At 43.3% G+C, this 144,179-nt stretch overlaps 2 protein-coding genes, 1 long non-coding RNA gene and 1 other non-coding gene across 5 annotated transcripts in view; 2 read left to right on the top strand and 2 right to left on the bottom strand.

Annotated features, from left to right (window-relative positions):
• The first annotated feature begins 270 nt into the window (after positions 1-270).
• GNS (glucosamine (N-acetyl)-6-sulfatase) lies at positions 271-52,850 on the top strand. The gene is made up of 14 exons (XM_004314556.4): positions 271-602; positions 10,930-10,989; positions 13,637-13,843; positions 15,956-16,021; positions 16,459-16,557; positions 18,068-18,235; positions 19,880-19,962; positions 21,771-21,889; positions 23,605-23,708; positions 31,640-31,741; positions 37,778-37,885; positions 39,098-39,208; positions 40,621-40,781; positions 50,099-52,850. The coding sequence occupies exons 1-14, from the start codon at positions 408-410 to the stop codon at positions 50,172-50,174; spliced, it is 1,659 nt and encodes a 552-aa protein (XP_004314604.3). The 5' UTR covers positions 271-407; the 3' UTR covers positions 50,175-52,850.
• On the top strand, positions 27,176-27,248 carry TRNAE-CUC (transfer RNA glutamic acid (anticodon CUC)). The gene has a single exon. It is a non-coding gene; the product is annotated as a tRNA-Glu (tRNA).
• LOC109547131 (uncharacterized) lies at positions 33,277-50,981 on the bottom strand. Its single transcript, XR_002172847.3, has 3 exons — positions 50,845-50,981; positions 49,618-49,697; positions 33,277-38,617 (listed from the first exon to the last, which is right to left on the bottom strand). It is a non-coding gene; the product is annotated as an uncharacterized lncRNA (long non-coding RNA).
• A 15,385-nt stretch (positions 52,851-68,235) lies between the features above and the next one.
• The window catches only part of RASSF3 (Ras association domain family member 3), a 117,748-nt gene continuing 41,804 nt past the window's right edge, over positions 68,236-144,179 (bottom strand). Inside the window, exons 1-5 of one of the 2 annotated variants that reach the window (XM_019918506.3) lie at positions 141,158-141,401; positions 78,815-78,922; positions 76,331-76,559; positions 73,949-74,058; positions 68,236-70,910 (exon numbers count right to left, since the gene is read on the bottom strand). In XM_019918506.3, the coding sequence (XP_019774065.1) occupies positions 70,761-70,910; positions 73,949-74,058; positions 76,331-76,559; positions 78,815-78,922; positions 141,158-141,268 (708 nt within the window). In that variant the 5' untranslated portion in view covers positions 141,269-141,401 and the 3' untranslated portion in view covers positions 68,236-70,760. Of the gene's footprint in view, positions 70,911-73,948; positions 74,059-76,330; positions 76,560-78,814; positions 78,923-141,157; positions 141,402-144,179 lie in introns of those variants that run through there. The other variant, XM_073788422.1, reaches the window with a different exon arrangement.

The raw sequence follows: 144,179 nt of genomic DNA on the forward strand, positions 1-144,179 counted from the left end.
GCTGATTCCCTTCCCCTCTTATCTGATCGTCCCCCCTCCCATTTTAATCCCTGAACAAAGGGGTCCTACCAAAACCCAACCCCTGCCTGAGTCGGGAGCAAGCTCGGGTGCTGCTCCCCCATGGCTTTTTCCCCCTTTCCGCCCACTTCCGGGTTTCCCTCCCTGCTGCTGTCTCCCCTCTTCCTTTCGGTCCGGAGCCCGCCCCTCCGCCCGTCACGTGACCGCACGGCGTGCTCCGCCTCCTGCCCCCGGTTCACGTGATCGCGCCCGGTAGAAAACGCCCGACCACAGACGCCGGCCTTCACAGTGCAGTCTTTTTTTTCCAGCTGCTCGTGGCTTTCTCGCTCTCTAGCCTTCTGCACGTCTTTCCCGTCCGCCCGGGGTCCCCCCCCGGAGCCCTGTCCGCCATGCAGCTCCTGCCTCTAGCCCTGGGTGTGCCCCAGCGGGGCAGCCCTCGCCACCTGCCCTACTGCAGCTCAGCGCCGCTGCTGCTGCTGCTGCTGGGAGGCTGCCTGGGGGTCTCCGGGGCGGCGGCGGGCTCTCGGAGGCCCAATGTGGTGCTGCTTCTCGCCGACGACCAGGACGAAGTGCTCGGCGGCATGGTAACTCTTCTTTCTGTTTCTGCCCCGCCCCTCCATCTCCCGGGCTGACTCCCTGGTTTCTGGCCCTCGTTCCCCATTTCTAACTAGCTGCCTCGACCCTGGGTAGGTTTGCTTTTGCCGCGCCAGGCCCTTTGCGCAGGCTTATGGAGCTGCGGGACTCTATTTCCTCTTTCCTCCGAGTCTCACCTGGGTCCACACAGAGCTTCTAGTCTGGACCTTACTGCTGAGGAGTTTGCTTCATGTCTCAAGACAAACATGTGGACGCCTGTTAGGGATGGGATGAACCAATGAGGAGCAGGTGCTGGCTAAGAGCACGCCAGCCTTGATTGTTTGTCTTTCAGGTTAGAGGACAAATCCAGCCCCTCTTTGAGGAGCCTAGGCCACTTCTGCCTTTGACCCTGTGTGCAGTGTCTGTGCCTGATATTTATAAAATAAGTGCTGATACGAACTATTCTGGTAGGTAGGTTGTAGAACTCTTCAGGGTGTGCTTTGCCTCACAAGAATCAAGAAAATTCAATTAGCCTAATTGGACACCTGGCTGATGCATTTACTGTCAGCGTTGCGTTTTATATCAGGTGGGTGGTGGGTGGTGTTCTGAGACTTAATTCTTTCCCAGAGTGAATTTTGCTTTTGGATCTTAGAATTCTCGAATTTGTGACCTTCAAGAACGTCTACCCAACCCCCTACTCACGGAGGCCTAGAAAGTGGCTTGCCCCAGGCTCATGAGTAGTTGTGGCAGTCCAGACAAAATCCTGACTAGGGCTCTCATCCTGGGTATGGCATTACTCCTACCTTTTTAAAAACAAGTACTTTATTGCTTTCTTCCTTTCAGTTCCCTTTTTGCTTTCAGCTAAATGCTATGAAAGCACTTTTGGCACGAGGTTCCTAACTTTTACTGTGTGGGAACAGTGTCTTTCAAACTGCTGATTTCAACCCATAAGTGAGTTGTGAAATCAGTTTAGTGAGTAGCTACCAGCATTTTGACTTCCCTGTGGAATAGAGTAGAATAGAAAATGTCTGTGTGATACATGAGGTCAAGGTAAGCGTATCCATATATAGATGTGTCTTAGTTGTGCATTAAAATGTATTTCTTCCTCAGGGCTGTGTTCAGTGGTATGAGAGTCTTTTCTAAATGATATTTAAGATGCTTGCGTTTTGACTCCCTGCTGGTTCCTGCCACGTGTGCCTCACTGCCTTTTAGTTTCTACCCAGCCCCACTGACAATGAAGAGTGTTGACTTAATGGGCCTCCTGGATTTTACTTTGTTTTTTCCACCATTCCAACTGCTACACTTATCCTCCACACAAAACTCCTTTTTAAAACAGATTTTTGTGTGTGCTTTTGAAGTGTTTTGTCCAGAAAAAGCAAGCCATCTCTATCAAAACTTAATAATGATTTAGTGATTTAATTAAAAGACCCAGGGCTTCTCTGGTGGCGCAGTGGTTGGGAGTCCGCCTGCCGATGCAGGGGACTCGGGTTCGTGCCCTGGTCCGGGAAGATCCCATATGCCGCGGAGTGGCTGGGCCCGTGAGCCATGGCCACTGAGCCTGCGCGTCCGGAGCCTGTGTTCCGCAACGGGAGAGGCCACAACAGTGAGAGGCCCGCGTACCGCAAAAAGAAAAAAAAAAAAAAAAAAAAGACACCCAGCTTTCACGGCTCTGTTGAAAACAAAATCCATCACTTAAATATAAGGTATTCAGAATTCAGTTTCTTCAGTTCTCGTAGACCACCAGTGTGGTCTGTGTATATTTGAGGATTCTTCCCTTTAGCCTGTTAATCCTATGTGCTCCTTTAAACCAGTAGCAGATTCTTTTATACGGATGTTTGTGCTGGAGAGAAGAGCCAAAATTAAGTGGAGGGTAAAAGTCAAATTTAATACTCCCAGTTCTCTGGAGAATTCTGTCATCTCCTGTAACCTTTTACAGACTACTCTAAACACCATTAATTGTCAAACAGGACTTGAAGGGGAAGAACTAAGAAATAACAGCATTTGAGAACCTACTTGGAGCTAGTTAGAGTGTGAAGTGTTTTATACAGTGCTTCAGTTATCACAGGAATCCTCTGCTGTAGGTATTGTCCTTATCTTAAAAAATGAGAAACTAAAACTTAGAAGGGGTTAAGTAACTTGGCCAAGGTTCATATAGCTATAATAAGGGGCAAAGCCCAGTGTCTTATAGTGTAAGAGCCCTGAGATGATATGCTTTTTCTCCTATTCTAGAATACTATGGTAATACTGATTTACCAGATGTCATTCCACATACCCACATCAGCATAGTCACACCATAGATCAGAGATTTCTTCAGGTGACATGGAACTTCTTAATTTTTTTTTTTTTACATCTTTATTGGAGTATAATTGCTTTACAATGGTGTGTTAGTTTCTGCTTTATAACAAAGTGAATCAGTTATACATATACATATGTTCCCATATCTCTTCCCTATTGTGTCTCCCTCCCACCCACCCTCCCTATCCCACCCCTCCAGGCTGTCACAAAGCACCGAGCTGATCTCCCTGTGCTATGTGGCTGCTTCCCACTAGCTATCTACCTTACGTTTGGTAGTGTATATATGTCCATGCCTCTCTCTCGCTTTGTCACAGCTTACCCTTCCCCCTCCCCATATCCTCAAGTCCATTCTCTAGTAGGTCTGTGTCTTTATTCCTGTCTTACCTCTAGGTTCTTCATGACATTTTTTTTCTTAAATTCCATATATATGTGTTAGCATACGGTATTTGTCTTTCTCTTTCTGACGTACTTCACTCTGTATGACAGACTTTAGGTCCATGCACCTCATTACAAATAGCTCAGTTTCGTTTCTTTTTATGGCTGAGTAATATTCCATTGTATATATGCACCACATCTTCTTTATCCATTCATCCGATGATGGACACTTAGGTTGTTTCCATCTCTGGGCTATTGTAAATAGAGCTTCAGTGAACATTTTGGTACATGACTCTTTTTGAATTATGGTTTTCTCAGGGTATATGCCCAGTAGTGGGATTGCTGGGTCATGTGGTAGTTCTATTTGTAGTTTTCTAAGGAACCTCCATACTGTTCTCCACAGTGGCGGAACTCCTTAATTTACACATAATACTTCGTGTGTATTATTTTCATTTTTATGGAGAGAGGGAGGTCTCTGACCCAAAAAAAGATCATGAATTGCTGCCATAGTTGGCAAATAAGTATCAGTCCCCCAGACTAACTCAGGTCAAAGGATTATAGCACTTGTATGATTGTGGTTTGATGTGGAATCTTGCGATCATCTTTAAGTAGTCTTTTATGTGGTAGCATCATCTTTAACAGTTCATTGTATTTGTTGTAGCTTTCATCTGTGGGACTCCATTTTTAGGTTTTTTTTTTTTTTTTTTTTTTTTTGCGGTACGCGGGCCTCTCACTGCTGTGGCCTCTCCCGTTGCGGAGCACAGGCTCTGGATGCGCAGGCTCAGCAGCCACGGCTCACGGGCCCAGCCGCTCCACGGCATGCGGGATCTTCCCGGACCGGGGCATGAACCCGTATTCCCTGCATCAGCAGGCGGACTCTCAACCACTGCGGCACCAGGGAAGCCCCCATTTTTAGTTTTTGCCCAGGGAACCGTTCATCCATTTCTTGATTTTACTTGAATGTTGTTATGGGGTGATGGACACACTATTCTTCGCTGAAGCACAGGTTAGTATTTTTAAAATCATTCTCTAGAAAAACTGACACTTGGTCAAAACCTCAAGGAAGTGAGGGAAGGAGATGTAGGGGAAGAATGAATACATCATGTCTTTGCTTAAGGCAAAGTGATCTTTCATTGTTAAAAGTTAGCCATAGAATTATCCGAATTGTCAAAACTTTATTTCAGAGCAGCTGTATGTGGGGCCCAGGAAAGCAGATGACTCCTTAGGGGGTTTTTTTGCTTCAGATGAGTAAAGTAGCACATTAGTCATATGCAAGTGTAAGATTGTCTGTTTCTTAAAGAATGTAGTTTGGCCTTAACGTGACCAGCCACTATCTTTGCTTAGATCTTAAGGATCCACTTTATCATTCAGGTTAGCATGGACGCACACACACGTTTTTTGGTACAGTGCGGTTTCCTGTTTGGGACTTGTTTGATTAAGCACAGAGTATGGTTATCACTTGTACTACCATTAGCGTTTTAAAGGTTATGGTTATTAATATACATTTCTTACTTAAACTAAAATCTGAATTCCTGTGCAGCCCTGCATCATCGTCTGACTCCTGCCTACCTCTGTGACCTTGTCTTATTACCCCATTCTTCCCTTTACTTACTGTGCTGCTTCTAGCTCGCTGGCCTTTGTTCTGCCCTCACATGTGTTGCTTTCCTTTTCTGGCAGCATATTACTTGTTCACTCAACCTGAAAGCATCTTCTTCTGGGGCTTTGCCTGGCTGACTCATCATGTGACTCAGTCCTGAAGTTACATCCTGAAGGAGGCCTTTCCTGACCACCTCTTGAAAGTAGTTTTCCCCTTTGCTCTCATCACCTGCAAGCACATGGTCCTGGTTTATATTACTCTTCACTGCCTGAAATAATTGTTTGTTTACCTGTTGTTTGAGTACAAGGATCATGAGGGCAGGGACCTTCTATCTTTTGTCCACCATTGCCTAGATCAATGGCCTGGCACACATTAAGTGTTTAGTAAACGTGTTATAATCACAAAATTTAGTCTTACTATAAATCAGATATTCTTCGGTAGCTTTGCATAAATACCAGACAATTTGACCATCATTCCCTGTAATCAGCTCACATAGTCCTTTTACTATTTATACTTTGCATTCCTGTTTCCCCTGCCTGTGTACTCACTGTAACTCAGATTCTTCATCAAACCGATGTTTCATTCAGCCCAGTGTTTTTTACTTGAGGATAGCACCCAGTGATGTTTTGTGGGAAATCATGGCTGGTGACATTCCTTCTGAAGGTTAGCAAAGACCTTATGTATCTCTAGCATCCCCTGGCAACCTATTGTGGATCTACTGAAAATCATCAAAGACCTTTTTTTTTCTTTAAATTTATTTCTTTTATTGAGGTGTAATTGACATAAAACATTATGTTAGTTTCAGGTGTACAACATGGTGATATTTGTATATATTGCAAAATGATCACAGCAATAAATATAGTGAACATTCATCATAATGTATAGTTACAGAATTTTTTTTCTTGCGATGAGAACTTTTAAGATCTACTCTCTTAGCCACTCTCAAACGTGCAATACAGTATTATTAGCTGTAGTTGCCATGCTGTGCATGACATCCCCATGACTTCTTTATTTTATAACTATAAGTTTTTACCTTTGGACACCCTTCACCCATTTCACTGCACCCACCCTCACCCCTCACTTCCTGTCTCTGGAAACCACTAGTCCGATCTCTGTATCTGAACTTGGGTTTTCTTGTTTTTTTAGATTCCACATACAAGTGAGGTTATACAGTATTTGTCTTTCTCTGACTTAATTCACTTAGCATAATGCCCTCAGAGTCTACCCATGTTATCAAAATGGCAATATTTCATTCTTTTTTATGACTGAGTAATATTCCATTGTATATATATACCACATCTTCCTTTCCATTCATCCATTGATGGACATTTAGGTTGTTTCCATTGTCTTGGCTATTGTAAATAATGCTACAGTGAACATGGGGGTATATATATCTTCAAGTTACTATTTTCATTTTCTTCAGATAAATACTCAGAAGTGGATTTGCTGGACCACATGGTAGTTCTATTGTTAAATTTTTGAGTAACCTCCACATGATTTTTCATACTGGCTGAACCAGTTTACATTCCCACCAACAATTGCACGAGAGTTCCCTATTGTCTACATCCTTACCAACACTTTTTATCTCTTTGATGATAGCCTTTCTAACAGGTGTGAGGTGCTATCTCATTGTGGTTTTGATTTGCATTTCCCTAACAATTAGTGATGTTAAACATTTTTTCATTTACCTGTTGGCCATTTGTATGTCTTTTTTGGAAAAAGGTCTTTTCAGATCCTCTGTCCATTTTTGTTTTGTTTTGTTTTAAGACTTACTTACTTATTTACTTATGGCTGCGTCCAGTCTTAGTTGCAGCACACGGGACCTTCATTGAGGCATGAGGGATCTTTCGTTGCAGTGCACGGGCTTCTCTAGTTGTAGCGTTTGGGTTTTCTCTTCTCTATTTGTGGTCCACAGGCTCCAGGGCACATGGGCTTTGTAGTTGTGGTGTGCGTGCTCTAGAGTGCATGGGCTCTGTAGTTTGTGGCACACAGGCTCTCTAGTTGAGGCGCATGAGCTCAGTAGTTGTGGTACTCAGGCTTAGTTGCCCCATGGCATGTGGGATCTTAGCTCCCTGACCAGGGATCAAACCTGCATCCCCTGCATTATAAGGCAGATTCTTTACCACTGGACCACCAGGGACGTCCCCTCTCCCCATTTTTTAATTGGCTGTTTTTTTGCTATTGTATGAGTTTTTTATATATTTTGCATATTAACCCTTTATCAAATATATGACTTGCAAATATTTTCTCCCATTCAGTATAAGTTGCCTTTTCATTTTGTTAATGGTTTTCTTGGCTCTGCAGAAGCTTTTTATTTATTCTTTAACTGAGCTAGAGTTGATTTACAATGTTGTGTTTCAGGTGTACAGCAAAGTGATTTAGTCATAAATACATATATATTCTTTTTCAGATTCTTTTCCATTATAGGTTATTACAAGATAATTGAGTATAGTTCCTTGTGCTATACAGTAAATCCTTGTTTTTTAATCTGTCTTTATATATATTCCCATACTCCTAATTTATCTCTTCACACACCCCCACTTTGCTAACCATAAGTTTGTTTTCTGTGTCTGAATCGGTTTCTGTTTTGTAAATGAGTTCATTTGTATTATTTTTTTAGATTCCACATAAAAGTGATACCATATAATATTATATGTCTTTCTCTGTCTGACTTACTTAACTTAGTATGATAATCTTTAGGTCCATCCATGTTGCTGCAAATGGCAAAATTCCATTCTTTTTTATAGCTGAGTAATATTCCACTGTATATATATGTATACCACATCTTCTTTATCTGTTCATCTGTTGATGGACATTTAGGTTGCTTCCATGTCTTGGCTGTTGTAAATAGTGCCGCTGTGTACATTGGGGTGCATGTATCTTTCCAAATTAGAGTTTTTGTCTTTTCCAGATACAGGCTGAGGAGTGAGATTGCTGGATCATATCATAACTATACTTACAGTTTTTTAAGGAACCTCCGTACTGTTTTCTGTAGTGGCTGCACCAATTTACATTCTCACCAACAGTGTAGGAAGGTTCCCTTTTCTCCGCACCCTTTCCAGCATTTATTATTTGTAGGCTTTTTGACGATGGCCATTCTGACTGGTGTGAGGTAATGCAGTAATACCACATTGTAGTTTTGATTTATATTTCTCTAATCATTAATGATGTTGAGCATGTTTTCATGTGCCTGCTGGCCATCTGTATGTCTTCTTTGGAAAAATGTCTATTTAGGTCTTCTGCCCATTTTTTGATTGGGTTCTTTGGGTTTTGTTTTGTGTTTTTGTTTTTTTTTTGATATTGACTTACATAAGCTGTTTGTATATTTTGGAAATTAACCCCTTGTTGGGTTGCAGCGTTTGCAAATATTTTCTCCCGGCCTGTTGTCTTTTTGTTTTGTTTATGGTTTCCTTTGCTGTACAAAGCTTATAAGTTTGATTAGGTCCCATTTGTTTATTTTTGCTTTTATTTCTTTTGCCTTGGGAGACTGATCTAAGCAAATATTGCTACAATTTATGTCAGAGAATGTTTTGCCTGTGTTTTCTTCTAGGAGTTTTATGTTGTCATGTTTTATATTTAAGTCTTTAAGCCATTTTGAGTTTATTTTTGTATATGATGTGAGAAAATTTTCTAATTTCATTCTTTTACACGAAGCTGTCCAGTTTTGGCAGCACCACTTAGTGAAGAGACTGTCTTTTTTCCATTGTATATTCTTGCCTCCTTTGTTGTAAATTAATTGACCATAAGTGTGTGGGTTTATTTCTGGGCTCTCTATTCTGTTCCATTGATCTACGTGTTTGTTTTTGTGCCAGTACCATACTGCCTTTTTTTTTTTTTTTTTTTTTTTTTTTGGCTGCATTGGGTCTTTGTTGCTGTGCACTGGCTTTCTCTAGTTGCATCTTGCAGTGGCTTCTCTTGTTGTGGAGCACAGGCTTGAGACACACAGGCTCAGTAGTTGTGGCTCTCAGGCTCTAGAGTAAAGGCTCCGTAGTTGTGGCACATGGGCTTAGTTGCTCCACAGCATGTGGGATCTTCCCGGACCAGGGATCGAACCTGTGTCCCATGCATTGGCAGGCAGATTCTTAACCACTGCACCACCAGGGAAGTCCCACCATACTGCTTTGATTACTGTAGCTTTTAGTATAGTCTGGAGTCAGGGAGCATGATACATGCAAGCATGTTCTTCTTTCTCAAGGTTATTCTAGCTATTCAGGGTGCTTTGTGTTTCCATACAAATTTTAAAATTATTTGTTCTAGTACTGTGAAAAATGCCATTGATATTTTGATAGGGATTGCATTGAATGTGCAGATTGCCTTCGGTAGTATGGTCAGTTTAACAATATTAATTCTTCCAATCCATGAACATGGTATATCTTGCCATCTATTTGTGTAATCTCCAATTTCTTTCATCAGTCCCTTATAGTTTTCTGAGTACAGGTCTTTTACTTCGTTAGGTAGGTTTATTTCTAGGTATTTTATTCTTTTTGATGTGATTGTAAATGGGATGTTTCCTTAATTTCTCTTTCTGATAGTTCACGGTTACTGTATAGAAGTGCAACACTATATTAATTTTATTAACATTAACTGTATATCAACTTTGTATCGAGCAACCCTACCAGATTCATTGATGAGCTCTAGTTTTTTGGTGGTGTCTTTAGGATTTTCTATGTATAGTATTACATCATCTGCAGACAGTGATAGTTTTACTTCTTCCTTTGCAATTTGGATTCCTTTTCTTTTTCTTGTCTAATTGCTGTGGCTAGGACTTCCAATGCTACGTTGAATAAAAATAGCAAGGGTGGGCATCCTTGTCTTATTCCTGATTCTAGAGGAAAAACTTTCATTTTTTCACTGTTGAGTAGGATATTAGCTGTGGACTTGTTATATGTGGCCTTTATTATGTTGAGGCACATTCCCTCTATATCCACTTTGAGAGTTTTTATCATAAATGGATGTTGAATTTTGTCACATGAGTTTTCAAAATTCCTGAATAAGTTAGAATTCTCTAGCTAATGGATTACTTAGGTTTTCTATCATCTGTATAAAACAATGGGGATAACTTTTTTACAGTATTGAAAATGACCCTCTTATTAACATGGTTATGTATTTGGGTTATTAGTCTTTAAGAAGTTATTACACAACAAAATACACTTAAAACTGTGTTCAGTATGGTCTCAGCTTTCACAGGAACTTCAGAATCGTTATGAACTGACTCATAATACAACTGAAATAAGTTTCTTCACATCATCCTTTCTTGCTGTCTGGAATCTCGATAAAGATCGTTAGTATTTTTTATTGTTATTATTTATATCTAAGTGACCATCTTCATACTTTTTATCCTTGCTGTAGGATTTGAAACTAGTTGTTCTCTCTACTTGTCAGGATGTTAAGTTTTGAGCAAAAGATGAAAAGCAAGGATATAAACGAAATAATTTTCTGACTAGTCTTTTGCTTGACAAGGTTTTCTGTATATGTGTTTGCCACTTAGTTCAAGTCTTTGCCTGAGGTGGTGGTTGGTCTAGTGCAGAGGGCCATGAGCTTATAGTCAAAAAGCGTGCGTCTGGGCTTCACCACTGAGCGAGCGCCTGATATTTGAGTTAGTGTCGGGGCCTTGTCTGGCTTTCAGAACCTAAGTGTTGTTTTATTTCTGTTTTAAAGGATGGAAGACTCCTTTCATATCATTTTTCATATCCTGCTTCTAAAGATGAATTAATAGAGGTAGATCTGCCCCACCTGTTTGTAAGGCAGCTGGTGACAAATAAGAGAAGGGCACCAAAATTTCATTACATTGAAATCAACATTGCTAGAATAATGCCATCAGCTGTGAACTTTCCCTTCCTGCAAGCATTACGACTCCCTGAACTTTTGCACAGGACATAACTGACTGTAACCAAACTTGTTTGGTTCATCTCCAGAAACACATGGGACACTTGGCTGTTCCTTAGTGTCAGATAGAGCTGATCATTTGGGAATAAAAGGTTGAGAGTAAGATACAAAAAAACATGAATTTTGTTCTGTGTGTTTTAGTTTATTGGAAGAAATTGTTCAACAGATAACTGTTTACTTTACAGACACCACTAAAGAAAACCAAGGCTCTCATTGGAGGGATGGGGATGACTTTCTCCAGTGCTGTAAGTTTTGAAGCTGATTTAATTTTGTTACACTTTGTGTTTATGTTCTAAGAAGAAACACTTTCTTTTGGGTCGTCTACTGTAATTTCTGTGGTTTTTTTCTAATTAAATGCCTGATCTGAGGGAAGGAGTCTATTTAATGTAATATAGATTTGTTTAGTTGAAATATCACTTCTTAACAATTGAAGATTAATTACAGGTATTTTGTAAGCCATTCTCATCTACAACTCAGAACTAGAGAAGTTTATTTAAAACTTCACTGTTTGAGGTTTGAAAATGGATTGTAAGAAACGGTTAACATTTGTACTGTGTAAATTTAGTTCCATGGTAAAAGCTTGCAGGCTACTCTGCAAAACCCAATTAACCCTGATAGCCAAACCTAACGAAGATAATAGCAGCAAAATGAAAGAAACCCAACAACAACTGTGTGTACATGTGTGTGTACATATATGTAAATACAAATATATGTGTGTATGTACACGTGTAAACATAAATACAAAGATCCAAAGTAAACTACTGACAAATCAAATTCAGGAACCATGCTCATAACCGAGTCAGTGGTAGCCCAGCTTAATATCAGGAAATCCACTGAACAGCAGCTAGTGTTGGTTAAGAGCAGACTCTGGAACCAGATCACCCTGTTTTGAATGTTGTCTCTGCCTCTCTCCTAGCTGTGCGACCTTGGGCAGCTTATTAACCTTTTTGGCCTTTGGTTTCCCCATTTGTAAATAGGGATACTAAAACCTGTCTCGGAGGTTAAATGGATTGTTACATGTAAAGCAAGCATTTATATCAGTGCCTAACGTAGAGTAAGTACCACTACATAATGGTGGTTATTATGTTGTTTACCAGCATATCAGTGGTTAAAAGGAGGAAAATTAGATACTCATCTCAATGGATGCTTGAAAGTCCTCTGAAATGTTGGCATCCTTTCCTTGTAACTTATTAAACTGTTACATCCGTACTGTGACGAATATTTCAAACAAATAGCACAACTTACGGTTAAGGTTAAAGTCTCAGAGCACTGCTGTTAGGGAAGAGACAGGGCCCAATATCTCTCACTTAATGTTCTTCTGAACTGTCTAGTCATTGGCATAAGTCTTGTGGAATTCAGAGTACTTGTGGAATTCAGTACTTGTGGAATAAGAGTACTGGAAAAAGACAAAAATTGTTATTTCCACTTGTCTGGATTTTCTGCCTAGAAAACATAGAGTTGTTGGAAAACTTTTTAAATTAATAGAATTTAGTAAGGTAGAAATGAAAAAATAGAAGTAACTTTCTTCCATGTAACTAGTTAGAAAAACATGGGGAAGAGAAGATCCCACTTATACAGCAGGAAAATATAGACTCTAGGAATAGCTGGTGGTGGCCAGTAATGGTTAAGACCTATACATGTAGTTACAAAATTTTGTGAGTGATAAAATATTGGGTTGGCCAAAAAGTTCATTACAGATGATGTTATGGAAAAACCTGAACCAACTTTTTGGCCAACCCAATACTTCATACATAGATATGCACATCATTTTGTGTGGAAAGACGCAAGATTATAAAATGCTTATTCTAATCAGAATCCCAGCAAGATTTTATTTAGGCTGAATTAAGTGATTCAAAAGTTATCTGGAATAATAAATAGGTTAGAATAATCAAGGTAAGATGTTTAAAGGAAGCGATTTCCCTACTGGACACTAAATGTAAGATCCAGTGAGCAGTGTGGCATTGGCCAAAAAATAGGTCAGGAAATATAAAAGGGAGAGAATTAAAAGAGTTGAAAATTATAAAAGTCAAACATGTAACAAACTCAAAAAGCAAAAGTAAAAAATGGGAAGTATTTGTAACATGATTGAATCCTTCCTTAACTCAAATTTTATGTCACAAGAGGGGAAAATGTGCAAAGCACATGAACAAACCATTCACATGAACACAGTTGGTCAGTATGCATGAGGAGAATGTTCATCCTCACCGGTATTTAAAAATGCCAAATCCAGTTTGAAAGGCCGAAGAAATGCTAAGTATTTCAAAGGGATAGTATGTAATTCCGGCAAGGGCGTGCTCAAATGAGCATTCCCTCCCTGCTGGTGCGAGTAGAAGTTACTATTACCCTTCTGTAAAGTAGATCCGTGATGAGTATTAAGACCTAGACAAACATTGGGTTGAATAGGATAATTCCGTTGATCACAGGAGCTAATAGAAGCATAATTAGAGTAGGAAAAAAATTTGTGTCCAGTGTATAAAGTGATGCAAGCAATGTATAAAGCCACAGGTCAGCCTGAAAATGAACCTCTGCTTCTCTGCCACATTAGATTCAAGTAGTATTCTTTATCTTTGTTCAAGACCTAGCTCCCACCATGCTGTATTCCTTGCATGTAAATATTTCTTTGGCAGATGAAATTAGAACAACTTTAGGTTATTCTGTAGAAAGAAACCAGCTGAAAAAGAAATCTGTTTTCTGGGTTCTATCTGCTTTACTGTCTCCACTAGGGGACTGAAAGCAGCTCTGAAATGTGTCATGTATAAAGAAAACCTCTATTCCATGGGAAACTAGAAATTTGACTTCGGGGCATTGAGCAGCTTGCTTTCTGTTTAGAAATGATGAGAAATCCGTTTGCCTTGTGTAACTTTGCTTTTTTTGCTTCTCTTCTGTTTGTAGTATGTGCCAAGTGCTCTTTGCTGTCCGAGCCGAGCCAGTATCCTGACAGGGAAGTACCCACATAACCATCACGTCGTTAACAACACTTTGGAGGGAAACTGCAGTAGTAAGTCTTGGCAGAAGATCCAAGAACCAGATACTTTCCCAGCAATTCTCAGATCAATGTGTGGTTATCAAACGTTTTTTGCAGGGAAATACTTAAATGAGGTATGTTGAATGATCTAATTATTCCCGTTCTTTCTTTTTAAAAAACAGCTTCTTGAATGTGAATTAGTATGATTCATGTTAATTGTTTTTTAATTAGCATCCGTTCAAGTCATGTTAAACGGTCTTTGGTATATGTTGTTTTCTCTTAATCTGCCTGTTAAACCAGAACTTACATGAACGTATTTACATGATTTGGGCACTGTGGTTATTCTTTCTTTAAATAGTCTCTGGAGCATTTGTTTAAAAATTGCCTTAGGACTGCTGTGGTCTGATGCATATTCCCCCTTTTCCTCAAGAATTCTGCTTGTCCTTTGGCTGTCATGGCATCTTCGTTTCCATTTCCCCCTTTATCAGGAGTGGAGTGAAGAATTTTTTCCTCTGGGCATCTTTTCCTGAATTATAGCAGCTTAATGGTTAACCCACTTTCTGAAAACTGGGAGCAGATTGTGGAGAGATCAGTGATGAAGGAAAAGCACGCAGAGCCTGAGACATTCAGACCATTGAAGCATGTGGCTGAGTGGTTAGTGTGCTGGCCTTGAGGGCCTGGATGGAGGGAGGCCTCACTGTGACCTGCCAAGGCCAGATTTCAGGGCCTCGAGTCCACCACATTGGCCTTAGCATTTAGTCGAAGTTCAGGCTTAAAAGAAATAATGTGTTTGAGAGTGTTTGGGGTTATCTCTTAAAATAAAACTGGGGATTCAGGACAAAGAGAAGATGCACGTTTTCTTATGCGCTTCATCTGTGGTTGCTAGAGATCTTAATACCTGATCTGAATTGTGTTAATTCTCCCCCTCCCCGCAACAGTTGGGGGATTTGCAGCCTTGTGGATTTGATGAAAAATGAGTCAGTTTGAAAAGAATCATGAGCACTGTGATGGGTTAAAGCTATAGGTCATAAAGAGACCTTACACTGCTTTGCATGTTGAAGATCATCTAACGTATACAAAATTAGAAATTCTTCAAAATACAAAGACTTAGGGGACTTCCCTGGTGGTCCAGTGGTTAAAATTCTGTGCTTCCAATGCAGGGGGCACGGGTTCGATCCCTGGTTGGGGAACTAAGATCCCACGTGTCGTAGACACAGCCAAAAAAAATAATAATAATAATAAAGATTTAGTTCTTAGAGGCACTGCCTTAAATGGGCAGTATTAAGCCTTGTCGAGATAAAATGGGATGATTCTGTGGTCTCTTCACTTAATTCATCTCATCAGATAAATTGAGTCCAAAAGTAGACTTCACCAGCAGGACAGCTGAAGTGATGGGCTGGTGGCTTGTGGTCTGATGATTTGGGCTGTTAGCCACAAGGTTGGCTGGACCATTCAGTCTAGGCCATCAGTAGCTCAGCAAATGAGCCATGTGGCCTAAGCTATGTGGCCTTTCCCTGTAAAGGGCCAGAAGTAAATATTTCAGGCTTTGCAGGCCATATGTCTCTATAGTGACTCTACAGTTCTGCTGTTGTAGCAGGAAAGCAGCCACAGACTTACATAAACCAATGAGTGTGCCTGTGTTCCAGTAAAACTTCACTGTGACTGAAATTTCAATCTTATGCAACTTGTCACAAAAATATTCCTCTTTTGATTTTTTTTTTTTTTTTTTTGCGGTACGCGGGCCTCTCACTGTTGTGGCCTCTCCCGTTGCGGAGCACAGGCTCCGGACGCACAGGCTCAGCGGCCATGGCTCACGGGCCCAGCTGCTCCGCGGCATGTGGGATCTTCCTGGACCAGGGCACGAACCCGTGTCCCCTGCATCGGCAGGCGGACTCTCAACCACTGTGCCACCAGGGAAGCCCTGATTGTTTTTTTTTTTATTCAAGTATAGTTGATTTTGATTGGTGTTTATATTTTTTAATGTTTGGAAGAAAATTCTTAGCTTGCTGGCCCCACAGAACAGTAGGCAGGCTAGATTTGGCCCGCCAGCCATAGTTTGCCAACTCCTGCTTCAGAAGTTCCTAGGACGATAGAGTTCTTTACTTTTTGACTGTTATGTGTTTGAGGAAATTGAGCACCTACCATGTTTCAGGCACTGATCTAAAAAGATTCTGAAAGTTTCCTGTTTCCTTCTGGTCTGGTCACGTCCTAAGGACTTCTAATGCGCTGCTTGTTTTGCTTTGCAGTATGGAGCCCCAGATGCAGGTGGACTGGCACACGTTCCTCTGGGCTGGAGTTACTGGTATGCCTTGGTGAGTGATTAATGAAGTCAGTGGCAATTCCGCACAACCCTGCAGATGCTGTTTACTTTCTGCTGTAGCTCTGATGTTGACATTATTTGGTTTGCTTTTATGATTGACCATTTTGTCTCCTTAAAAGAAAGTCTGTTGAGTTGTGAGTCACTCTGTTTGTGGGATACTTTTCTTGCATTCCACAAGGTTTAGCAACATGTTTTGCTGTTCTACCGGATCCATTTCTGGCTTTTTAAACTAAGACATATTATTGAAACTGTGCTAGCAGTTAATAAAACCCTAGTCATAAAGTCCAATTCAGTATTGACTTGAGCAATTACCTTTTTTTTTTTTGTCTTATCACTATTTAAACAGAGTATAGTTTAGCCCAGCATGGTTTCCAACTTTCATTTTGTGTGCTGACCTCATAAAAAATCTTACTTTCCTCTCTTTAATAGGAAAAGAATTCTAAGTACTATAATTATACCCTCTCTATCAATGGGAAGGCATGGAAGCATGGTGAAAACTACAGTGTGGACTACCTGACAGATGTTTTGGTGAGTTACTGAAGCTCTGTCCTTGCACTTTAGCTCATGTTTAATTAAACTCTCTGCCTAGAAAATCTTTACTTGTATTTGTCAATGTTGGGTAACGTGAATAATAACTTGGTCTAAACGCCAAATAATATTTCCAACTGATTAAAAACTCCTGAGGGTGTTTTTCTTTGTAATTAAGCCAGGCTCAGATCTAATGTTCTTGAAATTCCAGCAGAAAATCCCTTTTCCAAAGGCTAATCTCTAAGACTATAGAGATTAGTTCGAAGAGGTTTTACTTTTTAGGGGTTCCTACTCTTGATCCCAGTTTTACTCACAAGCTACAAGATGGCATCTTCATCATGAGGGTGGCGGGATAGGGATAGGGAAGTTCTTCAGGCATTGTATATTATATATAAAAAGTACTGAAATTGGGACGGGAATTTGGGACTGTCCTTTCCTGTCTAAGATGTATCTAATGACAGCCCCCCCATAGGGCATTCATTCACCAAGTACTTCAGCACCCATTATAGCAGGTGTTCAGCAGTAAATGAAACAGAGTCTTTGATCCTGTGGACGGTAACCTTTTAGTGGAGGATTTTATTTACCCATATGTGTGTTGTCTTGTTAGATGGCGATTAGTTAGAGAAATAAGGCAGGGGATGGGAGTTACATAGATAACATTTAGGCAAAATCCTAAAGGAGATGAGAGTGAGCTATACGGGTCAGGGGAAAGAGTGCCACAGGCAAAGGGAACAGAAAGGGAGTGTGCGTGGCAGGTTGGAGAAACCACAGGGTTTCTTGACAGGGCTGGAGTAAAGCAGGGGGATGGGATGGTGATAAGAAATTGATAGTATCTTTTGAGTTTAGTGTTGGGAATAAATGAAGATGTAAATCAACTAGGAAATTAAAAACACAGCATGTGTGTGGGAAGCTTTCATTTTCATAAAGTATCTCCAGAGAAGCAAATGAAAAATTTAAGTCCATATAAATTAAAACCCTGGTGTGGTGTATTTAGACTTAATATTGTTCACTTAGTTTAGCTACTTCAGCTGGCACAACTTAGGATATCTACTCTCTACATATTTTTGTAAAATTACAGTAACTTAATTCACTTTTCCCACTGTTGTGAATTAGGTTGGCTCTCTTTTTATGTTCTTTAAAGCATCAAATGTGTATACTCTAAGCTGCATAAATGTATATACTCTAAGCTACATTAATATGTTAATACTAAAATGGCCAAATTACTATTTTTTTCCCTTATGGGAGGCATAACAATTTTAAGGTCATGTAAAATCATCAGAACCCTAATTGCTTTCTTCGATGGTGTGCTTTTCAATTTTTTATTGTGTTTGCCTGAAAGCCAAACGATCTGTTCCAGCAACACGCTTGCAAGTGACTGTGACATAGATCGTATGCTAAGATTGGTGGAAAGCTAATAGGGCCCTGTACCCCTGTTCACCAGAGAACAGGTATCTATCAGGTCCTCAACTGTGAAGTAGGGTAAGCAATGACAAATCTTTGTATATGTCAGGCCAATGTCTCCTTGGACTTCCTGGACTACAAGTCCAACTCTGAGCCATTCTTCATGATGATCTCCACTCCGGCACCTCATTCGCCTTGGACAGCTGCACCTCAGTACCAGAACACCTTCCAGAACGTCTTTGCACCAAGAAACAAGAACTTCAACATCCATGGAACGGTAGCTTCCCTTAACCCTTGCATTAAGCCATGCTCGATGTGATTAGTTGTGTAATATACTTGTCAGGGAGCCTTTGAATCATATAGTTGGTCTTCCTTCTAAATCTTTTAAAGGTAGTTGCACCTGTCGCTAACATACTAGGTAGTATACACTTGCTTCAGAAGTCAGATAAGGTTCGTGCCACACACCCAGCGGGCAGCTGGAGAGTCGGCGGACAATGGTAAACAAACGCCATCTTTCCTGACTACAGGCTCTTTTGATAACCTCTGTGCTGGCACTCCTGCTGCCCGGCAGTGGCTGAGACATGTCCCTTGGGGCCGAGCTGGGCCTGCAGCAGTCTCCTTTGGGTGGCCCTCACCAGGCCCGAGGCGTAGGAAGAAGAGGGATGACACAGTGCAACGTGATTGGGAAGGGAAATTGAATGGAGAAATGAGCCAGAGCAGGCCATGGCCTAAATACTGTTCACTTCATATACCACTTACCCTTCCTATGGCACAGGAGATGGGCAGTTTGCTAGTTCAAAGGCAGAAAGCTTCTACTGCCTCATGCCTGTTACCCAGAAATCTTAGTTGCTTGCGAGGTGGTAGAAAGAATGAGTCTTGGAGTTAGAGTCCGTATTACCGCTTTCTAGCTCAGTGACCTGACCGTGAGCAAGATGCTTAACTTGCATTTTTCTCTCTAAAGTCGGGGATCCTGACCTCTCCTGCAACTCTTGTATGGATTAAAATACACAGAAGCGTCTAGCATGTTGCCTGGCACATTGTAGGCATGTGCTTGCCATGGATGACATTAAAGATGAGTGAACCGAGTTTGAAACCTGGGTGCCATTCTCTCTGTGTTCCAAAGGAAGTTCATAGAAGTTCCCATGACTAAGTAAGGTTAGAAACTTCAGGTTAAATAAGTCACTCTGCTACAGGATTTCTCAGAGTTATCCGTGTTCTGACATGAATTTGCAGCAGGAAGAGATGCTCTGTAGCATTTGTCAAGCATGCTAACTAAAGGCGGCTTTGAGGATCACAGTTTGCGAGATGGCAGCTTAGGGTTTTATGAATGGGGAGGAGAGAATAAATGGTATTTGGCAATGTTTTTTGTGTTTTTTTTTTTTAACTGTGACTCTTTTATTTATATGAGAAGAATCCTCTAGATTTGGACTTGAAGTTTTAGGAAATTGCTATGATGAAATTTTTCCCAAGGTCCAAGGAATGATCGCTATCTTAGGTAGGAAAGATAGAGGGCCATGGAATGAGGACTTATTAGGCAAAACTTAGAGGAAGGTAAAGTGGATCTTTATCCTTTTATAGTTTGGGTGGTAGACCCAAGTTATAAATTTAATCTTCTGGTTAGTAGTTTCCAGTATCTTTCACGAAATCTCTTATTAAAGCTGCTAACAAAGGAGCCCAGGCCTTCTGCCATTAAGGAGGTGATGAGAAGAAGCTAAAGAATGAGTGATAATTTGCAGAAAGTTTTTTTTACCAACACAGGGGAGGGGAGTAGGGGTGGGTGGTGGAGGGAAAATCTGAAGTTGCTTAAACAGGCTCCACTTAGTTCCTTTTTTGCTCAAGTAAATGATCTTTTTCATTATCTATTCTACTAGTTTGACTGTGGTGACTTGGTGTTAACTTCTGTTTTTCTTTTAAATTTTAGAACAAGCACTGGTTAATTAGGCAAGCCAAGACCCCAATGACTAATTCTTCAATACAGTTTTTAGATAATGCATTTAGGAAAAGGTAAGAGCTGCTCCTTTCCAGTCTAGGTGGTCTTTGAGGACCCTCAGAAGCAGCCCATGAACAGGGAACTGCACCACATGGTTATTTCTGAGAAAAAATCAGAGGGTAGCAAGATGTTGGGAGAGACTCTGATGGGAGGTCTTTACATTTAGCTACAAGGTGGTCTTTGGACCTCAGGTCTAATTAAACAGTCCGTTTTTATGACTTGCTAAAACATTGCAAATTGGAGCCATTTGGTTTTTTTAACAATTTTCTATATCTAAAGAAAAGGTTGGGAACAACCTAAGTGTCCACCATCGGATGAATGGATAAAGAAGATGTGGCACATATATACAATGGAATATTACTCTGCCATAAAAAGAAACGAAATTGAGCTATTTGTAGTGAGGTGGATGGACCTAGAGTCTGTCATACAGAGTGAAGTAAGTCAGAAAGAGAAAGACAAATACCGTATGCTAACACATATATATGGAATTTAAGAGAAAAAAAAAATGTCATGAAGAACCTAGGGGTAAGACAGGAATAAAGACACAGACCTTCTAGAGAATGGACTTGAGGATATGGGGAGGGGGAAGGGTAAGCTGTGACAAAGCGAGAGAGTGGCATGGACATATATACACTACCAAACGTAAAATAGATAGCTGGGGGAAGCAGCCGCATAGCACAGGGAGATCAGCTCGGTGCTTTGTGACCACCTAGAGGGGTGGGATAGGGAGGGTGGGAGGGAGGGAGACGCAAGAGGGAGGAGATATGGAGACATATGTATATAACAGTGATTCACTGTTATAAAGCAGAAACTAACACACCACTGTAAAGCAATTATACTCCAATAAAGATGTAAAAAATAATAATAATAAAAGGTCACTTTGTGAGAGATTAGCCCCAATATTTGCCTGAGACCCAAAGGCTTAGGCTAGAGCAGAATATTTGCCTTTGCAATTTTTAGTTTCCAGGAAATTCTTACTTTCTCTTAAGGTGCATTTAGTTTTAGACCAGGGGTTGGCAAACTTTCTGTGAAGGGCCAGATAGTAAATATTACAGGCTTGTCGGCCGTATAGTCTGTGTCACTGTTGCTCAGCTCTGCTGTTGGAGCGCAAAGCAGTCCTGGACAAGACAAGAATGAATGAGCATTGGCTGTGCTACAGTAAAACTTTATACATAAAGCAAACAGCGAGTTGTTGTTTCATGGGCGTAGAGTTTCAGATTTGCAAGGTGAAAAGGTTCTGGAGATCTGTTCCACTATGTGAATATACTTAACGCTACTGACCTGTACCCTTAAAAATTGTTAAAACAGTAAATTTTATGTTATGTGTTTTGTACCGCAGTTAAAAACAAAAACACAGACAGTGGTCAAGCTTTGGCCCATGGCTATCGTTTGCTGACCCCTAGTTTGACCATTAAACATTGTTGTAGCCAGGTCTATCTGAATTCATCTCTATCAGTCAGTGCTGAGTTGACAGCTTTCCCTTCCAGTAGTCTTTTATTCTCATCACCAGCCACGATAAATAATAAAGCTAGATGGTTATAAAAAGCCTCATTTATTTCTGTAGAATCGGTTAAATTTGGAATCAACTAATTGTGTTCTGGAGTTTTCTAATCTGTGCTTTGCAATGAATGGAAGGAAAGGAAATAGGGGATTTGAGCTTTTGGGGAGAGGGGCTCTGAGGGGTTTTTTTTGGGAAGGAGGTTGGGAGTTCTTTTGTTTCGATTTGGTTTTGGGGTGCTTTTTGGACTTCGCTTTTTTGGCAAGATGGCAGTACCTCAGCATTGTCTCTGAAGTCCCATTGCTGCCCTCCGTTCACATCCAGGTGGCAGACTCTGCTGTCAGTCGATGACCTGGTGGAGAAGCTGGTCAAGCGATTGGAGTTCAGCAGGGAGCTCAATGACACCTACATCTTTTACACCTCAGACAATGGCTATCACACAGGTAAGGGGCACCATGACCTTGGCGAGGTGCCTTTCCTTTCTCGCTCAATCCGTAGCACTGGCAGGGAGCTCCTGTCCTTTTGCGGCAGTGGACAGGCCAGAGGGAGGGTCTTGCCCTCAGGGCCCCTCTGGTTAGAGGGCCAACTCATCTCCCCTGGTGAGAGACCAGGTTCCATTATTTGCTGTTTCACAGGCTGAATTACATGGGCTTCTAGGAGTCTGAGCAGAGAGTGAGCTTGATGGGGTAGAGGCAGGCTTTATGAAGTAGGTGAGAAATTGAGCTAGATTTTAAGGACAGTGGATCTCAGGGAATAGGGGTATGACATTTGACACAGGAAGACCACGAGAGGGTTGTCCTGGGGAAAAACTTTCCTGTGAAATGAGGTGTTTTGGTGTGTGTGAGTTTTGCTTTGTGTTTCTTTTCACAACTGCAGTATGAGTCACCCCTGTGTCCTTGACTTCCATCCTTTCCTCTTGGACCTTCTCTAGTTAAAAATCAGTATTTTTTTCTCTCTCCACTCTTTTAAATTTCCTGAACTGGAAGGGCATTAACCTGAGGTTCGTTTGCACAGGAGCAGATAGATGAGGCGTTTCCTGCGGTGTTATGAATATTTCTAAGCACGCACGGTAGAGACTAGTAAAATAACTCCCATTGCCCAGCTTTGGTTTCCAGCGGCACGAGACCAGACTTTTGAATTCCTCATACCTTCTTCATGTCTCTGTTTTAGCTAGAAGTTTTTGAAGAAACTCCAGATGTTGTGATTCCATACATCAACACTTGATTGTGCACCTGACTAGTTGATTAGCTATCAGAACCTACACGAAGTCCACACGCTCCCTTTAGTTTTTGTGTGTCTTAAGGCTGTCCTTTGCCACCGATTTATTGGGAAAACTCGTCTTTTGTCCTTTAGAATATCTCACATTCCAGATGTAGCTAATTGCTCATATAATGCCTTAACTCATTTATCTATACTCAGCATTTTCTATAGGTTGGTAGTTAGATCTAGAGTCTTAATAGAAGTTCATGTTTTCGACAAGAATGCTTTCTAGTTGATGCTGTCATGTACTTCTTATTGCTTCATTCACATCATGCCGCTGGGGTGTCTGGTTGCGTCACTTTAGGGATGCTGTTACTGTTTGATGGCTCATGTGGTATCAACCTGAGCCCATCCTATGAACCTTTTGTGGCTAAAACGTCCATTGATGATTGTTGCTTAAATCTGTTCCCTCAGAAATTGCGAAGTTTGGCTTCATAACTCTGTCCTTCCTTCTGAATTTACTGGCTGGAATTCCTCAGGAAATTCCCCTCACCAGCTGTTTGGTTATCTTGAAATAGAGTTTATTCAGGAAAGGCTGGATAAATGGTTTTCTCCCTTTATTTAGCAGCTTTTAGAGTAACTTCATTCCATTGTGATCAGGTCGAGTATCATACATAAATAGCGTATCTTTGCTTCAATACTTTCTAGTCATTCTTTTTGCTGAATTTGCCTGTTTGAGACCAGGGTGTCCCTCTAGGCATTTTTTTTTTTTAAAGATGAGCTCATTGTTTCCTGCCTTGTAGTAATAAGAGACCCAGGCAAACTTAAGCTTTCCATTAAAACCCCATAATTAGTAGAACAAGGCTGTTTTTGATTTTTACTGTTTATTGAATGAATGCATGCATGAGTGACATTTCTATCTTGGCTCCATCTTTACCCTATGCATTTTTTTTTTCAGGACAGTTTTCTTTGCCAATAGACAAAAGACAGCTGTATGAGTTTGATATCAAAGTTCCATTGTTGGTTCGAGGGCCTGGGATCAAACCAAATCAGACAAGCAAGGTAGGTTGCTGACAAGGTGATGTAGCATTTGCCTGAGGAAAGAAAGCTTTTCCTCCTAAGAGGAGGCTGATTCAGTTTCTCCTCCTTTGAGGATGAAGGCTGATTGGCTTAAGATTTTTTGCAAGTGTATTTGTAAGCCTTGCGAACAGTGATTCTTTTTTCTTTCTTTTTTTTTAATTGAAGTATAGTTGATGTACAATATTCTATAAGCTACAGGGGTACAATATAGTGATTCACAGTTTTTAAAGGTCATACTCCATTTAGTTATGTTAAAATATTGGCTGTATTCCCGGTGTTGTACAACATAACCTTGTAGCTTATTTTATACCTAATGCTCTTCATCCCCTACTCCTGTATTGTTCCTCTCCCATCCCATCTCCCCACTGGTAACCACTAGTTCTCTGTATCTGTTCTCTATATTTTGTTATATTCAGTAGTTTGTTGTGTTTGTTAGATTCCACATATAAGTGATATCATACAGTATTTGTCTTTCTCTGACTGACATGTCTCACTTAGCATAATACCAGTAAACTGCTGGCCACCCACTGCTAGATGTATATGTATCGTATTAGCATGAAGAGCTTTTGCTTGTGTTTTGAGACTAGATTTTTACTTGGTCCTCGAGCCGTGACTCTCCACCAGGGTGCTCATCAAAACTACCTTCTGAAACTGAAAGGCTCAACATCTAGAAAGGTTGAGATTGACTCACTTGAACTGGACTAGAATCCCTGCCTCTGCTTTTTTCTTAAGTTCACAATGATTCTGAGAGGCAGCCCAGTTTGGGGCCCATAGCCCGGGAGAGCAAAGCTCTTCAGGCTTTGTTGTGTGTGCACATCCCCTGGGGGCCTTGTTGAAATGCAGATTCTGATTCTGCATTCCAGCCTGCTCGCAGGTGTTCCCAGGTGATGTCTGCTGCCGGTCTGACCTCCCTCTGAGTATAAGGCTACAGAAAGGGTGTTGTCTGAGAATTTAGTCCCCCTCCCTGTGGGACTCTTCCTCACTAATGCCTTTCTACTTTACTGATTCTGTCTCCTAGTACTGTCATAAAGTACCACGTTCTTTTGTTACCATTTCCATTTGGTTTCAAACTGAGTTCCTAATACTGAGGTACTTCGTTCCTAGAGTTCATGGGCACCTTGATCCAAAACACTGGTCCAATGTTGGGAGATAAGAATTGATAGGCTCTACCAGTTGTTTTCTCTTCCCTAATACCACAGTCTCAGTCCCAGCTCTGTGAGACAAAAGAAAATGAGCAAATGGATTCTTTTTTTTTTTTTTTTTGTGGTATGCGGGCCTCTCACTGTTGTGGCCTCTCCCATTGCGGAGCACAGGCTCCAGACGCGCAGGCTCAACGGCCATGGCTCACGGGCCTAGCCGCTCCGCCGCATGTGGGATCTTCCCGGACCGGAGCACGAACCCATGTCCCCTGCATCGGCAAGCGGACTCTCAACCACTGTGCCACCTGGGAAGCCCAGCAAATGGATTCTTTAAGCTAAAATTGGAAAAATAGGTCAGAATTTCTGGGTATACTGGTGCTTGAGTTTAACTTGGGGGTGTAATGTTTACTCTGTTTAAACGTCTGTCATTCACTTATTTCCTTTCACAATGCTCTTCATGGAATTCTGTTAAAATTCTCTCGGAAACTTAAAAGGGCCTTCATAAGTGCCTTTTGAATTTTCTTTTTCTTTTAAGACCCACATTCCTAAAGGCAGTCACCTTCCACTACAAATTCATTACCCTCTAAACAGGCCTCTTCTGTCAACGGAGGTAGGCAAGTTTGGAAGACCATTCAGTCTTAAAAGTGTTTTCTTGATCTTGGTGTTGGGAGCTGGTTGAGGAGAGCACGTCTGCACCTGTGTGCATTTCTGAGGAGCAGGGCCACGTCTAACCGGTGTGGGGAAGGCGGCTGATGAGAACAGAACGACGTGTCAGCCAGCTGCCCATGGAACAGACTGTTCCTTTTTCCTTCAAGTTAACAGTGGCACTAAATGTTACAATCAGAAACTTCACTTTCTCTAAGCCATCTAAGTGAAACCAGGTCCTAGGAAGCCATTTCAACAATGATAACCGTTACTGAATGCTTAGGATGTGACAGGTGCTGTTCCAAGTGTATTACCTGTATCAACTCAGTTAACCTTCACAGCCTTATGAGATATGAATACTGTTATCCCCATTTTACAGATGAGGAAACTGAGGTATACAAGTTCAGCGATTTACCCAAGATGATGTAGCCAAAGAATATCAGAGCCCTGCACTTGAACTTGGGCAGTCTGGCTGCTATACACTTAACCAAAGTCCGTACACTCAACCATCACACTACAGCTCAGACAACAGTATTTCTTAAGTATCGTCCTATGCCAGCGCAGTATACCAGGAGCCTTGGGGCCACAGCAAGAGCAGTTAGAGAAGATCAGTTCTTAACTCCCTGAGTCAGGGGGAGCCAGATACCTGAGCTTCCGTTGTCAGTGAAAGTCTCTGAGGCATTTGGGCAGAGATCCGGGTGTCAAGAGGATTGAGTCGTGCAAAGATCTGTGGGAGGGTATCCTGAGCAGCAGAACAGTGCATGTGAAGGGCACAGATAGGAGAATGAGCTTGGCCTGTTCAAGGGACAGAAGGTGGCAGTTGTCCCGAACTACTTTTACTTCCTACTTGGATCATCTCTCTCACCTCCTTGCCTTTGTACAGCTGGCTGCGCCTTCTGTGTGAATGCCCACCTCATGCCCCTTTCCCCTGGCTAAGTTCATTGTCCTTCGGGGCTTCGGGTTAGGGCTCCCCTAAATGAACGTCACTGTAGACCCCCGCCCCACATGGAGTGGGTGCCTTTCCCAGCTGGCCTCACACTTACCACACCCGACTGAGTTTGTCTTTTTAACTCTAGGAGTCCTTAGTTGAGAGGTATTACCTGAACTTAGAATACCCAGCTTTTAGTGGGAGTTTGGAGTTAGCACATGTAAAGCTATTATATATACAATGGATAAACAACAAGTTCCTTTTACTGTATAGCACAGGGAACTCTGCTCAGTATTCTGTAATAACCTAAATGGGAAAAGAATTTGAAAAAGAATAGATACACATATAACTGAATCACTTTGCTGTACACCTGAAACTAACACAACATTGTTAATCAACTATGCTCCAATATAAAAGAAAAAATTTTTTTAAAGGTCCTATTATATAGCCTAGGGAACTATATTCAATATCCTATGATAAACCATAATGGAAAAGCATATTTAAAAAAAAGAATGTATCTCTATATGTGTATAACTGAATCACTTTGCTCTACAGCAGAAATTAACACATTGTAAATCAACTGTAATTTAAAAAAAAAAAGAATACCCAGCCCTTAACATACAATGGGTGACATCCAAGTTGTGTGAATGGATATATTACCAAGGTCACACAGTAAGTGGCAAAACCAGGTCTGAAAATTAACCGTCTATTCTCAAAATCCATGTTTTTTTGGGAATTCCCTGGTGGTCCAGTGGTTAGGACTCTGCACTCTCACTGCTGAGGGCCTGGGTTCAATCCCTAGTTGGGGAACTAAGATCCCACAGCGGCGTGGCCAAAAAAAAAAAAACAACAAACAACCATGGTGTTTGACACTCTGTGCTGACATACGTGGTTTGAGAAGTATGAAGTGCCCTGCTTCCATCTAACACAGTGTGTTAGAGCTGGTGGGTGATTCATCGTGTGCTGGCAGCAGACTTTTCTTGGTGCAGGTTCTGTGTGAGGGCCACAGGGTGGTGAGTTGAGCATAATGAGCTGTGCTGGCAACAGCCTAGTAGCCAAAATAGGACATGTTTGACCAGTGGATCTGGCTTTGTGTTGGCTATTGGGGTGAGCCAGGGGCAGGTGGTATGGGTGGATGCCAAACATTGGCTGCTGAGGTCTTCTCCTCTGGCTATAAATTAATCTAGCTTTAGATTTGGTGGTAGAATTTCTTCAAACGGGCTTTAAGGAAGGAAAAGGTTAGTACGAAAATGGAAATGACATAGCATGATCCAGGGGAAATAAAACCGAACTGGGAGTCAGGAAGACCACCTACTGGCTTTTAAGACTTTGGACAGACTAAGCCTTGGTTTCCCCATGTGAAACTGGGAGGATGCTAAGGGCAAATTCTCAAGTGTAACTAGGTGATGCCCTGGCTTACTCCTTGTTAGGGAAGTGGGGCATGAGGGGCAAATCCAGATGAAGCAGCCCAAGATGTGTAGAGTTCTCTGCTTTCAGTGCTTTTCTTTTTTTTTAAACATCTTTATTGGAGTATAATTGCTTTACAGTGGTGTGTTAGTTTCTGCTTTATAACAAAGTGAATCAGTTATACATATACACTTATCTCCATATCTCTTCAATAGATGGATTTGGGGTGCTCTCTGGTGTGCTTTGAGTCTTTTTTTTGAAAGCCTTATGTGAATTCTTTTAACATCAGGGCTTAAAAGTCTGTTTGAAAACCTGATATACCCTCCTGGGAGCCCTTATTCTTTTGGGTAATTCTGCAGTACTGTCCTTCTTCCAGAGCTAAAAAAATAAGCAGGTTCAAGGCATGATATCCCTCGATCTCATGCCCCACAGAGTTTTTTAGGGCCTTATATTTGATCAAAATGTATATATACTTTAATCCTAAGAATATTCCCAAACAAACTGTGAGGCTGTGATTCATGAAATAATTTACTTGGTCTTGTCAGAGCGTTTTCTGTTCCAGTCCTTAAATGCATCTTTATAGTCAGTGATAAAAGCAATAATACCATTTTAGGAACTCGAAATGCTAATGTTTCTAGATGTCATTAGGGCGATGGGCTCATAGTATCCATTCTAATCCTTGGCTGTATAAAAACCAGAGAGAGGTATAATTCTGTCTTGAATTCTTCACTCATACTTGGTATCTACTAGAAGTCTCCCATCTCCTGACATTGTATGCTAATTTTGAGACTCTATGTCTTAGTCAAACAAAACCCAGTAGGGAGAGAATTTGTCCATCATTTTTAGGGAGGATGTGATCATTGTAGATACCTGGGAAGAAAGAGTCCTGGTGGTGGCGTTTATGGTACTTGTGCCGAACTAGCGACTTGACTTGTCCTGAATCTTGCAGACCTTTCTCCTCCCCTCCCCCCACAGAGCAAACTGCCACTAGAGGGCGCTCCCACCCATTGCTGATGGCTCGAGGCAATTCCTGCTGAGACTGGCAGTCACTGTTTTATCTCTGTGGGTTTTATTATTTTGGTGCCTTGGACATGTTAATAATACCTGTGGGACTGACTTGACTTCATTCATGTTCTGGACATCACTGGAGATCTGTCAGTCACATTTTGGAGTCTTGTTGCCTTTATCTGATTCTGGAGGTGGTGTCTCTGCTTGTCTCTCCTTTCCTGCTATGGTCTCTTCCGTATTCATACTCACTCTTGTTTGCTGTATTCTAAGCCGCTCGAGAGTCTGCCTGGGGTACTTGGAACCGGGAAAGGTATCTCTAACACCGGGTCTTGTGTAATCCCTAGAGACATAGTTTTTGTGTTTTTTATCCTCAGCAACATATGGATTGCTTTTCCCGTGAGTTGCCTGCCACTGAAGGGTAATTTCCAACAGCTGCAGAGTTACACTGATTGGTTCAGAGCCAGGATATATGTATCACTCTGCCCTCCAGGAGCCGTCCAGGAAACCTGGCTGCTACTGAACAGTGCTCTGAACAGTGCTTCTTGCCTTTCATGTCTGTACTTTGGTTTTGTTTTTAAATTAAAAGTAATAGGATTAGATTTTTTTTTCTAATCCCCATTTGGCTTCTCCTGAGATGATCTGAGTTTTCTCAACAGTTTTTGTTTTTTTTTTTTTTTGGCTGCATTGGGTCTTCGTTGTGGTGTGCATGCTTCGCATTGTGGTGGCTTCTCTTTGTTGCGGAGCATGGGTTCTAGGCAAGCAGGCTTCAGTAGTTGTGGCCCACGGGCTTAGTTGCTCCATCGCATGTGGGATCTTCCCGGACTGGGGCTTGAACCCGTGTCCTCTACATTGGCAGGTGGATTCTTAACCGCTGCACCACCAGCGGAGTCCCTCTCAACAGTTTTGAAGACTGTTATTTATTTCCAGTAAACAACAGCTTTTCCAGTTACAGCCTGCTGACTTTGTGTCAGTTACTTCTCTTTCATTTCCTCATCTGTAAAATGGGGAAAATACTGCTTTCTAGGACTGTGGGGAGGATTAAATGAGGATAAGCATTAAGCACTGGCCCAGAATAGGTGCTCAGTGAACACTAGTTCCCTTCGTTTCCCTGGTGGATTGTCTCCATCACTCCAAGGCTTTTTCTAGCCTGTGACCACGTGACTTCTAGACTGTGCTACAAAAGTTCATGTGGTTCTTGAGCCAGAACATATATGGGATAGTCCAGATTGAGATGTTATAATTGTAAAATACCAGATTTCAAACACTTGGTTCAAAAATTTTTTTAAAGTAAAATCTCATCACTTTTTTGTATTGCTTACATGTTGAAATAGTAATATTTAAATATTTACAGTGAATTTCACCTCTTTTTTTTTTTTTTTTACTTTAATGTGGTCACTAGACAATTTTAAATTACACGTATGACTCCTATTCTATCCCTATCGGACTTTGGACTATGCTGGTTTAGGCCTGGTAGCGGTATTGTATACAGAAGAAAAATAGTCCAATAAATCAAGGAGATATGGCAAGGTATAAATGCTGGACAGTGTCTTTAATTTCTAGAACCTTTGTTTAAAAACATCCAAGTTTTGGGACTTCCCTGGTGGTGCAGTAGTTAAGAATCCGCCTGCCAATGCAGGGGACACAGGTTCAAGCCCTGGTCCAGGAAGATCCCACATGCCGCGGAGCAACTAAGCCCATGTGCAACAACTACTGAGCCTGTGCTCTAGAGCCCGTGAGCCACAACTACTGAAGCCCGTGTGCCACAGTTACTGAAGCCCGTGCACCTAGAGCCCATGCTCTGCAACAAGAGAAGCCACCACAATGAGAAGCCTGTGCATTGCAACAAAGAGTAGCCCCCTCCGCAACTAGAGAAAAGCCCATGTGTAGCAACGAAGATCCAACGCAGCCAAAAATAAATAAATAAAATAAATTTATTTTAAAAAAAGGAAAATAATGGCTTCCCTGGTGGCGCAGTGGTTGAGAGTCCGCCTGCTGATGCAGGGAACACGGGTTTGTGCCCCGGTCCGGGAAGATCCCACATGCTGCGGAGAGGCTGGGACCGTGAGCCATGGCCGCTGAGCCTGCGCGTCCGGAGCCTGTGCTCCGCAACGGGAGAAGCCACAACAGTGAGAGGCCTGTGTACCGCAAAAAAGAAAGAAAGAAAAAGAAAGAAAGAAAAAAGGAAAATAAATTAAAAAAATAAAAACATCCAAGTTTTGTGCTCTTTAAGGAAACTTACTGATGCATTGTTGGGATGAGTTTCCTGCAGTCTTCAAAAACTACTGCAAACATTCCTTACCAGTGTTGTCACTTCAAAAAAAAGGCTAACATCCTCATTGGTGACAAGCATTCAACCTTTGAGCCTTTAAAAAACGTCAGGAGTCAATTTGAAGTCAAGTTTAGTGAACTAATAAGAATAATCAAGTTGGAAAACACTTTGTATAAAATAGCCCGACATTTTTCTCAGCGTTCATAACAGACTCAAGGCAATCCTAAAGGAATCTTGAAAAATGTTTTTATCGATGGTAACAGTATGGGTAGAATAAACATTAACTTCCCAGGAGCATGTATTATAAACTTTATAAGGCTTTATGTTTTGTATTTTAAATTATTACAGTTATATTTGAATATATGCAATAGGAAGTATGGGTTGTACAAAAGATAATAGTAAGTGCTGTTTGTCTCACAGGTGGGTTGCGGGGAAGAGAACTCTATTATAGATAGAAAAGGAAAATGGGACAAACTGTGTTCTAGATCAACTGACTGTTTCTTCCTTTTTCTCATAGCTGCTCGTTGCCAACATTGACTTGGGTCCTACTATTTTGGACATCGCTGGCTACAATCTGAATAAGACACAGATGGATGGGATGTCTTTCTTGCCCATTTTGGTGAGTATAAAGCCCTAAATCAGGCCTGAGCCAAGATTCTGAAATAAATTCCAGGTTATATAAGTAGACTTAAAATTTACATCTTAAAGCTGTTAAATTAGGGGAGCAGAGGATAGACTTTTTCTCTTATCTGTAGTGGGAAGGAGTTTTCTTTAAAAAAGACGGGACACACATGAACAGAGTTCTATATCCTCCCTTTTTCCCTTCTCCCCCAAAAGCCCCATCATAAAATTAAAACAGGTGACAAATTGGGAAAATATTTGCAACATATGTGAAAAAGGGTAATTAGTTTTAATAGATGAGTTCTTAAAAGCAAAGATTAATACCCCAGTATAAAAATGGGCAAAAGAAGTGAATAGTCAACTCCCAGAGGAATTAAAAATGGCCAAAGTCAGTGACAAAAAATTGCTTCAGTGCTGATCAAAGAAATGCTTAACTAAAGGAGGCCTCTATCTCCTGTAGAACTGGCAAAGATTAAAAAGATTAATACCCTGTATTTACAGAAGTTTGAGAAAATGAAAGCTACTCAGATTCTGTTCATTGAAGTGTAATCAGTATAAGCTATCAGTAGGCTAATTTAACAAGACCCATCACTGCAAAATACACGTCAAGCAGTCCCATCTGAGAATTTATTTTAAGAAAACAAAATTCATTCAAGAAATATTTGAGGGGGCTTCCCTGGTGGCTTAGTGGTTAAGAATCCGCCTGCCAGTGCAGGGGACACGGGTTCAAGCCCTAGTCCAGGAAGATCCCACATGCCACGGAGCAACTAAGCCCATGCGCCACAGCTACTGAGCCTGCACTCTAGAGCCCATGAGCCACAACTACTGAGCCCATGTGCCTAGAGCCCATGCTCTGCAGCAAGAGAAGCCAATGCAATGAGAAACCCGTGCACCACAACGAAGAGTAGCCCTTGCTTGCTGCAACTAGAGAAAGCCTGTGTGCAGCAACGAAGACCCAATGCAGCCAAAAATAAATAAATAAAAAGAAATTTTAAAAAAGGAAATATTTGAGTACGTAGTGCCTAGCACTGCCCAGAGCTAAGTATAAAAATTAACATGTATTGGGGCTTCCCTGGTGGCGCAGTGGTTGAGAGTCTGCCTGCCGATGCAGGGGACACGGGTTTGTGCCCCGGTCTGGGAAGATCCCACATGCCGCGGAGCGGCTGGGCCCGTGAGCCATAGCCGCTGAGCCTGTGCGTCCGGAGCCTGTGCTCCGCAATGGGAGAGGCCACAACAGTGACAGGCCCGTGTACCGCAAAAAAAAAAAATTACATGTATTAATAGAAGAATATTGAAAACCTAAATATACAGTAGGGAATTGATCAAATTGTGGCACAATTAAACAATAGACTATTAAACCAACACTAAATGATGTAGGTATGTATACATTGACTTGGAAAGATGCCCACCACATTCTATAGGGAGAAAAAGTTTCAAAACAGCATCTTTCTCATTAAATATGTAGGTAAATATGTTTAAGCATAGAGAAGTTTGAAGGATCAATACTCATTATAGATGACTCTTCCTCATTGATTTGTCTGAGTCTATCACAATTTATTATTAGGTAATATATGATTCATACAAGAGAATACCCATAACTCACATAAGTTATGAAACACAAGAAATACCCATGAACCCATCACCCCATTTAAGAACTGAAATATTCCCCATACTGATGCATCTTCCTATGGGCTCCTCCCCATTCCACCCCTTACCTGCCCATACAAATGAGCGCTTTTCTGAATTTTATGGTTGTTAATCTCTGGCTTTTATTTTTTAGTAATTATCGTGGATGTGTCCCTAAACAACATACCTGTCTTGGGGGGAAAAATACCTGTCTTGTTTTGCACTGTAAAAGTGATACTCTACCAGTTGTAATCAGGACTTTTTTCAATTCATCATTGTTTGCAAATTGATCATATTATTCACAGATGCCTAATATTCCATTGTGAGAAGGAATGCATCACTACTTAATCATGTTTTTTTGTCAGTGTACATTTGTGATGTTCCCAGTTTTGTTCTAGGAACATTGCTTCTATAGCATTCTCATACATGTTTCCCAGTGAGCATGTGTATATGCACCAAGGTTACAGGAACCTCACACGTTCATTCCTACAAATATTACCGAGTTATTGTACAAAATCGTCATCAGTTTACATTCCCACCAGTAACTTAGGAGAATTCCCTTTGCTCTATATGAAACTGTCCAACTACTTAATTTTTGCCAATCTAGGGGGTGAGAAAGATCAAAATTATATTTGGTTCTACTGTGCATTTCTTTATTAATGAGGTGAATCATTTTTTTAACAGCTTAATTCACTTACTATACAATTCAGAAGTTTAAAATTTACAGTTATTCAGAGTTGTACAGCCACACCATAATCTTAATTTTAGAACATTTTCATCACCCCAAAAAGAAACCCCCAAATACATTAGCAGTCACTCCCCCATTGCTCCCTCCCCCAGCACCGGGCAGGCACTAATCTACTTTCTGTCTCTATAGATTTGTCTACTGTGGACATTTTCTAGAAATAGAATCACACAGTATGTGGTCTCTTGTGATTGGCTGAAAAGGGTCATCCCCATTGTAACATGTATCAGTACTTTTCTTTTTATTACTGAATAATATTCCATTGTGTGGATGTGTCACATTTATCCACCCATCAGTTGACAGACATTTGGGTTGTTTCCCGTTTTTGACTATAATGAATAATACTGCTGTGAACATTTGTGTATAAATTTGGGGGCAAACGAATGTTTTCCATTCTCCTGCGTGTATCCCTAAGAGTAGGATTGCTAGGTCACGTGGTGATTTTATGTTTAACCTTTGGAGGAACTGCCAGGCTTGTTTCTGAAGTGATTGCACCGTTTTATATATTCCCACCAGCAGTGTAAAAGGGTTCCAGTTTCTCCACGTCCTTGCCAGCACTTGCTGTTCCAGTCTTTCTATTATGTCTTAGTGGGTGTGAGTGGTACTCACTGTGGTTCTGATTTACATTTCCCTAATGACTAATCATGTGGAATATCTTGTCATATGTTTATTGGACATTTGTATGTCTTCTTTGGAGACAGGTCTATTCACATCCTTTACCCATTTTTTGAAATTGGGTTTTTGATCAGTGAATCATCTTTCATTATGCCTTTTGTGTTTCTTCCCTTGTGAAATGCCTCTTTTTGCCCATTATATTCTTGCTGTTTGTTGTCTTTTCCCTACATTAAGGTATGAGAACACAGGAGTTGAATGTGTAAATCATCTCAGTTTATGGTTAGTGTTCTTTGTGTCTTGTTTATAAAAATGCTTCTGAACCTTGAGGTCAGAAAACAATGCTCCCAAATTCTCTTCTGAAAGGTTTGTAGTTCTGCCTCTACATTCAAGTCCTTGATGTATCTAGAATTGGTTTTCTTGCGTGGTAGGAGTCAGGGATCCAGTTTCATTTTTTTCTCTGTAAATACTCAGCTGTCTTTTCTATTCTACAGATCTGTCTCTCCCTGAACCAGTATCTTTTTATCTTGTTATAAAGCTGTATAATTAAATCTTTGCGTGGGCACACCTGTCTCATTGTTCTCAGGGGTATCCTAAGAGGCGGTTCCCTCTCTTCCCTATAAACTTTAAAAACAGCTTTTCAGATGGCCTAGAAAATCATTTTGGGCTTCGGCTGGAATTACAAGGAATCTATGGATCAGATAGAGGGAAATTTACATTTCTTAACTCTTCCCATACAAATCTTAACCTGTATACCTTATTTATTTCTAATTAGGAAAAAAAAGCCTTCACTACAGGGCTGAAATCATTATGTTATTTCATAGTTAATTTCTCTGCAAAGTTTTGGAAATGGCTCTTTGCCTTGTTTTGTTTTGGACGTTGGTCCAGTGAAACCTCTGATGTATTAGGGCTGCAGAGCAGTTTGTGGCTGTTATACCTCTAGCTCTGCCCTAATACGGCAGCTACTAGCCACGTGAGACTATTTAAATTAACTAGAATAAAATGAAAACTTCAGGTGCTCAGTGGCACTAGCCACGCATCAGTTGCTCAGAAGCCATCGTATTGGGCGACAGTTATAGAACATTTCAGTCAGCAAGTTCTGCTGGATAGGGCTGCTGTAGACCAGGGGATTGGCAAAGCCCTGTGGGCCAAGTCGAGCCCACCCCCAGTTGTTGTAGATGAAGGTGTATCAGAACACAGCCATGCTCCTCCAGGTATGTATTGATTAGCCTACTTTCCTGCTACAACAGCGGAATTGAATAGTTGCAACAGAGACTATAAAGCCGCAGACCTGACCCCTCCTGACCATCAGTCTTAAACTTGGTGGCACGTTAGTGTCACCTGGGAAACTAAAATACTAACACCTGGGTCCCAGCCCCGGTGAGCTTGATTAACTGGCCCAAGATGTGACCTGGCCCTTGGGATTTTCACGTCTCCCCCAGTGGTTTTAATTTGCAGCCCAGTTAGAGGCCTCTGCTCTAGATCTCCCAGGCACTCTTTTTACCCCTACATACTTTGACATTTAAGTGTGGGGTTTTGAGGTCCACTCAGATCTGACAGATAAGCTTTTCCCTCGACTCCCAGCTTCTGTGGCTCGGGGTTGGCAGAATGGTTCCTTACAGGGGAGTGGCAGCCTCTGAAGTCTCCTGTGACTTACGGTTTCTGAGACCTTCATCGGCACAGGATTATCCGGTTTCATCGTAGAATAGTGATTAGGAAATACGTTCTTCTGCGGCCTTGTGCAGGCCATCACCCATTCCCCACTGTGCTCACCAGGCTAAATAGGTCCACTCCGGTCCTTAGAAGAGTGGTGCTCAAACTAGCATTCATCAGCAGTGCCTGTGGGGCTGGTTCAAACGCAGATTACTCCCCACCCCCAGGGGCAATTAAGAATTTGTGTTTGTAACACATTCCCAGCAGACGCTGATCCTGCTGGGGGCACATTTTGAGCACCGTTGTTTTGGAGCAGTGCTTCTCGAACTTCACAGTGCATGTGAGTCACCAGAGGATTTTATTAAAATGCAGACTGGCTCCTTAAGGCTACAGTAGGGCCTAAGATGGTGCATTTCTAACAAGCCCCCAGGTGTTGCTGATAGACCACAAACCAGACTTTGACTACTAAGGCTGTAGACCATTTTAAGAGCCCCTTCTAACCTGGCCTCCCCATGCCTGTCTTCCCTCCATCTCCAGATTCTGCGGCTGCTGGGCTGACTTTCTAAAGCACAGCCTTAACTGTGTTACTTCCCTGCTCAAACCCCCTTCCCCACCCCTCCTTCCCGTAGCTTCCCGTCACCTGCTGTTCTTTGTAGAACAAGTGGGCAGCCTGCTATCAGGACCTTTTTCTGTTTGGTACCAGCCTGCCTCTCCACCTGCTTCCTTGTCTGAAAGCTGGATATCAGGAACCCGTACCACCAGGTGTTCTGCTTCCATCCTGTGCTCACGTTGTTCTTTTGATCCCAAACTCCCTCTTACTCCTAGATCCTTCCTCCTTTCACCATCTGTGTACCTGTCTTAAACCTTCCCATTGCAAATGCTGCTGCTTCTTTCCTTCTGCTCCACTGATGTGCAGCAAAAAGTAAATGAGTTTATACATGTATGGTATCTTCATTCTGACCATCAAGAAGTACTTCAACCCTAATGCAGTCCTTAGCACACCATCCCTGTTGAATTTCTCAGTATGAGCTTAGAAGAGCTCTTACAGGGTTTGCAGACAGTATTGTTTATTCTGATCTGAACCTTCAGCACCTTGCCCTGTGACTTTGATTCTTGTTTAGCTCCTGACCTGCTTCACAGAAGTAGTCTTGGGAGATAACTATTAAATGCTCAAAGCAATTTACATCACTTGTGAGGACTCTATAAATACCAAACATGATATTTGGTAGCCTTCAAATGTCTCTGTTTTAGTCATTCCCTTCAGTTACTGAACGAACAGTCCAATCTGTTTTGACTCCCAAGTCCCCTGTAGCAGTAGAATGAATAACACTATTAATGAATGACATCTTTATCACAGTCTACATGCCTCACAGAAACCACTTTTGCTCTTCCTTCTAGAAAGGAGCTAGTAATCTGACTTGGCGATCGGATGTCCTGGTGGAATATCAAGGAGAAGGCCGTAACGTCACTGACCCAACGTGTCCTTCCCTGAGTCCTGGAGTGTCCGTGAGTGTAGCCCGGGTTGGCTTAGAAGCTTTCTCACTGACAGCACAGTATGGCATTGGTTTAGATGTGCCAAGTGCTGAAACTCTTCATCTGAGTCCTCCTCCTGTCACTTTGTTACTTGACTCTGGGAGATCAGAGATAGAGGTAAAAATAATCCTGAAAAATGATGCTTCCCGCCTGTTGTCAGAAGGTGCACTTCGAATTCTTCCAGTTTTCGGAACAAGTTCACATATCTGCTTATCTTCTTACCTTATCAGTACCCCCTCCTCTTTTTCCTCCCTTCCCAGTCACGGTACCATGTTTCCTTAGGGATGTTATCAGTGGCATCCAACAGAGAGACGGGGTTTCCACCTGTAAACCATGCCACGGCAAGCGTCTTGATTTGGTGGCAGCCAGGCTGGTCGCTCAGGTGGTAACAGTGACATTAGCCCCTCTTTAGAGAATGGGAAATAGGAGAGTCAACTCCAAATGGAAGCCGAACACCAGAGTGTTACAATATAGTGAAGAACCAACCAAAAGATAGTGTGGAAGATAGGATGGAATAAGAGCTAAGTCCTAGGGCTTCCCTGGTGGCGCAGTGGTTGAGAGTCCGCCTGCCGATGCAGGGGGCACGGGTTCGTGCCCCGGTCTGGGAAGATCCCACATGCCGTGGAGCGGCTGGGCCCGTGAGCCATGGCCGCTGAGCCTGCGCATCCGCAACGGGAGAGGCCACAACAGTGAGAGGCCCGAGTACTGCAAAAAAAAAAAAAAAAAAAAAAAAAAAGCTAAGTCCTATTTGGTGATAAGAGCACTCATAAACAACTTACTTACAGATCTTTCCACAAAGCTCATTTTAGCCTTTTTCTCCAACCCTTTAGGATGAAAGATCCTAATGTACCTTCGTACTGACTCATCCGTGTATTGATTTCTTCTCCTTACGAACCCATACGTTTTACAGGTGTTCATTACAGCTAATTCTTGTCAGGAGAATAGCAGGCAGGGATGGCAACAGTCTACAAACGAAACAGCCACACCCCATGTTCCTTAATCCAGTCAGCCCTCAGTAAGGAACAAAGCCTCATATCTACTTTTGATTTACTTCTCTGTGAAAGGTTTCCTCATTTCTGTCCAGTTGTATGTCTGGCTTGAGCCATCCGGGCCCCGTGGTAAAGCAAGTCGCATTCATTACTATAGGAGAATGCTCTTCAGTTAACTTTTTAAATGTCCCTACAGCAATGTTTCCCAGACTGTGTGTGTGAAGATGCATATAACAACACGTATGCCTGTGTGAGGACCATGTCAGAAATGTGGAATTTACAGTATTGCGAGTTCGATGACCAGGAGGTAAGAGGGCCTGCTGCCTCCCCGACCCCTTGTGTCTACTGCCAGGGCTCTGTTGGCTGAACTTCGTGGCAGAAGAACAATTCCAAGGATGCTTCCTGGGGAGGATGGGTTTCTTATCTGTACTTGACCTTGGGTTCCCATCAGTTAAGGAAATAGGATTGCACAAGGCCATACTTGACTTCTCTAACTCACCTTGCTGGGTGGGGTTTTCTCCACTCCCACCGTCACCCACACGTACACTTTAAATGCACGCAGTTCACTTTTTTAGGATGCCACATGCCTGGTCTGTTTGCTTCCCTGATAGTTTGGGGTGAAGGTAAGATGCCTCAACTTCTATGGAGATGAAAGGAGTTGGGGCCTCTCTTAGAAAGTTTCTTGGCAGCCAGCTTGGTTCAGACCCTTCTGTCACCACCACAGTGTAGTCCAGTGCTGATCAAATAGATTAGCAGGTTAAAGGCAGCATCCTTGGAGGAAGGTGGCTTTTAGCCAGCCGGGATCAGCCTGGATTATCTGAAGGATCACACTGGCTGCCGTCCCGTGTGGTTTCTCACTGTTTATCAGCGAGTGCGCACCTACCCCATCTGGCAGCCCGCATCTTGCCATATGGAGCCGGTGCTCATCGTGTTTCTCAGAAATTGACTCGCTCACTATTTATTTGTAGCTTCTGAGCACTTCGGACAACAAGCAAGAGAGCTTCCCTCAAACTCGGTTCCTTCTGCTTTAAAAGTGATAGTCCGAGGGCAGCTACTTGAAGCCTTTATAGGCAAAATTTATCTACAGTATACATCTTCTTAGCCTATCACTAACTCCAGTTTGGAGAACAAAGTACAGATTAGGGGGAAATAGTGATATTAGACGTGTCTAATTTTAGAAATAATATTGTATCTTTCCTCAATTGGTGTTATTTATCCAAAACTGCTTTTTAAAATAGGAAAACTTAACATTTTTATAACACAGGTTAGAGGACTTTAGTATCTGTTCTCATTTGAATCTTCACAATTCTAAGGCAAAGATAAACTTCAAATGTCAGCTCTCACTCAGTAACCTCATTACTAAGTATAGTTTCTGAGCCCTTGCCATTTGAGGGTCCTGCCTTCCGTTCTCTCCTTTAATTACAGAAGGTAATAAGCTTCTTCCTCTCTCCCCTCCTGACTGCCTGAAGGCACAGGGATCCTGGAGGCCCCTTTCCAGCATGTGGGCCACAGACCCAAAGCAGTTCAACCCCCAGAACAGATGCTCCATTGTCTCCTCTATACCCTTGGGCTTTTTGAGAACCTTGAGACAGATGATATTCTCCTGGGCCTTGGTCTTTAATCTGCCTCCTTCATTCCCATTTAGAAGTAACTCACATGAGTATTTCTTCAAATGTAACCCTTGCTTTTTTCTTGCCTCCATCTTTTCATTTCCTGTAGGTGTTTGTAGAAGTCTATAACCTGACTGCAGACCCACACCAAATCAATAACATTGCTAAAAGTATAGACCCAGAGCTTTTAGGAAAGATGAACTATCGGCTAATGATGTTACAGTCCTGTTCTGGACCAACCTGCCGCACTCCAGGGATCTTTGACCCCGGGTAAGTTTGCATCGCCTTTGTTCCGTGGTCTCGAGCAGTCCTGCCATTCTTAAAGGCACAGGGAGCCTGATGGGTCCTCCTTGCTCTGAGCTGAGCTGTTTCTCTCTGTTCTGCATTACAAGGGGAATACTGCGTCCCAGCGCAGCAGCCAGTTGTGCTGGGAAAACGAGCTGCTCTCCACAGCCAGTTGGTGCTATAGCTGGAGGCGCAGCCCTGCCCATACCACGCGGGGCTCTTCTTCCTCCCTGCGATTCTTGTCATGGTACCACTTGATTGCACTGGTGACATGTGGGGTTGCTTTAGTGTAAGCTGACCCAGGGCTACCCTGTTCCCTAGTGCTTCTGAGAGCATATGCTTTCATTTCCTTTCTCAGAAGCCCCAATTACAGAAACTTGAGTACTTGCCAGTAAATTTAATATATTAAATACACACAATGAAACAGAAAGTATGAACTCTCAAGTGTCGAAATAAATAAGCCCGCTGTAACATGAGGGTTGGAAAGATATTTAACGCTCACCTACTAAGTCAGCTCTGTTCCTCCTACTCTCATTCCTCTTAAACAGTAACTTTTCATCAGTAACGTGGCTGTCAGCACACCATGCATTTGAGCTGTGTGTGGCAAGAAGCCTGTCATTTTTTGCTTGAAGATTATAAAATTCAAAATCAGACTTTCATTGGGAAAGGATTATTTCAGTTCTTATACTCTGATTGTAGGAGAGAGGGAAGAAGGATGTCCTAAGCTGATGGAAACTAGTAAATTATTAGCTACCTTCACGTGAAGTGGTATCTTCAGTCCCAATCAGTGAGGAATGTATGTGAATGAGGAGAGAAAGGGGATTGCAGACTATTTACTAAAGAAATGTAGTACTTATCATAATTTTATATCATTTAAGCTAATTAACTTTTACATGGATACTCTTGTTAATGTGTAATTAGTAACTGATCAAGCATTCTGACCACCCAGCTTTAATCTTTCCTCCAAGTTAGTGAAATGGATCCTCATTTGGTGACAGTTCCTTGAAACAGGAAGTTCATTCTCTAAGATAGAAGCACTAGACTTCTAACTGACACATGCTGATTTTGCAGTTTCTAATAGCTACTTTGCTCAGAATGTTTTACCAAACTAAATAAAGTTAGATGTCTATAGCAGTCGCTGACTGACTCTAGGAATTTAAAGCCAGCGTCTAACTAAATCTTGCATAGAGGGTCATGAGACTTGGACATCTTGGACTGTAATGTTGGGCCACAGAAGGTCAGATGCAGCAGCCCCGTTGAGTGTTAGAAGGACTCAACCATAGAATTCCCCTGTAGCCCTTAGAGCCCAAACAGGTAAATTTCACATGAGGAAATAGTGCTTGGACTTGTGATTTGCCCAAAGGTCAACCGTTTGGAACTGATTTAGCAAGATCTCTTGACTTCCAGGCAAGGTTTGGTTTTTTTGTTTTTTGTTTTTAATTTTTATTTTATATTGGAGTATAGTTGACTTACAGTGATTTGTTAGTTTCAGGTGTACAGCAAAGTGACTCAGCTATATATACATATCTGTCTTTTTCGAATTCTTTTCCCATTTAGGTTAGTACAGAATATTTAGTAGAGTTCCCTGTGTAAGTAGGTCCTTGTTAGTTATGTATTTTAAATATAGTAGTGTGTATATGTCAATCCCAAACTCCCAATTTATCCCTCACCCCACCCCACCCCTTTCCCTTTGATAACCATAAGTTTGTTTTCTAAGTCTGTGAGTCTATTTCTGTTTTGTAAATAAGTTCATTTGTACTTTTTTTTTTTAGATTCCACATATAAGCGATATCATATGATATTTGTCTTTCTCTGTCTGACTTACTTCGCTTAGTATGATAATCTCCAGGTCCATCCATGTTGCTACAGATGGTATTATTTCATTCTTTTTCATGGTTGAGTAATATTCCATTGTGTGTGCGCGCGCGCGCGCGCGCACACACACACACACACATATACATCTTTATCCATTCATCTGTTGATGCACACTTAGGTTGCTTCCACGTTTTGGCTATTGTAAGTAGTGCTGCAGTGAACATTGGGGTGCATGTATCTTTTCAAATTATGGTTTTCTCAGATATATGCCCAGAAGTGGGATTGCAGGAGCATATGGTACCTCTATTTTTAGTTTTTTAAGGAACTTCCATACTGTTCCCCATAGTGGTTGTACCAATTTACATTCTCACCAACAGTTTAGGAGGGTTCCCTTTTCTCCACAGGCTCTCCAAGCATTTATTGTTTGTAGACTTTTTGATAACAGCCATTCTGACTGGTGTGAGGTTGATACCTCATTGTAGTTTTGATTTGCATTTCTCTGATAATTAGTGATGTTGAGCATGTTTTTATGTGCTTTTGGGCCATCTTTATGTCTTCTTTGGAGAAATGTCTATTTAGATTTGCCCATTTTGGAGGGCTTCCCTGGTGGCGCAGTGGTTGAGAGTCCACCTGCCGATGCAGGGGACACAGGTTCGTGCCCCAGTCCGGGAAGATCCCACATGCTGCGGAGCAGCTAGGCCCGTGAGCCATGGCCGCTGAGCCTGCACGTCCGGAGCCTGTGCTCCACAATGGGAGAGACCACAATGAGAGGCCCGCATACTGCAAAAAAAAAAAAAAAAAAAAAAAAAAAAAAAAGGCTGTGTATATAGATTTGCCCATTTTGGGATTGGGTTGTTTTTTTAATATTGAGCCGCTTGAGCTGTTTGTAAATTTTGGAGATTAATCCCTTGTCAGTCACATTGTTTTTCAAATATTTTCTCTCATTCGGTGAGTTATCTTTTCGTTTTGTTTATGGTTTCCTTGGTTCACATTTGTTTTTATTTCCATGACTCTAGGAGATGGATCAAAAAAGATGTTGCTGTGATTTATGTCATAGAGTGTTCTGCCTATGTTTTCCTCTAAGAGTTTGATAGTGTCTGGCCTTACATTTAGGTCTTTAATCCATTTTGAGTTTATTTTTGTGTATGGTGTTAGGGAGTGTTCTAATTTCATTCTTTTATATGTAGCTGTCCAGTTTTCCCAGCACCACTTATTGAAGAGACTGTCTTTTCTCCATTGTATATTTTTGCCTCCTTTATCAAAGATAAGGTGACCATATGTACGTGGGTTTATCTCTGGGTTTTCTATCCTGTTCCATTGGTCTATATTTCTGTTTTTGTGCCAGTACCATATTGTTTTGATGACAGCTTTGTAGTATAGTCTGAAGTCAGGGAGCCTGATTCCTCCAGCTCTGTTTTTCTTTCTCAGGATGGCTTTGGCCATTCAGGGTCTTTTGTGTCTCCATACAAATTTAAATTTTTTTTGTTCTGGTTCTGTGAAAAATGCCATTGGTAATTTGATAGGGATTGCATTGAATCTGTACATCGCTTTGGGTAGTATAGTCATTTGACAGTATGGATTCTTCCAATCCAAGAACATGGTATATCTTTCTATCTGTTTATGTCATCTTTGATTTCTTTCATCAGCATCTTATAGTTTTTAGAGTACAGGTCTTTTGACTCCTTAGGTAGGTTTATTCCTTTTGATGTGATGGTAAATGGGATTGTTTCTTTAATTTCTCTTTGTGATCTTTCATTGTTAGTGTATAGAAATGCAACAGATTTCTGCGTGTTAATTTTGTATCTTGCACCTTTACCAAATTCATTGATGAGCTCTAGTCATTTACTGGTAGCATCTCTAGGATTTTCTATGTATAGTGTCATGTCATCTGCAAACAGTGACATATTTCTTCTTTTCCCATTTGGATTCCTTTTGTTTTTCTTCTCTGATTGCTGTGGCTAGGACTTCCAAAACTATGTTGAATAAAAATTGAGAAAGTGGACATCCTTGTCTTGTTCCTGATCTTAGAGGAAATGCTTTCAGCTTTTCACCATTGAGTATGATGTTAGGTGTAGGCCTAACAATGTAGGCATTGGCCTTTATTATGTTGAGGTAGGTTCCCTCTAGGCCCACTTTCTGGAGAGTTTTTATTATAAATGGGTATTGAATTTTGTCAAAAGCTTTTCTGTATCGAGATGAAAATATGATTTTTATTCTTCAATTTGTTAATGTGGTGTATCATCACAGATTGATTTGCAGATATTGAAAAATCCTTGCATCCCTGAGATAAATCCTACTTGATCACGGTGTATGATCCTTTTAATGTATTTTTGGGTTCGGTTTGCTAGTATTTTGTTGAGGATTTTGCATCTATGTTCATCAGTGACATTGGCCTGTAATTTTCGTTTTTTGTGGTATCTTTGTCTGATTTTTGTATGAAGGTAATGGTGGCCTCATAGATTAAATTTGGGAGTGTTCCTTCCTCTGCAGTTTTGGAGAATAGTTTCAATGGAATAGTTTCAGAAGGATAGCTGTTAACTCTTCTCTAAATATTTGATAGAATTTGCCTGTGAAGTCATCTAGTCCTGGACTTTTTTGTTCATTGGGAATTTTTTAATCACAGTTTCAATTTCAGTACTTGTGATTGGTCTGTTCATATTTTCTGTTTCTTCCTGGTTCAGTCTTGGGAGATTGTACCTTTCTAAGAATTTGTCCATTTCTTGCAGGTTGTTCATTTTATTGGCATATAGTTGCTTGTAGTAGTCTCCTATCATCCTTTGTATTTCTGTGGTGTCAGTTGCAACTTCTCCTTTTTCATTTCTAATTTTATTGATTGGAGCCCTCTCCCTTTTTTTCTTGATGAGTCTGGCTATAGGTTTAGCAGTTTTATCATTTCAAAGAACCAGATTTTAGTTTCATTGATCTTTTTCTATTGTTTTCTTCATCTCTGTATCATTTATTTCTGCTCTGATCTTTGTGATTTCTTTCTACTAACTTTGGGTTTTGTTTGTTTTTCTTTCTCTAGTTGCTTTAGGTGTAAGGTTAAGATGTTTGAGATTTTTCTTGTTTCCTTAGGTAAGCTTGTATTGCTATGAACTCCCTCTTAGAACTGCTTCTGCTGCATGCCATAGGTTTTGGATCGTTGTGTGTTCGTTTTCATTTGTCTCTAGGTATTTTTTGATTTCCTCTTTGATTTCTTCACTGATCCATTGGATGTTTAGTAGCATTTTGTTTAGCCTCCACGTGTTTGTGCTTTTTACAGTTTTTTTCTTGTAGTTGATTTCCAATCTCATAGTGTTGTGGATGGAAAAGATGCTTGATATGATTTCAATTTTCTTAAATTTATTGAAGCTCTCTTTGTAGCCCAGCATGTGATAGGTGCTGGAGAATGTTCCATGTGCACTTGAAAAGAGTGTATCTTATGCTGCTTTTGGATGGAATGCTCCATAAATATCAATTAAGTGCATCTGGTCTAATGTGTCATTTAAGGCCTGTGTTTCCTTATTGATTTTCTGTCTGGATGATCTGTCCATCGATGAAAGTGGGGTGTTATTTTAAAGTCTGTTTTGTCTGATATGAGTATTGCCACTCCAGCTTTCTTCTGATTCCCATTTGTATGGAATACCTTTTCCCATCCCCTTTCTTTCAGTCTGTATGTGTCTCTAGGTCTGAAGTGGGTCTTTTGTAGACAGCATATAATATGGGTCTTGTTTTCATAGCAATTCAGCCAGTCTGTGTCTTTTGGTTGGAGCGTTTAATTCGTTTTCATTTCAGGTAATTATCAATATGTATGTTCTTATTGCCATTTTCCTAATTGTTTTGGATTTGCTTTTGTAGATCTTTTTTCTCCCCTTCCTCTTTTCTCCCCTTCCTCTTTTGTTCTCTTCTGATTTGATGCCCAACTTTTTATTGTTGTGTTTGGATTCCTTTTTCTTTTGTGTGTGTGTATCTGCTGTAGATTTTCAGTTTGTATTTACCATGAGGTTTTGATATAGCAGTCTGTATATATATACAAGATTATTTTAATTTGCTGGTCTTTTAATTTCAAATGCATTTCTAATATCCTGGATTTGTACTCTTTTCTTCTCACAGTTGCTGGTTTTGATATCATATTTGTGTGTGGATGATTTCCTACCTTTACTGTATGTTTGCCTTTACCAGTGAGCTTTCTCATTCTTAATTTTCTAGTTGTGGCCTTTTTTTTCCCCCTGCCTAGAGAAGTTCCTTTAACATTGGTTGCAAAGCTGGTGTGGTGATGCTGAATTCTCTTAGCTTTTGCTTGTCTGTAAAGCTTTTGATTTCTCTGTCAACTCTGAATGATAGCCTTGGTGGGTAGAGTATTCTTGGTCGTAGGTTCTTCCCTTTCATCACTTTAATATATTGTGCCACTCCCTTCTGGCCTGCAGGGTTTCTGCTGAGAAATCAGCTGATGACCTTATGGGGATTCCGTTGCATGTTCTCTGTTGCTTTTCTCTTGCTGCTTTTAGTATTTTTTCATTGTCTTTAATTTTTGTCAGTTTGACTAATATGTGTCTCGGTGTGTTCCTCCTTGGGTTTATCCTGCCTGGGACTCTCTGCACTCCCTGGACTTGGGTGATTGTTTCCTTTCCCATTTTAGGGAAGTTTTCAGCTAGTATCTCTTCAGATATTTTATCAGGCCCTTTCGCTCTTCTCCTTCTGGGACCCCTATAATGCAGTGCATTTAATGTTGTCCCAGAGGTCTCTTAGACTGTCCTCATTTCTTTCCATTCTTTGTTCTGTTCTGTGGCAGTGATTTACACCATTTTGTCCTCCAGCTCACTTATCTGTTGTTCTGCCTCATTTACTGTTACTGATTCTTTCTAGTGTATTATTCATTTCAGTTTTTGTATTCTTCATCTCTGTTTGTTCTTTAGATCTTCTAGCTCTTTATTAAACATTTCTTCTATCTTCTCCATCTGTGCCTCCATTCTTCTTCCAAGATCTTGGGTCATCTTTACTATCATTACTCTGAATTGTTTTTGGGTAGATCACCTATCTCCATTTCACTTAGTTCTTCTGGGGTTTTTATCTTGTTCCCTCATATAGGACATATTCCCTCTGCTGTCTCATTTTGCCTAACTTTTTGTGGTTGTGGTTTCCATTCTGTAGGCTGCAGGGTTGTAGTTTGTCTTGCTTCTGCTGCTGCCCCCTGGTGGATGAGGCCAGTCTAAGAGGCTTGTGCAGGCTTCCTGTTTGGGAGGGGTGGGGGGTGGGGACTGGTGCCTGCCCAGTGGGTGGAGCTGGGTCTTGTCCCTCTGGTGGGCAGGGCCACGTCAAGGGGTGTGTTTAGCCAGCAGTTGTGGGCTCAAGAAGACTTTAGGCAGCCTGTCTGCTGATGGGGAGGGGTTGTATTCCCACCCAGTTGGTTGTTTGGCCTGAGGCATCCCAGCACTGGAGCCTATAGGCTGTTGGGTGAGGCCAGGTCTTGGTGAGAAAATGGCGGCCTCCTGAAGGGCTCACACCAATGAGTGTGAGCTACCCAGAACTACCGCCACCAGTGTCTTTGTCCCTGTAGTGAGCCACAGCCACCCCCTTCCCCCCGCCTCCAGAGGAGACCCTCCAGTACCAGCAGGTGGGTTAAGACCAGACTCTTGTGAGGTCACTGCTTTTTCCCCTGGGTCCTGGTGTGCACGAGACCTTTCTCCAAGAGTGGAGTTTCTCTTTGCCCCAGTCTAACCCCGCTGGCCTTCAAAGCCAAATGCCCTGGGGGCTCCTCCTCCCGGTGCCATATCCCCAGGCTGAGGAGCCTGATGCAAGGCTCATAACTTTCTCTCCTGTGGGAGAACCTCTGAGATATAATTATTTTCCAGTTTGTGGGTCTCCCACCCAGCAGGTATGGGATTTCATTTTATCGCGATTGCACCCCTCCTATCGTCTCATTGTGGCATTTGGATGTAGGATATCTTTTTGGTAAGTTCCAGGGTTTTTTTGTCGATGGTTGCTCAGCAGTTGGTTGTGAATTTGGTGTTTTCATGAGACGAGGTGAGCTCACATCCCTCTTCTCCGCCACCTTATCTCCGTTCTCAAAACAGCTGTTGATCTTTGGTGCATTATCTTAACTGAACAAGCCTCAGTGTCCTTGTATGAGAGGCTTGTCTTGGACAGCTGCAAGATGAGTAGATCTCCACACCCACCTGGCAGAATCTTGAGGTTTATATAGAGGCTTTCATGGGGCTAAGTCACATACCCAGTCCAAATGGTCTCAACAATACCTTACTCTCTCAAGACTTCTTCCATGAAATTCCTTTGTTTTTTTAACCATAACTAACTGTCTTGCACACATTCTGGAGGCTTATCACTAAGATTCTAGATGCTGGCCTTGCTGATGTTAGCCTGAGCTATTTAAACTCCACCTGGTTTTCTTTCCTACCAAACGGTTAGGCCGATAGAATCTTCTAGAGTGGGTGCCAGCAGACTAGATATCACAGGCCCACTCCAGACGCCACCAGTTGGAATACAGTGCACACAGATATTTATGTATTGCCTGGGGCTGCTTTTGCACTTCAGCGACAAAGTTGAGTAGTTGGGACAGAGACTGTGTGGCCCACAAACTCTAAAATATTTATTATCTGGCCCTTTACAGAGAAACTTGGCCAACCCCTGCTATAAAATAATACTAAGAGTTAGTATCTGTTACCAAAGGTAGCAGATCAAAGTAAAATACAATGTTATTTCCAGATCACACAAAGTCCAGCCAGCCTGTGGGGGGTTTTTTTTTGGCCACGCCCTGAGGCATGCGGGATCTTTGTTCCTCAACCAGGGATGGAACCCGTGTCCCCTGCAGTGGAAGCTCGGCGTCTTAACCACTGGACCACCAGAGAAATCCCCGGTCTGTGTTCTTCATGTCTGCCAGGTCTCAACTCAAGTTACCACTGGCACTCATTCTTACTTCCCCACGGGTGGGAAGTAAGTGATTTTATGTGCCATATATTTTACATGAGTTGCCTTCCTGTTTTGTTGGTGGCCAGAGGAGGCGATGACTTACCTAAGTTCATGATGAGCCAGATTCAAGCTCCCGTCAGGTGCAGACCTGCGTTCTTACCCAGCACAGTCTGTGTATCTAAACTGAGAAAGAAGACAGGGCTTTGAAAATGCTGGAAGGGCTTTCAGGAAGGACTAGACTCTTCCCCAGGCTGCTTTATAGTTGAGGGATCGCCTCCGCCCCCCCCCCCAAAAAGTAAGCTCAAACCTTTCCTCCTAACCCCTTTCAGGATTAGCCTTACTTCTGTTTCTCCTCTCCACTTCCACTATATTATTTTGTGCTTGCTGACTTATGATGGAAATGCTCTTAATTACTAAGTACTCTTGCTTTGTGCTACAGACTTTCCCACTAGATCCCCTTCTGGTGACTTAATTTTTCCTTTTGTATCCCTTCCTGCCATTCTTTCCAGTTAATATTCTGAATGAAGTACTCAATGGCTAATTGTAGTTAATGTGACATTGTTTTTTTCTTTTTCTCTGCCCAGATACAGGTTTGACCCTCGTCTCATGTTCAACAACCATGGCAGTGTCAGGACTCGAAGGTTTTCAAAACATCTGTAGCACCTCTGCGGTTGGATCCCTTGCACGCCTCTTTCTGATGAAGTGATTGTAGTAGGTGTGTCTGTAGCTAGTCTTCAAGACCATGCCTGGAAGGGTTTCTGGACTGGCTTTTAAGTCCTGTTTGAAAAAGCAACCCAATCAGCTGACTTCCTTGTGCAGTGTGTTAAACTGTGAACTCTGCCTGTGTGTCAGGAGTGGCTGTCCCTGGTCCCTTTATTCAACTGATGATGATACGCCTGAGGTCTTTGTTCTCACCAAACCCTTTCTGTCCTGGGGCCACAGTTCTTGATTATTCCCCATGTGGTCAAAGTCTAGATTTGTAAATCCATTCAGATAAATGGCAATGCTTTAGGGGGGCGAGGTTTCTGGTATACAGCTTGACCTAAAATCAGAGGACCTGCATAGCATTCGAGATTGAACACGTCACTATCAAAAATACTAACATCACATGGCTTGAAGCATAACCATCAGAGCTGAACCCTCTGATTAAGAACCAATACCATTGTTTTTAGATCAGTAGAAATACACTGTTTATAACGTCCATCACAATGGATCACAAATTCAAAACGCATCAGTGAAGCTCTGTTCATTTTTTGGCAGTTCTGGGCTGGTGCTACATTGAAATAGAACAGTAGCAAGCTTTTGGTAAAGGCTAATTACAGGTAGTTACCGAAGGTGATGGACATCTACTTTCCAGTGGCTGCTAATCACGTGGAGTGCCAGTGAACAGCAGGGGTGTCTGGGGAATGTCTCTGCTCTTGGTACTTCCCTTTCTAGGATCTGAAATATAAAGTGGGTTAAGTATTTCAGCAGAGAAGAACTTCCAAGGGTTGGTGAAGGTTGTGTTTTCTGAGGGCCTTCTGTAGGTAGGGCTCTCTGGTTAACAGGTTGAAGGGCTATAAATCAGGGTGTAATAAGTGCCTGTCCGGCAGGGAGCCTGGGTTCTAGTCCCATGTGTGAAGTTGTGAGACTCCCTCTGCATATTGCTGACATTCTGTTCATTTGTTATAAGATGCAAGAATTCCTTAGAGTTGATGCAGAGTACCAACTACTTACCTTCTTCCCTTTCAGCAAAACTTCTTCTTGAGTTTTTGGAGTCTTGTGTAACTTGGGCCTAATTCACTATTCCTCTGTCGAAACCCGATCTTCTTGAGATTTCCTCACTGTTTAGAACACCTGCATTTCTGTCTCTTGGCTCGAAGACCAATCCCAATTCTTGTGTTTTCTTCACAAGAAGGTTAATTGGTGATGTGGCAGCAGGGGAGGAGGAGGAACCGTGGTTTATAACCTGTTCAACGCAGGCAGTAGTGGTTTTAGCTTTATGTAAGGTCCTAGGTTGAGCTTTAAGCACTTTGTAAGACGTGGCCATAAGTAAACTTTTCTATCACAATTCCAGATAGCCGTGTTGGGTTAACAGCCATTGGGTTTATTCCTTTACCTCATACAATCCCAGTAACTGTGGTGGTATTGAGAGGTGAAATGGGCAAGTGAAACGAATACCTCTGCTGTGACCATTTGAGGAAAAGAAATTCTAACAATTTTGTAACTAAAAGCAAACTACAATGTTGAGTATGGGCATTGGCTTTATTCTGCACTTTTGAGTCCTCACATTCATCAGTCAGTCAGCTTCCACCTTAATGGAAGTTGACCATGGTTATTCCTGAATAAAGAGAAAACAACTCTTACCAGGTCTTCTACTGTGATGTCATATTATTCAGTTTTATGATGCTCGTTCCTGAAAGCAGATGACGTAGTAAGAGTGACACAAATCAGCCGCTGATAGTATTCCTGTCCCACTGCTCTTACATGCATCAGACTTTTGTCTGGGGGGCAGGCAGGGCCAGTGAAGCCCTTTTATTTTTGTACCCCTGATTTTTGAATGGCCTCTAATTTGACTTTTTCTCGTGGACTGGTTGCATTCTGGATCTACACTAAAATCATCTCTCATAAAGAGACCTCAGTTTCTAGACTAGCAGACCACAAAATGCACTGGAAGTTTTCAGAATGATATGTACAAGGGCCCCACTGCAAGAGGCTTGCCTTGTTTCTCTCTTAATTGTACTGATTTGAATTTTGATTATTTTCCCTTTTAAGAAGACCAGGTCCATATGTATTGGTAATAGAAAACTGTAACCATTAGGAACGAACAGAGGTCTTGGGGAAGAATAGAGATTTTGCCTTATAAGATTTCCTATTACAAAGCTCTCCCGCAAGTAAAATTAATTACATTCCCTACAACTACAAAGTAGGGCATGCTTTTCAGTATCTTTGAATTTGACCAATGGTGCTGTTGCAAAATACATTTTAATTGACAACAGTAGGGTTTTTGTACAACATAGTAATGATAGCCATGGAAGGTTATATTTTTGTGTCTAAGGACGAGCGTTTTAATGAAAGAAGATAAAATTGTCCCAGGATCCTTATTAAGAGAAAGCAAAGGGTATTTGAACTGATCCACCAGTGGAACTAGGTGGGAATATTTGGGTCTTTTGTTTCACCACCGCTTAGGTCCAAGTGAATTTGTGAATTCATGTGTTTGCGTCATCTGTTCTTAGAAGTTATTCTGCCCTGGCTCTGTGTCATCTCAGTCATTTGACTAAGGAAGTGCCCTTTGAAGGACCCTGTTCACTGCTGCACTTTTCAATGAATTAAAATTTATTTCTGTTCTAGTGGGAATGTGTCCTTTGTTTTAGTCCACAAGTAGTAATTTTGACAAAATGTTCTTTGCTGTATACTGTTTAATGTTTTAATCACTCCCCTAGTACTGGAGATGGACTGTTCTGCATTGGGTACCATAGTCCCTACCTGGAAACCTCGTTCGTGTATATGTGTGGTCCCTGCTGCCCAGTATCCCTGAATGAGCACCATGTAGAAAATCCTTACTGATAAATCTTTATGCATTTACAGTTTGGAGAGGAAAAAAAAACTTACCTTGACCAGCTTTAAATTAGATAAACGAAGCTCACCGTCAAAGGTGCCTTGCTTTGATGTTCAGTCATGTGATCCACTGCCCTAAATGAGAAGTAAGTCCTACTGGAGTTGACACACTTTTTCTTAAAGGGATAGTTAATATTTTAGGTTTGCAGGCTATGTCTCTATCACAGCTACTTAATTCTGCTTCAGTACAAAAGTAGCCATAGACAACACAAATGAATATGCATGGCTATGTTCCAACAAAACTTTACCAAAAAAAAAAAAAAAAAACATAATTTGCCAACCCCAGACCTAGTAGGTTGCCTCTTATAAGTTCTGAAGACCAAGCAGAGAAACAAGATGTTAGAAGATACCCATACCATAAAGTTTCCAGACTACTATACTATCAGAAAAACAAGTAATTGAGTGTATCACAGTATCAAGCCACCAAGGAAGAGAACATTTATTTGCTTAGACTCAAAGTGAGGGTAAGTACAGACTCTACTAAATCCATTTCTCTAATATGTAGCCCCCCCCACCATCTCCACTGAGACTGTACCCTGCCCTGCAGAACCAAACACTACAGATTGAGTATTTGTTTCACCTCCTTTCTCTGCCTGCCATGGGTTTAAAGGGCTAGTCATGTGTGTACCTTGAAGTCTGTAGTGGCAAGAGCAGAGAACCTAGGGGCCCCAAGCTGAACGCACTGTGCAGACACTTTACTGATGGCCTAGGAATTACTATATAAGATTTGCATGTGGGACATGGGAGCCGGCTTCAAGAGTACCACAGAGATGACAGTTCTAAATCTCAGTCTTTGAGAGGAAGCTTTCATTACCACCTTCTGCTGGTGACACCTGAGATCTTATATATCTTCACCACCTGCCCCTCAGACTGATGCTGATAGGTCCTCAAAGGGCGGAGAAATACATAGAATGGTTGTAATCAGTATTTATTGTGATAAAAATGGCTCTGCCAACAAGCTGCTTTCCTCAGCTTAGTTTATCCAAGCTCACAAAGCTCATTAGTCAAAGCGTCAAGGTTTCAAAGATGTGGCTTTGAAGACATCTATTAAACTCTGCTCTCTGATCTAAGAAGGATTTTACCCTCCCTCATATGTCTGAGTGCGTGCCTACTCTGCCTGGACGTGGGCTGGGTTATGAAAGGAAATTACTCTCCTCCTGACCCCCAGGACATTATTGTGTAGATTGAAAACTCATCCCTGATATCTGTAGTTACAGGGAAAACAGAGTTTCAGACTAAGAAGGGGAGTTGACACTACCATTCAAGTGGCTTCTCAAAGTGAAAACAGCTCCTCTGACAAACCCTTAACTAGACTCACCAAGAATAAGAGGGGCTCAATTAAGTAAAATCAGAAGTGAAAGGGGCGACATTACAACTGTACCACACATATACAAAGGATCATAAGAGTACTATGAACAACTAATTATATGCCAACAAATTGGATAACCCAGAAGAAATGGATAAATTCCTAGAAACACAGCCTTCTAGGATTGAATCATGACGAAATAGAAAATGTGAATAGTCTGATCACTAGTAAGGAGATTGTAATCAACAAGCCTCCCAGGGCTTCCCTGGTGGTACAGTGGTTGAGAATCTGCCTGCCAATGCAGGGGACACGGGTTTGAGCCCTGGTCCGGGAAGGTCCCACATACCGCAGAGCAACTAGGCCCGTGTGCCACAACTACCGAGCCTGTGCGTCTGGAGCCTGTGCTCCGCAACCAGAGAGGCCGCAATAGTGAGAGGCCCGCACACTGCAATGGAGAGTGGCCCCCACTCGCCGCAACTAGAGAAAGCCCTCACACAGAAAGACCCAACACAGCCATAAATAAATAAATAAATTTTAAAGAAAAAAAAAAAAGCCTCCCAATAAACAGAAGTCCAGGACCAGGTAGCTTCACTGGTGAATTCTACCAAGCATTCAAAGTGGAACTAATACCAATCCTTCTCAAACTCTTCCAAAAACAGGAGAGGAAGGAACACTTCCAAAACCATTTTATGAGGCCAGCATTACTCTCATACCAAAACCAGACAAGGACACCATAAGAAAAGAAAATTACAGGTCAATATCCCCAATAAACATAGAGGCAAAAATCCTCTAACAAGATACTAGCAAACTGAATTCAACAATACATTAAAAGGCTCATACACCATGATAAGTGGAATTAGTACAAGGATGCAAGAGTGGTTCAGCATCCACAAATCAATGTGCTATATACCACATTAACAAAATGAAGGATAAAACATGATCATCTCAATAGATGCAGAAAAAGCATTTGACAAAACTCAACGTTCATGATAAAAACTCATACAGAGATACAGAGTAAACATACCTCAACATAAAAGTCATAGATGACAAGTCCACAGCCAACAATGAAAAGCTGAAAGCCTTTCCTCTAAGATGAGGAAAAAGACAAAGATGCCCACTGTCACTTTTATTCAACATAGTATGGGATAGCTGATTCACTTTGTTATAAAGCAGAAACTAACACACCATTGTAAAGCAATTATACTCCAATAAAGATGTTAAAGAAGAAAACTAAAACTATATGTAAAATATTTTTTCTAATAAAAAGTCGAGAAAGAAAAAAAAAAAAAAAAACCCATAGTATTGGAAATCCTAGCCAGAGCAATTAGGCAAGTAAAATAAAAAGAATCCAAATCAGAAAGGAAAAAGTAAAACTGTAACTATTTGCAGATGACATATATAGAAAACCCTAAAGATTCCACACAAGAAAACTGCTAGAACTAATAAATGAATTCAGTATAGCTGCAAGATACAACATCAGTATACAAAAATCTTGTATTTCTATATATTAATAAACTATCAGAAAAAAATTAAGAAATTAATTCCATTTATAACTGCATCAGAAAGAATAAAACAGTGCAGCATTGGTGATTTAGTGGTGAGCATAGCTGCCTTCCAAGAAAGAATAAAATACCTAGGAATAAGTTTAACCAAGGTCAGAAACCTACACACTGAAAACTAAAAGACACTGATGAAAGAAATTGAAGAAGACACAAATAAATGGAAAGATATTCTGTGCTCATGGATTGGAAGATTAATGTTAAAATGTCCATACTACCCAAAGCAGTCTACAGATTCAATGCAATCCCTATCAAAATTCCAAAGACATTTTTCACAGAAACAGAACAAACAATCCTCAAATTTGGATGGAACCACAAGAGACCCCAAATAGCCAAAACAATCTTAAGAAAGACCAACAAAGCTGGAGGCATCATGCTCCCTGATTTCAAACTATATTACAAAGCTACAGTAATCTAAAGTGTATGGTATAGGCATAAAAACAGACACATGGATCAATGGAACAGACTAGAGAGCCCAGAAATAAACTCATGCATTTATGGTTAATTTATGACAAAGCCAAGAATATACAATAGGGAAAGGACAGTATCTTCAATAAATGGTTCTGGGAAAACTGGCAGCCACATGCAAAAGGGTTTAACTAGACTACTATTTTCCACCATACACAAAAGTTAACTCAAAATGGATTAATGTAAAACCTGAAACCATAAAAATTCTAGAAGAGGGCTTCCCTGGTGGCGCAGTGGTTGAGAGTCTGCCTGCCAATGCAGGGGACACGGGTTCGTGCCCCAGTCTGGGAAGATCCCACATGCCGTGGAGCGGCTGGGCCCGTGAGCCATGGCTGCTGAGCCTGTGCGTCCAGAGCCTGTGCTCCGCAACGGGAGAGGCCACAACAGTGAGAGGCCCATGTACCGCATGAAAAAAAAAAATCCTAGAAGAAAACAGGCAGTATGTTGCTTGACATCAGTATTGGTGATTTTTTGAACTGACTCCAAAAGCAAAGGCAACAAAAACAAACAAGTGGGACTATATCAAACTAAAATGCTTCTGCATAGAAAAGGAAAACAATGACAAAATAGAAGGGCAGCCTACTGAATAGAAGAAACTATTTAGAAATCATGTATGATAAGGGGTTAATATCCCAAACATGTAAAGAACACGTACAACTTAATAGCAAAAAACAATTAAAAACTAGGCAGGGGCTTCCCTGGTGGCACAGTGGTTAGGAGTCCGCCTGCCGATGCAGGGGACATGGGTTCGTGCCCCGGTCCGGGAGGATCCCACATGCCTTGGAGCAGCTAAGCCTGTGCGCCACAACTACTGAAGCTCACACACCTAGAGCCTGTGCTCTGCAATAAGAGAAGCCACCGCAATGAGAAGCCTGCGCACCACAAGGAAGAGCAGCCCCTGCTCACCGCAACTAAAGAAAGCCCGTGCACAGCAACGAAAATACAATGCAGCCAAAAATAAATAAGTAATAAATAAATTTTATTTAAAAAACAAAAAGACAAGGTGGGGGGGTGGGGAGGGGGAAGGGTGAGCTGTGACAAAGTGAGAGAGTGGCATGGACGTATATACACTACCAAACGTAAAATAGATAGCTAGTGGGAAGCAGCTGCATAGCACAGGGAGATCAGCTCGGTGCTTTGTGACCACCTGGAGGGGTGGGATAGGGAGGGTGGGAGGGAGGAAGACACAAGAGGGAAGACATGTGGGAATATTAGTATATGTATAACTGATTCACTTTGTTATAAAGCAGAAACTAACACACCATTGTAAAGCAATTATACCCCAATAAAGATGTTAAAAAAAAAAAAAAAACAGACAAGGGGGAGTTCACTGGAGATCCAGTGGTTAGGACTCGGCACTTTCACCGGCCATTGCCCGGGTTCAGTTCCTGGCTGGGGAACTACGATATTACAAGCTGTGCAGCATGGCCAAATAAAAGAAAATTTTTTTAATTAAAAAATTTTTTTTAAGTTTTGAATTAAAAACTTCTTAATTTTAAATTTTTTTAATTAAAAAAAATTTAATTTTTAATAAAATAATAAAAGACAAGAATGTGAACAAAAGGGAACCCTGTGCACTGTTGGTGGGAATGTATATTGATATAGGCACTATGAAAAACAGTACGGAGGTTCCTCAAAAAATTAAAAATAGAACTACCATATGATCCAGTAATCCCACTTCTGGGTATTTATCTGAAAAAAAAAAAAAAAAAAAAAAAAACACTGATTTGAAATCCACATTCATTGCAGCATTATTTATAATAGCCAAGATATGGAAACAACCTAAGTATCCTATCCATCAAAGGATGCATGGATAAAGAAGATGTGTATATATATACATACAATAGAATACTATTCTGCCATTAAAAAAGAATGGAAAAAAAAAAAAGAATGAAATCTTGCCATTTGTGACAATAAGGATAGACCTTGAGGGCACTATGTTAAGTGAAATAAGAGAAAGAAACCTACTTTATTATCTCATTTTTTAAAACATTTTTATTGGAGTATAATTGCTTTTCAATGGTGTGTTAGTTTCTGCTGTAAAACAAAGTGAATCAGCTATATGTAGACATATATCCCTATATCCCCTCCCTCTTGCGTCTCCCTCCCACCCTCCCTATCCCACCCCTCTAAGTGGTCACAAAGCACCGAGCTGATCTCCCTTATTATCTCACTTATATGTGGAATTAAAAAAAAAAAACAACTACAACAGGACAAAAACAAAGCTCACAGATATGGAGAACAGATAAGATGGTTGCCAGAGGTGGGGGTGTGGAGTGGGAGAAATAGGTGAAGGGGGTCCAAAGGCACGAAGTTCCAGTTACAAAACAAGCCATGGGGATGTCACGTACACCGTAGTGACTATAGTTAACAATACTGAATTGCATATTTGGAATTTGCTAAGAGTACATGTTAAACATCCTCATCACAGGAAAAAAAAATTTGTAACTATGTATGGCAATGTATGACTAATATAATGACCAAATCTGGTTTACCAAGAGAAACTGGGGCCAACCTTTTACCAAAACCTATCCAATTGTAGGTACCTGGGACAGGGCAAAGCTGTCCAATGGTAGAGGCTCGACTTGTCTCCAAAGGGGGAATAAAAAAGTCTTACATACATTATATACTTGAAGAGTACAAGCAAACGCTAGTTTGCAGCTATAATTACTAAAAACAAGTAGAAGCTGCTTTGCTGGAATGGTTGCTAAACTGTTGGTCTCAGCACATGCTGGAAAATATTTTAATGGACTCTCTCAGCTGGCAGACCCCAGACACAAATCCAAGTCTTCCCTCCAGGGGTTCTCCATAACCCACAAAGGCTGGTGCAGGGGAGAACACAGCACAGGGGTGGAGCTGCTCTTTGAGCAGTTGCTACAGGCCAAGATGCTGGCCTGCTTTCTTTTTTTTTTTTTTTTTTTTTGCAGTACACGGGCCTCTCACTGCTGTGGCCTCTCCCGTTGTGGAGCACAGGCTCCAGACGTGCAGGCTCAGCGGCCATGGCTCACGGGCCCAGCCCGCGGCATGTGGGATCTTCCCGGACCGGGGCACGAACCCGTGTCCCCTGCATCGGCAGGCGGACCCCCAACCACTGTGCCACCAGGGAAGCCCCTGGCCTGCTTTCTGAGGCACCTGTTGTCCAAGATCATCAGACGCTACTCCCTTGCCTCATCCTGAGCTGTAGCTCAGGGTCTGCCTGTACAGCAGCCCCGTCCCTTCTCAAAGCTGCCCAAGTAGCTGTTTCCAGACACTGTGAAATGTTTAGTCCCACAGACGTGATGCCCTGCAGCTCAGAGAGATACAGAAAGAGGTGAAGCTATGCTCCAGTCCCCACAGAGATTCCCATCTGGGGTGAGAATTCACATGCATGAGAACACTGAGCAGAAACAAAGGCCAAAGGCCCCCAGACATCACCTACGTGTGACCCTCTGGTCCGAATCGCTCAGCACCTCACAGTAACATGACAGCACGGGCAGCCCCAGTCCCAGCTGCTCTGAGCATTTTGGGTCTAACTTGTAAAAGATGACAGACAACACTCTGCCACTGTATTTATGGGGAGCACAAGGAAAGACACTGAATGAAGATTTCTTGGTCTACGAATTGCCCTAGAATCTTTTGTTTTGCCGTCCCTGAACACGAGTCTAAAAAACAAAAACCAAGAAAATATTTGTTTGAAAAAATGTCCCTCCTGGAAATTACATCCTTAGGTGTTGCTTCTTAGATGAATTTTAGTGTCAACATGATATGTCAACATCTTGGCCCAGGAAGAAGAACTTGGAGAATAATACCACCTTACACTACGTCAGGCTTTGCGGTGTACAGAGCACCTTGACCTTCATTATCTTATTCAGTCCTCACATGAGCCCTGTGAGGAAAGCAAACACACTCCCACTTTACGGGGAAAACAAGTTGAGCTTGATCCAGAGCAATTGCCATTGTAAATTTTAACTTGCCCTTGCCAAAGATGAACTCTTAACCTGTGGAGAATTATTTAGACCTATATAAGTTCCTTTCTCGTGACAGAGGCAAAACAGCTAGAGTGACGCCCATGCAACAGGCTGCCTGAGAAACCAGTGGCCATTGTGTCGAAAATTTTCATGTAAATCATGAATTCTGCCAGGTAACTCCTGCTCATCCTTAAAATCTTAGCTGTAAGTCACTCCCTCAAGGAAGCCTTCTCTAACTGCCTAAGTAGTAGATTCTCATAGCACTCTGTACTTTACCTTTGTGACACTTACCGGTTTGCATTACTCATAGTCTGGTTTCCGTGAAGACAGGACCGTGATGTTCCTGCTCAGCATAATCTACCCAGTACCTGACATCCTTGGGTAATTTATACATACGAATTAAAGAAGTTAAAACACTTGGTGTTCTACTCAAGTTTCTTTTTATGCAAAGAACAGAACAAACTAATATAAGTGACAGGAAAAAAAAAAGAAAAAGAAAGGAAAAGGATAGTTGTAAGAATACAGCTATCACAGAACCCAACAGTAAACAGATACGCTCATTCCTCAAATATGATTACAATTTGTTCTAAGCTGTTGGGGGGGGGGGGGGGGAGGGAGGGAGGGGAATAGGAAGGGGTGGAAGGAAGGGAGGGAGGAAGAAAGGAAGGCAACGATCATAATTCACATTTTAATAAGTGTAAACCCTACTGTATTTCCAATAATATGAAAGTAGGCTTAAATATTTAGTTAGAATATTATTGATCATATGCATTAAAGTTACATACTGTAAATAACTAAATTTCTGAGGGAACCAAGAAGTTGATAGCACCAAGCGACATCAGCACTTGTCATTTGGCAAACTTTTCAAAACGAGGCCAGATTAGGAATGTGTAGAACTCACCTTTTTTTTTTTTTTTTTGCACAAAATAACACTAATTTTTAAGGAAACTTACTTCAATGCAAGGACCTTAAATACAAACATACCAAGTGTATCTGTAGAATCTGTAGTGATGTCAACTGTCCTGTTCCTGAGGTGGTAATTTGCATCTTCTCTTTCTTGGCTGGTCTTTATGGTTAGAGGATTAGCAACTCTGTTGATCTCTTAAGAATCCACTTTTGGTTTCACTGATTTTGTTTCTGTGTTCTATTTCATTTATTACCACTCTTTATTACTTCCTTTCTTCTGCTTACTTTGGGTTTGCTTTTCTTTTTCTTGTATCTTTAAGTGGAGGCTGAGGTCATCCATTTGAGCCTTTTCATCTTTCCTAATAGGCATTTAGTACTGGGTTGGCCAAAAAGTGCCTTTGGTTTTTAAGTAAAAATAAAAGACGCATTTTTCATTCTCACCAATAACTTTTTTGGACAACGTATTCACCGTTTTGTTCCACTACCTTCTGCCATTTTTCAGGCAACTTCATAATTCTATCTTCCCAAAACTTTTTATCTTTTTGAGCAAAGAACTGTTCCAGGTGCCTTTTACAATCTTGCAGGGAACTGAAATTTTTTCCATTAAGAGAATTTTGTAAAGACCAAAATAAATGGAAATCCAAAGGTGCAATGTCTGGTGAATACGGTGGATGAATCAGAACTTCCCAGCCAAACTGTAACCGTTTTTGCCTGGTCATCAAAGAAACATGCAGCTTTGTGTTATCCTGATGGAAGATTTTGTGTTTTCTATCGACTAATTCTGGACGCTTTTTGTCAAGTGCTGCTTTCAGTTGGTCTAATTTGGAGCAGCACTTGTTGGAATTAAACGATTGGTTTTCTGGAAGGAGCTCATAATAGAGGATTCCCTTCCAATCCCACCATATACACAACATCACCTTCCTTGGATGAAGACTGGCCTTTGGTGTGGTTAGTGGTGGTTCATTTCACTTACCCCATGATCTCTTCCATTCCACATTATTGTACAGTATCCACTTTTCATCACCGGGACCTCCCTGGTTGCGCAGTGGTTAAGAATCCGCCTGCCAATGCAGGGGACACGGGTTCAAGCCCTGGTCCGGGAAGATCCCACATGCCACGGAGCAACTGAGCCTGTGCACCACAGCTACTGAGCCCGTGCACCACAGCTACTGAGCCTGTGCTCTAGAGCCCGCGAGCCACAACTACTGAAGCCCGCGCGCCTGGAGCCCGTGCTCCAGAACAAGAGAAGCCACCATGGTGAGAGGCCCACGCACTGCAACGATGAGTAGCCCCCGCTTGCCTCAACTTAGAGAAAGCCTACATGCAGCAACGAGCAAAAATAAATAATAAATAAATGTTTTAAAAAACGGAACATTTTCATTACGTTTCAGTAGAGAATCGCATGCGAAAATACGGTCAAGAAGGTTTTCTTCACTTATGTGGAACCCACACATCAAAGTGATTAACATAACCAAGCTGGTGCAAATGATTTTCGACTCTTGATTTGGATATTTTTTGAGTATGTCGGCTGTCTCCCGCATGGTGTAACGCTGACTGTTCTCAATTAATGTCTCGATTTGATTGCTAACAACTGGTCTACCCGACTGTGGAGCATCGTCCAGTGAGAAATCTCCAGCACGACACTTCACAAACCACTTTTGACAGGTTCGAGCACTCTCAGCACCTTCTCCATACACTGCACAAATCTTTTTTTGCATTTTGGTTACGTTTTTAACGTTCTTGAAATAATAAAGCATAATATGCCGAAAATGTTGTTTTTTTATTTCCACCTTCAATATTAACACATTTTTGACCGGAGACGTATTACAGCCACAGGCGTTAGTTTCTGCAAAAATCCCCCAGTCAATGATGTGTGAAAATGGCTACACAAAAACTCACCAATTCTGATGTCTTTTTTTAAATGCACGCTGATATGACAGCTGTCACATACAATCTAACAAAATTGTTTTGAATGAAGTTAAAGACAACTAAGTGCTACTAGAGCCATCTTACGGAAAAAAACGAACGAAACTTTTGGCCAACCCGATACTATAAATTTCCCTCTATTTCTACGCTGGATCCCATCGTAGAAATGGGCACACTGAGTACAGAGCTCACGTAAACAAAGATAATTCCTTCCTGAGGGAAGAGGGTATGATTAGGCATCCAACAGCTAACAAATACCAAGTAGGTTCCGAATTTACTCTTTCCATCTCCCAGAGGCCACACGGCCTTCTCCTCTCTGCTTCTCCTGCTTTCTCTGCAGTCTTTCTCTGCCCCTGAAACAAGGCCCAATGGTGGGTTCAGTTCCCTGGTTTATAAGTACCCATCACAGACTAACTACAATTCCTTTGTTTCTTTATTTAAAATTTTAAGAAAGTTTAACTGATCGACAGCCTTGTATGCGAGGTCTAAGATCCAATTAGCCATGGTCAGGGCACAGGGTCAAGCTATGTGTAGAATTATCCTTTCCAGTGCTCCATGAGGCAGGTCAGGGAGCCTCTCTGCAGGGTAGCCATTACTCTCAGTATGGAAGTAATTTGTTTAAAAAGAGAGAGGTACAACTGTGCACATGGATATATCCTTTCAGTCTCTGAAATACTCTGGAGAGCTCTAAGATTTACAGTTAGTATTTGAAAAAGCATGGGGTGCTTATTAGAGTAGCAGATTCTCAGGGCCTAGTATTAGCTTTGGCGTGGGGGAAGATTTTTAAATCCTCCTTTTAAAACTCAGCACCTCCAGTAGTTCTGGAGGTGGTCCATAAAGAGACAGAGTAATAACTTCATTTTTGTCTTGAAATCTCTTCCAACAGAGATCTTAAAACACTGCCCTTTCCCAATTATTAGCTTCATAACAACTTTTCCCCCAAGACCTACTGCGCCTCTGCTTGGATCGCCTTACTTGCAAAAGAACAAAAATTTAAAAATCAAGCTGGGGGTGGAAGGTGACACGGGGACAGGAACGTCGGTGCAGCCTCACCCACACCCTACACACTAGCTTGTTACCTTCCTTGAAGGACACGCCCTTCCCCAGCACACACAACTCCTGCGGCAAGTTTATCTGGAAGAAAGGCAATGAGGCTTGGGCTTTTCTGAAGGCTGATAGCCAGGTTCCTCGATTTCTAAGGCTGCGGTATAGTCTCAGATAAGCATCTTTTATTGATAAGGCATTCGGTGACATGCTTGATTTTACCTAAGTCATTGACTTGGAACATCTTCCTTGAGAGATCACACATGCAAGAAAAAACATTTGAAATGTTTGCCATTCTAAAAAGAATCTGAAGACACCATTTGTAGTTTTGAATAAAAGATTTGAATTTAAGCTATCGCCTCCCGCCCACAGAGTAATAATTCAAGGATTCTAACTTTTGGCAAGACACCTCAGTGTGCTGCTCCAGGATTACTAGAACTTTAGCAAATGTTATCACACTTGAAAATCGAAAGCCCTCTCGAGCAGAGCCCCCTAGAATCCCACTTCAGAGAAAAGGAACTGCACAGGGTTTAATCAATCTCCTGTGTCCACACAAGGTGGCTAATTTGAGGGGAGGGTGCACACACCAGGCAAACAACCAGATCTGTGCCGCTGAAGACAGAGGCGCGTTCAAGGTGAGCCTCTGTGTTTAGAAAAATCAATACCGACTCTCCTGGTTAAAGGAACTCCCTCCCTGGGAATTCCCTGGTGGTCCAGTGGTTAGGACTCTGCACTTTCACCACTGAGGACAAGCCAGGCGGCAGAGCCAAAAAAAAAGGAACTCTCTCCCAGACACAAAGCCAAAACCCAACTTCTTTTGAAACTTACAAAGAGTCCTGATGTTTCGTTTGCGTGCAAACATTTTCAAATGCCAATACTCACCTTTCTCAGAAAGGAGAAAAGACGAGCTTTTGGAGTTCAGCTGCCACCAAGTGAGTCACAAGTGACTTTGGAAACTAAGATGAAAAGGTCTGTCCTCTACCTGGTCATTCTCACCTTACAGAATTAAAGGGAAAGATCTGTCAAAAAACCAAAATGAAACCAAAATCACCAACCCCCAAAAAACAAAAGCCAACAAAACTTTAAAAACCCAGGGGTGGGATGGACTGGGAGATTGAGATTGACATATATACACTACTATGTATAAAATAGATTAACTAATGAGAACAGACTGTTAGCACGGGGAACTCTCCTCAATACTCTGTTGTGACCTAAATGGGAAGGACATCCAAGGAAGAGGTGATCTATGTATACATGTGGCTGATTCACTTTGCTGTACAGCAGAAACTAACACAACATTGTAAAGCAACTATACTCCAATTAAAAAACAAACTAACCCTGCAGATGGAGTTAATACATCTTACCTCGCAGTTATTTAACCTGCCCACTCCTTTCCACCACCAACCCCCCCGCCCCACTTCTCCCCCCATCCTTATACAAAGCTGCTTACTTAATTTAGCACTTAATTAAGCAAGTAGTGATTCACACCAGACAGGTGTATACTTTCAAGGCTTTGAATAGTTTCCCATGTTTCTTTGGAGAGGACCATCCTTGATGAGGGAATAAAACTCCAGCGTTTGTAAGTATTTGGTGGCTCCTGGGAACTGTGACTTCTCCCTGAAGCTATTATTCTGGTGGTTCCAGGGAATTATTTTACTAATTACAGTGAGAACACGGGGTTTGGTTACCTGCTCTGTCAGTTTCTTGCACGCAACAGAACCTGTAAACAAAAACACAGGTAGGCATCTCCTTCTACCTAACTTAGTATAATCACTTAAATGGAATCCTAAATGAACAGCAACAACAAAAGGATAGAGCACTCTGACATCAAGCCACAAACCCCAACTGTGCCTAAAGAGGCCTGCTTTCAGATGAACTGCCCATTCGAGGCATCCTAATGGGCCCTTCACAGGTAGTTTTACTGAAAAACTCGGTAGAGCTTATAGGAAAAGCCGGTGGACAGGCAGGGCGGCTCTGCCACTCACTCCCAGAGGGGCCGCGGGCAAGTTGCTGGACCTCAATGCGTTTGTTTCCTCATCTGTAAAATGGGGATGTTGACAATAAATACCTATCTCATGGGAGAGAAAATGAGTTAATACATATTAAAGCTTTTCAGAATAATGCCTGGCACATGGTAAACACTGTGTTTGAACTTGCTATTATAGTACAGAAGGTCCCAACTTAATGATGGTTTGACTTACAGTTTTTCGACTTTACGATGATGTGAAAGTGATACGCATTCAATAGAAAATGTACTTGGATCTTTTTTTTAAAATTTATTTATTTTTACTTTTGGCTGCGTTAGGTCTTTGTTGCTGCGCGCGGGCTTTTCTCTAGTTGCGGCGAGCGGGAGCTACTCTTCATTGCAGTGCGCGGGCTTCTCATTGGGTGGCTTCTCTTGTTGTAGAGCACGGGCTCTAGGCGCGCAGGCTTCAGTAGTTGTGGCACTCGGGCTCAGCAGTTGTGGCTCACGGGCTCTAGAGCGCAGGCTCAGTAGTTGTGGTGCACAGGCTTAGTTGCTCCGTGGCATGTGGGATCTTCCCAGACCAGGGCTTGAACCTGTGTCCCCTACATTGGCAGGCGGATTCTTAACCACTGCGCCACCAGAGAAGCACCTGTACTTGGATTCTGAATTGTGATCTTTTCCCGGGCTAGTGACATTTTTTGTTTATGAGGGTAAACACCAATATACTTAGAACCATTCTGTACCCAGACAACCATCCTGTTTTTCACTTTCAGGACAGTATTCAGCACATTACATGAGATATTCAACACTTTATTCTAATAAAATAGGCTTTGTGTCAGATGATTTTGCCCGACTGTAGGCTAATGTATGTGTTCTGGGCAGGTTTAAGGTAAGCTAGGCAGAACGATGACGTTCGGTAGGTCAGGTGGATGGAATGCACTTTTGACTTACGATATTTCCAACTTACAATGGGTTTATTAGAACATAACCCCACTGTAGATTAATGAAGATCTGTATAGAGACTCTCCCCCTTCTTTCAAAAACACAAAACTCGTGATCAGGATCACCTGACAGAGTCCCAAAACAGTGTACAATTCTTGAGAACTAATTTTGCAACGTAAGAATATTCATTTAAACTATTATCAACAGGTAACAAGTTCCTAGGGCAGGAAGCTAACTCCCTTTAAGGGATAAAAATTCCAAGACACTCCCACTGCACCTTGGGTAGTAACCCAGGCCAAACTTCCAAACTAGATTCTTCTGGCTATTTTGGTGAAAAAGATCTATACTGAGCCATCATTTCTATCATAATATTTTCACTTACAAAGCAGCTATGGTACTTGAAATGTTTTCCTCCTTACCGATTCACCAGTGCCTCTAGGGGGCAGTGCAGTAGTAAGAACACTTGCACCTTCTGGGCGCAGTGCAGTAGTAAAAACAAACACTTGCACCTGCTTCGCCAGTGCCTCTAGAGAGCAGTGCAGTAGTAAGAACACTTGCCTCCAGCAGGCTTGGAAGCCTAAGAGGAGAAGCAGCTGTGCACCCATCCCATGTGAGACAGTCACACTGACCCCAAAAAAGATACTTTAATGTTGAAAGTGGTCTATTTTAAGGGTAGGAGGCCTCTGGGCAGGAATGGGTGGTGAAGGAAGAGGCTAAGAAAGAGACAATGTTCTATTTTGGTAGTGGTCACAGGGCAGCCACTTTATAATAATTTCTAACCTATTCACATGCTTTATAAACTTGTAAATATATGTATATTTCACAAAACAATTGTTTTAGGAATGTGTTGTATGGGCAGACACTCACCTCTGGTTATTCGCCCCAGAGGATAAGGCAAAGGAAAAAATGACATTTGGGAGAACAAATGTGCCCCATTCAAACCTAGTGCAAGTTGGCATATTCCAGCCCGTGTCCCCAAGTATCTACAAAAGCAGCTCTTCCCCACCCCTGTGAGCTTCCTTTTACCTGGCGTATAACCATAAATAAAAACACACAAACATCAACTAACAACGTCAACTTTTAATAATGGAAACGATTTGCCATACCAGAAACAATTTTAGGGAAGAAAACTCTTCCCCATAAAAATAAGCTCATCAAAATTATAAATATTATAATTTTTTTACTTCTGCGATTTAAAATGCTCCCCTGCAACACTACCGCTTCATTTAACCTCGTTCCTGTACCATCACATATTGAAGAGAAAACAGTATTACAGCAAAGCTTAGATAGTTTAATTTAACATAAGAGTTTGTACAATGATTTTTAAAAATCTTTGGCCTCAGTGGCCTCTTACACATTAAAAATGCTGCCGCAGTCACCAGTGTTTGGGAGAGACCGTCGGTCTTCAAGAACCATGAACCGACAGAATTTCAACACAGTCTAAGTTTTCCAAATTGCAACTTGTAGTGCACATGACAGTGAGCAAGGTCCTGGATAATACAGACGAGGATGCCTAATTTAGACAATCTACTTCAAGTAAAAAAAAAAAAAAATTTTCACAGATACCCATCAGCTACTACTTTAAGGTTCTAACAGTGTCTTCATCTGAGAAACAAAGGCTTCACAAAATATGAACTTACTGGGATGGGTAATTAAAAGACCAGGTGGTCGATAACAGTATACTCACACCCAAGCCATCATCTGAATAGTAAAACCAGTATGAAAATCATGAAGGCGTTCCCTGAACAATGAAGGCAGAAGCGTTGGATGACAATGTCACTAAAACCTCACTGATGCGCTGAAAAGAACTTACATGCAAAATTAAACAAGATGTGCTATACATATTTTATAGCTATTTCTACTTTTTTTTTCTTTCCAACTTTCCTTAAAAATCTTAGGAAGATATGATTGTCTCAGTACGCGTGTGGCACAGCAGAAGCGACACTTAGATCTGCCTCCAGCAAGACAGGTGTTCTCTGCAGAGTCAGAAGAGCCACCAGGAAGAGAACAGAAATGCAATAAAAAAGGCACAGTTCACTAAGAGGCAAAGAACTGAAGCACCTTGGAATTTCAAAAAGAATCCATTAGGTGTCACCGAAGTGTCAACAATTCCTTGGGAATTTATAAACAAACAATATCTAGACTAAAAATAGACTGGCACAGTACACCTTTCCTGTTGTTTTCAGATTAACTGCTGCGTGAAATGAGGTTATTAACCTGCTTTAAGGAAGGCTCTTATTGCACATGCATTTCTTTGGTTTGCAGGAACATGCACTTCTGTTAAAATGTTTCCATAAAGAACCCCCCCTCCTGTGTGGTCCGCCGCCTTACAGCCAGGTCACCCTTTGGAACTGAGGGTCTGACTGTCCTGGGTCTTTAATCCATACCCCTGTTCTACATTATGTAAGATCGCACTTCTATTGATAAGACAAAGGGAGAAGGGAAAGCAGGGAGGAGAGGGTAGGAGGAAGAAGGGAGGGAAAGACAAAAGGGAAACCGAGGGAGCGGAGGGAGTGACATTCACAAGTATACTGGGAGCGCCTCACCTGACAAATGCCCCGGATGCTAACAATCTGGGCGAGTGCCTCCTCCCCAAACTCCTTTTCCACTTTGAAAAGGACCTCGGGGGGGAAAACTGTCACTTCACAGGAGTCATAGCAGATGCTCACTGCCCCATCGGCCCAGAGAAGCTGCACCAATCAGACCTTCCACTCCGGGAAGGAAGGCAGAATGGGCGCTGGTCCACCGAGAGGGCGGCTCTGTCCCTGTTTGAAAGGTTCGCCTGCCTTCTCGGTCAGCTGCACTTAGTCCCTCCTTCTGGTCCAGCTCCTACTTTCTTTGGTTCTGCTCCCACGTTTTACCCACTCATATTGTCAAGCAACATGACAAGGGATTTCACGTCTCTAAACTGAAAGCTTTTAACTCGTCTACAAGCAAATTCACCTTCTCCTCTACCATCCACTTGCACAAAACACCTCCCATCAGGGCTCCCCACTTCCACCCCACCTTCTTCCAAACTTGCTCTTTACTTTCTTTGTCAGACTCCTCCAAAATCCTTCACCAATTCCTCAGAGTTCCTAGCTTCCTGTGCCCTTCAATTCATGTGGACCGTTGCCTGTGACATTTGAAAGAAAAAACAAACCGTAACAGGTAGTTTCAACATGACAAGTATTCAGATAGATTCCTCGTTAAGCTTTTAAAAAATCATTTGCACAACCTTAAGCTTAACATCATCATCACATAATTAAAATAACTAAAACAAAATAAGAGAAAAGGGAAAAAAACCCCAGAGTCCATGCTTCAAAACACTCTAGAATGCTCCAGATGAGACTACAGGTTCACAGCTTGCCAAGAGGTAACACCGCAGTGCCTTAACAGAACAAGCTTGCAGAATCCCTTACAGAGGATGCCCAAGGTGCAGGATGCTGCTGCGTGACCGGTTTGGGGAACTAGATCTAGAGATTTTTAAAGGGGAAAGGCCCTAGCATCATGGGGCAAGAAAACCGCCCTCCGACAAGAGACACACTGGCTGCTGGTTTGCACGCAGGTCCCGCACTGTCCCCAAGGGGCAGGGAGCCCCACACTTTACCCGGGTTTCCAGGCCTCGCTGAGGGCTTCTTCCAGCTTGTGTCTGTAGGCCGCGTAGCGCTCCTTCAGGTTCTGTAGCTGCTCATCTTCTTCCTTATCCAAGATCCGCAAGAAATTCTGTAGCTCTGGCAGGCTGAAGGCTTCCCACTGTGAGAGAACACAAATATGAAAAAATGCCAGGTGTTTAATTCAGCATCAAGACTTAGGAATGCGGACGCCAGCGCAGGGAGGTGTGGCTGCCCTCCCCTCCCAACGCACACTGCCCAGCACTGCCCGGCCCTCTCGGGAGTCCTGGTGGACAAGAGCCGAGCCTCCCGACCAGATCTCCACGCCGTCCACTCCCTGCTTGGTTCACTCCCATCGCCCTCTGCTCCCCTCCTTCCAGCCTCCTCCAAAAGGGCTCTAAGACCAAAGTCCTCCTGTAGACACTCTGACCCCCAGAGGCATGAGAGATAACTCCACACTCCTTCCACCTTCCCTCTACGGGGAGCCCTCATTGTCACTGCCTTCCTTCCCAGCTCCCACGATCAATCTCACCACCTCCTAGGCAGCTCTCCCTAGTGCTGTCCACCGCCATCTTGTCCTCCATCCCTGGGACAGCCTCCCAGCTCCACCAAACAGCCAGCCTGAATATGAATACTCTCTGTAAAATGCCAATCTAAGCATCACCCTCCCCTGCTTGGAATCATTCAATGGCTTCCCTTGGTTGTTTCTGCTGAGTCTGAAAGACCCTCCCCTCCCCAGCCACATCTCTCTCACTGTGCCCCTCACTCATTACCTGACATGGCTTTGCACATGCTCTCCCTTCCTCCACTTCGCCTGGCGAACTCCTTCTCAACCTTCAAGTCCCAGCTTAAATGCCACTTTCTCTAGGAAGCCTGCCATGATTTCCTCCCCTTCTCTCCCAGCCAGGATTAAGTCTATTAGAGGCTCTCGCTGATCTCTGGTAGCCTTGAACACAACCTGATCACAAAAGATCTAAAAATTATTATAATTATTTGCTTAGTATCTCTCTCACCTACACTGCAGCTATTGTACTTCTCACTATTTGGGCTTTGTCTTTGGCCCTTGAGTTTCTGAGTTCTCTTTCTCTAATAGCAGCTGGTACTTAGCAGGCACAAAATAAATGTTTGTCGGGTTTTTCTTTAAAATTTTTTTAAATTTAAGCAGTGAGTATCAAGAAGGGTATATGGTTTCACCTGGGAGGGTTTTTTTTATTTTTCAACCTACACGTCCTCCCCACCCAAAAGGAGGTCCTGGGCTGAGAATCACTGTCTGGGCCAGGAGCAACTTCTGATGGGGGATTCCCAGGGTTATGGGGTAGGGAAAAGACGAGATAACCAAATACAGGTGCAGAGAGAGGAGACAGAATAAAACCACCAAGTGGGCCAATGAGAGAAGGCTCTCAGAGATTGAGTGTGAGCTAGTTATTAAAGAAAATGAGAAGTGAAGCAGGAGAGCAAAACTTTCTACATTAGAATATTCTGTTAATTTAAAAATTAACATCTTATTTTTCACATAAATTCTTCAAAGTAAAGACATTATAAAATATCATCTCCCTCCCACTCCCTGACAGCTATGGCAAGTTTCTTCCCTCAAGTCAGTTAACCTTGAAAACCTGAGAATCAGAACACAATACAGAAGTCAGAACAGCAGTCCGGAGCATTAGAACACAATGTAAAGTGAATTTCAAAACTAAGCCAAGCGCTTCCCTGGTGGCCCAGTGGTTGAGAGTCCGCCTGCCGAATCAGGGGACGCGGGTTCGTGCCCCGGTCCGGGAAGATCCCACATGCCGCGGAGCGGCTGGGCCCGTGAGCCATGGCCGCTGAGCCTGCGCTCCGCAACGGGACAGGCCACAGCAGTGAGAGGCCCGCGTACCGCAAAAAAAAAAAAAAAAAAAAAAAAAAAAAAAATAAGCCAACATAATTCCCTCCCAGATAATGTAGCTCCAACTGCACTAAACTATGTGCAACACTTAGAAACCAGCACCAAGAAAGATAAGACGCTGACAAGACTATGCTGATGCGTCTGGCTTGGGCTTGCAGAGCAAAGGCTGCTACGTGCCAAACTCAGAAGCCAAAGTTTAGACTTCTGCACCCAGCTCTCTCCCCAAAATGAGAGTGGATTTTTAAAATTTCAAAACATGAGAATCAAAAGAAGCTTCCAAAATGTCCAAACTCATTGTCTTCCTAAAACTTCCTAGTTAAGTTCCAATTTACACTGACATATAAACATACTCTTTACTAAGCGTGTTTACATACATTTCTAATTTGCGACTCAAAACCAACTTTTCAAGTCTTTAGTCCCACTTTACAGATTTTAAAACTGAGGACTGAAAAGATCAGAACATTTACCCAAGGTCGTGCTCCTAATCTAACAAGAGGAACGGTAGGAAGCAGAGTCTTGGTTTCCTAACTTTTAACCTAGAAACTCTATTCTCGCTGCATTACAAAATGTTCTACACGGACAATTCATGCCATTCAATTCACGCCATTTCCGAGTCCAGACAAAAGGCTGAGACCCAGAGCTTGAGAGATCTCCTCAAGTGACATCTGATCTAGGACAGTCTGAAGTGCTCTTTCCTTCAACTGAGTTGACCTAAATACAATCCTCCCTGAAGAGAAAATGGCAAATGATGCATGTAGAAACATAATTTCTTAATCATCTGGGCAAAGAGGAAAGAAAGATTCTAGAAAGTTAAATGTCTTTTGTAGTAAAGAGATGGCGGTTCCTTTTACTTCCCTTTAGAGCGAAGGAGCCTGGGGGCTTTGGTTAGCAGCAAACATATGGAGAGTGTCGACTTTCAAAGCTCAGCTGGATTAGAGTAATTTGGAGGTAGAGGGGTGAAAATGACTCTCTGGGTGGAGATCAAGTTAAAAAAAAATTTATTTCCTCCCACCTCTGAAAATCACAGACCAACATAATGAGTGTTATAAAAGAATTATCTTGTAGGCTAACTTTGGGTTCATTTCTGACAACTCAAACACACACAGGAAGGCACCCTCCCTCCACAGGACAACCTCTCCTCCCATGACCGGCAGACAGACACACAGGCACACACGTTCCCTCTCCCCTCCGCCTCCCCCATCCCGTCCTCCTCTGCAATGGCAAAGTCACTAGAGCAGAGCAATAAGACAGGGCCAGTTGGTCTGCAGAGTCCAAAGCAAGAAGGAACAATCACTTACCTCTCCAAATTCATGTTCACGGAGAACAAAACTGAGTGTGTCTGTCCTGGGCCCTGCTACCAAACGCAGAAAGAGTGGATGTTCCCGGTCTGAGAGCTTGCAGGCGTAGACTGGTGAGGAACAAGCGCCATGTCACAGACAGAGCACAACATCACTCCCCAGACCAGCACCCCTCACCACCCTGTGCCCAGACCAAGGCAACAGTGTTATTACCCTGGCTACCAAGGCACCATCCTCCTGATCTTGTTACCAATAAATAGCCCACAGTGGAATGAATTCTATACTATTTCCATTCTATCCGCATAATAGAAACTGTGCCTTGATTAAAAAGGAAACCATTCTCAAGAATGAATTTAAATGAGTATCGCTCCTCAAATGGGCTTATGATTAATTCTGCTCCTCCTTTTAGAAAGCAAAATAGGGCTTCCCTGGTGGCGCAGTGGTTGGGGGTCTGCCTGCCGATGCAGGGGACACGGGTTCGTGCCCCGGTCCGGGAAGATCCCACATGACGCGGAGCGGCTGGGCCCGTGAGCCATGGCCGCTGAGCCTGCGCTCCGCAACGGGAGAGGCCACAACAGTGAGAGGCCCGCGTACCGCAAAAAAAAAAAAAAAAAAAAAAAAAAAGCAAAATAAACTTAAAAAAAGGATCTGCACACCCCTTTAAAAACAATAAAAAAAAAATACCATCCCAAGAACATGAAATCAGAACTCTAGAAGCAAATCTCTCTACAGATTAATTTAGAATTAGCAGCCGCAAACAAACGAAGCAGTCCATCCAAACACAAGCTCTGGTGGCTTTAAGCCCAGCTACATGTATCTTGTGCTACACACACACACACACACACACACACACACACACACACACACACACACACACACACACACACACACACACACACACACACACACACACACACACACACACACACACACACACACACACACACACACACACAGTACTGGCATTGCCTTGTAGGGTTGAAAGATTTGCCGTGTGGGTAATATATCAGCAAGATGCTATCACTGTCAGATTATGCAGCTAAAGTCCAGGTGGGCAGGCAAAGAAGCTGGCAGGACAAAATACCATCAATTGACCTGTATTATTTCAGTACTTCCGGATACAACTGCATTGTAGGTGCTGATTTCCCTGTAGATGTAAACTTTCCCCCACTGCTGAGCCTGTGTCCTCTGGAGGACAGGAACCTTACCCTATTCATCTCTGTATTCTGCAGGCCTAGCCCATAATACGGTTTGAAGAAACATGAGCATACTCAGCATCTAGCTGGGCTTCATCCCCAGGCAACCAAAGGATTTTCCCATCATGCCAAGGTGAGTTTATTTTCTACTCCAGCTGCTATAGGCTCAACCCAGAAAAATTAGGGAAAGCTTAAATGTTCACATATACACACCATTTTCAAATTAGCACTTAGTGACTCACTGAATCACTTGTTGTCCACCATTGGTATCAATTTCTGTTCAATGATGACCTGACCTGGAATATCTTATTCAGTTTCATGCAGTAATTTAAGATTCTCTTTTTGGCGGCTTCCCTGGTGGCGCGGTGGTTGAGAGTCCGCCTGCCGATGCAGGGGATGCGGGTTCGTGCCCCGGTCCCGGAGGATCCCACGTGCCGTGGAGCGGCTGGGCCCATGGGCCGTGGCCGCTGGGCCTGCGCGACTGGAGCCTGTGCTCCGTAGTGGGAGAGGCCACAACAGCGAGAGGCCCGCGTACCGCAAAAAAAAAAAATTATCTTTTTAATCCACTGATTGTGGGTATTAAGTTCAGACAGGCAGACCTCAGATCAAAATGTTATTTGCGCATTGCATGAGCCCCTGGGGGGCCAGGGGGCCAACATGCCCCCGGGTAACACCTAGTGCAAGGCAGGCTAAGGGAGAAGGAGAGCCCAAGGCTGTGCCATTTACATAAGTCTGTAATGTGCACTAATACACATGTGCCTCCGATCCTCCGGTCTCGGGAATGCAAGGCCACCAATCACTCCATGTTCGGATGCACATCCAATGTCGATGTGCTACTGAAAACTTCAAGCTCAGATGCATTCTCTTCTGTCCGAAAGAGAATTAAAATCAAAGTGATGGAAAAAAGAAAAGAAAAAAGGCTATCCTCCTGTGCACATCACAAATCCTCCATAAATACCCATCACATATGGGTATCTGGTATCTGGGCTCCTAAGACCCACGACTGTGCAACTGAAAGACACAGACAGCCAAGAAGCATTAAGCACACACCGTGATCACCATTTATTCCAGAATCTGGCCCTGGGCCCTGACATAACTGACACACCTATCACTTCCCTTCCACTAATGAGGCCAAAAGACAGAAATAAAAGCGGGGACCATTTTCATTTTAAGTGTGGCAGGGTACCTTGATCTTCCCTGTGACAACGCTTATAAAGTGCAAACTTGGTAGGGCTCTCGGTCACAAGAAACTTCTTGAGCAGGGCCTCGATCACTTCCCCGACAGTGTTTGTGCTGCTGATGTGGAGTGTATTCATACAGCCATTGCTACTGGGAGCCAGTTTTCCAGAAGTCTGTGAAGGTTTGCAGAGTTCCATCTGTACTTTAATGAAGCCAGTGTAAATCCCATTTGAATTCTGAAGCAGGAATAAAAACACACACATTAGCTGGGCATTTTAGGGAAGGAGCATATCAAAACAACAACAAAAAAGGAAGGTGAAACACTCCTTCTCTTGTTCTCTTCTTTTTCAGCTCTGTGACAGAACCTCGCTCAAGACTGCCCCTCAGGGAATGACCTCGGGGGAGGTTAACACACTCCAGGAAAGTGCTTCCAGAGGAGAGGTCTGCAGGGCAGATGTGGGGACCAAAGTCCAGGACTCATGCCACTGAAGCTACATGTGAAAGGTCAGGGTCCACGGGTGAGGTTACAATCCCCTGGCCCAGATGCTGGCCAAACCGCAGGGCTTATTAAAGCTTGGGGATATGTCCAGGCTAACTGCACAAAGGAAACAACATCAACTGATGACCAGCTATTACACAGAAAAGGAAAGTCACAATTAGGACTTTGAAATACTCAAGTAACAAGGAGCAGACGGGAAGAAAACAAGCTATTTTCATTCCTAGTGGTACCAGAGATTACCAATTTTGCTTAACCTATTTTATATAGCATGGGATCTGCCACAGCATGGGATACATGATGAGGCATTTCAGACACCTCAAGCAGCAACATTTTTAAAACAAATTCAAGCTATGATGTGAACTATAGACATTATAATACAAGCACTTGTCTTTTTTTTTTTTTTTTTTTTTTTTTTTTTTTTTTTTTTTTTTTTGCCGGCGGGAGGCCAGGCCACACAGCATGCAGAATCCTAGTTCCCCAACCAGGGATAGAACCCGTGCCCCCTGCAGTGGAAGCATGGAGTCCTAACCACTGGACGGGCAGGGAATTCCCAAGCACTTGTCTTTTTTGATTTAACATGGTATTGATGTCTCCTTCTATATATAAGTATGTTTTGAACAGCTTTATTGAGGTACAATTTTTCCATACAAAAAGCTGCACATATTTAATCTACACAATTTGATGAGTTTAGCACTTATCTTAACTGATGTAGAATTATTATTTCTTAGTTGCTAAAAATAGTTATAATAGTCTGGTCTTCACTTTCAACTTTTAGTATGTTTAGGTAAAAAAACATTGTAATGTTTTATTTAAACAAATCTTCAGGTGTTATAAATAAATGACACAGTTAACACAGAACATGAAAAATCTCCTTTATAGGCCATTATTTTTCTTCCTTTCCACAAGGTCAATTTATAATACTAATTCACTCATTCATTCTTGTGGAAAGTATGATACAACACTTCACATTTTTTTTCATCTTTGAAACGACATGGAAACTTGTATCTGTTTTCATCTCCAAGGGGAAGAGGAGGGATGTGGAATTTTTCTGCTTTGATAAAAACCGTGTTTGAAGAAGGAGAAGTACGACTGCTGGAATAATGAGGAATAATCTTGAGATCATCCACTGTCTCCCCTTTTTGGTGGAGTCCCCCTAGGGAGGGATCCTTTATCACAAGGGTTTATATTTAAAAGCTCCTCCCCAAGGGTCACAGAATTCAGTAGGGCCTGTTCTAACCGGTCGCCCTGTCCTTTGCTGAACTCTGTCAGGTCACAGTCAATAGAGTGCCAGGCAGGGGTCCAAGGGCCCTGGACACTGGCACCGAGGGATGGCAGGTGCCTCGAGGAAAGTCATCAAGTGGATGGGCGAGGCCAGACCAGTTAGAGGAACGTACACCTGGCTCTGCCTTGGGTCCCCCCTTTCTTTGTCACTAAGCCTGTGCTTCTCCCTCCTACCCCCTTGCTCCCCACCGAGCTTCTAACAGCATCGGCACGAAGCTGCAGGAGCCTGAAACAACAATGTAGAAAGCCGAGCATTACATACTCCATAATACACATTTTTCTCCAGCTGAGAAAAATCCGAGCTCAATTAGATCCCAATCCAGGGGCACAAGATCCTTTTCCTGACACTTCCAAATTTATTTACACAAGATAAAACTTATCTAAGGCCTTATTAGAATCTGAGTTACTGCCCATGTGTTAAAAACAGGCAAGGGATTACACTCAGTGTTAAAAATCCTTTGCGGATCATAACATGTTTTAAAATAAAATTTTAGGAAGTGCTGATTGATTTTGAGATAAAGCTACTTCAAAATACAGCTTTCATTTGAAAGATGCAGAAATATCCCATTCTCCGGTCCTGTATACCTTGACCATTAAGGTTCTGCAAGTATGATTCAGAGATTTTAAAACATACAGACTGTAGTACCAACAACTTATAGTTGTCTTTCAACACGTGTCAACCTAAACAGTATTATTAGTATGGGTACTCACCAAGGTCATCTTCAACTTGTCTGTGACTGCTAAGTTGTATTTATGAACTTTCTCTTTGATTTCCTCTTTGCTGAGGTAATTGTGGGTTTCCTTATCTTTCTCCACATCCTAGAAGAAAAATAAGCCAAGTCACACATGAGCTATCACAGAAAAAAATGCAGATAAGCCAGGATTCATTTCACATTCCATATAACAACAACTACGGAGCACTTTACCTTGACACACACACACACACACACACACAAATCCTATGAACTTTATGATCTTTACAGCTTTACAATCTTTACCAGCAAAAAGTATGGTAGTTAATAAGTATTAGACTGGCACTAATCCCTGACCTGTCAAATTCTATACAACTACCAAGAAGGTCATTTAATCTTCCAAACAAATCCTCATGCCAAGATAGAAGTAACCAGACTTCCTGGACCCACCCACTCTCAACCCCTGCCCCTCCCAGTCTCACCCCACCCTTGCCTCCCCCCACACTCTGGAGGGGAAGATTTTAGTTAAATCCTTTCATCACTGTGAAACATTCACTAACTGTTTTTGTCTAAAGAGCTCAACCAGTGCATGACATCATGCGATGGCTAATATGCAATCACTGATGGCCACACTCCAGAATCTGTTGGCCCCATGAAGCCCAGTATACCAGGCACCTGACTTATATTGCATTTATTTCTCCCAACAACTTAACCAAGTCGGCATTTTTACTAGATGAGATCAAGTTCTAAGAAGGAAATCCACCTACTAACAAAAACTTAACTGCTCTGCAGAAGGGCTGGAGCTTACCTGAAAAACCTGATTCCAAAGCCCACCAACCCTCAGTAACTCCAAGTACTTCCATATGGGATCCCCATTTAATCCTCACTAATTAGCATCTCCTTGTTACAGACAGGGACACTGAGACTCACAGAGGTCAAGTGGCTTGCCGGGGACAACCCAACTGGTTAAGAGACCAAGCTCAATTTTAATCCACGTCCTCTATGTTATTTCCACTAAATCGAATAGATCCCCACCATTCCCGTGTGGGTGTTTGAAAACCTAAAGGAAAGCCTGCATAATCAGATTCAAACCTGAGAAGCAACTCAAAAAAGATGAAGGGTCCTAACAATCTTCAGGACAGAGAGGAAGAACAATAAGATCGGATGATTTCTCCCCCAAAATAAAACCTTTAAAAAGGTACCTCTCTTCCAGCCAGATAATCACCCCAACCTCACAGCTGGAGGTTATCCAAGCAGGTGTTTGCTCCCACCTACGCACTGTGAGCTACCGTGATAGATACACACGGAACGGCCACGACAGAAACTGCAGGAGAGCTTTAAGGGGTATAAAATCCATTCAGGTCTCAAGTTCCTGGATTGGAGACCCCGAGAGGGGTGTGCTGACTACAAGTCATCTCAGTAACTTTTCGATTCCAGACCTGTCCTAGTGTGGACCGAGGGGTCAGTGTTTGGGGGACGGCATGGTCACGGCCCAGCTTCAGGAGCAAGCCTCGAAGTCCCTGGGGAGCACCCTATCTACCAATGTAAAACCCCAACGCAGTCTTATTTTTGGTGTCAGTGGTTAGGGGGAGAAAAAGCCGTAGATTAAAATAACTGTTCAGAAGATTCAATGACTATCTCCATCGTGTCTCTCACATTTCTCTGCTGTCCCTGCCCCTTCCAATCCACAATTAGGCAGCTACAGGCCATAGCTAAAGGAGAAAACGAGACAGTCTCTGTTTCAACATTCATTTTTCACTATGAACTGTCCAAAGACTCTTCAAAGCATATCCTAAAAAGTATACTGTAAGAGGGGGGATGGATATTAGGAATTTGGGATTAAGAGATACACACTACTATATATAAAATAGATAAACAACAAGGACCTACTGTATAGCACAGGGAACTATATTCAATATCTTCTAACAATTTATAATGGAAAAGAACCTGAAAAAGAATATATGTATCTGGGGACTTCCCTGGTGGTCCAGTGGTAAAGAATCCGCCTTCCAATGCAGGGGACGCGGGTTCGATCCCGGGTCGCGGAACTAAGATCCCACATGCCGTGGGGTAACTAAACCCACGCGCCTCAATGAGAGAGCCCGTGTGCTGCAACCCACAGAGCCCACGCATGCTGGAGCCTGTGCACCACAACCAGAGAAAACCCGCACACCACAACTAGAGAGAAGCCCACCCGCATGCCACAACTAGAGAGAAGCCCAAGCAGATCGCGCGCCGTAACGAAAAGATCCCACAAGCCTCAACAAAGATCCCGTGTGCCGCAACTAAGACCCGATGCAGCCAAAAAAAAAAAGGAAAATAAATTAAAATATATAGATAGATAGATGTATCTATAGATATATAAAACTGAATCACTTTGCTGTATACCTGAAACATAGTAAGTCAACTACATTTCAATAAAAAAAAGAAAAGAATTATAAAACAAAAAAATTTTTAAAGACCAAAAAAAAGTATACAATAAGAGATTTTCCATTTCATGGGGGTGGGATGTGATGATGGCAGGGCAAAGGGTGCTGGGAAAGTGCCGCATTCCAGCCAGACCTGGGCCTAGTCCGGGTCTGTCACTGACTAATCCTGTGCCCTGGGCTACTAACCTGTCTGCATCTGCTCCCTTGTTTCCTATCAAATAAAGGGACTGGAGTAGACATCTCCAAGGTGCTTCCTGCTTGCAGAGATCTGCTTCCCCAGTGTGACCAATGGGACAAGATGGTTCCACTCAAGGAATTGAGGAAACTAAAGGCTCACCATTAAAAATATATAAAACAGCAAATTACAGGAATATTGTAGCACAGATACACCTAGGGGCTTACTACTTAAAGAAGAAGGAAGAAGTCTAAGAATGAAGAGACAGAGAAGGGGTGATGGGAGTGATTAAGAGCAAAGGGCAGGGTGGTCAAGTTATCTTGATCAGTTTTTTGTTTTTAAATGTCTGTTCAATTTACTTGCCTCTTTTTTTTTTTCTTTTGGCCATGCCACGAGGCTTTCAGGATCTCAGTTCCCCAACCAGGGACTGAACACGGGCCACAGCGGTGAAAGCGCCAAATCCTAAGCATGAGACCACCAGGGAACTGCCCCATTTTGGTGAGTTCTTTTTTTTTTTTTTTTTTGCGGTACGCGGGCCTCTCACTGCTGTGGCCTCTCCCGTTGCGGAGCACAGGCTCCGGACGCGCAGGCTCAGCGGCCATGGCTCACGGGCCCAGCCGCTCCACGGCATGTGGGATCTTCCCGGACCGGGGCACGAACCCGCGTCCCCTGCATCGGCAGGCGGACTCTCAACCACTGCGCCACCAGGGAAGCCCTGGTGAGTTCTTAATCACAGGTTTTGCTGATGCTACTGGACTTAGCATCCACCCTGAGGCCTCCTCAAGTCAGCCTTCCCAGAAGCTTGAGCAAAGTCAAAGGAGCAAGCCAGTCTGGGAAGAGAAGCTTGCTCTGGGTCATCCAAGTACAGATGACTGAGACATGCTTGTATAACCACTCTGCTACCTTCATCAGAGATTAAAAACCCAGGAAACTGTAGGAAGCAACGACAGAAAACAGGTGGACCCAAAGGTCCCTTCCAAAGCTAAAATCTCACTATTAAAAGTGAGATCAACTGGAAAGCAAATCCCAGAGAAGCAGCTCAAACCTAAAAGGCTATGATCCTGTATTTTTTTCATCGAAGTATAATTGACTTAAAATACTATATTAGTTTCAGGTATACAACATAATGATTCAATATTCTTACACATTAGAAAACAATCACCACTGTATTTTTTTTTTGGTCTTGAGTCATAACAGGAAAAGAGTTGCTTGCATTATTTCTGATGAGACATTAGTTGTCTTCTTTTTTCAGTTGAGATATGATTGACGTATAACATTGTATTTGTTTCAGGGGTACAGCGTAATTTTATATGTATATAAAAACGATCACCACAGTAAGTTAACACTCATCGCCATACATAATTTTTTTTTTCTTGTGATGAGAACTTCTAAGATCTACACTCTCTTCTGTGATCTTGCTTGTTTTTACCGCACCCCGCAACTTGTGGGATTTTAGTTCCCCGACCAGGGATCGAACCCGTGCCCCCTACAGTGGGAGGGCAGACTCCTAACCACTGGACCGCCAAGGAAGTCACTGTGATCTTGTATATTTAAGTCAACTGAGGGAGCAACTGTACACCAAGGCCACAGATCAAGGCCTATTCATTCAGCAAATATTTGCTGAGCAGAAGCTGTGTGCCAGGCCTTGCTCTGCGTGGGGATGTCAGACACCACCTCTGCCCTCATGGCACTTCCGGTCCAGCACAGGTGGAGTATGAGTGAGGAATGTCAAAGAAAAAAGGCTTCCAAGATAACTGAGTGAAGGAGTCTGGCAGCAGAGGGAAAGGCACAGGAGTCGCAAGCTCAGGCCCTGGAGCGGAGGACACTGGTTTCTTTTAGTGTCAGAACTGGAGAAAGTCTCCTGATCTGGAAAACGTCCGGATAGTTTGCCACTTTAAAAGAGACCCGCCACCTCTTCCTCTCACACAGGGAAGAATCCTGCCTGTCCTCCAAACACAGTGCCTTTGGGAACATGGTTATCTTCGCGGGGCAGGACAGAACCCAGAAGGGAGGAAGTAGGTACAATGCGTACAGAAGTGAAATCAAGAAGCAGAGGGTTAAAAAAAAAACCCGTGTGGTGGGCATGGAACAGAGACGGCAGAGCACAGACGTTCATCTTTAACTGTATGGCGAGGAGAGGAAATGGCATGGGCGCATGCGTCTGTGAACGCATCCATTATTGTTCTTGGCAGCCGAAGAGGGTATGATGCCACGCCTGAGAGTGTTTGGGAAGTTACAAGTCATCTTTTTTATAAGCCACTTTTCTTTTACATTCCCCAAACCCTCCGGTTTCTCAGAGGGAGAGTTCTTCCATGCAAAATTATAAACCCTAGACTCTTCTCTCATGTTTACATCTAGCAAGCAAGCCCTGTATGGCTGCTCTAGGGTTTGCCTCAGTTCCTGGGTGGGGTCACATCACTGTTTTTACACCGGTGACCTTTCATAAAGGACACGCCCTACCTCGCAGACACACAGGAATCCCAGGCAGTGTGGCCCCGCCCTGGGCTAGAGCAGATCGCGAATCAAGATTGTCCAAGACTATATATACAGACCCCTACAAACTTGGACAAAGGGTCTGGACACTGTGTATACCCTTCTTGCTAACTTTTCTGTAATTTTGAAATAATATCAAAATTAAAGTTTTTTCCTTCCAGTTTTATTGAGATATAATTGACAGACAGGACTATATAAAATGCAGCATAAAATAATTTAAGTTAAAAATGCAACAATAAAAATAAACCTAACAAATAGAAAGCATCTGAGAGTAACTATGTGCGAGAGAAAGAGGGAGAGCGAGAAGGTGAATATCGCCCTACCTCTCCCTCTGTTTGAGCCTGGTGAAGGTATGTGGTCTACGGCTTAGGCATACTTAGGTCTGAATCACAGCTCTGCCACGTTCTGGCTGTGTGACCATAGGCAAGTTATTTAACCTCTCTGAGTCTCAGTTTTCTTATCTCTTTAGAATGTGAAAAGCAATATGGACTTTATAGAACTGTTATGAAAATAGAACTCATTTATTATCAACAACTATTTATTGCCTGCCTACTGGTGCCCATCTCTGTACCAAGCACATAAAGCCAGGAGAGACCACTGTGGTCCCTGCCTTTCTGCCTTTTCTTGGTTCACAGTCTAGTCAAGTTTGTCTTACTCTCTGCCCCCACCCCCGGCATGTGTGGGGTTGTTTTGTTTCCATCATAGACCTCTTTAAAAAATAAAACTACTGACCCTTTTTTAAAAATGCAAATAGCACAGATTCCCTGACTGAGTGGAGGACAATATATGCACTGTGCCCGTGACAGGAGCATGACAGACAATACGAGTGTCATCACCTCCCCACTGGTGGGTCCTGCCGCTCTCATGGGGAGCAGCTCTGACTCCTGGCCAGGTTTGGGGTCCAGCCTGTGTCAGTGGAGAAGGGTAAACTTACCAAGTCAACAGGTGCCTTCTCTAAGTGAGGCTCCATTCCAAACTCATGAATTCCTACTTTTCATCTTCTCTCCAGTTGTAGAAACAGGCAGTCACCTACTCATGTCCCAAACAGACTGGGGTACCCGGTGCAATTACAGATAGAACAAATGCCAGCCTTTTATTGTGTACGGAATAAAACACCAAGCACCTTTCATCCTTCAGACCACACTTCCCTGGACCAGTCAGCCCTGCTGCAAATGGAATTCAGGGATAGCTCAAATGGAATGGAGTCTAGGTAATGACTCCTTCACATGTCTTTCTTCCAGGCTCTGTTCCAACAAAGACATCAAACCAAGTATCATGTACCTAAACAAAACAGAAAAATCTCCTCTGGGAGAGATCCTTCTACTGCAATCAGGGAGGGACCTACAAGCAAATCAAAGCAGGTTTGCACATAAGCACAGTATGCAGCAGTGATTTTCAGGAACTAGTGAGCAAGCCGTTTGGGGGGCTCAAAAGAAAATTTCAACAAGTCAGGTTAGATGCTCCTGAACTAGATTTTAAAGTGTGATTAGCAGGAAAACACTGTCCTGAGATGTCCTTTAGGTGAGCAAAGTGGAAAAACCCTGTGATGAATACAGGAAGGGCTGTCACACAGAGCTAAGCTTGCAAAGCCCCAAGAGGGTTTTTTAAGCTGGGAGCATGTCTTGCTCAACCCTGATGAATATGCCAAGAAAGGCCACGGGGGACAGCTTTGCATTTACAGTTGATGTCTGTCAGGCACTCCTCACTTGTGGTACCACAAGCTCTAAGATGTTAAAGTAGGCAGAGGCGGACTTCCTTGGTGGTCCAGTGGTTAAGACTCCATGCTTCCACTACAGGGGGCGTAGGGTCGATCCCTGGTCCAGGAAGTTCCACATGCCACAAGATGCAGCCAAAAAAAAAACCAGAAGCACATTAACATGCTAAAACAGAACAAACCCACCAAAAACAACTTTAAAAAAAGTAGCCAGAGGTGATGAGGGGACCCAGAAAAGTTTTCCCACACAAGGGTCGGTATGGCTGATACACATCAGTGCCATCCACCAGCATTATCTGCTACGATGGAAACATTCTATATCTACCTTGTCCAAAAAGGAACAGTTACCAGCCACACATGGTATCTGAACATTTGAGATGAGGAACTGAGTTTTAAATTTTATTTCATTTTAAATAATTGAAGTGTACATAGCCCCACGCAGCTTGTGGGACTCCAGTGGACAGTGTGAAGCTGTACTGTAATGTGCACAGGTGTAAATGAACAACTAGGGAGGAAAAGCCATAAGAAAGCAAAGTAAAAATAATATGTTACAGGAAAAAGACAACTGTTCTAGAGCAAGGAAGAGTCTATTCCTGAAGGAAAGAACCAGAACACTTGTTGCTGTTCTTGACCTTAAAAGAACAGCTTGCTGCTGCGTTCTCACCACACCAGGGTTGATCGCAGGACGAGTGCCACGTCTAGAGTCACGCTTATCTTGGTGTCCGGCCACGGCATGCTGATTCATCCTGGCCACTCTCAGGTTGTTCCCCCTGCCACATGGGAAGATTTTTCCTTTCTTTCTTTCTTTCTTTTTTTTTTTTTTTAATGGCAGGATATAGAGCTAGGACTCTATTTCCATTTATATGAGGATTCGGGGACTCATCTTGCCCAAATTTAGCTTGTAGGCAACTCTTCTATGCAGCCATCTAAGATGTTCGCTGCTCCAATAGCAAAGAAAAAGGAAGGGAGAGATGATGTAACAGCCCCCTCACCCTCCTTGGCTCAAGATATGCAATCACTGTTACCTTGGGGTAGGAAAAGTAAACGGACAAATGGAGGGCAGCTAAAAGGGCAAGGGCAACGCACACAGCACTGTCAAACAGCAGGGTGCCCCATGGACCGCTAATCCTCCAAGATGTCCTGCGGACAGAAAGGGCTGCCCCCGCTTCTCCTCCACTACCTCCCACTGCACTGATTCCCAATGCACTTTAGAATGCTAAAGGCTCTGAGAAGTCCTGCAGGTGAGAAACCCGCATAGGGTGCACACAGCAAGGAACCCTGAAGAGAACAGACCTTTAATAATGTTTTAAGTGTGACATTAATTAATTATGAGCAAACGGGTACATTATACAGGTACAGATATTTCTTTTCTCATCAATTATTCACTTAGTGGGTAGATTCTGTATTCATTAGAATATATTAGCATACCCAAACCACATCTGTTGAACCCAACAATTTTAAACAACCTCTTTGTCCGCAAGGCTACTTGTTAAACAATAACAAAGAGAACGTCAGAAGGGAGTCTAGATGGGTATTTTAGAGGACTTCTAAAAAAAAAAAATGGGCCGCAAAAACAACTGGGCAGCAGCCTTATAAGGACGCAGTACTGTACTAGCCTTCTCTTACATGCACTTGTGAAAGAGAGAGATGGAAAGATCAAAGCCTGCCATCTATTGCCTTTAAATCCTCCCAGCCTTAGCCCTACCACTGTACCGCCCTACCACTCGGCCCACTTATCTCTCCTCCAAGAGTACCATGTGCTGCCCCCCACTGGCACCCCTCACCTTGTGACCCTCCCAAGGGTCACAAGGCCACCCCACCCAGGAAGCCATCCTAACCACAGCAGCCGCAGGAACCCCTGCGCTTCCCCATCAATTCAGACTTAGCATCGCAGCACCTTTTACGGTTTGCTGTTTCCTGTGTTTACTCTTGCCTCCCAACAAGTCCTGTTTTTAAATCTTTCACTCCCAGAACGGGAACGAGCTGGATGCTGGGAACCTAAGAGGGAGCTCTATCCCTTTTCACCTGATTCTGTCTGGTCCCAGAGCCCACAGCTACAAGACTGCATTTAAAACCCGTCCTCTTTTGTATATCTTATCGATCTGCATCGTTTTGTTTGCTTCTCAAAACTGAATGCGTCTGCACGGGCACACAAAAGGCCTTTATGGTACCAGATACAAAGTCTGATACGCTTCTGCTATCCATCTGCACCATCAAAGAAGAGAGTCCTTCAAAGCATGCCCCTCGAATACCCCTGCACACCCAGGGCAGGAGAGCAGGCCGAGGCCCAGCATGTTAATAAGATTAATTGCAGTTGTGATACACATTAAAAGCGTTTCATCTGGGCCTTCCATGACCTCACTTTGTAAATCCCCAGTTACCAGTCTGCCATACCCTATATGGTTGTACTTTTAAAACCGGGTCGCGTGCCAATCATCAAACAGCCACTCATTTGTTTGGAGCCAGAAAACAAACTTGGAGGTGGACCAGTCTCCCCAGCGTGCCCCAGCTGGAGGTCCCAACCTCAAGGCATACCAGATTACACTCCGACTTAAAAATCCCAGTTTGACATGTTTTCAAAGGGAGTCAATTAAGATGCTATTCATTTCTGAAAGGTGATACATTTCACAACTGGCTTAAGTTTCTTTAAATTCTAGGCAACAAAGAAAGGAAAGATTATGAAAGGCCTCAGAGCCAAGCACATCCAAATCCCGCTCGATAATTAGAAAAAGAATGTGGCCTGAGGTGAGCCAGCACTCCTGCCCCTGCCCCCACCCCCCTCTGGCCCCCCTCTCTGAGATCTCGGTAAGAAGAGACTCAGGTTTCCAAAGGAAGGCATGGCCTCAAAAACTCAGTTTCCTTGATTAAGAGAGCATTGGATTATGGTCCCTTTCAGCAGTAAGTTTTCTAAGATTCTGTACCATCTACACCACCACCCTAATCAAGTACTTACGAAGTCCACTGGGCAGTAGGAAGATCAGTGGGAAAAATACATATAAGAGATGGCTGAGAACCCAGGAGGGAAGGGAGACTGGCACTACAATGTCGAGCAGTGACATAACGCCCGCCCTAAATTTGAGATTAAGACCCGTGTTACTGCTCAAGGCTCTGCGGGTCACCCAGCAGCCGTCCATTTCCTTTGGCAGCAATTAGGAGCCACAGCTCCCTAATTCAGGTTACCCCAGGGACAAGAGGGGCTCTTTCAAAGGTCAGGGTGTGGAGGTCAGGTCTGGTGACCACCACATCCCTGGTGAAACCTTGGAACCTTGGCAATAAGGGGAGGTTCCAGAGAAAGGAAGTGAGCAGGCTCGTCTGGAAGGAAGCCAGACAGGAAGTATGAAGGAACACTGCAGCAGCCAGGGAGGAGGCGGGTGGAGCCCATCTGGGGGATGCAGCAGGCTCCAGCTCCACGACAGCAGGGATCCGAGACTGAAGCGCAGAGGCCTGCAGACCAACGGAGTCATCCCCCTGCCAGCTGCAACCGAATCTGAACAGAGGACGGAGAGCCTCAAGCAAGTAAGAAATGTCTGTAGACCAGCACTCCAAGAAAAACTATCAGGAGCAAGCTTGGTGTCTTCTTCCTTGCCAATTATAATACGGAGTCTAAGTTGCCACCACAGGACCTCCCTGGTGGTGCAGTGGTTAAGCATCCGCCTGCCAATGCAGAGGACACGGGTTCAAGCCCTGGTCCGGGAAGATCCCACATGCCGTGGAGCAACTGAGCCCTTGAGTCACAACTACTGAGCCTGCGCTCTAGAGCCCACGAGGCACAACTCCTGGGCCCACGTGCCACAACTACCGAAGCCCACGTGTCTAGAGCCTGTGCTCCGCAATGAGAAGCCACAGCAATGAGAAGCCCGTGCACCGAACGAAGAGTAGCCCCCGCTCACCCCGGCGCAGCGACAAAGACCCAACGCAGCCAAAAATAAATTTTTTTTTTAAAGTTGCCACCACAGAATAAAAGGAGACTTAAAAGCAACTTAGATTCTCCATTTTCAGGTGACAGAGTTTAAAAACGTAGATGACAACAACTTGTTCAGGTTGACAACGTCCAGGGAGACAATCACATCCAGCTCCTCTAAGGCCTGGATTTGTAAATCTTCCAATTCTTACTCAGTGCAGCCCTACTAATGCACTAGTCCAAACACACCTGTACAGCTCGCTCTCATACCAACCGAGGTGCCGAGATAGCACCACAGGAGCAGGGAGAGAATCGGCAGTCCTTCCAAGCCACGTGTCCAGACCATGAACATTTTATTTTAATAGGCAACGGTGAAAGTCTGAAGGGGCCCATGAGGAGTTAAGCTGTTTTATATCACTCTTGCTCCCATTAATTCAATCCACAGCCTCGTCCTGAATTCTCCTCCCCACCGCGCTCCACACTGCACTCCAGATGGCTCTTCTGATTAAGTCTGTTCATAGCCCTTAAAAGGCATGGCTGAAGTACCAAGCGTACGAGGACTCATTCTTCGGTACCCATGTATTCTTCATAGACAATACATGATGCGCTCCACTCTCAGAAGGACCATGATCTGTGCAGAAAATGGGCACACGGAGAACATTTACAGATTCAGCTCTACCTCAGCTGTCCCGGGTGTGGGTTTTATCTGAGGAATCACCTTCCTCCTTCCTACCAAGGAGGTGACAGGACTCTGGAGTAATTAAAAGATAAGTCAGAGCAATTCATACAGAAATCAGGGGGATCAGTGCCCTGAAGAGCCTCACACAAGTAACTGCCAAAGATACTCTTTTCTACAGAAATCCCTTCTTGCCCTCCTGCTTCGCTGTAGATGGGGTGAGAAACACGGAAGACTTCAGGAGAAGACTTTCGGCGGAGTCTTCCGTCAGAGTCTTGGGGTGAGTCAGGTGACACCCACAGACAGGCCAGAAGAGAGACTAGGGAGGCAGACCCCCGCCCCCCACCAGGTGACCACCCAAGGGGCCTGGCACCCCTGGGCCACGCCTCCCACCTCACTGACCCCAGCCAGGGGGCTCAATCCCGGCCCAGATGGTGCTGAAACAAACACTTTGAGAACTTCACACTCTTCTCAATACACCTCCTCCATTCTGCTTCCCTTTCCTTCCTGCTCTTCTTCCAAAACTGGACGGGCAGAATTAGCCAAGCCAAATCCCTGGAAGGGGCTGAGCAGCAGGGGGATGGAAGCAGCTGCATCCCCCAGGTCCAGATACCGCGCCACACCCTTCACACCTGACTCACAATTCTTAAAATAACTTGTGATGGGGAATCACTCTTATCCCTAGTTTGCAAATAGGAAAATGGAGGTTTAGAAGAGTTCATGGGCCCACGAACACGCAGTTAGTGCAGGGGCTGAGGTTCACAGCAGGTCTGTCTGATGCAAAGCCAACTCAGTCAAGAAAGGAGAAAGAGGAGAGAAGGACCCGTGGACAAAGGCAGTGAAAGTGCGTGGGGAGACCCTCAGTTTTGGGCATCACTGCTTCCGGAGGCTCCGGCGTTTGATACACAGTATTCATCCTGAGTTTCGGAGGCTGGGGTACTAACACAACCAGCAATTTACTAGGGAATTGGTAAACCGGCCAGGTCCACAGAGAATCAGTTTAAAAATCACAAACTATATGCCCAACGTTAAGGAAATGGTTAAATACTTTCATACACCTTAAGAGGGACCATACAGGAGCTGTTAACATGAAGCCTACAGAGAGATTTTAACGGGGGGAAAAAAAAAAACCAGAGGAGAAACTGCACATCCAGTATTACAAACTGTGCCTCAAGACTAGAAGGAAATATTCCAAAATGTTAAGAGGGTTTATGCCTGATTGGTAAGATTTGAGGCTTTTTTTTTTCTTTCTGTAAAAACTTTTACAAAATTTTCAAAAACTTCTCTGGTCTGTATGACTGTTAACCGGGGAGGGAGTGGGGAGTAAAATCTAGTGGGGTGGGAGAAAAAGACTTTCATGTATTAAAAAAAAATTAAATTAAAAAACAGCCTTGGAAACAAAAGTAAACAAAAGCAGTGCAAACACTCTGCCAGAGTGACTGAACACACTTTGATGTGCCGACTGCCCCTGACGGTACAGCCACCCTCAGGGAAACAACTCTGACATTGAGAACAGAGGCACCGAAGTGACAAAGCTAACATGGGCAGCCAAACGCACTTACAGAGGTCAACATATGGAAGTTGCTGGAGAGAGCAAACGAGAGATCTCCCAGGTGACAATAAGCGACTGCGGTCTGGAAAATAAAGGTTTCCCTAGCTATTAAAAAAAAAAAAAAAAAAAAAGACTGCTATTGCCAAGGACTGACAAAAGGAAAAGTAGCTTTTTAAACATTACCCTATTAATGGACTAATTTATAAATAAAAGCTGTATTCTAGTTACCCTGGGAATTGAATTGTCATTAATTGGCAGTGGGGGGGGAGGGGTGATTTACAAGCAATTTAGATTTTCTTTGTTGTGCAGGAATGTTTCTGTCACTTGCACAAGGGGAGGGCTCACACACCCTCCAGCTCCGTTTTCCTCCAGGCGTGCACAGGAAGCCCAAGGCCTGGAGGAAGCGCCCTCCCACCCCGCCTTTCCTCAGTACTAGGCGTCCTCGGCAGCCCGGCTGCCCTGCCCCCCCTCTTCCCCGGGCACCTGAAGCCGGTTTTGGGGTGCTGCTCAGCTGAGAGGTGTGGGCTATAAAGTGAAAGGCAGACCTGAACTGGAAGAAAGAAGAGAAACTGAAGTTAACTTAATGAATATACTGGCATTAGGAGTCTGAAACAAACATGTGGATCAAAGTTGTGTGTACTTCACTCAACTGAATATCTGGACAGGAAGCAAACAGCAGACACTGAAAGTGGAGGGTCAATGCACAGTATTCAACACAGGATATGCGCCTGCTTCGAGCTGCATCCTTGTCCCCAGGTGGGGCATCGCCTGAAACAACAGTGTCCCGGAGGGCATGGGTAATTGGTTCATCCAGTACATCTAAGGAAACTCAAAGACACGGACGACATCCCATCACAGCGTACAAATTCTGGGCCAGATCCCCTGCACAAAGGCTGTTTCACCTTTCCACCCCTTCACTTAGGCCACTAATGTGCACACACCACCCCACACTTTTTCATAGACTCCTCTAACACATGACAAAACAAGGCTTCTCAAACAGCTACTTAAAGAATGTCCTAGAAATGAGAATATTTAGATTTGAAAGGCATTAGCTCCCCAAGGTTAAACAGGCCGCTTTCAACTGCTGACTATAAAATCAATTCTGACATGATGCAAGTTTTTCGAGGGTGCGTGTGACATGTGAATTTCTTTCCATTTAGGACTTTTCTTCCTTAGAAGCAATTTTTTTTCCTTCCAAAACATGAAAATTAAAAGTCAACTTCCAAGTCCCACTCTGCTGAGAACCATTCCCCAATCACCAAGTTATCTGAGGCTCCAAGCCAGATTTTTTTAAAAAAGAACTGGTGGATTGGTAACTGCCCCAGGCTGGCAGGGTGACATGTGTGATGCTTATTTAAGGAAATGGAGCATTGGCCCAGCTTTTTATATAAGTTTACTTATTTATTTTTAATTTATTGGCGGCCTTGGGTCTTCGTTGCTGCACGCCGGCTTTCTCTAGTTGCGGCGAGCAGGGGCTACTCTTCGTTGTAGTGCACAGGCTTCTCATTGCGGTGGCTTCTCTCGTTGCGGAGCACAGGCTCTAGAGCGCAGGCTCAGGAGCTGTGGTGCATGGGTTTAGTTGCTCCGTGGCATGTGGGATCTTCCCAGACCAGGGCTCTAACCCGTGTCCCCTGCATTGGCAGGCGGATGCTTAACCACTGCGCCACCAGGGAAGTCCCTGGTCCAGGTTATTAAACACAGGTTAGAGCTAATGTAACCCTCAAGAACCCTTGAGGTAGAAAGTTAACCCCACTGTATGGATGCATAACCGCAGGCAAAGGTCACAGAGGCAGCACGTGAACATGAGGCCTGGGCAACTCCAAAACCATGTCTTTTCTACGCATACCAGATGGCCTGGAGAGGCCAGGAGAAAAATCTGTTGCCAACTAGCCGGGTGACCTTAGGAAAGTACATAACCTCTCCAGGTGTCGTTTTCTTACCTCTTAAAAGGAAAAGAAGGCTTCCTCTCTCCACCCCGTCAGTCTCCGTGCCCACAAGGAAAGAGAATGGGAGCAGTGACTCTGGAAGGAGAGAAAGTGGGCATGCATGCATAGCTGGCCCTGCCCTCTGTCCTCAGTGGGGGCCAGCATCCTGCTCTGACCCTGTAGGGGGGCCATCCCCAGCACAGCACAGGAGGTCAGCCTCGGGATGGCCCCTTGCCAACAGGGATAAGCTGCGTTCTCCACATCGGCTTTATCTGTTACCAGCAGTACAGGTAAATTTTTTGGTCTCTATCCTTATTCCAGTCTTCTCAACTGATTCAGAACTCAGGCAGGGAAATGGGATGTAGTCTGGTCCTGTAAAATGGGAACATGTCTAAGACAGAAATTCTATTGGTCTAGAGTAGAAGCTACAGCCCCCTTCTCTACTGATCGAAAGAACACACACGCACACGCACACACGCACACCCCCCAACTGAAAAGCATTTCCCGACACTAACAAATGGAATCTGTTTACTAGGTACACATAATTTCACAAAAATAAATGTCATTTCCCAATCAAAGCAGGTAAACCATATTTTTGAAAGCACAGATATTGTTTTAAAAAGCAAAACACAGGACTTCCCTGGCGGTCTAGTAGTTAAGACTCCACGCTCCCAATGCAGGGGGGGGTGGGGGCAGAGTTCGAGCCCTGGTCAGGGAACTAGATCCCACGTGCTGCAACTAAGAGCCCGCATGCCGCAACTAAAAGAGCCCTCATTGTTGCAACAAAGATCCCAGGTGCCGCAAGTAAGACCCGGCACAGCCAAATAAATAAATAAATAAAAACATTGGAAAGCAAAACACAACTTAGAAATGCACAAAGCCATCTAGGGCTCAGGCAGAGGAGGATGGGCCCTAGAGCTGGAGGAGGGTGGGTGTGAGACCCCGACTTCCACCCTCCTCCAGCCGTCCTCCAGGCAAGGGGCTTCTCCCACCACATTCTGGCCTTGTCAACACTTCTGAGCCACTCCCATTTCAACTAGTTGCTCTCCCACTTTCTTTTCTATCCCTACTTCCTTCTTAATTTTCATGTGAAAAGATAAGTCTCTTGCTCAACCTCACCACCAAGTAGCATTTTCCTTTCTATCTGCTGAGTCAACGGACCAATTTTAGCATTCAACAAATATCTGTTAAGCACATAAATATTTAGCCAACAGCTGTGTGAGGCACGGAGACAGGACAGTAAGCAGAGCACAGCATCTGCCCTTCAGGGCAGGGTGGGACATGAAACGTGGTTCTAGTGGAGGATAAAGTGACAGACGGTCCAGAAGAGAGTGCAGGAGAGAAAAATCTGGGGAAGGCTCCCTGGAGGAGGTGAGATCTAAGCTGGAACCTGCCTCAGATATTTGCAAATTCTTCTGCAAAAGATAAAGTCATTCCCAGTTTGCTTCCCCATCAAACATGCTATCCAGAGCTCTAAAACCAGAGGGGAGGGGCTGCAGGCTCCTGATGGAAGGCTTCTGAACACCAGAGCGCCTAGCTCGAATCAGCTAATTTTAGACAAAGAGAAAATACTTCAGCACGCTGCTAAAGGGTATGTTTAGAGCTTGCTTCAGTTAACCACTCTGACTTACCGGTAGTTAGGAAGAAAAAGAGAAAGAAAGACAAGGGGAAGGGAGGGAGGGAGGAAGATTTCCAATTTGTAACAAATAAAAAATGGTTTTCCCTCTTTGTGTCCCATTTCTTTCATCCTAAAACAGAAAATAAACAATCGGCAGTAGGCAATCTGTAACTAATTCCATTCTATACCTAAATACCACAAGTATTTACTTAGTACTTGGGGAAGAAAGTTGACTACAGCCTGAACTTCTCACTGCATGTCTTGAGAAAACACTGAACAATGTAAAACACACATGAGCAACAGGCAATAAATGTGGACAAAATGCTGTTTTCCTTCCCTTCCCAATACCACCCAAGGAGGGGCTTAATCACGTTTCATAACCTGAGAGCAACCGCAGGTCTACCCTATGCTCTTAAAACCTAAAAACTAGCCCAGCCTAAGACCAAACCAAATTCCAAAGTTAACGATGGGAAGTTCCAGAAAGCTCAGCTTTCACGATGCACAATGGCACCTGCGTATTTTCTGCAAAAATACATCAGTCTCTGGGGATTTCGGCTGCATCACCCAGTACCTTGCGGCTCCTTCTTCAGATCTGTTACTAACTCAGCCTCATTTCCCTAAAAACGCCCCCTAGAACTAGACAGATTCCCCTTCATCCTTGGATTCCTGTGAGTCTGCAAGGAAGAAGCAACCCACTTTTAGATGGTCACTGCTATTATGTCAATACTAGTTGAGCATTTTCCCCATTCCTTTAACAGAGATTAATGAGTGCCCGACACTGTGCAAGGTGCTTGGGGAAGACTCAAAGACCGGACCCTGGAGGAGCTCAGTGTAGGGGAAGAGGTGGCAGTGCTGGCCAGTTTCTCTGTAATGAACTCCCACTCAGCAACAGTTACTGTGCATGTCACCATGTGTCAGGCGCTCGGGCCCGTGCAGTGACTGCCCTCAGTGGGTTTAATGCCACCGCTGTGTAGGGGGTGAGCTTTATTTATGTTTTGCAGAATCATTTCTAAATTGCAGACATGATGACGTTCTACCCCTTCATACTTAAGCATGAATATCTTAAGAATAAGGTCATTCTCCTGCATAATCAAAACACCCTTATTATCATACCTAAGAAAATCAATAATTTCGTTTCATCATCCAATATCAATTCCATATTCAGAGTTCCCTATTTGTCCCACAAATATCTTTTATAGCTGTTTTTGATCCAGTCAAGGTTCTTACCTTGGTTTGTTATGTCCCTTTGGACTTATTTTCATAATGCTGTTGCGTTGAGGTTCCTCCCCCACCCCCTCGCCGCAACTAGAGAAAGCCCGCGTGCAGTAACGAAGACCCAACACAGCCAAAAATAATTTCTCTGCGTATTCACTAAAATGTTGGCATTCAAAGAGAGAAATGAGCACAAGTATAAGTGTGGGGAGCAATGCCACGTTCTAGAACTTTAAAGTTTTCGTTTGCAGGTAACTGGAGCATTGGGTATATCAAAAGTTCTAAATTGCTAAGTTTAAGGACAGGCAACCGCTGATTCACCACAAATTCCCAACGGCCTGGAGAGCCTCAGCAATCCTGGAGGAAGAGAGCAAGTGAGAGAAATCATGCACGTCTCAGCTTGGTCACCAGACACCCTGGGCAGGCCTATCTGTTGTTTTCCAACCGATTTCCTTTCCTGCAAAACAGAGATTATAGGCTGGACTCTCATTCCAGTGAGAACTGACAGTAATCAGCAGTAATCCAGTTATTTCCCAGGGGAACAGATCCATGTAGGAGAAAGCAAAGCTAGAAACTTCCTGGGAATTTTCAGGAAGACTATGCAAATATACCAGACCTTTAGGATTCCATTCAATCAGCATTCAAAGGGCCCAGTACTGTATGCATGAAACAAACAGTGGCCCCACGTTGTAGCCACAGGAGGACTGGGCTTCTGCCCTGCAAAAGGCTGACTGCTTCAAAATGCTATCTTGTATAAGCAACCTCCAACGACTTTTCTGCTCAGATGTTATCTTGATCAATAAAGATCGATCTTTTAACATAATATTTTTCCTTCCTTACTTTCTAAATCTCTTAATCTCACGAAGCAGCCTCAGTTTCTTGTCTGCAAAATGAACATGATATAAATACCTGCCCTCGGGTGGTCTTTGTTCAAGATAACACACACAAAGCACCTTATAATGATGGCTGGCTACCATCATTACTATTACTATTACTATTAAAGTTGGTGTTTAATAGTAACATTAAGTGAAAAGCTAACATTAAAAATTAACGTCTGTCAATTGGGCGGTCTGACTGAGGGCTCTCAAAATCAATATTAAGAATGAACAAACTAGTTCTGACAGAAGTCAGATAAATCAGGTTAAATTTTAGCATCTACCTTGTGCCAAACATTCACACATATATGAATCCCTTTAATCATCACAACAACCCTGTGAGATAATAATAATCATTACACCCGTGAGGGGCTTCCCTGGTGGCGCAGTGGTTAAGAATCCATCTGCCAATGCAGGCGACATGGGTTCAAGCCCTGGTCTGGGAAGATCCCACATGCCACGGAGCAACTAAGCCCATGCGCCACAACTACTGAGCCTGCGCTCTAGAGCCCGCAAGCCGCAACTACAGAGCCAGTGTGCCACAACTACCGAAGCCCGCGTGCCTAGAGCTTGTGCTCCGCAACGAGAAGCCACCACAATGAGAAGCCCGTGCACCGCAACGAAGAGTAGCCCCCGCTCGCCGCAAGTAGAGAAAGTCCACACGCAGCAACGAAGACCCAACTCAGCCAAAAATTAATTAATTAATTTTTTAAAAAAAGATCGAGAAATCATTACTCATGCGAGAAAACTGAGATAGAGATTAATCTGCCCAAATTTTATACAACTGGCTGAGACGGGAGCTGACATTCTAACCCAGATCCATACAAATTCTGAAACCTTCCACAATACTTCACTGCTTTTCTGATTTTAGAAGATGATTTAGCAGTAGCCTTCAATAAAGTTTCCAGTATAACTTTTAAAACCAGAAATCCATATTCCTTAAACTAAAAAACAACATTGAGAAGTAATGAGAAATTGCAGGTATAAACCACACAGAATAAGCTTGCACTCCTGAATGGAATTCTGTATTTTCTAAAACCCACATTTAGCCACTAGACAAGAGATGGCCAAAGTTTAAGAAAGCACTGTATCTTTTTTTTTCACCAGTCAGCACACACCACATCTTTACTAGATTGTTATCCTCTTCTCTTTAGCCATGTACATATTTAGAAAACTGATTGTTCTTTGAAAAGTTTCTTCCTTCTACCTATTGATTCAGTAGATAATCACACAAGGTGGCCTTTGTCGCAAATATTAACTGTGGTTCCTGCTTTAAAAACCTATTTCTCCAAAATGGCCCCAGGGGATGAAAGGGGGAAGGAGGAGAGAAGACTGGGGTGTTTGAAAAGAGAAGTACCAGTGTGGGAAAGATGGAGGGGGGGCGGTCAACATTACATCTCTGCTCCAAATTTGGTACTTACGTAATTTCTTCTTCTAGCACTGGGCACTTTTTTCCCAAGAAAGTGACCCCTCCGGTTTCTATTTAAAGCTTTCAGTTTTAGAAGACACAACACACTGTTAACATATAACAGCTAAAATTTATTGAACACTTGACACTATTCTAAGCACTCTCCATGGATATCCAAAGACCACACACACACACACACACACACACACACACGCACGCACGCACGCACCTCTCAAACCTTAAACCTTGCTGTGGAGCCCTCATTCCCAGCCAAGCAAGATCCAGAACCCACCTTCTCCCAGTAACACCACGCCAGGGACAGCAAGGAATTCCTACTTCTACAGAGGGGTGAGTGCTGGCCTCCAGCTAGAGCCTAAAGACCCCACTACACACGGAAACAGCACGCAGCTACATTACAGCTTAAATAATTCAGTGCGCCTTCTCCCGCCACCACCCCACCCCCCCACACACACACCCCCCCCCCGTATCTCACCTTCCATGCTTCACTCGGTTCTCTTCAGCACTTACCACTACCTAAAATATCACATATTTAGTCATCTTATTTATTACTGCCTCACCCACAAGAATCTGCACTCCCTGAAGACAGAGATTTTTCTGTTTTGGGATCCAGTCCCGAGGGCAAGTCCTGGTACACAGGTGGTGCTCGGTAAACATTTCTGAACAAAAGAAACAAGGTTTTGGTGGGCATAACATCCATAGAAAGGATTCTTTTTGAGAACCTGCTACCTAGCAGATAAGTCAGATAATTGTATCTAAAAAAATGTTATCACCACTGTGGACAAAGAATGTGGCCAGCAAGCCCTCAGCCACTGCGGCACCCCCAGTGGTGCACCCTGAGGGGACTCAGGATGGGAAAGCACAGGATACAGGCTCTGGATAGCTGAGGTGCACATCAACGGAATTATGTCAGTGAGCCAGACTCTTGCATCTTCCCATATATAGAAAAGCACTAAATGCATTAACTTGAGAGGTCTGGTTTTCTTTAATTAACAGTAATCTTTTGGGGACTTCCCTGGTGGCACAGTGGTTAAGAATCTACCTGCCAATGCAGGGGACATGTGTTCGAGCCCTGGTCCGGAAAGATCCCACGGAGCCAGAGCCACGGAGCAACTAAGCCCGTGTGCCACAACTACTGAGCCCGTGTGCCACAACTACTGAGCCCATGTGCCACAACTACTGAGGCCCGCACACCTAGAGCCCGTGCTCCACAACAAGAAAAGCTACTGCAATGAGAGGTCCGGGCATGTGAGGAAAAGTAGCCCCTGCTTGACTCAACTAGAGAAAGCCCTCGCAGCCAAAAATAAATAAGTTTATTTAAAAAAAAAAAAAACAGTAATCTTTTGATGTTCCAACTACCTGGGGCTTTTTGTTTCTTTTGCAAATATCCTGGCTCCTCCCTTAGCTCTTCATACCTATCTAAGAGGCTGCCTCCCAGGCTTAAGTCCTCAGTAGGTCCACCAAACAAAACATAATTCTCAGCTTTTTTTTAAAATTTTTTTTTTAATTCTCAGCTTTTAGGGTGTGCATTTGTTTCAGTCGACACCACTTACACATGAGCATTCTGAGTTGAACTTGTCGCTGCTACAGTTCAACTGAGTAGTGGGGCCAGAATCCGGACCCAGGGCCTCCTGCACAAGGGCTCTTTCCCTTTGCAAGATGCATTCTTGACTGTCAAGCCTCAAACTCAGGCACAAGCCCTGGTGACACATGTTCACAAGTGAGGAACCGCCAAGGGACGTTCCACTAACCAGACTACAGATTTCAGCGTTTAACAAACTGCAAGACAGGACGCTGATGGGGCGAGAAAGCCAGGTGACTGCCTTCCAAGTCCTCCAAACTCAAGAGGCCGGAGAGCCATGTCCTTGACAAGCCCCTCCACAAAGGAGATTTCCAAACCAGAAAGAACTGCTGGGGTGAGAGAGAGGCAAGTCAGCAGAAACAAAGTTTGCTCAAAACAAAACCAACAGCTTCCCTGAAAGGAAGAGATTTTCCAAAAACATATCCATTTTGTCTAATTTCCAAGTTTTCTGAGTTGGGTATATATTATTTTAGTCATTGGGGAAAGTCTATTTTAAAAAGAAATTCCCTTTTTTTGTTGTTGTTGTTTTTTTTTTTTTTTTTTTTTTTTTTTTTTTGCGGTACGCGGCATCTCACTGTTGTGGCCCCTCCCGTTGCGGAGCACAGGCTCCGGACGCGCAGGCTCAGCGGCCATGGCTCAGGGGCCCAGCCGCTCCGCAGCACGTGGGATCTTCCCGGACCAGGGCACGAACCCATGTCCCCTGCATTGGCAGGTGGCCTCTCAACCACTGTGCCACCAGGGAAGCCCTCCCTTGCTTTTATGAGGAAAAACAAATGATAGTGTCACCCCCTATTTTTTAAATATATATATTTGTGACCTACTCCTTAAAGGTCAAGAAATTTGAGTATAATGACAAAGTAGTAGCCTTTGTCCCTCATAGCTAACAGCACCAAGCCAGGTTCAGGCAGCAGTTTTCTCATGACACGGGCCAAAGCCAAGTCCTCAGTATTCACAGCTTTAAACACAATGAGATAGCTCGTTACTCGCTTCCTTTAAAATGCCTGTTACAATGACTTCTAAATGTAACTGGTTAAGGAAAAGGGAATTGTGAGCAAGTGGAAAGAAAGAAGTATCACTAGTGCAATCATTTTCTAGTTTTCCTTTTCTGTAAAAAAACAGAGGACTTGTTTCCAGCAACATTAGAATAATAATTCTTACCGTTTGATTTTTCTAAACGTCCTTTCAAATTTTACTATATTCTGAATTGCTGCAAACCACCACGCACACAGAGTGGAAAGGTGACAGGAAAATAGACTGTTATTTACTTGTGAAATTCATAAACAAATCTCAAATCAGAATAAAGTACTCCACAAAAACAGGTCCTTCCCTTGGGACTTCCCAGGTGGTGCAGTGGTTAAGAATCTGCCTGCCAACGCAGGGGACATGGGTTCCAGCCCTGGTCTGGGGAGATCCCACATGCCGCGGAGCAACTAGGCCCGTGCGCCACAACTACTGAGCCTACGCTCTGGAGCCTACGAGCCACAACTACTGAGCCCCCGCGCCTAGAGCCTGTGCTCTGCAAGAAGAGAAGCCACCGCAATGAGAAGCCCGCGCACCGCAACGAAGAGTGGCCCCCGCTCGCCACAACTAGAGAAAGCCGTCGTGCAGCAACGAAGGCCCAACGCAGCCAAAAATAAATAAATAAATTTATTTAAGAAAAAAATTTAACTGTGTCTTTCTTCTGTTACCTCAGGAAAGAGTAGCCATCAGATGGATTACCTCACCATCATCCTGGTGGTTCCTCCAGCACCATGAGGAATTCTTTCTTCCATGAAGAATTTTTAAGCTAGCAACAAGTCTTACTCTTCTAGAGACACTGTGTCTTTTCAAAGAGTACCTCTGCAACTATCAAATTTCAACCACAAGCTGATTTTACCACTTTAAATTAGGCTTCCAGCCATCTTACAGTCAGCCCCACCCCACCCCCATCCCGTACTACCTAAATAGTGCCACCCACACTTCCTACCACAGATGAGCACAAGGCAATGCCACATTTAAAAAAAAACAAAGCAAATGCACCTCTCCCAACCTCCTTCTGCATTATAAATGCCTTGTGGGCACACTTTTGTCCTTCTCCAGTGCCCAGCCCAGCTTCTGGAACACAGGGGATGCTGCATGAGGGGCTGGTGGAAGGATCAGAAAGAAAGTGGACCTTGGTTCGTTTTCTCTCTCTCTCTCTCTCTCTCTCTCTCTCTCTCTCTCTCACACACACACACACACACACACACACACACACACACACAGGACAGCAGCAGAGGCAAGGCCACCAAAAAAGGTGTCCAGTCTAGTAGAGAATCCAAATACCCTGTCTCTTCCTTTTTCCCTCTCACTTTATTATTTTTTATTGTGGTTAAATAAACCTAACACTGAACTTATAACATTCCAACCTTTTTTTTTGGCTGTGCGGCACGTGGGATCTTAGCTCCCCACGTCCCCTGCATTGGAAGTGCAGAGTCTTAACCACTGGACCACCAGGGAAGTCCCCATTCTAACCACTGTAAGTGGTCAGTGGCATTAAGCACATTCACACCGTTGGGTAACCATCACCACCAACCATCTCCAGAATTTCTTCATCTTCCCAAACTGAAACTCTACCCATTAAACACTAACTCACCATGCTCCCCTCGCCCCAGGCCCTGGCAACCACTGTTCCACATTCTGTCTCTATGAATCCGACGACTCTAAGGTGCCTCACCGAGGTGGAAACACACTTATGGGACCGGCATATTTCACTTAGCATCACGTCTTAAGGTTCCTCCATGTTGTTGCACGTGTCACAATTTTACTCTTACCTTGCACTACTACTTTGTTGACGGCCTAGCACTGTCCATAAATTAAGGGACCAGTTTCAGGAAACCCCAGATCTCCCAGCAGGCAGCCAGGCCTATTTCTCTGGTCAGTTTTTGCCCCAGTGGGCCTTCAGCCTGATTTTTCTTATCTCTTGGGCTTACAGCCTCAAGGCTTGTGTAAACAACTTTCACTGCACAGATCTGGGGCCACTCGCTCAGCATTTCCCCACCACCAGAAGAGAAGAGTGTTTGGTCTTTTTTATCTTTCGTCTCAACTACTTTGGGAGACCTGGAGAATGGAAAAAGGAAAGCAGGAAGTCACAGGCGATACTGGAATCTTCTCTGCACTGTGAACTCATTAATAGGATCTTTTCTTAAGCACCCTTATTGAGATATAACTCACATACCATAAAATCCACCCATTTGAAGCGTACACGTCAATGGTGTTAGTATATTCACAAGGCTGTACAATCATCACCACAATCCAAGTTTACAGTTCTACCAACCCGAAAAGAAACCCTATACCCCTTAGTAGTTGGCACCTCCCTCCTTCCCATTAATACGACCTTAAACTTTGTCTCTAGCTGATAGTCTTATATTCCTTCCACATCTCCCAAAGTCCTTAGCAGGCACTTGAAAGTCCCATAAATACTTGTCTACTACCATCAAATGCATATATACATATACCACAAATAACCTCAAAAATAATTCCTTCCAGTAAACATTGTGTTCAGAAATTTTGTTGCTAGGCATATCCCAAGATCTCTTCCTCCCCCAATAACTTGGATTCTAGTTAAGAATAAAAGCATTTATGATTTTTTAAAAAGTACGTTCCTAAAAAAGTAACTTGTTTTTGTTGCGTTTTTTACAATTAAATAATTTTAAAGCAGTTAACAGTGGCTAAGATAAGCATTTCAGGAGAGGCCTCCTCTGCAGAATGTCCAGTGTTCTTTTCTCTGGGCCTTGCCTCATCGACACCACGGGAGACTAGATCTGCCCACCTGTTCTATGGAGATTCCAGCCTCTCTCCCAACAATAATGACAGTACAGGCTATGAAATGACACATCAATTGGTAATGTGTGCTTTAAAGTTCTGATGCTGTGTCCTCTTAAATAAAGCAATATCAAAGAAATGGGACATCACAGCCTTTTAAAAAACAAAAAAAGGCTAATTATTTACTCATAATCACAGAGAGCTAAATACTAGATAAAAAAATTGTGAGCATTCTGTCGATTTCAACACCTCTGTGGATCTATACCAGTGTTGCTTAGAGGACATCACGGGCCCCGTCCATGAACCAGTTTTGAATTTAAAATCTCCCCTTACCCTCATTTCTCGTGGGAGCCGATTCCTCCTGGGACAGGTACTGGTCTCATTTGTTCTTGACAGTCAATTAATCTTAGCAAATAAGTAATTTTTTTTCAATAGCATTCACAGAAGTTAACACTGCAAGAAAGGAGGCCGGGACGCTTACTGAAATCGTTTACTTGGAAATGAGAGAAGGCAATCTTGGTGAATTCGTTCCAGGTGGAATATAGAGTGTTAATTAAAAATCAGTCACACCATTGGCAAGATCACTATGCCCAGGAAGAAATGACTCCTTCCGGTGCTACTGACTGACAGAGGAAAAACTACCATCTGGCACCGGAGCAGGCAGATCTTTTTCCAAAATGGACTTGCACATGATCCAGAAAAGGAGCTCCACTAAAAACTGCCCTCCGCCAACCTGGTGATCCTTCAGAGTCAACCTGAGCTGGGTCATCCTCCTCAGACATCACTCCGTAGGCATGCTGGTGGTGGCTGAAGATGCCAGGACTTCAAAGATAAGAGAATTACATACTGAAACAAAGATCTCCAAGCACCGCACAATTAGGTAATATAAGTATGGGATTACTGCGATAACCTTGACATAATTCCATCATATATTCAAGGACCTCTCCTGGAGGTAAGAGGCAGCAAAAGACAACCCTAAGTGAAAAGTGCAAAGGCCTCATTCATCTCAGTACTGGACGGTCTCCGAGTCTGAGTGCCGCTCAAGCACTGGCCAGGCAAATAAATTAATCTGTCTCCTCTACAAAATGGACATAATGCCTGTAAACCATGGTCCAGGGATGTGTGTTTTAAAAAGTCTGAGCACCTGCCATGAAGAAAAACACTGTGCTACATACATAGCACACACTGAAAGATATAGAAGGTTTAAAACTGGAAGTGTCTTTAAACAAGTCACAGATGGGTTTCTATAAAGCAAAATAAAAATATACTATCTATTCAGAAAATTACATTATTCAAGAAACCGTAAGATTACAATGTTTATTCTGACATTAGAAACCCTGTCCTCTAGTTTTTAGCTAAGATACCACCCTTCCTCATCTCTATTCAGTAAGTGAAGAAAAGGAAACTGCTGTTATACTGAAAAGCATAGTAATCTATATCGAACCACCGACTAGCTTGTAGCAAACTTCAAAACTGTCTTCGCACTTCCAATAATTCAAAGCAAGAATGTTTAATAATTCACACGTAACAATCGCCAAGTCTACAATTAAACATTAAATGGTACCTTAAAAGTAACTCTCAATATATGCCTCTAAAAGGCACCATGGTCGTTATCATTTTTATTGCCTCTCCAAATATCCTGGGCCTTAAACTAGGTAAGCTGCCAGAGTTCCTGACATTTAGTCCGCACTTTAAAAACATAAAAATGAAGGGGCATCAGAGAGAGGCACAGCCTGTTAAGAGACTGCTTTTGCTATTATTAGATCTAAGTGTCTGAAATGCAATAGCATATCCTTAATAAGTTAGCTCTGTATATGGTTATAGGGCACTTTCCAACACCGACCTGAAATCTATTTATATCAAATGCAGCCAAGCACATATAGCAAATACCTCTTGGACACTAATCTAAAAGCATGTAAGAAATCAGTGTCAACAGCAGTAGAAGCAGAACTAGCCACACAAACAATCTGACATGCCCAAGTCATATAAAGTTTGCAGAACAGTGTGACTAAAAGTAAACATCCAGTGCAGGGACATTCCAATGCACGTAATATATTTGAAGCAGAACTGTGTAAGAATCTATATGAAACCTACAACAGTACATCTCTCTAGTGCAATTGGTTCTTTAAGGTGCAGGAAAAGGCAAGACCCCTAAAACTCCTTTCCTAGTAAACATCTCCTAGGATGCAAAAGCAATTTTTTTATGTTGGCATCCGGAGCTCAACTCAGTATTTTTTTTTTATGAGGATGATTTTTTTGTTAACACCTTTATTGGAGTATAATTGCTTTACAATGTTGCGTTACTTTCTGCTGTATAACAAAGTGAATCAGCTATACATATACATATATCCCCTTATCTCCTCCCTCTTACGTCTCCCTCCCACCCTCCCTATCCCACCCCTCTAGGTGGTCACAAAGCACCGAGCTGATCTCCCTGTGCTATGCGGCTGCTTCCCACTAGCTATCTATTTTACATTTGGTAGTGCATATATGTCCATGCCACTCTCTCACTTTGTCACAGCTTACACTTCCCCATACCCCTGTCCTCAAGTTCATTCTCTACATCTGTGTCTTTATTCCTGTCCTGCCCCTAGGTTCTTCAGAACTTTTTTTTTTTTAGATTCCATATACATGTGTTAGCATACGGTATTTTTTTTTCTCTTTCTGACTTACTTCACTCTGTATGACAGACTCTAGGTCCATCCACCTCACTACAAATAACTCAATTTCATTTCTTTTTGTGGCTGAGTAACATTCCATTGTATATATGTGCCACATCTTCTTTATCCATTCATCTGTCAATGGACAATTAGGTTGCATCCATGTTCTGGCTACTGTAAACAGTGCTGCACTGACCATTGTGGTACACGTCTCTTTTTGAATTATGGTTTTCTCAGGGTATATGCCCAGTAGTGGGATTGCTGGATCGTATGGTAGTTCTATTTTAAGTTTTTCAAGGAACCTCCATACTGTTCTCCATAGTGGTTGTATCAATTTACATTCCCACCAACAGTGCAAGAGGGTTCCCTTTTCTCCACACCCTCTCCAGCATTTATTGTTTGTAGATTTTTTGATGATGGCCTTTCTGGTGTGAGGTGATATGTTAGTCAGCATTGATTAGATATTAGCATTTGGTCTGTCAGCTCCTAACTGAACTCACAGGTCATGTGATAAAGATATCCAGGTGCGGCTACCTCAGCCTGACTTTGAGGCCTGCTTCCTCTTCTGCTGGGAGAGGATCAAATTTGCTTATCAAATTGGCAAAATGACATCTGGGAAGGTGGGCCAGCTAACACAGTTGAGATCCACAGGCTCAAAGAACAGGATGAATCCAAGATGAAATTAAATGTACATTTAAGGTCTGTACTTGGGATCCCTCCACTCCCTCAGGGGGAAAAAAAAAATTGCAGAAGTGTATTACCTATATAACGAGAGGAATAAACGGCCCCCTCTATTTTGTGCAGGTCAAAATGCCTAAATGCGGGGAGGCCTTTTTTGAAGAACAATAGTGACAAAGAGGAACAGTCTCAAGGGGGTAATAATAATGAAGACTCCGAAAACACCACGTGTTTAGGGTAGGAAAAGGGGAAACTGGGGAGACGTGAAAACTGTCTTTATAACCATAAAGAGAATCACTTGTAGGCAGGACCAGCCTTGTGCTCCCTGCAGGGAAGGCCCACCCTGTGAAAGCTATACAAGGAGATACTTTGGCTTATTTCACCAAAAAGCTTTTCTGATCCTCAAAATTGTCCAAAAATGGCTGCCTGGGAAGTTGGCAAGCTCTGGAAGTGTTTGAACAGCAACAGCGTGACCACTTTGGAAACAAGGCCTTTTTGGAGATATTTAACGCTGCTCCCTTGCCTCTCAAGACAGAAGAATTTCTGTCTTCTGACTCTCCTGCCCCTGAGATGTGAGTGGGTCCTAAAGGGGTCTCCCAGACCTGTTTTCCTCAGATTCTAACCTGCAGGGTGGGGAAGGAAAGTGCATTAGAATAAGCAGAGGCTCCTATTAAAATCCATCCCAGGGCTTCCCTGGTGGCACAGTGGTTGAGAGTCCGCCTGCCGATGCAGGGGACACGGGTTCGTGTCCCGGTCCGGGAGGATCCCACATGCCGCAGAATGGCTGGGCCTGTGAGCTATGGCCGCTGAGCCTGCGCCTGTGCTCCGCAACGGGAGAGGCCACAACAGTGAGAGGCCCGCGTACAGCAAAAAAAAAAAAAAATCCATCCCAGAACCACCAATCAGAAGCTCCGAGGTCGGCCCAGGCCTGTGTATCTTCAAGAGTTTTATGAACAATTCTGACACCCACCCTTGGTTAACGCCCCTCCTCTAGAGAGTTAGCCAGGTGACTCCATCCACTCCCACAGCTCCTACAACCAGTTCTGTGTCTGTTTCCTCCAGCACAGGTCTCCCTCCTGATCTTCCATCCCACAAGGCTGACATCCTATTGCAAACCTTCCAGAGGCTTCTTCACCTCCACATGCTGCCATACCGCTGCCCACACTCATCTTCCCAAAGCAGGGAATACCTCAAGAGGCTGGTCGGCCAGACGTTCAAGAGCCTCCTTGACCCGATCAGGATCTGGGAGGCCACTACTCGCCAAGTTTATGCCTGACACACACCTCATGCCCCATCAAACACGAGTATCTGCAACTTGGGGCGCAGATTCCTCCCCCCCATCCCCCCTGGCCCAGCCTGTAGTGCCCACATGTCCAAGGTCCGGCGAGTTTTCAAAGCGCAGGCCAGACATCTCCTACACAAAGCCTGGTACCTCGATAGTCACAGCTCTTCATCCATGTCACACACTTCCTAGGGCACGGTCAGCCATACGCATCTCTCATCTTGGGGACTACATATAGCACTGCTGAAGACTGGACCTATTTCCTGCTCATTCTGTTTCATATATTCCTTGGAGGGCCTAAAAACAATTAATCTTGGGAATAAACAAATATGGGCTTCATTTATCTTTTGCCAAGATGGGGATAAGAAGGGGGATGTTCGGTTAAAAACAAACTGAGTTAGTAAATCGTAACTATGTAGAGATCTATCATTTAGTTAATGATTGACAAACTAGTAATAATAAGGAGGGAAGCTAATTTTGCTCATTGTAAGCTAGATAGACTTAGATTAAAATTCCAGCTTCTGCACGTACTACTGGATAAACCTGGGCGAATTACTTAACCTCCCAGGGCTTTAGTTTCCTCATCTGCAAAATGGGAATGAGAATAGTAAGTATACCTCACTGGGTTGTGATGGAAAATAAAGGGGCTAAGGAATACAAATCACTTAGAACACAGCCTGGCCCAGAGGAGGCCCTCAACAAAAGCTGCAACAACTATTATTAGATTGTCAAAATGTACACATTTTTTCCTGGGTCTTTCACTCCGTATCAATAGAAGAAATATGTGTTGAAAGGAGATAAATCAAACACTGATCCCTTCTGAAGTACGAGGTTTCTTACAAGAATTTTAAGTAATTTTTTTTTAATAGTTCAGCATGAAAACGAGGGGGGAAATGACGAGTCTCTTATCCTGGAAAAACATAAGCATAATTGGGCTAGAATTTTGACAAAGTTGATTTAAAGAAAAAGTGGATGGATGGGGTGCGACCAACCTTTTTTCAACTGTCATTTAAACAACCACTACATCTGAATAAGTTGCTGAGCAAAATCTTATGGCTGATTGTATATTGTTAATTTATCTTTATCTTATCCAAGTTGCAGCAATCAGCAAACTTCTCCCAAGCGCTGTACTTGAAGATGCAGCAAAAATTCAAACATCTAAAAAAAACTGTGGGCAAGGATGTGCAGCAAAGGAACTCTCATACATTGCTGGTGAGCATTTACATTGGTCTAACCATGTCAGAATACATATCTACTAAAGCCAAACACTCACCCCATGACACAGCAATTCCACTCCTTGTTACATACCCAAGAGAAATGAGGGCATATGTCCATCGAAAGACATGTACTACAATAATGTTCAAAGCAGCTGAAAATAATCCAAATGTTCATGAAGAAAATGGATACATTATGACACATTCATACAATGGAATACCACAGAGCAATAAAGAATTACTGACACATGCAACAACATGGATAAATCACATGATATTGCACTGGGCAAAAGACAGCATAGTGAGTGCGTGGTTTCATTTATATGAAGCTCAAGATGAAGCAGAGTTAATTTACAGGGACAGACGTCAGAATGGTGGTTTTAGCCAAGGAACGAGGAGATTACTGACTGGGAATGGACACAAAGGAACTTTCTGGGGTGGCAGAATGTACTGTATTTTGATCTGGGTGATAGTTGGTGGTGGAGACAGGAAGGGGCAGGGAGAGACACACATTAAGCTGTACCATTAAGATTTGTATATTTTACTTTATATTAGTTATATCTCAATTTTTAACATTCATATATCTACACAAATAAAGATGAAGCGTCTGTGTCTTAAGACACAACATACTCCATTCTTAACCTCAGGAATAAAATCTTGATCCTTTTCTCTTCTTTTGATAAGAGATGGCAAGACAGAGGGCTAGTAATAAAAAGTTTTACTTTATAAAACAGAATATAGGGTTTCCCTGGTGGCACAGGTTAAGAATCCACTTGCCAATGCAGGGGACACGGGTTCAAGTCCTGGTCCAGGAAGATCCCACATGCCGTGGAGCAACTAAGCCCGTGCGCCACAACTACTGAGCCTGTGCTCTAGAGTCCACGAGCCACAACTACTGAAGCCCGCGCCTAGAGCCCGTGCTCCGCCACAGAAGAAGCCACCGCGATGAGAAGCCTGCTCACCGCAACGAAGAGTAGCGCCGGCTCGCCGCAACTAGAGAAAGCCCACGGGCAGCAACAAAGTCCCAACACAGCCAAAAATAAATAAATTTATTTAAAAAAAAAAAAGAAAGAAACAGAATATACGGAATTCCCTGGCAGTCCAGTGGTTAAGACTCCACACTTCCACTGCAGGGGCGAGGCTTCCATCCCTGGTCGGGGAACTAAGATCCCACATGCTATGCTGTGCGGCCAAAAAACCCCAAAAAAACAGAATATATACCAAAAGTACATAAAAACTTTCAAGATGAAAATATTTTTTAAGAAAGGATAACTTCTTCCCTAATGTACTCTCTCTTATAAGTGAAGATGATAATAGTACCTGTCTCACAGGGTTGCTGTGATGATGATGAACTGATAGTACAATTAAGCACTTAATACAGTGCCTATTCATCACTTAATAATTCACTCATTCAGTACACATTCATTAATACTGTACACGATATTCATCACTTAATAACTGTTTGTGTTAATTATTTGTCCATTTCCTTCACTCCCTTTTGGCCCAACCCACAAAAATTCTCAACCCAATGAGTGTTCGATATTTGTTGAATAAACTCAGAGAAGCTCTCTCAAAGCATGCAAACCATCAACAATTCCACCTGAATCCATAAGAAAATACCCAAGCTGTCTGGGCCTTGCTTCTCATACCAGCACCTACACAAGCCTCTGGGCATTCCAAGGTATGCTAGAAGTCAGGACAAATATGGCACATATGCCTAAGGCAATCTGACTAAAAACTGAGAAGAAAACTTACTGATGTTTAAACAGGTATTAAGGGAATTCCCTGGTGGTCCAGTGGTTAAGACTCCATGATTTCACTGCCGAGGCCTGGGTTCGATCCCTAGTCAGAGAACTAGGATCCCGTAAGCTGCCAGCGTGGCCAAATTAATAAACAAATACGTGTTTTAAAAAATAAATACAATAAAATAAACAGGTATTAAGAAGACTACAACATTTGCTAAGCTAACACATGGCCCTGCTGAGAAATGTTTCGGTCTTTGGTTCCCCACCCCTTCCTATATTCTCTCCACCTTTACTTCGGGAACAGTTTTAACAGCATGGGCACAGGGAATCTAGACTCTTCCTGGCTCTCTACCTTACTCTAATCAAAGTACACCTGGCTTTTTATGCCATTTTAACTGATGACGGTTTAGGCTATTTCCTTGAATTAGAAACACCACTCCATCTGGCTTACTAACCCTGCAGAGCAAAATATTTATTTTCAGCAATGTTGACATGCAAAATCGGAAGAACAGGAAACTATAGTTAAGAAAAACAAAATACCACAGTAAGATTAACAAACGATATACAATTTTAAGGGTACCCTTAAGGAAGTGGCCTTTGTATGAAAGCATATTTTCGACACAACTGTATGCAAGCCACAATAAACCTTAACTTTATTTACATAATTAGTCAACAACAAATGAAACTCTGAGATAAAGTGGAAAATCAAATTGTCCTTTTTAGGATTAACCTGCCAGTAACCTCTGGGTGTTTTTACCCAAAGACTCCAGAAAAAAATTTGTATGCAAAATTTTTTTTTCTATATATTACAAAAGAAAAACAGGACAATTATAGGAGGAAAAATAGCACAGAAGCAAAAGGAGATTAACCTATTACACCCAGAGAGATCCTGCCATCTTCGTTGCTGCATGTGGGCTTTCTCAGGTTGCGACAGCAGGGGCTACTCTTCGTTGCGGTGCGCGGGCTTCGCACAGCAGTGGCTTCTCTTGTTGTGGAACATGGGCTCTAGGTGCGTGGGCTTCAGTAGTTGTGGCACGTGGGCTCAGCAGTTGTGGCGCATGGGCTTAGTTGCTCCGTGGCATGTGGGATCTTCCCCGACCAGGGGTCAAACCCATGTCCCCTGCATTGGCAGGCGGATTCTTAACCACTGCACCACCAGGGAAGTCCTACACATGTTGTTTTAAAAATCTTTTCCAGGGCTTCCCTGGTGGCACAGTGATTGAGAGTCCGCCTGCCGATGCTGGGGACACGGGTTCCTGCCCTGGTCCAGGAAGATCCCACATGCCGCGAAGCGGCTGGGCCCGTGAGCCATGGCCGCTGAGCCTGCGCGTCTGGAGCCTGTGCTCCGCAACGGGAGAGGCCACAGCAGTGAGAGGCCCGCGTACCGCAAAGAAAAAAAAAAAAAAATCTTTTCCATTTAAAAAAATTCCGTGAATATCTGCATATTGAATACTTTAACAACAGCTAATGTTTGTTGGTCAAAGGATACAATGTTGCAGTTATACAGGATAAGTCTAGAGAGCTAATGTACAGGATGATGGCTACAGTTAAGAATACTGTACTGAATACAGGAGATGTGCTGAGAGTAGATTTCAGGTGTTCTCATTACACATCAAAAAAATGGTACCTATGTGAGGAAATCACATGTTAATTAGCTTGACTGTAGTAATCATTTCACTATGTGTATCAAATCATCATGTTGTATACCTTATATACAATGTTATGTTAAAATAAAGAATGAATATGTATGCACACATTTTATTTTTATATAAAAATAAAATAGCTAGTATTTATTGAATATTTACAATGGACCAGGCACAGTCTAAGCTTTTCACATGTATTAACTTCTTTGATATCCAAAATAACCCAAAGTTACAATTATCAACTCCATTAAGAAACTTGCCCACACGGCAGTGTGAAAGCACTTAATACCATTTAATTATACACTTAAAGAGGATTAAAATGGTAAATTTTGTTATACACACACACACACACACACACACACACACACACACACACTTTTAACCACTGTGATCTGCAAGTAATTTAAAACAGTAGAACCTCTATATACCTGACAAATGTGATGCTGGGCCTTTAAACTGTTTCCAAATTTTCCACTATTAAAAACAAGACTTTGATGAGGCTTCTTGTAAGAGATCTTTACATAGCTGGGTTTTTGGGGGTTTTTTGGCAGCACCGCAAGGCATGTGGGATACTAGTTCCCCAACCGGGGATGGAACCTGTGCCCCCTGCAGTGGAAGCGCAGAGCCCTAACCACTGGACGGCCAGGGAAGTCCCTACATAGTTTTGTTTTTTTAAGGATAAATTTTTAGAATAAGTGCTAGGTCAGAGGATAAAGCAAACAATTTAACCAGGTGAGATGTCAACCAGAGCTCATTCTCATCAGCTTACAGGGAAGCCTAATGCAGAAAAGATAATTTGCAACAAATAATTGTAATTAGATGGCTCCAGGTATAGGAATAAGAATCACTATGTACTTTTACGTGACCAAAGAAATTCGGGTATTCAAGAACAGATTACTTGCTTAAATATTCCTTGGAGTCAGTTACTTCTCAAACCCAGTGTCAACAACGGTACAGACTCATAGGATACCACATCCACAGGATTTCCCACTTGTGTCCGTTTTGACCATCACCTACTTTAAAGTTCCAAGTCCAAACCAGCGGGACAGTGGAGAAGAATATAAAAGGCCCTCAGAAGCCTCCGATGAACTAGTGATCTACATTAAATCCATAAAGGCAAAGTTTATTCCTCATTTCTTCATCATAGAAATAACAGGAGATTGTCTATGCTGCTCAGAAAGTCTCTGTCAGAAGGGAACCCTCCTACACTGTTGGTGGGAATGTAAATTGGTACAGCCACTATGGAGAACAGTTTGGAGGTTCCTTAAAAAACTAAAAATAGAGCTACCATATGATCCTACAATCCCACTCCTGGGCATGTACCTGGAGAAAAACATGGTCTGAAAGGATACATGCACCACAATGTTCACTGCGGCGCTGTTTACAATAGCCAAGACATGGAAGCAACCTAAATGTCTATCGACAGAGGAGTGAATAAAGAAGATGTGGTAGATATATACAATGGAATACTACTCAGCCATTAAAGAGAATGAAATAACGCCATTTGCAGCAACATGGATGGACCTAGAGATTGTCACACTGAGTGATGTAAGCTAGACAGAGAAAGAGAAACGTTGTATGATATTACTTACATGCAGAATCTAAAAAAAAAAATGGTACAAATGAACTTATTTACAAAACAGAAACAGACTCACAGACTCAGAGAACAAACTTATGGTTAGCAGGGGGGGGCGGGTGGGGGTGGGGGAGGGATAGTTAGGGAGTTTGGGACTGACAAAAAAAATGTTTATCACTATATTGTACACCTGTAACACAATATTGTACATCAACCAATCAATCAATAAAAATAAAGTTAGAAAAAAAAAGGTCTCTGTCAATAATGACATATCACAGAACTTGTGGCCAACAGCCATGAGAAGTAGCTTTCTTATTGATTCCTGTCAGAAGGAAATAAATGTTTGGAGAAACAACTAAACCATAATGGCAAATGGTTTTAGGATCTTATTAAAAAGAGAGTTACAAAAAAGTTCTAAAAAATAAGTTGCGGAAGGAACATGAAGGAACTGATATTATCAGCCTAAACCCAGTCCAATGGGTATCTTGGAAGCCACAAATTACACACAGGCAGCTTGATCAGGAAGGCTATGATAAGAAAACAGAACACTCTTTCACCCAAAGAGAGCACACCAGGTTATTTCAATAAGATCCTACCGTGATTTACGCCATGCTTAATAACTCAGGCACCTGTTCCCTACCACTTGATCACCCTGAGACATAATGAGGATTTAAAAAGAGATATTCAGGACAGCATGGTGACTGTAGTGAATACTGTAGTGCATATCTGCTAACAGAGTAGATCTTAAGTTCTCATCACAAGGGAAAAAAAAATTACATAACTACGTACGGTGATGAATGTTAACTAGACTTAATGTGGTGGTCATTTTGCAATATATACAAATATTGAATCACTATGTTTGCACACCTGAAACTAATATAATGTTTGTACGGTAATTATACCTCAACAGAATGTTTTTAATTTAAAGAGATTTTCAAGTAAACTGTATAAAACTTAAACACCACCAAAAAATGTTATAATCTATTCAATAGTCTCCCCCGGGGGAATGGTGGGGGGGAGGGATAGATTGGGAGTTTGGGTTTGGCATGTACACACTGTTATATTTAAAATAGACAACCAACAACGACCTACTGTATAGCACAGGGAACTCAGCTCAATATTCTGTAATAACCTAAATGGGAAAAGAATTTGAAAAAGAATAGACCCATGTTATGTATAACTGAATCACTTTGCTGTACACCTGAAACTAACACAACACTGTTAATCGACTATACCCCAATACAAAATAAAAAATTTTTTTAAAAGTCTCCCCTGCCCCACCAAGCCACACTCACTGTAACTTCAAGTGGGTACTGGTAATCAAACAAACAGAGCTGAGGAATTTCTTTTTTATAGTTCCTAGGTGAAGATACGCAACCATACATTATTCAGTTAAATGGAACTTTACATGAATCACCAAAAGTTACAAACCACTAACACAAGAAAATCAGTATACAAGTTAAAAAGAAATAATGTCCTAATCCTCAAGCTTCCATTTCAAAGATAGGACTGAGGAACGTACCCAAAGAACATGAAGATGCATTCCCTTCCCTATGACTAAGTAGGTCCGCTCCTGGGATTATAACCTACAGAAAGTCACACACACGTAAAAATGTGTACTGCAATATCATTTGTATTAGAGAAAAATGGGAGGAAATCATAATTAAATGTCCATGAACAGGAAAATGGATACACTATAGTGTGTTGAGCAGTTAAAAAGAATGAACTAGAGCAGCAAAAACCTCAAAAACAAGGTTGAACAATAGAAGTGAGTGACAGATGAAAACATGCACTATGACACCACAGCTACAAGTTTTAAAAACATGTAAAATTAACACTAACTATTGATGATGAATATTTACATAGACACCCGTAGTAAAAACTATAAAATACATGGGTGGCAGTGGTAAAAAAAGAAATGGAGAGAAAGAGAGGGAGAGAGAAAATGGGGCCAGAAGTGAAACCCAGAGTTCAACTCTTATCTGCAGTGTCTTATCTTTTAAGTTGGATGGCAGCTACAAAGGTATTCATACTCCTTTTATATAATTACTGTATTCAGAATTACTTTACAATAGTAAAAAGAAAAACATTCTTTCCTAGCATTTTGACCTGCTTCAAGAAATTACTATTTACTTCGACAATATAACAGTTAAAAAATACTTTTTGGGGCTTCCCTGGTGGCGCAGTCGTTGAGAGTCCGGCTGCTGATGCAGGGGACACGGGTTCGTGCCCCGGTCCGGGAAGATCCCACGTGCCGCGGAGCGGCTGGGCCCGTGAGCCATGGCCGCTGAGCCTGCGCGTCTGGAGCCTGTGCTCCGCAACGGGAGAGGCCACAACAGTGAGAGGCCCGCGTACCTCAAAAAAAAATAATAATAATTTCCTTTTCTGTTACAACCTTGGATTCCCTAGCAGAAATATCTGATTTGATAACTATGGAGAAAGAGTGGGAAGGAACATTCTAATTTAAGATCAATCCCAATCTCATGGATAACACTCTGTAATGATTCTAGAAAGTACTCACTAACCACCTACCCCTGGAGATAACCTCAATTAGAGACACACATGGCATTTCTGAAAATAAGTCTATAAAACTTATTATATGTTTTGGAAGCAATCTAAACCTTTTAAAAACACACATCAAAAAAAAAAAAGACACCAGTGCTTTTTCTACAGAAAAATAAAAGACACGCCCACTCCAACATTTTTTGAGCTTTTATCCTTCCAACACCCAAATCCAAGCAAGCTACAACCTTCAGGAGGTATTCCTAATCAGGTCTGCCCTTTTCCATCCTGCTTCCTGGCGCCCCCATGCTTCACAAGAGTTGCACAGATGAATAGATCAGGGGTAGTATTACAACGTGTTTACTTTAAATGTCTCCTAAATGTATTTATTTTAATCTCTTCTCTGCTCATTTATACAGCTATTTGTTACTATTCACAAATTGCATCCTATTATGTAGGTCTCCCCATATAATCCCAGAGTTCTTTATAGGGAGGGAGCAGGACGCTTTCATAATAACCCAGTTACATGTAGTAGTAAACTCTGCACATGACCTGTGCTCAATAATCCTTACTGCAAACATCTGAGCCATCTCAGTGTGCCAATAAGGGTGAGCGTCTAACTTTAATTCTTTTTTTTTTTTTTCCGGTACGCAGGCCTCTCACTGTTGTGGCCCCTCCCGTTGCGGAGCTCCAGATGCACAGGCTCAGGGGTCATGGCTCACGGGCCCAGCTGCTCCGCAGCATGTGGGATCTTCCCAGACCGGGGCACGAACCCTTGTCCCCTGCATCAGCAGGCGGACTCTCAACCACCGCACCACCAAGGAAGCCCTGACTTTAATTCTTGAAACTCATCCATATCCTTTAAATTTTCTTTCTCATCTGCGAGGAAAACACTCAGTGATGTACAATGTACAACCAGCCTCTAGAGCTCCTTCATCTACCACTTCTTGAAACAAATTTCCAAAGCCTACTAATTACAGACTGCTCTTTAAATTACAATAAACCACACGGAAACCCCCAACTTCTTTGGAGTTGTGAGCGACAATCAAGATCATTATAATTTCCACCCACATGGTACACTCATATTTTTTAGATCACAGTGAGTACAACTGGGATGAAAATAAGAATGCTATAAATTCAAAAGGCTTCTTCTTAATGTCCACAGTAAATGTGCGACAGACACAAAACTGTAAGGATACTTTTAGGAATTTCATGATAGACCTTGATATAAAAGGAGACACTGCTTTTTTTTTTTTTTTTTTTTTTGCGGTACGAGGGCCTGTCACTGTTGTACCCTCTCCCATTGCGGAGCACAGGCTCCAGACGCGCAGGCTCAGCGGCCATGGCTCACGGGCCCAGCCGCTCCGCGGCACGTGGGATCTTCCCGGACTGGGGCACGAACCCGTGTCCCGTGCATCGGCAGGCAGACTCTCAACCACTGCGCCACCAGGGAAGCCCTGCCTTTCTTTTTCTTTTTTTGCCATACCGCGTGGAGTGTGGGATCTTAGAGTTCCCCAACCAGGCATGGAACCCGGGCCCCCTGCAGTGGAAGCACGGAGTCTTAACCATTGGACCGCCAGGGAAGTCCCAAGACACAGCCTATTTTCACAATCTGGTCTCCATCCCCCTCTCTAACATCACCTGCCACTACCTGACTTCAGAGTAGCTCATCAGGCTTAATTTAACCTTAACCTTATGATTTCTCCTCCCACCATCCCCTACCCCCAGCCCAAGCTCCACACACTCCTCCCCTGATTTTGCACACATGGCGGAGGTACCCTAACTAGACTGCCGCTTCCCCTACTCTCTTCCTCACTTTTTTAAAGTGTGGGTTCTCACACCAGACTGCCCAGTTTCTATTCCTGGTTCCTCTATTTACCATCTACTATTGAGCCTCTCTGTGCCTCTTCTGTACAAAGAAAACAGCCATGCCTACGTCACTGGGTCAGTGTGAGGATGAAATGAAGCAATCAAGGTAAAATGCACTGTAATCAGGCCATAAACATGAGCCACTGTTGTTATCAACCATCAGGACGCCCCTTCCCTGTGCGTCCACAATGGTCTCTGAAAGGAAAACTCCTTCTGTACTTTCTGCTCCGCTTCTTACAACACTGCACTTCTGACACCACCTCTGTGGGAGTTCCCCACTGCACCAAGCAATTCTCTGCAGACGCCACCTGGGTGTCCTACAATTTAATTCAATTCTGACACCATCTACCTTGGGGTTAGCAGACCCCACAGGCTAAGTGCTCAGGCCCACACGGCTTCCTTCCCACTCTGGATGCCAATGGCAAGTCCAAGTTGTCACCTGTGCTTCTGACCGACTGGCTGTAAATCAGGTTGTTCCCATAACCACCCAATTGGGGTTTGATCATTTGCAAGAGTGGCTCACACAACTCAGGAAAGCACTTTACTTACTATTCCGTTTATTACAAAGGATACAATTCAGGAACAGCCAGATGGAAGAGAGCACAGGATAGGGTGTGTGGGAAGGGCTAAGAGCGGCTATGCGCGTCACCCCCTCAGCACCTGTCCTTGTTTACCAACCAGGAGGCTCTCCAAACACTTTCAGTTAAGATTTTTATGGAGGCTTTAATTACGTAAGCATGATTGATTAACTCATTGGCCACTGGTGATTGAACCCAATCTCTAGCCCCTCGAATCAGGTGCTTGGTTCCCCTGGAAACCAGCCCCTCAAACCTCAGGGGCTTCCCGGAAGTCACCTCATTAACATAAACTCAGGGTGGTTGAAAGGAACTTATTATGAATAATAAAACACACTCCTGGGCTTCCCTGGTGGCGCAGTGGTTGAGAGTCCGCCTGCCGATGCAGGAGACACGGGTTCGTGCCGCGGTCCGGGAAGATCCCACATGCCGCAGAATAGCTGGGCCCACGAGCCATGGCCGCTGAGCCTGCGCCTCCGGGAGAGGCCCCAACAGTGAGAGGCCCGCGTAACGCAAAAAAAAAAAAAAGAAACTCCTTTCACTTTTCTCACTCTTAACAGTTAGGAAATCCCAAGAGTTTTTAGAAGTCTTGTACCAGGCACAAAGACATACTTCTTTTTAAGTCACAAAATCACAACAGCTCTTTATGGCTTTCCACTGCACAGTGTCCTCTGGAGGGAAGGGACACTGGCTTAGTCCTCTCTGAATCCCCATGGCCAAGCACAGCAACTGGGGTATAAAGCAAGCACTCAATAAATGTTTACTGACACCAGAAAAGCAGGCACAGTCATCTCTCTTAGGCATTAAATCAAAATGGAAGTAGTAGAGAGAGTTCGACAGAGAGTAGCTGGCGGTAGGGGAGGATAATCACTCACATCCCTCCACAAATTCTAGAATGCCCATCACACTGCTGGACATTCCAGAGACTTAAAGAATTTACTTCTGTGTAATTAACATTTCCACCGAACAGCAATATTACCTGCTTATACATTTTAGGAAGGAAAGCAGGAAAATGTAGATTTTATGGGAGATCCCAAGGCAAGGCTCATTTAGTATTTCGCTAAATACAAACTGTCATCAGCCTACTTCCTGAAAAGAAATATAAACAGGGCTTCCCTGGTGGTGCAGTGGTTGAGAATCCGTCTGCCAAGGCAGGGGACACGGGTTCGAGCCCTGGTCAGGGACGATCTCACATGCCACGGAGCAACTAAGCCCGTGCGCCACAACTACTGAGCCTGCGTGCCACAACTACTGAAGCCCATGCGCCTAGAGCCCCTGCTCTGCAACAAGAGAAGCCACCGCAATGAGAAGCCTGTGCACCGCAATGAGGAGTAGCCCCCGCTCGCTGCAATTAGAGAAAGCCCGCGTGCAGCAACGGAGAGCCAACAGTCAAAAATAAATAAATAAATAAAATAAATTTTTAAAAATATCTATAAACCACTTCAGTTGTTTTCTTTTTAAATCCATCCCTGGACACTGCATTAGACTACCTAATTATTAAGTATCCACCGTTGCCAAACCCAGGAAACAAAATGCAATGATACCACACTCAGGACAGTATATTTCACCTTCAAAGGCTTTTCAAAAATACAACCAAGTAGTCCCCATCAGTCGTCTGACGTCTCATCAAAAAGAATAAAAGGATTAAAGAAACAGATTTTAATGGGAGAAGAAAAAACTATCAAGATACCAGCATTTCTACCGAAACTTCTTAAATATATTTCCTAACATCTTCTTGTCGTGTTAATTTTGAGCGATTTGGGGGCATGCCCACAGTCTAGTCATCAAAGGCTTTATTCTAAGAAAGTTAAAAATATACTGCAATGGTCTGAGAAGTTTACAGTCCACATCAAGATTTATTTTTCTCTTGTTCCTTGAAATAAATCTTAACCACTTCTAATTCAAGGATGATGATCTCATGCTTCCAAATCTTTGCCTCTTGCCTTGACCTCTCGCCTGAGCTCCAGACCCCTGGTCCTGGTTGTCAGCTGGATACTACATAAATGTTCTGTAAATGTGCCTGAAACTGAACTGTCCCACATCTCCTCACTAGACCCGCTTCTCTTCCGCCTGTGCTATTTCCACAACGGTGCTGCCATCCTCCCAGCCGCCTTCCACACCTCCTTCTTTTTCCTCCTCTCCTTCCTCTCCCTCCCTCACCTAGTCAAGCAGGTGCCAATCTGCCCACTCAACTTCTGGAATCCTCATCTCTCCCAAGGCAACTGCCCTATTTCTAGCCCTAACGACCTTCACACAGGTTACTGCAATAGCCTCCCAGACAACAGCCCTGTCTCTCTCTCAACTCTGCCATAAACTGCTATTGGTTTCAAAACCATAGACTACATTATTCCTCCCTAAATTGCAACTCCTTACCCAGAAAACAAAATCCACAGTCGTCAGGCTGGCAAGTAAGGCCCTTTAGAGCCAGCCAAACTTCCTTCTCCAGCCGAGGCTCTCACCACGCCCACAGGGTGACACCAGCTGCCCCATCTACAACACCAGCTGGCTGTCCAGGCACACCAGCATTCCCTCTTCTGCCTCTGCGGGTTTCTGCCCACACCCCGCCCCACCTCCATGCAAACACCCTCCTCCATCCAAGTCCACCTGCCACCAACTCAAACTCCCAGTCACCTCCTGTTGTACCATGTACATGCTTCCAGATTTCACTCCCCATCTGTTCTCCAAGAAGCCATCTTTCTAAGCAGGGCTCTTCCACTTACGGTCCAAATACCATCCCTTCCACTGGGGAAGGAGCTTATCCCCTTCAACAATCCCCTTCCCCTCACCTGTATCCTCACTGCCCATACTCTTTCTTTCTACTCAAGCCTCTCAACTAAAAATGACAACACCCCAACTAGCTTCCTCGACCTATGGCCTCCTCATTTTCTTACACTGTCCTCTCCTTCCCAGCCAAGCTTCCTGGGGGCACAGCCTACACCCACTTTCCCCAGTCCGTCCACAGGTACTCACTCCTCCTCCCACTGCGGTCTGACTGCCCCTCCAGTTCACTGAAGAGCCTCTCCTCCTGGTCTCCAGAGACCTCCTACTGGCTCCACTTCAGTCCTCCTTGGCTTTTCTGCAGCACTTGTCCTACTGACCAAGCTCTTGTGCTTTTTTTTTTTTTTTTTGTGGTACGCGGGCCTCTCACTGTTGTGGCCTCTCCCGTTGCGGAGCACAGTCTCCAGACGCGCAGGCTCAGCGGCCGTGGCTCACGGGCCCAGCCGCTCCGCGGCATGTGGGATCTTCCCGGACCGGGGCACGAACCCACGTCCCCTGCATCGGCAGGCGGACTCTCAACCACTGCGTCACCAGGGAAGCCCCAGCCACTCCTTCTTGACTCATCTCCGTGAGCACACTCTGCTTTGCCTACCGCTTAAACGCTGGTATTCTCCATGCTTCTGGTTGAAGACCTCATGGCTTCACCAAATCCCAAAGCTCTGTCTCCAGAGCATGTCTACCTTCTCTATCTCCAGGATGACAAACCCAGTAAACGTTGATACCCCACAGACATCTCAAAATACACATTCCCAGATTCATTCATCCCACATTTATCGACTGCATGGAGTCAATACATTATCTGAACTTACCCTCCCTCCCAAATCTGGTCTTTCTTCTATATTCCCTTTCTTGGTGAGTGACAGCATCATCTTCCCAGTCACCCAAGCCAGAAACCCACAATTCATCCCTGACGTCCCATCGCTGCCCCAACATAGTCAATGCTACCAAATCCTCCCAAGTCAGCAGTATCTCCAACCTGGCCCCGCCTCCACTCTATCCCCACTCTCACTGTCCTTATTCCTCCTCAATCACTAAACAACCACTGGGGACTGGCTAGAACTGACTCCTGAGGTAGACATGACTGGACATAACATGTTCTGATAGCCACAAAGAACTTTTAGTGTTTCCAAGCAGCTTTTTTTTTAAATTTATTTATTTTATCTTATTTCTTTGGCCGTGCCATGCGGCATGTAGGATCTTAGCTCCCCGACCAGGGACTGAACCTGTGCCCCTTGCATTGGAAGCACAGCATCTTAACTTGGACTGCCAGGGAAGCCCTCCAAGCAGCTTTTTAACTTTATATTTCTATCCTTTTGGGAGACATAAATTATACTTCTGGGAGAAATCTATTACTTTATAGTTCAGCCCATATTTTCCCTTTTGATCACTAAAATTGTTATAATCAGTAAGTGTCTAAATGAATGGAATGCCATTGTGTAAATTCAGAGATCCTGCAAATAATGTTTAATGACTGAACATTTAGGATCTGCAGACTCAGTGCTTTACTGCCACAAAATGCTAACACTTTAGTTCACATAAACCATTCTGACATGATACTGACTTTTATAAGGCCAACATTTCAAATTAAAACAAACACAACATGTGAGCAGTTAACTAAATCAATCGTCTCTTCTGTATTGTCACATCACACGTTTTCCAAACCGAAAATGCACCACAGAACTTCAGGAATACCAGGATACGTTTAATGAAAAAAACAGTTGTTGCTAGAAAAATAATTTTTTTATGATTTCCATGGCTGAAAGCAAAACTTGATGTAATTATACATTTAAGCATATTCCTTCTAGCTAAAAGAACAGCTGAAAACCTCAGACTCCTCAGGTGAAAAGGAACCACTCCACCTAGATTTATACCATTCTAAATTATCAATAATCCCTCAAATGTTTAAAAGTCCAATTTTAAGGAAAAAGCTTCCCCCATAGCTTCTTGCTGAAATATCCCCTGAAGTACATATGAAATTAGAAACATATGAGAGGGGGCCTCCCTGTGGCGCAGTGGGTCCGGGAAGATCCCACGTGCCACGGAGCAACTAAGCCCGTGTGCCACAAATACTGAGCCCGTGTGCCACAGCTGCTAAAACCCACGCGCCTAGAGCCCGGGCTCCACGAGGGAGGCCACCGCAATGAGAAGCCGTTGCACCGCAACGGAGAGTGGACCCTGCTCGCTGCACCTAGAGAAAGCCTGCGTGCAGCAACGAAGACCCAACACAGCCAAAAATAAATAAATAATAAATAAATAAATCTTTTTTAAAAAAGAATCATATGAGAGGAAAGTTCTAAATAAACTGCCCAGATTAAAAATAATCCTTCTCGGGAATTCCCTGGTTGTCCAGTGGTTAGGACTCGGTGATTTCACTGCTGAGGGCCCGAGTTCAACCCCTGGTTGGGGAACTAAGATCCCACAAGACCCCTGGTACAACCAAAACAAACAAACAAACAAAAATAACCCACTTCTCTGGAAAGACAATGCCTCAGTAAGGAACCAAGTTAATCATCACATTCATGAATCATTCGACACGGCCTCTATGAAGCAAAAGTCCCTAGCCCTCAAGAATTTTCACCGTCACGACAGCAATACTTAAATACATGTGTAGCAATCAGAGGACAAGAGATTGTAAGAAATGAGTCTTCAACTGGGTATTTTCAGATCAGTGAATGGAGAGACTGCTTAAGGCACTCAACACAGAGTGTGGGCAAGAGAAACCTCTAGAAGTCTGGCATTTGGCTATGTTGTGTTAGACAATAGACTCTGATGTTTCGTAATAGGATTTAACTTGCTAAAAGAAGTTTTGTTTTTTTTATATAAATTTATTTTATTTTATTGATTTATTTTTGGCCGCATTGGGTCTTCATTGCTGCGCGCAGGCTTTCTCTAGTTGTGGCGAGCGGGGGCTACTCTTCGTTGAGATGCACGGGCTTCTCATCGCGGTGTCTTCTCTTGTGGCGGAGCACGGGTTCTAGGCACACGGGCTTCAGTAGTTGTGGCACGTGAGCTCAATAGTTGTGGCTCGTGGGCTCCGGAGCACAGGCTCAGTAGTTGTGGCGCACGGGCTTAGTTGCTCTGTGGCATGTGGGATCTTCCCCGCCCAGGGCTCGAAGCCGTGTCCCCTGCATCAGCAGGTGGATCCTTAACCACTGCACCACCAGGGAAGTCCCGCTAAAAGAAGTTTTCAAGGAACATTTACCCAGCAACGGTATGTGCAGTTGGAATAAAGGAGACACCAGAAACAAAAGAAAAAATTAGATTTTCCAGAGGAAATGAATACAGCTCCTCACTCCCAAATGTTGCACCAGCCCACAAGCACACATGCTTAATGAGCACAGTGGCTCCTGTCCCAGCATTCTCAGCAAGCAGATGACTCTCATACACTCATCCTGCCCTGTCTTTGAGGAATGTGGCACTCCTGGTGGGCTCTTTCCTAAATAGTTCTTGACACTAATCCTGCAATATAGAAGTTCAGAACAATTAACAGTTCCCTTCAACTTGCATGAAACCCATTCTTGTTGGCACTATACATGGATGAATTAAATACACCACACAAGAGCCCCTTTGATTTTTTTGGGGGGGTGGGCTGCGTTGGGCCTTTGTTGCTGTGCGCGGGCTTTCTCTAGTTGCCTCGAGCGGGAGCTACTCTGGGCTACTCTTCGTTGTGGTGCAATGCAGTGCGCAGGCTTCTCATCGCGGTGGCTTCTCTTGTTGCGGAGCACGGGCTCTAGGCGGGCGGGCTTCAGTAGTTATGGCACACGGGCTCAGTAGTCGTGGAGCACGGGCTTAGTTGCTCCGTGGCATGTGGGATCTTCCTGGACCAGGGCTCAAATCCATTTCCCCTGCATTGGCAGGCGGATTCTTAACCACTGCACCACCTGGTAAGTCCCAGCCCCTTTGATTTCTTTCCCAAGATGTTCCCTCTTCAGGAAAAGAAATAATTCTACATATTCTACATTTCTCAAACGATGACTAATCAATTCACTTAAATTCAACCCTACCCAACCAGATACGACTTAAGATAGCTGTTTCCAAACTAATTCATCTGGCATCTCAATACATTTCATGGAATCCCTTTCAAACCTTATCTGTTACTTTCCCTCCAATAAGGAATGCAGCTCTAGAATAAATTAACTATTTGTCACAGAACTGGACAGGTCCTTTGAGGAAGAAACTAAAGCCCAAAGCAGCTAGGTAACTCCCATAGTTACCTCCACTATTTAACAAAGAGCGGGCCTAGGAGGTTTCCACATCCCCAGCCCAGCATACTTTCCATTTCACCTAAATGTCTCACTTCCACATGATAGAGAATCTATTACCATTGTTTATCATTACTACTCTTGAAACCAAAAGACATCTGTTTCACTATGTCACCCAACTTCTTTTTCTTGATTATAATTCTGATGCAAGTCTGATCAAGTCTGATCAGTTGGTCAATCAACAAATATCAATGGCCCCTCTCCGTGCCCTGTGCCAGGCACCACACTAACAGTGAAGATACAGTGGTGATCAGGACACACGTGGTCTGCCCTCATGAAGCTTACAGACAGGATAATCTGGAAGGCTTAAAACTAATGAAATGTACTCAGGTTCCCTGATGCAGCCAACAATGAACTAGAATGCCGTCTTTTTCCAAAGCATCCGAGTGCTTCATGAACAGCACAGTCCATTCATAAAGTAATTCAACTTGCGTCGATGTAACTGTTCAGGTCCCCAAACACAAATCACCACTTTGCAGATACAAACAAACACACCTGAATGAGATGGGGGAATAAATTCATTTTTCAACACTATTTGTCAAGTGTCACCTCCACTGCTATGACAGGCTGAGAATTTATAGTCAATTTATAAAAGACAAGATATACATTAAAAATAGGAGAAAAATTTACAGTAGTCTCTAAACACACCTGTGATGCTGTCATACTTACAATTATGAAACAATTTATAGTCTAGCAATACCTTCCATACACATTTTCTCATTTAATCCCTCTATGATAGTTTCTTTTAAAGATTACCAAACTGATACTCAAGGAAGTTAAGGGACCTGCTGCAGCTCTCAGAACTGATAAATGACAGATCCAAACGCAAGAGTCTCCCAATTCTAGATCCCTAGACTTTTCTACTGAACCTCACTGTCTCAGTATAAGCTCCTACCAAATTGTTTTAAACTGATAATGCCAATACCGGTAGAAATAATACTAGTTAACATTAGTTTATTAAACATGTACTCACATGCCAGATGCTGTTCCAAGTCTTTCATACGAATTGATGATATTATTTATAAGAGTACATCAGTAATACTACAGCTCAGTCAAATCAGAGGTTTTTAAAGTGATTAAAATTCTTCACAACGAGAATTAATCTAAAGCCAGTTTCAGACAACCAATTCATTGTAAGAAACACACCACCAAAGGGAGGGGAGGCTGGGGGCAGAAAGGGAATAGCAAACCCCAGGACGCTCACAGGGCCCAAAGGAAGAGGTTTCCCACCAGATTCCAACACTCGGACCACTTTCACAGAGCATAAGTGACCTCTGAAGAGTTAGCCAAACAGATCACATGACTCACTGAGCTTCTTTCATGCCTGCATTCAAATTTTGCATAAGCGAGCTTGTTTCCAAACTGCGGATGCATCCAGCAACATTGAAACGCCTAAGAGAGGACACAGACACTCTGTGGGTGGGAAGCCAGCCACGCGTGTGGAACAGGCCTCCACAGCAGCCGCAGCATCTCCCCTGCAGCACGTTACAAAGCTCACATCAATTACCTCATTTGATTCCACCCTATGAAAACCAGAAACAAGACAGTGACTAAGTCCCTAAACAATGAGCACAAGGCGATTTAGACCTTTGGAAGGAAAAAGGAAAGCCCCGAGCAAGAAGCGTAATTTGTCACCCGGTCAAGCCAGCAGCCTCGAGCAAAACTGCAACTAAAATCCTGCACTCAGAGGCAGATCAGACAGGGAGAACAGAGGAAGTTGAAAAGAAAAAAGCTTTCGTACAATGTGTTAACTTTTTCATAAAGGCTTGGGCAAAAGAACCCCACTTCCATATTTCTGCTCATTCTCTTTCCACTGGGGTGGCTTGCTTTAAAGGAGAAAAGAAGAGGGTGAAGACTTGGATAGGTGGCCTCACGCTTGGTCAGGAGGAATCAGCCCTTTACCAGAAAACAAAGGCACCACACTGATACAGAAAGGGGGAAAAAAAGAAAAGAAAAAGAAAATTAAGCCTCCAGGAATGACGCCCTCCTGATCAATTACACTGAGATTCCCAATTCATTTTGGTCCATAAAGTCAGAGACACAACCTAATTTCCTGCTGTCTTGCATTCTTTGGCTAGGTTATTAGGTTCACTTCAAATCTCTCAACCACTGTCAGTTCTCCATTCAACCTAATACACTCAAAGTACATGATTATATATAGTAGAACCTTTTGCAAATAATAATGGCCAATATTAATTACTGCTTATTATGTGCCAGGCATGCTACTACTTCACAGATGAAGAAACTGAGGCTTAAAGAGGTGTAATGACTTGCCCAAGACAACACAGCTAGCAATGATTTAACTCAGGCTGCCTCACACGACTGCTTGCAATCAGTCAATCAAGAACACACCACCCAGGACCTTCCTGGTTGCACAGTGGTTAAGAATCCGCCTGCCAATGCAGGGGACACGGGTTCAAGCCCTGGTCCCGGAAGATCCCACATGCCGCGGAGCAACTAAGCCCATGCGCCACAACTACTGAGCCTGTGTTCTAGACCCTGCGAGCCACAACTACTGAGCCCGTGTGCCACAACTACTGAAGCCTGCGCGCTCTAGGGCCCGTGCTCTGCTACAAGAGAAGCCACCACAGTGAGAAGCCCGCGCACTGCAATGATGAGTAGCCCCTGCTCGCCGCAACCAAAGAAAGCCCGCGTGCAGCAACGAAGACCCAATGCAGCCAAAAATAAGTTTTTTTAATAAAAGAACACACTGCCCTTTTAGCCTGTAACAAAATCCAGTTCCCCACTTTATAGTAATAGCCTCACCTAAAAAGAACAAAATCCATTTTATTTTTTCTTCTTATAAAGATATTTTTAAATTGAAGTACAGTTGATGTACAATATATGTTACAGGTGTACAATACAGTGATTCACAATTTTTAAAGGTTATAGTCCATTTATAGTTATTATAAAACAGTAGCTATATTCCCTATTTTGTACAATATACCCTTGTAGCTTATTTTATTCATAACAGTTGGTACCTCTTTACTCCGTACCCCTATTTTGCCCCTCCCCGCTAAGATCCATTTTAATGAAAACTGCACAGGAACTAGTGCAGTGAGAATGGATCTCAAGTTGATTTGTTGATATTGGTGCTAGGTTTGCCTTTTTGAAAGGTACTCCTTCTTCTACAGGGCCTACCTCCAAATCCTCTCCACTGAATGGCAGGAATAATTAAGCTTTGGGTACAGTTCACAGGACAAATTTCCTCTAGACGAGACCCACGGTACAGCCGAGGATCCAACCCCACACCTCAGTACAGCAGAACGACCACACTCATGCCAGCCAACTGCACTACGTGCCCACCCCAGACCATTAGGAAAAGCAAGAAAGGAATTCCCAAACCTCAGACAGATCTGAAACGGCAGTACTTCCCCCCAAAGGAAAACAGGCAAGAAAAAGCAATCCACAAGCGTGTTTAAACAAACAGAAACAGGCCTTAAACATACAAAAGTAATACTGTTTCTTTAAGCCACCTACATAATATTTATATTTTCCCATAGCTGGGAAATCACTGACTACAGTCAAGCAACCCCTGAATTCACCTTTGCCATTAAACCTGGATCTGCTTAAACCAATATAACTTCTGTTTTGTTCCTCATCTCAAAGCTCCACTGAAATTAGAGTCCAAATATACCAACTGAACCTTAATTCCCCTGGAAAGCTCCTTTAACTGTAAAACATCATGGAATGTTAAACTTCATTTTAGTATTGGTATTTTTTTTCTCCTATGTAATGCACCTAGCTATGTTTTCTATTTTCATAAAAATTTTTTGGTTTTTGTTTTGCTCTTTAAGAACTGTATCAGACACATAAATTTCTATGACCTAAATGGCAAACTACCAAAAAAGATATTCCTCAAAACAAGCAACTGTAGGAAATTTTCAGGGTAAATTTGAGTTGTCTAAGAATATAAGGATTAAGGAGAGTTCATAAGCTATCTAAAGTCAGAAATAACTCTTCACATCCTTTTGAAAGATTCACTTAATTAAAATACTCTGAAAGAAGAAAAAAATTAAATGAGATCAAATTAGCGGTTAATCAGATTATAACACATTAAGCAACAATTCTGGACACAGGTGAGCCTTAAAGCAGACTGTAGGGACAGATTCCATCTAATTGCAATTTTTCAACCACAAACAATAAGCTCACAGGTAAACAGTATAAAAATCCTCTTTTGTAGGTGGGATTTTTACTAGTTTGTCCTAAACTTTTTTTCAGTTTCCAGTTTCTCTATAAGAGAGCTTAGAATCCTCAAAATTCTACCATAGTGGCTGGAAAACTGATGCTAAATGTATTGAAATTCAAAGATAAGCAGGCACCCCCAGTCACCCTTTTTCACATGGTTACCAAAGACACATCATCCAGCTCCCCACCCTCAATATTCCACAGTGTATTCACAGGATGCTGCTGCTGTCTTAGCAATGCCCTTCCTGTGCTGTAATTATAGGAGTTAAAAAAGGATTTTGCTCTGAGTTTCAGTGATGTCAGCCTGAAACACATTCTAAAGTATTTCCAAAGGCCAGAACATGCAACCACCCTTTGGTACAAACAAAGTCAAAAATAACCTGAAGTTCAGCTGACCACAAAAAAGGGGAAGCATCTACCCAGCTAAATAGGCATGAGACGCAAAGAGCAGTGTTCTCAAGATTTCCACCGACCTAACACATGGTCAAAAGCCAAGAACAGGGACTTCCCTGGTGGCGCAGTGGTTAAGAATCTGCCTGCCAATGCAGGAGACACGGGTTCGAGCCCTGGTCCGGGAAGATCCCACATGCCGCAGAGCAACTAAGCCAGTGCGCCACAACTACTGAGCTTGTGCTCTAGAGCCCGCATGCCACAACTACTGAAGCCTGTGCTCCACAACAAGAGAAGCCACCGCAATGAGAAGACAGCGCAGTGCAACGAAGAGTAGCCCCTGCTCACATAGAGAAAGCCCGCGCGCAGCAACGAGGACCCAACACAGCCAAAAATAAATAAATAGAACAAATTAAAAAAAAAATAGCCATGAACATTGCTCACACCAAGAGGAAGACCCGCTCAGAAGTACAAAAAATTAAATTCACCATTGTTTTTTGTTTTGGGGGGTTTTTTGGCCGCACTGCGCAGCATGTGGGATCTTTAGTTCCCCAACCAGTGACTGAACACCCTGCAGTGCTGCAGTGGAAGCATGGAATCTTAACCACTGGGCTGTCAAGGAAGTCCCTAAATTCACTGTTAATTAAAGGAATGCAATAACAATGAGATGTCTTTACGAAGTTTTTCCTCTATCTTAATGACTATACCCAGTGGAGCTGAGGGTGCAGTGAAACCAGAGAAAAATATAGTCTTAAATTGACAATAAATAACTAGAGCCATAAAACGGTTACACCCTCATGCTCAGTAAATTCTATTTTGTACATCTATCCTAAAAGAAAACAATCCAGGACTTCCCTGGTGGCGCAGTGGTTAAGAATCCGCCTGCCAATGCAGGGGACACGGGTTTAAGCCCTGGTCCGGGAAGATACCACATGCTGCGGGGCAACTAAGCCCGTGCGCCACAACTACTGAGCCTGCACTCTGGAACCCTCGAGCCACAACTACTAAAGCCCGCGCCTAGAGCCCGTGCTCCGCAACAAGAGAAGCCGCCGCAATGAGAAGCTCGCCCACCACAACAAAGAGTAGCCCCTGCTCGCTGCAACTAAAGAAAGTCGCGCACAGCAAGGAAGAACCAAAGGAGCCAAAAATTAATTAATTAATAAAAAAATAAAATGAAATTTAAGGGGCTTCCCTGGTGGCGCAGTGGTTGAGAGTCCGCCTGCCAATGCAGGGGACACGGGTTCGTGCCCCCGTCTGGGAAGATCCCACATGTCGCGGAGCGGCTGGGCCCGTAAGCCATGGCCGCTTAGCCTGTGCGTCCGGAGCCTGTGCTCCACAACGGGAGAGGCCACAACAGTGAGAGGCCCGCATACCACCCACACACACAAAAAAAAAAATTTAAGAACATATTGCTCTATTTATAAAATCTTAAAACCTTTCCAGTACAAATGACATGCATATAAGAAACTACTCATTTTTTCAGCATATACAAAACAAACATGGAGCCAAATTTTGGACTCAGATCTTGCTCTTTACCATGGATAAGAGTTGATCTAACTAAACGGCATGAGAGCAGGTTTCAATCTGGTTTGTTCATTGAATCCCTAGCACAGCCTAGGCCATTGTGAATATTCAATAAACAGTTGGGAAATGAATTTAGGAAACTCCTTTCACAATCCACACACACACACACACACACACACACACTCTGCCCAACCTGCATTAATTTCATGAAAACACTTTGCTGCTTACATTCTAAATCTTTTAAATCCAAGATCTTCTAAATCTATTCTTCTGGTCTCCAATTGCCCAACTCATCCTTTTTCCTTCTCTTATTATCTCACTTTGTTTAGTATCTGGCAAAAGAACTGAGTGTTGCAATATATAATTGGTAAATTATCTTAGCTGATGGAATCATGTAGCAGCAGTGAGCAACTACAGCCTATAAAATGCAGATTACTCTGGCTGTGTTAATACTCTATGAAAGAATGAGCCCTCTCCTCTGTACACTGAAGGCACAGTTGCAGCTAGAATGCCATAAGGATGGTTTTATCCTATCAGCTCACGAGTGAAAAAAAGGGAAGTCCCCACACACACAAGTTTCACAATCTCAAAATGCTTGTATGTGTGACCTAAGCTAGGCTGAAAAGAAACTATACCAAACAGCAAACGGCAAGTTCCTCTTCACAAAGAAAAATCTTCCCAGTGGGTCTGGCTGGTACCACATCCATTCACCTGCAGCCATCTCAAGGATGGAGATTCACACCCCTGGCAAGAGCGCAAACAGCACTGTCCAACAGTGATAGAACGCAAGCCACTAACTTAAAATTTTCCAAGAGCCATGTTAAAAAATAAACAGGTAAAAATTAATTTTATTTGACTCAATATATCCTAAGTATTATTTCAACACGTAATCAATATTAAAAAATTACTGTGGTGTATTTTATATTCTTTCCTTTGTCTTGGAAATCCAGTATGTATTTCAGACTCACAGCCTCTCTCAAATCAGGTGAGCCCCATTTCCAGCGCTGACAGCCGTATGTGGCGAATAACTACCTTATGTGGCAGCAGTTTTAGAATGATGGCCACTTCTAGTTTGTGACATTTTTACATTTATTTCACATTTTAATCTTTTTTATGGACTCTGACATCTCTTTCCTAGTGTGTATCTGGGCCCTCTCCATGAAAAATATGTGTATAGCAAGTAAACAAAAACCATTTCGCCTAGCCACTGAGAGGCAAACCAGAACTAACTATAGGATGATTATGTTTCTGCTGGAACACAATGATCTACAAGTTGACGACAGATGTCAACAGAGAAATGTGGCTTGTTTCTCAGCCAACGTCTCCATCTAAATAGATGTAATAGCTTTACCAGACTTTGCACAATTGGGGTGATTCCTGAAAAACTGTAAACAGTTAAAAGGCCCCTTTTACTAAAGGAGCTAGCTCTTTAAAGAAAAATGAGAGATGCTTTAATTTGTGTATTTGATAAGCTTTTTAAAATTTACTAAATGAGGCTAGGGACATTATTTTTTCACTGCTCTGTCCCCAGAGCCAGATTTGGGCGGGGTGGGGGGGTGGGGGGGTGAGATACAGATCCTCTTCACCTGTCACCTTCTCAGAGAAGTCTTCCTGAATCACCAATCCGAAGTACACACCCCTCCCCTCAGCCTTCTACTCTTTCCATTCACAGCAAAAATAAACTGTTTGCAAAAATAAACTCATCTGTTGCATGAATGAATGAGTGGCTTTCTTAAAATGAGGGAAAAAATCGTTATATCTAAACTAGAAGTAACAGATATCAATCTGTTGATATCAGATCAACAGATATCTGATACCTGTTGATAACAATATCATCCTTTTTTAAATGGCTAAGATACTGTGGAGGCTTATGTCTAGTTGGGAGAGGGGGGAAACTGTGTACATTTGTGTGTAAAGGAAAACTCACAGTACCAAGTACTGGGACTTCCATCCAGAATGATGAGTAGGCTTCCATTCATGCCATCTCCTACTAACTGCCAGGTATTTATTTTAGACCCTGGGTAAACGCGTTAGTCTCTGTCCTAAACAAAATATAATAACAAATTATAATTTTTGCTATGAAGGGAAAGAGCAGAGGACTTTAAGAGGGAAGGGTGCCTACTTCGGATTGGTGGTTCAGGAAGACTTCTCTGGGAAGGTGACACGGAAGCTGACAAGGGAAGAGGAACTAAGGGAAGCAATTCCAGGCCCAGGTTCTGTGATGGGGAATAACTTGGATACTGAAGGCAACTGAAGAAGGCTTAATAAGACTAGGGTCCTAGTTACAGGCTGTTATTTAAAAGTTGCTGCATCAGAGAGCAAACAATAAGCTGAGCCTTGTTATATAACATATGATATAGGCAATACTTGCTGAGCCAGAATAAAACCTCCCACAAGGCAACATATATATCAGCTCTTCAATGAGACAAGGACGCAAACGAGCCAAGTTAGCCAAGACCTACCTTTGCAAGCATATATCTTATAATATCCAATGTTGTCTTTCACCATGCCTTCCAAAGAGGGGTCTGGCTAGCTAATGACCCTGGGACAAATCAGAAGTGAAACACAAGCCTCGAACTGGGGCCTTTATCAAAAGGCAGATATTTATGTGGGAAGCTGGCAGTAAGCAAGAACTGTTGCTCTGGGCTAGAAGCTGGTGATCAGGCCACACTAGAAAGCATTCGGTCAGCCTAATATTTTTGTCCCAGAAAAATGAATGTTTACAGTATGACATGCACTGACTGCCAAAGGAAGTCTAAAAAGAATAACCACATTATTGGATATTTTTAGCTTTTCTTTTCGTAAATGTTTTGTGTCACTGCTTTCCAAATAATTCCAAATCCTGCAAATTAGCCAGAAGAAGAAATGAGGTAGAAAGTGTATTGCTCATGTATGCAGGTATATAAGATTGGTGACTAATTTCCTTTTGAAATTCAGTTAGAGGAATGTGTCTCTGAGTCCTGCTCACACAAACACAAAATTCCAATGGATTAATACTGTGCAAGGACAGAATATATTGGACACGGCAACAAAATGTGCACATGACTGTGCACCCGGCAAAACTGACTGCTGGGAATGTTTATATTCAGTAATATAGGGATTCAATGTTAGTATAAAAGTTTAACCGAAATACCTTTAATGTTATAAACCATTGTTCTTTGCATCCCTACCCCCCGCGGTCTATCACCAAAACTTCTAATGAATGGAAACACTGAATAAAACAGTGCAACTCATTACTGTTGATTCTAGCAATAAGACACAGAACCAGAGAACCACAGAAATATTTAAATTATGATAAGGAAAAAACCCAGGGGCAAACTTGAGGCCTGTTATGCGGAGTCTCACAGGCTTGCCTTATTAAACCATTCTTCAGTTTAACTTTTTTAAAAGCGTGGATGGTTCAGAAGACAATTTCAAGTTCTTCAAGACTTCCTGACTATTCTAATTCTAAAGCGATCACAGTGTCATGTCTTATTCCTATTATCTACACAAGGCTCAAGCCTTAGCTTACAAAAAAAGCAGAATAAGACATGCTGACAGATTATATTAATAATTTTAGTCCATTTCTTATTTATTTATTTTATTTATTTATGGCTGTGTTGGGTCTTTGCTGCTGTGGGCGGACTTTCTCTAGTTGCAGTGAACGGGGGCTACTCTCTCATTGCTGTGCGCGGGCTTCTCATTGCTGTGCGCAGGCGTCTCATTGCGGTGGATTCTTTAGCTGCAGAGCACGGGCTCTAGGCGCGCGGGCTTCAGTAGTTGTGGCACGCAGGCTCAGTAGTTGTGGTTCGCAGGCCCTAGAGCGCAGGCTCAGTAGTTGTGGCGCGCGGGCTTAGTTGCTCCACGGCACGTGGGATCTTCCCAGACCAGGGCTCGAACCTATGTCCCCTGCACTGGCAGGCAGATTCTTAACCACTGTGCCACCAGGGAAGTCCAACAATTTTAGTCCATTTCTACTCCTGGAAGCCTGAATGTGTAGAAAAGGAAAATTATGGTAACAGACTGTTGACATTCTTGGTTCTGCATGAAACAAAATGGTGAATTCAAAAGTATGAATTATGAACACTGTAATGAAGATATATGAATGATACCTACCGGGTGTCAAAGTTTTAAGAAACTCCTAAATTATAGATGTCCATTTTGCAAAAGGAAAATGGAATATTAAAATTATTTTGGGGGGACTTCACTGGTGGTGCAGTAGTTGAGAGTCCACCTGCCGATGCAGGGGACACAGGTTCTTGCCCCGGTCTGGGAAGATCCCACATGCCGCGGAGAGGCTGGGCCCGTGAGCCATGGCTGCTGAGCCTGCGCGTCCGGAGCCTGTGCTCCGCAACGGGAGAGACCACGACAGTGACAGGCCTGTGTATCGCAAAAAAATATATATATATTTTTGGGGGACTTCCCTGGCGGTCCAGTGGTTAAGACTCAGCACTTCCACTTCATGGGGTGCAGGTTCGATCACTGGTCAGGGAACCAAGATCTCGCATGCCGCACGGTTCGGCCAAAAAAAAAAAAAAAAAAAAAAAAATTATTTTTATAGCCCAGAAGCAGCAAAAAGGAGACCGGAATTTGAGTCAGGAAAACGAGTTCTGCCTTTCCCCCACCTAAATGGAGGTCTTTGGTGAACCACTTAACAAGGCCTAACCTTTCATTAGGTTAATGTTCAGAGGATTCTTGGAAGAATCATGAGACAGGGTACATTGAAAACCCATAAAGAGCCAACAATTATCAAACCAGGAAAGAATTCATTCATTTCAACTAATATTTACTGATGGAGGCCCTGGGGATACAGCAGTAAGCATGACATTCAAACTACCACCAAAAAGCCACACATGTTCATTCCCTCTATATCTTTCAGACCGGTTTTTAAGCCTTTTCCTTTATTTTTTCTTTCTTAAAGAGGGCACCAATATAAAATAAGAAAGAAAATAACATTTTTGTTATTCTTGGAGAAAGAAAGAAGTTGGGCTATGTTCCTTTGCCTGGCAAGAGAAGAAAGAAATTTCTCAACCCCCTTTCTCCCCATCCTGCTTTTACCACAAACATCTTGCTTTCCCTGGATATTTTCAAGAGTTCTAGAAACCACATTTTCCTGGCTTTTCCACCAGGTGGTATAGCACCAAAAAAACTCACTATTATCAATAATAGATCCTTCTGACAACACTTCTCTTTCCAACTCTCTGAAGAAACGATAAATTTCACTTCTACACCATATGGCAGGAGTGCCCACCTAATTCTTACAATCACCAGCGTAAAAAATGAAAAAAGGCTTATCTAACCTCAGGTAAAAGAAATGTTCTGTATTAAGAACGCCTTGCTTTAAATTTAACTCACAAATCTTATCAGGAATTTAACAGACTCACTCTAAATAAACCCAAATGCCCACAAAAATTCAATTAGAACACCTTCTCCAACTGGCAAATAAGTCCTCTAACTCAGCACCCTGTATGTGTTATGTTAGAAGGGGAAATACACAGGCAATAAAGTTTCAGAATATACTGTGAAGCTCTTTAAGCAAAGGTCTAGGTCTTACTGTCCTGATTTTCAGCACAATCTTCAAAATACATATTGATGTCAAACCAATTCTAAATACTAAATAAGTAACATTAAATGAGTATAATATATATATACTAGATGAATATTACATAAGTTAATGAGTGTAACATAGAAACACCGTGTATAAACCCAGAAAAAAATATTTTTACTTTTTTTTTAAATAAATTTTTTTATTTATTTTATTTATTTTTGGCTGTGTTGGTTCTTCGTTGCTGCACACGGGCTTTCTCTGGTTGTGGCGAGCGGGGGCTACTCTTCGTTGTGGTGTGTGGGTTTCTTGTTGCGGAGCACGGGCTCTAGGCGTGCGGGCTTCAGTAGTTGTGGCACGTGGGCTCAGTAGTTGTGGCTCACGGGCTCTAGAGCACTGGCTCAGTAGTTGTGGCGCACGGGCTTAGTTGCTCCGCGGCACGTGGGATCTTCCCGGACCAGGGCTCGAACCCATGTCCCCCCTGCATTGGCAGGTGGATTCTTAACCACTGCGCCACCAGAGAAGTCCTATTTTTACCTTTAAAGCATTTTCATACAAGTTCAACCTGGATACTTCGGCCCTTGTCAAGGAGCATCTCACACCTGGAGAATTCAAGACCAGCTAGTGTTTTGGAGATACTAGTCACCTCCGGAATAGACTTCAAACTACCACAACCATCTCTGACAATCTCTATTCCAAGTGTCAAATGATGACAGCAAGAAAGTAGAGAAAGGAAAGAAAGGGGAGGTCAAGAAAGAAAGAGAAAAGCAAAGTGAAAAAAGCACAAGGAAATGCAATCCTTCTACGAGTGATTGGAGGGTGGTTATTTCTGACTTCGAAACCTCACAGCAAACTCCTGTCCTTAAAATACACTCCACTAAAAATAAGATTTCACTTGCTATGGACCGAATGTTTCTGCCCCACCCCTGCCCAGTTCACATGATGAAGCCCTAATGTGACAGGATTTGGGATGCGGGGCCTTTGAGAGGTAACCAAGTCTTGAGGGTGCCCCCCACACAATGGGATGAGTGTCCTCTTAAGCGGGAAAGAGGCAGCCCTTTCTCCGGGTGAGGACACTGCCAGAAGTCGGCTGTCTGCAAGCCAGGAAAGGGCCCTCATCAGAACCCGACATGCTGGCACCCAGATCTCAGACTTGTAGCCTCTAGAACTGTCAGAAACACATACTTGTTGAAGTCACCTAGCTCGCGGCACTCGTTACAGCAGCCTCAGGTTAAAGTGACTAGTAAATAGTATGGCTTTAAGCCTTAGAAACAATAAAGAACAGAGACCTACTGAACCAGAACTTCACTTGGGGTTAACTGCTACTGAATAAGGGTACCCGACTTCACTCTTGCCCTTCCCTCTCCCCTCTCCCCCCTTCTTCTGGTTTGGAAGTTAAGAGGTTCAAAAAACTTCCGAATCGTAACAAGAAATTTGACCTCATAAAGTGGTTAAATAAACTTTAAAAGTCTGGCAAGGAAACCCTGACACATTACTCCGTCCTCACCCCTCCCAGAAGGCATCACCCGGCCCTGAACGATTTTCCTTGCTTCTAGTCTCTAGAAGTAAGTCTGATGGCGATGTCTGGAGCGCGCCTACTGTTTTTTAAAAGCAACCAATTTGTTCCGGTCCAGCCTTCTCTCATCTGATACGAGCACGTCAGGGTTGGCAGGGCTTCCTTGGTGTGGCTCCCAGGGCCAGGAGGCCGCGGGGTTCAAGCGCCCGACTTCGAAGTCTGCCCAAGTGTCCCGTTTCGGGGTAACCTCCCTGACACTGTCACGGTCGGCGAAACCGGCCCAAGTCTTCCCATCTTCTCCCAAGTCATGCTTCCCACACTGCACGCTTCCTCCAAAAAAGGAAGAAACCAGCCGAAGGCTCAGCTCTCGCCGGCCGATCCTACCTAGCACCGGAACTTGTTTGCAAAACATTCGAGGCACCTATACAATTGACTTTACTGGAACCGCACAACCTTGACTCCCGCTACCAAGATTTAATGAACGCCTGCTCTGGTCTGGCCAGGCGTTCCTCTCAGCGCTCCCCCACCGATACCGCCACGAGAGGCGCCTGGACCGGGAAGGTAGGGGAGGCCAGGTCCCCACGTCCTCTCCCGGGTGTTACACGGCCCCCAGGCCACTCCAGGGGCCACAGGCCAGGGAACGGACTAATAGTGGGGGCCGGCGTGAGGCCCGCGAGGGGGCGAAGGGCGTCCCCAGGCGCAGGGGAAAAGCGGGGAGTGGCCGGCGGACGCCTCCTGGCTCTCAGAACTGCCCCCCCAGCCGCCGACCGCCGGAGGCAGAGCAACAGAGGCCATCTGCCGCAGCAGGCGGGAGCGGACCCTCCGCCTCCCCGCCCTCCCTCCGGCTTCCCTCCCCAGGGAGCCCCGCGCACGCCCGCACGCGCAAGCTCAAGGCACTACCCCGGCATCCGGAAAGACAGAAATCCCTTCTCGGGGTCTCCTCCTCCTCCTCCTCCCTCGCGAGCATCCCCCCACGCGCCCCGCGGAGACCCGTGGACTTGGGGGTCCCGCCGCGCCGGGACTCCCCGGGAGCGACCGAGCGCCGGCTACTGCGCCTACCGGGCACGCCACTCACTTGCTGGCCGGCGCGGGGCTTGCCCTGGGGCGCTCTCCTGAAGAAGGAGGTCCTGGCGGTGAAGAAGAAGTCCTCGGCGTCCTCCTCCAGGCTGCTGTAGCCGCTGCTCATGCTGCTGGTCCCGTCGCGCGCGGGCCGCCTCCCCGGGGAGCTGGCGGCCAGGCAGGGGGTGTCGCGCCCGCCCGCCCCGCGAGGTTCCCGGCGCGCGGCCCCGAGCCGCCGGCGGGCCGTCCTGCTGCAGCTGCGGCCGCCGCTCAATTCGGCCGTCCGCGCCCCTCCTGCCGCCTCCCGGCTTCCCGGCCCGATTATGGGCGCGGCTGGGGCCCTGAAGCTCCCTGCGACCCCGCCCCTGGGGCCCCGCCCCGAAAGGCCCGGGACGCTCCGCACGCTGCTTGGGCACTCCCAGCGCGGCCGCAGGTGGGGGCGGTGCAGCCGGCTTCTTCCAGGCGTGCTGCTCTTCCCTAGCTGTATTTGGGGAACCCCGGGAGCCCCGCCACGATGGCTGCGTCTGTGCTCCCGGTCGCTTCCCCAGCCTCCCGGATCCTGCCAATTCCTCTGAGATCAGTCCACCCGCCCCACGCCCGGCTAACTCGGGTTTGGGGGAGGGCCCAAGCAGAGCAGGGAAATTTCTCCGCTGTCCCCGCACTGCTCGCCCCTTTTCGGGGTCCAGCTGGTGGCAGTGGAGATTGCCCGGCCGAGAGACCCCCCCCCACAAGACCCTCAGGCGTCCCGCAGCCGTTTCGCCCCGTCCTGAATTCCGGCAACTCGGCCCTCCAGGAGAGTTAAAAGTTAGCTGAGACGAATGGGGAGGTAACGACTGGCTTGAGTTTATTCAAATGAAAACATCCTTTCCGGAAATTCAGTTGAGCTTCGGTCTTTCCCTCTCGCCCTTCTTTCTAGTGAGGGTTCATTCCCAGATAAGGACCGCCAAGGTCATTATGATCTTTGAGGCCACGTGGTGCGAAGGGGGGTGAACTAGTTCTGCAGTTCGAGTACGTATTAATTAAACGTGCTTTTTAAATGTCCCCTTCCACAATCCTCTTTAAACCTACAAGGCATGATTTCAGCGTTAGGGTGAAGGGTTCAGGGAACGCTATTCACCCTCCTCAAAAAAAAAAAAAAATCCCTATTTTCTGAATCCTTTCTGTCAGCTAATCCTCTTTTAAAATGCAAATTTTTCCTCCAAGCCACCTGTGGATGTTAGCCATTTACACCTTGGTGTTATTGAATTGATTTAAATCACACTAATTTCCTTGCAGAGATCCTGACCGAAAGGTTGTTTTGAAGTTTCAGCCCTGCCGGTTTCAGTAAGCCGACTTTAGGAGAGGTTTCTTAGGAGGGGAAGAGACGGGTTAGGAAACAAATTTTTCAGCCATTATAGCTAAACTTTCTTGCATTATCTCCTTTAGTCCTCAAAACAACTCTATAAGGTAGTTAGGACTATTTTATGCTCATTTTACACCTAGAGCAGCTGAGGCTTAAAGAAAGGAAGGGAGCTGTAAGGTGGCAGGGCTGGGATCATTATGATCTAAAGATCTTCAGATACACTTCTAGGTCCTCTGCTTGGTCCTTGTCAGCCATGGTCGCTTGTGGACTAGCTGGGAGGGACAGCTGGCCCAGAGATGAGAAGAAGGAGAGAATTGGCTCTTGAGTCATCCTATTTCAGGCAGAAAGAAGGCTTGCATACCTGCTCTATCTTCCTTCTGGCTTACATCCAGTTTGCAAAGTTGTCTATTAACCCAAGGGATTCACAGCAACCCCAGGAGGCAGGCCTTGGAGTTACAGCCCATTTTAAAGATGCTGCAACATTAAAGCCTTCCCAGCCACAAAGCTACTGAATAATTAGAAACCAGGAATTCTAATTCTATACTGTTTCACCCAGTCTAAGCTGATCCCTATGTATGCCATGTACATAACCTAATGTAAGGGAATGAGATGATATACTTACTTTATGATAGATTTTTGTCATTTGGTTTCCATTATTTCATTAACATAATCCTCATTAAATACTCCAATTTAAGAGTCATGTGTATGTTAAAGAATTTAAACGTGTTTTACTGTGAATGGAAAGAAGGAAATAACCCCACACAGAACAAATTATTTTACGCAGTTTCTGAATATTTTGAAGAAACATATTAAAAGAAAAAATACATTAAAGTGCTTTGTGATCCACCATACCATAAATAGGATTTTTTCCTGGTATTGTTTTTAAGTTCCAAAGGACAGAATTTTTATACCTGTCAGCACACCATTAGAATCAGGTGTAACAAAAAGGCATAATTGAATAATGAAGTAGAAGCACTGCTTTTAAACAACAAAAAGCAATAAATAACAAAGGAAAGAAGAATTGGCATTCTGTTTCCTAAATCAGCATAGTAATCATATATTTTTCTGATAGTATTTTCTTTTTAAACACTTGGGCAAACTTTAGTACCTTTTTTTTTTTTTGGCCACACCACGTGTCTTGTGGGGTCTTAGTTCCCTGACCAGGTATTGAATCTTGTCCCTAGGCAGTGAGAGCGTGGAGTCCTAACCACTGGACAGCCAGGCAGTTCCCCTGGTAGTATTCTTGATAAAAAAATATTATGAATTTAAAAGTTGGTTCATAAAATTAGTATTTGGGGCTTCCCTGGTGGCACAGTGGTTGAGAGTCCGCCTGCCGATGCAGGGCACACAGGTTCGTGCCCGGGTCTGGGAAGATCCCACGTGCCGTGGAACAACTAGGCCGGTGAGCCATGGCCGCTAGGCCTGCGCGTCCGGAGCCTGTGCTCCGCAACGGGAGAGGCCACAACAGTGAGAGACCCATGTAGCAAAAAAAAAAAAAAAAAAAAAAAATTAATAATTTTCTGTAAAAATTCAAAATGTCGGATTAAGCATTTTTAACATTTAAAATTCAGGGAAGGGGATGGAATAACTAAAATGTGTGCAACCAAATTCAGCTGAATGGACTTACTGTCAAATACACAGGAGAATTTGTAAGAATTTGTAAGAAGAGGCTTTAGTAACAGTTATAACCCTTTTT

The sequence above is a fragment of the Tursiops truncatus genome, chromosome 11, assembly GCF_011762595.2.
Source record: "Tursiops truncatus isolate mTurTru1 chromosome 11, mTurTru1.mat.Y, whole genome shotgun sequence".
NCBI lineage: Eukaryota > Metazoa > Chordata > Mammalia > Artiodactyla > Delphinidae > Tursiops > Tursiops truncatus.

Coding starts and splice junctions, on each gene's coding strand:
- GNS (XM_004314556.4), top strand. CDS start 408: ATGCAGCTCCTGCCTCTAGCCCTGGGTGTGCCCCAGCGGGGCAGCCCT. Junction 10,990..13,636: donor GGATGACTTTCTCCAGTGCT/GTAAGTTTTGAA, acceptor TTCTGTTTGTAG/TATGTGCCAAGTGCTCTTTG. Junction 37,886..39,097: donor CCCTGAGTCCTGGAGTGTCC/GTGAGTGTAGCC, acceptor ATGTCCCTACAG/CAATGTTTCCCAGACTGTGT.